The sequence below is a fragment of the Gossypium hirsutum genome, chromosome A11 (assembly GCF_007990345.1).
Source record: "Gossypium hirsutum isolate 1008001.06 chromosome A11, Gossypium_hirsutum_v2.1, whole genome shotgun sequence".
In the NCBI taxonomy this organism is placed as follows: domain Eukaryota; kingdom Viridiplantae; phylum Streptophyta; class Magnoliopsida; order Malvales; family Malvaceae; genus Gossypium; species Gossypium hirsutum.
The window spans coordinates 3,867,360-3,969,934 of NC_053434.1; the positions used below are offsets into that span (position 1 = coordinate 3,867,360).

The following is a 102,575-nucleotide window of genomic DNA, read 5'->3' on the forward strand; positions in this document are numbered from 1 at the left end:
AAATTTAGAAAGAAATCGTAACGAAAGCTTCAACAATGCGCAGAGGTGCGAGAGGTGGCGGTTCAGGTGCAACCACCGCTTTTGGAAAAAGAGATGACGACGCTTTTTATTAATATTTGAAGCCCGTCATCACTCACATGTTGGAAGCGCTTCAAAAATTTCTGATATAATCATGAATGGTGAAATGATGAGCATGCCATTAAAAGTGGAAAAATAGATGGAGGAGAAATAATAGGAGGGCACCCCCGAGGAAAAGAGAAAATGAAGTGAATAATGTGAATGCTTATGGTAGGTCAATTACCGTGAATCAACCAAAGAAAGTGGTTGCTAATCAACAGGGATCATCAAGACAAGAGTCAGGAGCTAGGCAAACTACTGAAAAGCCCCAATTCACGCCAATCCCGATGTCATACAAGGAGTTGTATCAGACTTTATTCGATGCACATGTTGTTGCTCCTCGTTACTTGAGTCCTCTACAACCCCCGTATCCAAAATGGTATGATACGAACGCGCAATGTGATTATCATGCGGGAATTTCTGGGCACTCGATAGAAAATTGTACTGCCTTCAAGAAGGTAGTAGAAGGACTTATCAATTTAGGTGTTGTCAAACTTGACGACTCACCTAACGCAAAGAATCCGTTACCTAATCACGCAGATAAGGGGGTGAATATGGTTAGTGAAGGTACGGGAGAAGAAGTCAAGACTGACATTGCTGAAGTAAAAACTCCATTGAAACGGGTCTGGAAAGAAATGGCGAAAAGATGTTTGGTTATTTCAGATTCTGAGGAAGGGCATGAGATGGGAAATTATTGTGAATTTCACCATAAAACAGGGTACGAAATCCAAGAATGTGAAGGATTTAAGGCTTTGGTTCAAAGCATGATGGATAACAAAGAGATGAGGTTTTACGAAGATGCGAAAGAAATGAGGAGCATATGCGCGACAGAGTTGGGAACAAAGGCTCCAAATCATCCAGTGGTCATTATCTCACGCCCTAAGGGTAATGATGTTAGGGCTCAGGTAACACCGAAAATTGTAATCCAAAAACCATCAAATTTCTCTTATAGGGATAACAAAATGGTGCCGTGGAATTACGGGTGTAATGTGACCGTTTTGGGAAAAGAAGCAGAAAGAAATCAGGAAACAGGTTCTTACACGCGCAATGGAAAAAGATATGACGCTCAAGCAGAGTCGTCCAGGGAAGAGAATTGGAAGAAAGAACAGAGGAAAGGGAAAGCAGTAGAAGTTGAACCATTGGTAAATGAACCAATAAAAGAAGAGGAGGCAAAGGAGTTTTTGAAGTTTTTGAAACACAGTGAATACAGTGTTGTGGAGCAACTGCACAAACAGCCAGCCCGCATTTCTGTATTAGCTTTACTCTTAAACTCAGAAGTACATCGGAATGCACTATTAAGGGTGCTAAACGAAACATATGTGGCTGACAATATTTCGGTAAACAAGCTGGATCGGCTGATCAATAATATTGGTGCTGACAATTTTATCTTCTTCAGTGATGATGAAATACCATCCGGAGGAAGAGGTTCTACTAAAGCCCTACATGTTACTGTCCGATGCAAAGGGTACACACTCCCGGGGGCCTTGGTTGATAATGGATCTGCACTAATGTATTGCCTTTGTCCACTCTTAGTCGATTACCAATAGACAGTTCGCACATGAAAGCATGCCAGAGCATAGTAAGAGCATTTGATGGAACAAAAAGGAGGTTATGGGGAGAATTGAGGTACCATTAAGGATTGGCCCAGTCAATTATGAGGTGGATTTCTTGGTGATGGATATTAAACCCTCCTACAATTGTCTATTGGGGAGACCGTGGATACACTCAGCAGGGGCAGTACCTTCATCATTACATCAGAAGGTGAAGTTGGTATCGGAGGATCGGTTGGTAACAATAGATGCAGAGGAGGATATTATCGCAATGATGACTAGCGATGCACCTTATGTGGACATCAACGATGAGGCACTAGAATGTTCTTTTCGATCGTTAGAATTTGTGAACGCGATGTTTATTGCGGAGGGAAATAGAATTCCAGTACCGAAAATATCCAGGACCACTGAGATGGGATTGCGATTGATGGTAGGAAGAGGAGCCTTACCCGGGAAAGGATTGGGAAAATATCTTCAGGGAAGGATCGAGGCACCAATACCGAAGGAAAAGTTTGATAGATTTGGTTTAGGGTACAAGCCAGACATGAAGCAGAAGAAGAAAGAAGTAGAGAAGAGACAAGAGAGAAGAAGGGCGCGTTTGAATGGACATGAAGCTAAGTGTGAGCCTTTAACCTTTCCCCACATATCTACATCTTTTGTGTCGGGAGGATTTATTCATTCTGAATGTGGAGTGTCCGGTAGCGGCATGGGAGGAATGTTGGAAAATGTTTATACCAACGCCATAGAAGTAACGGAAAGGAGGGCTTTGTTGGAGATCTGCCCTTATGAGCCTGGAAGCGAGCTAAACAATTGGACTGCTGAAGAAATCCCTGTAGTCTTTAGGGCTTATTCAGAGTAATGCTCAAACATTCCTGTTGTTTGTTGGCCTAGAAACAATATGAAATTTTTTGTGAAGTAGGCATTGGGCCTAAATATCATTATTTTAATGAAATACGTGTCAACGTTCATCTTGATCAGTCATTTTTTTTCTTTTTATATTTTTCATTTGGTTGATTGTCTTACAAATAATTCTTTCATTTGTAATTCTTTTGCACAAACATATTCATAAATTTATATTCTTGGTATATTCTTTGATATGCCTTCATAGGTCTTCAGATATCAATGACATGAGTGACGCTGCCTCAAACACGGAGCCTATTTTTGAGCAAGAGGTGTGTTCAGAAGGATCCCACGACTTTGAAAATGACGAAGATTATGATGCATCTCCGGACTTGTTAAGAATGATGGAACAAGAGGATAAGCATATCCTACCTTATAGGGAATCGTTAGAAATAGTGAGCCTAGAGGAGGGAAAGGAGGTGAAAATTGGAACTGAAATCACCGCAAAGACAAGACAAGACCTCATTAATTTGCTCCGAGAGTTCAAGGATGTTTTCGCGTGGTCGTACCAAGATATGCCTGGGCTAAGTACTAACATTGTGGTGCATCGTCTGCCCATAAAAGAGGATTGTAAACCCGTTCAACAGAAGCTCAGGAGAATGAGACCTGACATTGTGTTGAAGATAAGAGAAGAAGTCAAAAGACAATTCGACGCTGGATTCTTACAAGAGGTCAAGTATTCGGATTGGGTAGCCAACATCGTCCCTGTTCCCAAAAAAGATGGAAAGGTACGAATGTGTGTGGATTATAGGGATTTGAACAAGGCTAGTCCAAAGGACAACTTTCCACTGCCTCACATTGATACTTTGGTAGATAACACGGCGGGCTATTCATTGTTTTCTTTCATGGACGGTTTCTCTGGATACAATCAAATAAAGATGCATCCTGGAGACATGAGAAAAACCACATTCATTACCTTATGGGGAACATTCTGTTACAAGGTAATGCCCTTCGGATTGAAGAATGCGGGAGCAACGTATCAAAGAGCTATGGTGACTTTGTTTCACGACATGATGCACAAGGAGATCGAAGTCTATGTTGACGATATGATCGCGAAGTCTAGAACGGAAGAAGAGCATGTTCAGGTCTTGAAAAGGTTATTTTTGAGATTAAAGAAATTTCAGCTTAAGCTTAACCCGGCCAAATGCACGTTTGGAGCCAGATCAGGGAAGTTATTAGGCTTCATAGTTAGCAAAAAGGGGATCGAGGTTGACCCAGACAAAGTAAAGGCAATACGAGATTTACCTCCCCCGCGCACTCAGAAGGAGGTTCGAGGTTTCCTAGGGAGGCTGAATTACATTGCTCGGTTCATCTCACAACTGACAGAGAAATGTGATCCAGTATTCCGGCTCTTAAAGAAACATAATCCGGGCGAATGGGATGAAGAGTGTCAGAGGGCTTTCGATAAGATAAAGCAGTACTTGGCTAATACTCCAGTCTTATCACCTCCAAGTCCAGATAGGCCATTGATATTGTATCTAACGGTGTTGGAGAATTCCATGGGATGCGTATTAGGCCAACATGATGAGACGGGAAAGAAAGAAAAGGCAATATACTATCTCAGTAAGAAATTTACCGATTGCGAAATGAGGTACTCATCAATTGAGAAGTTGTGTTGTGCTCTAATCTGGGCAACCCGAAGACTGAGGCAGTATATGTTGTATCACACGACTTGGTTGATTTCAAAGTTAGATCCTTTAAAATATATGATGGAATCGACTGCTTTGAACGGGAGAATGGCTAGATGGCAGATCTTGCTCTCAGAATTTGATATAGTATATGTCAGTCAGAAGGCCATAAAGGGAAGTGCAATAGCCGATTTCCTGGCTAGTAGAGCCTTGGAGGACTATGAATCTTTGAATTTCGATTTTCCAAACGAGGACTTGATGTATGTGGCGAATACTGAAGAAAATCCTCAAATGGATCACGTATGGAAGTTAAATTTTGATGGAGCTTCAAATGCTACGGGTAATGGAGTTGGGGCAGTCTTGGTATCCCCAAGTGGAGATCATTATCCTGTTGCTAGCAAGTTGGACTTCGATTGTACAAATAACATGGCAGAATATGAAGCATGTATTATGGGCATTCGTGCAGCCATTGAACGGAACATCAAAGTACTGAGAGTATACGGGGATCAGCGTTGGTGATATACCAACTCAAAGGGGAGTGGGAGACTAGAGATCCTAAGCTAATGGGCTATAGAAAACTAGTTCTTGAATTGGCTGAGGAGTCTGACGATATCACCTTCTATTACCTCCCACGGGAGGAAAACCAAATGGCTGATGCATTAGCTACTCTAGCTTCGATGATTCAGGTGAATAGACTTGAGGCAATGAGGCCTGTTCAGATGAGTATCTCTGAGACCCCGGCTAATTGTTGCAATATTGAGGAGGAGGGAAAAGATGATTGTCCTTGGTATCGGAGTATCTTACAATATGTGAAGAATCGGGAATACCCTGATCAAGCGACAGAGAATGACAAAAGAACTCTGAGAAAGATAGCCATTGAATATGTCTTAGATGGAGAAGTGTTATATAAAAGAAGGAAGGATCAAGTACTGTTAAGATGCGTAGATGCGGTAGAAGCCAAGAAAATTTTGGAAGAAGTCCATGAGGGTATTTGTGGGACGCACGCCAGTGGTTTCACGATGGCCAGACAGATCATGAGATTTGGGTACTATTGGCCCACCATGGAAGGAGATTGTATTGATCATGCCAGGAAGTGCCACAAATGCCAAATTTACGGAGACAAAATACACGCGCCTCCTTCACCTCTTCACGTCATGACCTCTCCTTGGCCGTTTTCCATGTGGGGTATGGATGTTATTGGGCCAATATCACCAAAGGCTTCTAATGGGCATCGCTTCATCTTCGTAGTAATTGATTACTTTACCAAGTGGGTGGAGGCTGCTTCATATGCAAATGTCACAAAAGCAGTAGTCAGCAAATTCTTGAAGAAGGAGATCATTTGTCGATATGGGATGCCTGAGAGGATCATATCCGACAATGCGATGAACTTGAATAATAGCACAATAGCTGAAGTTTGTAGCAAATTTAAAATTAAGCATCATAACTCATCGCCGTATCGTCCCAAAATGAATGGTGCAGTGGAGGCGGCCAATAAAAACATTAAAAGGATTGTGGGGAAAATGACTGAAACTTACAAGGATTGGCATGAGAAATTATCATTTGCCCTCCTTGCCTATCGAACATCTGTTAGAACTTCTACTGGGGCAACGCCTTTTTCTCTGGTTTATGGAATGGAGGCAGTATTACCCATTGAAGTTGAAATCCCTTCTCTACGGGTGTTATCCGAGCTACAGTTGGATGAAGCCGATTGGATCCAATCTCGGTACGATCAGTTGAACCTAATAGAAGAAAAGAGGCTAAGAGCTATTCACCATGGGCAAATGTACCAGAAACGAATGATGCGAGCCTATAATAAAAGGTTCGCCCCCGAGAATTTCGTGAAGGGACTTGGTACTAAAAAAGATTCTTCCTATGCAAAAAGATTTTAGAGGAAAATGGATGCCAAATTGGGAAGGCCCTTATGTTGTAAAGAAAGCCTTTTCTGGTGGAGCTTTGATCCTATGCGAGATGGATGGCAAAAGTTTACCAAATCTGGTAAACGCAGACTCCGTCAAGAAATACTTCACATGAAAGAAAGGGGAACCAAAGTGAAAACCCGTAAAGGGCACTTTTCTTCCTAAAAAAAAAAAAAAACTTTGGAGAGGCTAAGGTGAAAACCCGTAAAGGGCACTTTGAGACCAAAGAGGGCTTGAGTCGAAAACCCGAAAAAGGGCGACTCAAGTATTGGGGCAGGATTGGAACATCAGGACTTGAGCGGATCAAATTTTGATCAAGGGCATATGATGATCTTGCTTTACCAATAAGGAAGGATATGCAACGTCTTGGAGCATTGACAGAGTATTGCAGATCTCTTGAACACATGTCAAACTCAGAAGGGTCTTCGGAAAGTTTGTACAGAGAAAACTCAAGCTGCGATAATTGGGGCACCTAGTTCTTATATGTATTCTTGAAAATACATTCTTTTATTTTCTTTCTTTCTTCCTTGCCTCTTGTGAAAACGCACATTCTCAATCCACTTCTTTGTTACCTTTCTTTCGCCATCTTTGATGTTTTATTCGAGTCATGATCAGAACTAGCTTTATTCTTATCCATTGTTATGATCTTTTTGCAAACATGTTGCATAGGAATAATGATTAACGAACTAATAAAACTTTCAGGAAAGAAGTTTTGCACATTACTCTGGAAAATTTCTAAATAATATAGGGACCTGAAACATGACTATTGTTTAGAAAATACCAAGTTTAAAGGGTGAAATAGCTAGGAAGGAAGAGTCTAAGTTAAAGACTATCCTTTCAGATTTTGTCGTCTAAACATTGATTGAACAAAATGACAAGCTGTCGTGTTAATTACAAAGCTTAAATGAACAAGCAAGCAATGATCATCAAGCAATAAGAAGAGGTTACCTCGGAGAAGAGAGCCTTCATTTGCGCATAAGACTTTGGTACGACACCTTGAGAATGGTGTAGGAAACCAGAACGGTTCAAATCCTATATCCCCGGGTTGTGATAAAAGAGGACAGAGGAAAAGCCACATATTTCTACCCTTAGATTACTGTGAGAGAATGATGGTACAAATTTTGGCGTCCCAGTGGATATAACTTTGAGGTTTACAATGGGGACAGTCTGGCTAAATGTTCCTTCAGAAAAATCAGTCAAGCGAGAAGGCGTTGTAGCACGTCAGTCACAAAACTTTGATAAACTGCGAGTAGTGATAACCTAAGCGAGATCATTCTCGGAAAAATAAAATTCTGCATTCAGGCAAACACCATTCACATATGTCTAGGAGCATTTGTTTCATTTTGATCATGTCATCCTAATCATTAGGCATAATTAGGTTCATAATACAGGTCTTATCTCCCTGAGATTACAGTGGAACAGACCAAAGAATTTCAGATCTTATCTCCCTGAGATTACAGCGGAGCAGATCAAAGATAGTAATCCTATCTCCTTGAGATTACAATGGAGCGGATTAAAGGATCTTATCTCTCTGAAGTTACAGTAGAGAAGATCACATCAGGTCTTATCTCCCTGAGATTACAGTGGAACAGACCAAAGAATTTCAGATCTTATCTCCCTGAGGTTACAGTGGAGCAGATTGAAGCCAGAGATCTTATCTCCCTGAGATTACAGCGGAGCAGATCGAAGACACTATCCTATCTCCCTGAAGTTACAGTGGAGTGGATTAAAATAAAGGATCTTATCTCTCTGAGGTTACAGCAGAGTAGGTCGCATCAAGTCTTATTTCCCTGAAGATGCAGTGGAATAGATTGAAAACAACGAATCTTATCCCCCTGAAGTTGTAGTGGGGCAAGTTGAAGATATGAGTCCGATCTCCCTGAAGTTGCAGTGAAGCGGGTCAGAATGATGGACCTTACCCCCTGAAGTTACAACAGAATGGATTGAAGTTACAAGTCATATCTCTCTGAAGTTGCAGTGGAGTGGATTGAAGCAACATGACACATTGGATTGGAATGAAACTACTTGAAGAAAAGCGTCAAGAGGAGTCAAGACTCGGCGAGACCGGGCAAAAATTGGTCTTTCTTAATCTTTGCTCTGTTCTCGTTACACGACAACGAGCAAAGAGGGGCAGCTGTACAAGCCCAATTTTCATGCCCGGGCCCAATTAACCTCTAGCCCAAGCAAAAAAAAAAACAAAACACAAAACCAATTAACTTACCCAATTTCTGCCCGGCCCACTAACAAAAGAACCCATACCAGCAGACCCAATTACAATACCCCATCACCTACCCTCTGCCACCGCCACCAACTCCGCCGTTCACCTGCTTTCTGCCACCGTCCCATCACCGCTCACTTGCTCCACCTGCTCCGCCGCTCCCATGCCACTTGCACCTGCAAAAACAAAGAAGAAAAGACAGAAAACAAAAAATAGGAGAAAATTGTGGAAGGCTATATTAAGCCACCGAAACTATTTTGTAAAGGGGGGTATTCTTTGTAACAAAAACAGAGATTAGCAAAAAAGGAAACACGATACAAACTAAGTTTTAAGGTGATTATGAGTATTTTTTTCGTTTTCATTTTTTATTTCTTGTCTTTTTGTTTATTTACACATATATAAAATAAAGAAAGGAAAAAGAAGGGAACTCACCTGAGAGCCGTTCGGTTGCGCCGATTGAGGGTTGTTTCCCGTCGAAGATCGACCCTAAAAGTTGGGTTCCAAGGCCTCTCCTCTCGGCTCTTTAGGCCATGCGAATCTGGCCTTCAATAAGGTCTTGAAACGGATGGGAAAGATGCCTATTTGCGCGAGGCCGACCACCGTCCGTGGTGGCGTAACGGCGGCGCTAGGGGAACCCAAGGGCCGGACCTTTTGAGAAAACAGAGGTCTTTCGGATTTTTTTTTAATGGTGGGTGGAAATGAGATTTTTGGGAAAATTTTGGGTTTAAATAACCCCACAAAACGGCACCGTTTGGGCTTTGGGTTCAGAGACCAAAAACGACGTCGTTTTGGTCTCTGACCCGCGCGGTAACCCGACCCATTGGGAGGATCCGCGTGTTTTTGACTATTGGGTAATTTGCGCATTTAGTCCCTTTGATTCTGTAGCGCTTTCAAGAAAATTTTTCGCATATTTGCAATTTCACCACAAAATTTTATTTTTGCCTCAATTCGGTCCATTACTGTGCAGCGTTTTGGGAGGCTTTGGCTTATTTTCCATTTTGGTCCCCCCTTTTTTCGCGCGTATCACAATTCGATCCCGTACCTTAATTTATTTCTTATTTTAGCCCGGAAATTTTGGTTCAGTTTTAATCTAGTCCTATTATTATTATTATTATTATTATCTTTTTAATTCAAATTTCGATATATACATATATACATGTACATATATTTTATGATATACATATATATTATAACTTACACGTACGCTTATTTTTTCTTTATATATATTTTACAACTTATATTCATATCCATATATCCATATACATATTTTCATTTTTATAAATATATATACATACTTACATACAATCTTTAATTTAAAATATATCTTTTATATACTTTTTAAATTCATATACATATATATTACTTTATATATTTTAGTTCATATACACATATACCTGTATATATATTATTATTCATTTTATAATCTTAATATACATATATATATATATATTTACATACTCATTTACATATATGATTCATATTTTCCGTATACATACATACTTATGTTATATACATATATATATTAACTTAAATACATACCTATATATACCCACCTTTTTATAATCTATATATATACGTACGTACCTATTTTACAACTTATATGTACTTATATATTTTTCTATTTTTTTAATTGTATATATATATGTATATATCCATATTTTCATTTTCGTAAACACATTAATACCTGCTTATATGTATTTTTATACTTTATAATTTCAACATACGTATATATATGTGTATTATATTTCTATTCCTTACTATTATTTTATTTTGTATTTATTGCTTATTTATTTAATTTTCTTTATTATTTTGAATAAATATTTTAATTTATTTGTATATTTTTTTTATTGTAAGTATGATTTTTATTATACTGTTCCTATTGTCCATATTATTCTTACAGTTTTGCGTGCATTATGATTTTATTGGCTTTCGTATTTTTCCTACGATTTTCGTATTTCATTTTATTTGATATAACAAGTTCGTTTTGAATTAATAATATTTCGTGTTTAGATTCGAGAATATCGTACCCTAACTTACTGGGTTTCGATTTTCACAATAAATCTAAATATACGAATCTTTTCAAACTCAAGTTTTTTTTTTAAATGATCTCCGGAATTAAGAAAAGATCGTGTCCTAACTTACTGGGCACGACCCCTTTCCTAAACCTGGGATAATAAAATATCTTTCAAATAAATAAAATTTTGGCATTCATTCGCGTATCGAAAATTCGAGACATTGTATTCTAACTTACTGGATATGATTCTCTTTCTCGAATAATGTGAAATATGCCCATTTTCCTGAAAATTTTCAACGTTTTAATACAAGGATCGTATTTTTTTAATTCTTCTAAGTTTTCAATTTTCGACATTAAGACATTAAGTAATCAACTAAGGTACCAATTTTGGGCGTATCGAGGGTGCTAATCCTTCCTCGTGCGTAACCGACTCCCGAACCCGTTTTCTGAATTTCGCGGACCAAACTTGTTGTTTTAATAAAATCAAACCGTTTATTAAAAACGACCGCTTTTCGAGGTGATCCAATCACACCTTATAAAAAGGATTGGTGGCGACTCCTGTTTCATTTTTTTCAAAACCCAAGTCGACCCCATTTTCATCCAAAAAAATGGTACCAACAAATATGAAGAGAAATGAAGAGAATTCTAGATATTCCAATTTAGTCCCATTTTTATTTAGCTAATTTTGGCAATTTTCCAATTTTGCCCTTATTTCACCCATTTCCTGATTTTTCTCAGCTATTGCCGCCCAAAATATCTCCTTTGGGCTTATTTTCACTTTAGGTCCTTCCTCATTTGACAATTGAGCTATTTAATTCTTTTAGCAACTTTTACACATTTTCCAATTTAATTTTTTTTATTTAATTGACCACCCAAACGTCAAAATTTTCTAACGAAATTTTAATACTGCTATATTGACATTCCGTAAATATTTATAAAAATATTTATGGCTCGGTTTATACCATCGAGATCTCGATACCTCTTTTTCTCAATTTCTTGACCAAATAAATCTTTATAAAACACAATTTACTATTCCAAAATCTTTTAAAAACTACATTTGGCTCGTAAATATTAAATAATATAATCTACGAGTTCATTTGTAGGATTTGATGGTCTCGAACCACTATTTTCGACATCGTTGAAATTCAGGCTATTACAGATGTCATATCTTAGATATGGTCTTACACAAAAGCACATAATCACATCATACCGATGCTATAGCCTAACTATGGTCTTATACGGATCACATATCACATGTTGACATGGTCCAAACATGGTCTTTTCCGTTAATTCGTCTTAGCCAATGAACGAAAGTACTCAACCCTGCGTTCTACTCAATTTGAACATTTAATTCAATTTTCATACTTTTACAATATTTACAATTTAATAACGAACATTTGAAATAAAACATTATATCATTACTAATTCAACGTTTATCGTTTTATAATCGGGCATGTGATCAATTTATACACAAGTCATTCATATATTTTTCCTCCTCCCCCTCTCCATCCACATCCTTAGTATAAATAACACACTTGTAAGTAACCTTATCCATAATTTTCACTAATTACTTATGTGAATATTCAAGCTATTCACCCGTGTCATAGTCACTAAATTATTTTTATCTTGAGCTACAGAACTCCAAATTAAGATCCACTAATTTTCCCTGAAACTAGACTCACGTATCTTTTTACCATAAAAATTTCAGAATTTTTTGTTTTACCAACAAGTACAGTTTATTCTTTAAAGTCACCCCTATTCTGTTGTCTGACAGTTCCGACCCTTATTCACTAAAAAATAATTATCTCCTCATACAGAATTTGAATGATGTTTTCGTTTATTTATATTGAAAATATACTCATTCAGGATTCTAAACATATAAATTTAAGCCCCTAATTGTTTTTATACAACTTTTTATGATTTTCTAAAGTTAAAATAGGGGAACCCAAAATCATTCTGATATTGTCTCACAAAATTTATTATATCTTATGATTTACAATTCCATTGCTTACATCGTTTCTTCTATAAAAAACTAGACTCAATAAGCTTTAATTTCATATTTTATTCATCCTATAATTTGATTTATAAATTTTTTTGTGATTTTTCAAAATTGGACTACTGCTGCTGTCCAAAACAGTTTTAGTGGAAAATGTTAATTTCTATTTTGCCCCAAATTTCACAGTTCATACAATTTAGTTATTGATCAATTAACCCATCAATTGAGATAATTTTTCTCAATTAATACTTTATTCTATCATTTTAAACTACTTTATAACCCTTTAAAATTAGAACTTTAGCATTAAATCTTATTTCCAAACTCTTTAACAATTAGGTTCTAAAATCAATTTCCATCAATTTTACTTGATAAAATCATCATATATCAAAATTAAAGCTTCAATTCTATGTTTACTCATCATATGCTTCCAGCACTCATCCATAACAACTTTAAAAATTAGCCATGGGATCAAAAACTAAAGAAATAGTAAGTTGGACCCAATTATAAAAGTCCAAAAACATAAAAATTTAAAGGAAAATGCAAGAATTAAACTTACATGAAGCTAGAGTATGAAAACCAGCTTGAACCCTCTTCCATGGCTGTTTTTCAGCTAATGAATATGAAAAGAAATGAAGAGAATTCTAGATATTCCCATTTAGTCCTATTTTTATTTAGCTAATTTTGGCAATTTTCCAATTTTACCCTTATTTCACCTATTTCCTGATTTTTCTCAACTATTGCTGCCCAAAATATCTCTTTTGAGCTTATTTGCACTTTAGGTCCTTCCTCATTTGAAAATTGAGCTATTTAATCTTTTTAGTAACTTTTACACATTTTTCAATTTAGTCCTTTTTATTTAATTAACCACTCAAACGTTAAAATTTTCTGACGAAATTTTATTACTACCTTATTGATACTCCGTAAATATTTATAAAAATATTTATAAAAATATTTACGGATAAAATCAAGGTCTCGATACCTGTTTTCCTCAATTTCTTGACTTAATAAATCTTTATAAAACACAAATTACTAATTCAAAAATCTCTCAAAAATCACATTTGGCTCACAATTATTAAATAAATAAATTTATGAGTTTATTTTCCGAATGTAGTGGTCTCGAACAACTATTTTCGACATCATTGAAAGTCGGCTATTACAAATGAGGTACTGGGTACCACTTTACTTCGGCTAGGCCGATAAGACACTGGGTGCCAACTTTACTTCGAACTATCCGATGAGTCACTGGGTGCCATTCTAGTGTGTTTGGTTGGATCCGTGTATCCGCCAAAGTCCGGGTCTATTAATAGAGTGAAAAATTGAAATGAGAAATTTAAATTGTGGATTGAAATTGAGATTGAAAATGAAAGGCATGAACTAAACGTTGATGTAGTGAAGAAAATTGAAGTCTATGATATTTGATTGAAACTGATAAATAGTTGATATTGTGTTACTATTATTAACGAATGAAGTTTAAGAATGAGTTAATATTTGAGAAAATTCAAATTTTATATGTTTAATATTTATATTTCATTATTGTTATTATAGTTTGAATTATAGTAATACCACTGAGTATGTCTATACTCAGCGTATGGTTATTTTCTGTGCGTAAGTCAGTAAGAGTCAAAATCTAGTCCAGCATCCGAACCAATCCTGATTTCAGCAACCTTGGTGATGTATATTTTATTTTGGTATATGTGGCATGCACCTAGGTTGTATTTTGAGTTAATATGGTTTTGGATTGTAAGGATAATATGTGATGATTTAACTTGGTAAATGAAAAATTAAATAAATGAAATGGTATATATAACATTATGTTTGAATTGATAATTGAATAGAACTTTTAATTTAATTTGAATAATGGTATGAATGATCATATAGTAAATTCTAGTACTAATCTTGGTATGTTTTAGATGTTTACATGTATGAATTGAATTGGTTATATCATTGATATTGGATTGGTTTCGGTTTGAAATTGCAGGGAAGTTTAGATGTATATAAATGAGGTTATATTGAGCTAATTTTTTTAAAACATTTATGAAAATTCTCCGAGCACTTGGATAAGTCCCAATCCATTTCTAATACGTGTTTTGGGCCTCAATGGTCCATTATAGGGACTTAAGGATTAAATTTATATTTTGTATGTTAACTATTTGTGAGTTATTCGTAATTTGTTCGATATGTTAATGTTCTGTAACCCTGTTCAAGTGACGGTATAAAATTTGGGGGTGTTACTGAAAGTGCACTGTCACATTCTAATTCTACTTGGCTGAGTCCTTTCTCCCATGTCATGCTTACACCTTCATGTATTGCATGTACTTCAATCCGGAAAATTGATTCCTTTTACTCACCACTGTAAAAAAACCCACATAATTTAACGTTTTAATTGGGTTTTAATTTAATTATTCTGACAGTTTAATTATCTATTTGGTTTGTGTTGATTTGAGTGTTAATAATTTATAATTTTAAATTACATTTTATGCAGATAATACTTTAATAATAAATTATATAATATTAATGAAAAAATTAAAATATATAATGATTAGTTATCTCGATAGAGTAAAACATTTTTATTATCAAATTATGTTTTTACACGTTAAAGTTGGAAATATTAAAATATTCATGAAGTTTTTTTATACAATTAAATACTTATGAGATGAAAAATCTGAATTATAATACACATTTTAATTGCTTTAACCGTTAAAACATTTGCATAAAAAAACAATATAAAATAAAACAAATTAAAAATTCAAAACTCCAACTATATATAGACTATTTACTACTCCCCCCTCTTATTGGTGGGATTGACTTGATGAAAAATGGTGGGGTCAGCACTCTCGAGCAGTTGTGCCACCTTTCCCCCCTGCAGCCCGCATCATTACCATGAATGCCATGCCATTAACAAACAATGCTGACTTCTAAATTTTATATATAAAATATTTGAGAGGAATCATGTAAAATTAAAATCGTCTTATATAACTTTATAATTAATATTTTAATTATTAAATTATTGATTTTATTAATATAATTATACTTAATTTTTGAGTAGATCAGATATATCTATTATATCGATATAAAATATTATTTATATTAATATATATTTAACTATTGAAATTTGTTAATTAAAATAAATAATTTACTTTAAACATGAAATGCATAATTTATATAAATGTATAGTATTTAATATTTTAAAAATAAATTTGGTTTTTTTAATGTTGGTTAATTTCTAAATAAAATCTGGTGTTTTCACGAATATTACATTGACAAAAATTGATAAAATTGAGAGGCCCATTTATGATATAAACCCTATTTTAAATATTCAATCATATCTTACGTTGAAGGGATCAACTTAAATCGACGAGACCTTACTTACTTTATATAATCTATAAGTCATTTTATAATTATTCTTTGTGTAGATATTAAATTTAAAAAAGATGCTAAACACAAGACAGCGTGTCCATGTACTTATTATAAGCTGTCAAGAACCCTTTTTTTTTTTAAAAAGAAGTTGTCTTTTGAATGCTTTGATATCAAGGAAATTCCAATCCAATTCTTTAAGCAAACTCATATCTTCTATGCTCATTGATTCATTGCTTACGAGGTTGATTCTTTAACACTTTTATATCATTTTCTTCTTTTAATTTATTTTTTCTTCTATTTTGCATGTATTTTTATATTCAACTTATTTATCAAATTGTATTTCCTATTCGCAATAAATAATTTTATATTTAAATCTCAGGCTAAAGTAGTTAAAAGAATTTTTTAATTAGCTAAATGAGTCAGATTTTTTTTTTTAAATTTCAAGGATAAATTGTTTTTAGAGAATGTGTGATTTTTTGAAAATTTTATAGAAATCGCGTCTAATTAAGTGTACTTTCCTTGATATGTTATCAAAAAATTCACCAACTGAAGTGTTTTCACATACTCTCTAAAAAAAATCAATAAACAGTTTTTTGACATATTTAATTAATTTAGCATAAATTTTACCGATAATTCATAATAATGACTAATAAACACGTTGAACTTTTTAAGTGATTTGAAATCACAAAATTTTTTTTCTTTTAAGTTAAAAATAATATATTGGCATAAATATATAAAATGATTTAAAAATATATTATATAGTTATATAATTTATGTATATAACATAAAATATAAAAATAAAGTTGCTCTATAGGTATAACTAACCTAAAACGCGTTTTCTGTTTATTTTGGAAAAAGAAAGAATGTGGGCTATTTGCCCATTTCCAGACATTGTCTAAGAACTTGAAAGAAGCTAAGTATTTTACTTTAGTCTCCATAATTTTTAATTTTCAATTTATAAAAAAAAAACCAGTTCAGCCCCCCCTCTCTCTTTTTCACTTTTGAATTATTTTCTTCTTTTTTTCCATTGTTTTTTTTTCTTTTTTCGGTTCATGCATAGGCATCATTTATCGAGTTGAGAAAACAGAGCTAGTGAGTATAGTTAGCGATGGGAAATTGCTGCTCGGACGTTGGCGGCGGGATGACGGCTATAGGTGGCACCGCCCCGTCGACTTCCACTAGCAACCAAAACGACGCTGCTGATTGGTATTTCAAGTCTCATGGCATACACGGCATCTTCTCTCAGATCGAGGTCCTTTTTTCTTTCTTTTTTTTTTGTCAGTTACTTCTGTGATGATGAATAGAGTGCCTAGTTTTTGCTTAGAATATAAGGTCCAATCTACTTTGTTACCGAGTAGATGATTGGCTAATTGATTTACCGAGTAGGAAATTTTGGGTATTGTAGTATTTAAATTTGGAGTTCTTGATTTTGATAGTGTTGAATAGATAAGCTGGTTTCTGATTCATTTTCTCTAAATTTTGAGCTTTTCTTCTTCATCATCATCTTCTTTGCGAACTGTCTACTGTTCATTGACTTTTCTGCGCAATGTTTTGCAGTTATCGTTTTCTGCTACGAGTTTGCGAGACCGGGATGTGTTCTCCAAGGTATGTAAGTATATGAATGAACTGCAAAACTGACGCTAACTCTACAAGCAATGATGTAGTTAAGAAATTCAGTGCCTTAATTTTGCTGTACCATATTTGACCTTGTTGTTGAAATTAACATTATGTGAAAAAAAAAAAAGTCAGTAAATATTTTTCGAAAAAAAGTTCTTAATTCTAAGCTTAAGGGGCAACACGATGATATTGTATTAGTTGATAGCTGGTATTAGAATTTTTGGAGGGTGTTTTCTATGTGCGCTGACTTAATGATGCCTTTGAATAAATGGAATTAGGAAATAAGGTTCGAGGAGTGGGAAGTGGGGAGTTGAAGGCAAGAAGTCTCATTGTATGGAGAAAGTCTGTCACTAAACCTAGACTTAGATGCCATATAGATAGGTTAGAATTAAATGGTGCATTTAACGCAACCAATGAAAAGATGCTAGCTCACCATGCACCGAAGAAGGGTGTGGTGTGGTCTTGTGTGATTAGCTGTCAGAGTAGTAGTGTTGACTAAAAGTTATGGATCATCCTATGTTTCAAGGATAAAATGTGCAAGGCACTCATGTTGCTAAATACTTAAAAAACTCCTTCATTACCAAGCAATATGAGCTTGATGAATCCAAGGATCATGACACTAACTCTATGGATACAGCCATTATCTTGATTGAATCTTTAGGTAACAACTTGATATGGACAGATTGGTAAATCTAACATGCATCAAAAGTAAGTCTCTGCTTAGCTTTGTTTGAATGCTTAGTTGGCCTCTTACAACATTTTCATTTACAGTTTTTGTATTAACTAATAATATTTATGTACTTCACACTCATGCTTTATTCTTTGGTCACAAGAATTGTATTTTGTTTGCAAAAAACTTAGCCTGATATCTCATAAGTTTTGTTTGCTTTAGAGTGATCCTATGGTGGTGGTTTATATTCAAGAAAGAGATGGAGCATTTACAGAAGTATTTCGTACTGAAGTAGTTCTGAATTCATTGAATCCTACATGGATAACAAAGTATACAATTACTTACCAATTTGAGATTGTCCAAATATTGCTGTAAGTTCTATTCTTCAAATCATATTTTTGGGTTCAGCAAAATGATTATTTGATTTGTTTCACTGTAATTGAACTTGTTTGATTTTCCATTATCTCAGGTTTCGTGTCTTTGATATTGACACTCAGTTTCATAATGTCGAAGTAAAGGTATATTTGATTAATGCTACCTTTTCTTGTCCTTCCTCTTCACTCTGCCTCCTTAAACTTGATGGATATATATTGTATTTGTTCTAGTTGTTTGGGATTTGTTTTCTCTGAAGTAGTTTTTTACCGTACTTATTTACATTTGTTTTATTTGGAAATATGATTTGACTTTGTTAACGAACCCAATTTACAACATTTCTCCTAATGTTACCCTCCTAATAGAGCATACAAGCATGAAATTTTTGGTTGATAACTTTCACTCCTTCACAGATGCTTAAGCTGGAGGAGCAGCAATCTCTAGGTGAAGCAAGTTGTGCATTGTCAGAGGTATAGACAAGTATCTTCTTAGTTGTCTTTCCTTATCTAGTGCCTGTCCCTGTTAACCAGGGTATTTGAATACGAAGTTATAATATAATGGAATGCCTTACTTTAGTTGAACACACTTGGGTTTAAAATAAAATAAAATGTTCTTCGCTTGCTGTTTTGCAGCTTATGCTTAATTTCATTTACTTTACAATTTTCAATATAGTTAATCTTCAAATAATCTTTACATCTTACAGATTGTAAGCAAACCAAACAGGTCATTAATCTTGGATCTTGTACAAAGGGAGGAATCTGTCCCATCAACTCATTCCCAACACCAAGGAAAGCTTACTGTGCATGCTGAAGAATGTTTTAGCTCAAAGACTACAGCAGAGATGACGTTAAAGTGTTTAAATTTGGAATCTAAGGATCTCTTCTCAAAAAGCGTAGGCATTGCTAATTTCAGTTTCTCTCTCGTATTTGATCAGGAATATTAGTTATCTTTTGGTTTACTTTTGGACTTGTCTTGCAGGATCCTTTTTTGGTAATATCAAAAGTCGTTGAGAGTGGAATGTCTATTCCTGTCTGTAAAACTGAAGTCTCAAAGAATGATCTCAACCCAACATGGAAGCCGGTATTTTTAAATATTCAACAAGTGGGAAGCAAGGTATAGCAAGTTCTTGTTTATACTTTTTAACAATGATCTACTATTTCTTTAATTTCTTACATAGCAGTGCAAGTTTGATCGTGCTCAGACATGCCTTATTGGAAACAACCATTTTTTTTCCCATCAAATTGTTTATTCTTCTTGTTTGTAATCCTGATCTTGCTCAAAATTCAGAGATCTTTAACCATGGAATTGGTTTTTGCTTAACATGTGTAGATGGTTTCGTCATTGATGTTAAGCATTTGTCTATAAGCTGTGTTTCTGTTTCTTGCTTATTTTCTGAATTGTCATTTTCAAAATGAACTTGCAGGATTGTCCATTAGTGATAGAGTGTTTTAACTTCAACAGCAATGGCAAACACGATCTGATTGGGTAATTGTAGATCTTACTTTCTTATGTTTCTTTTCTTTTAGACACCTGCTGATGTAGCTTCTTTTTATTTATTTATTTATTTTTTTGGGGGGGGGGGTGTGGTTTATCAGAAAAGTCCAGAAGTCATTAGCAGATTTGGAAAAGCTTCATACTGGAAGGGAAGGAGAAAATTTATTTTTGCCAACTCCGGTTGGGCATGATAACCAGAACAAGGTTTAACTATTTCAACTGAAAGTAATTGCATGGTGAACTTTCTTTTCAGCTTTATTTTACTAATTTGCTAATCATGATGTAGGCTTTAAAAAGCAAGCTTTTTGTGGAAAAATATTCTGAGACAGTCCAATATACCTTCCTGGATTACCTAGCTGCGGGTTTTGAACTTAACTTTATGGTTGCTATTGATTTCACTGGTACTTTCCTGTTTACTCTTATAATGGATATTTGACCGATTAACATTCTGCCAGTTGCAATCCTTTATGTCAACTATTAAGCACGTCTCTTTTTCTGTCTTTTCCTATTATGTTTAACAACAGAACATGCCACATCTTTAATGAAGTTAAATATGAACATAAAATCTGAACTACAGCGAACTTTTTAGATGAAGATAGTTTAGTGAATTAAACAAATAGTTTTTAAGGACACTTCTGCTATTATCGCTTCTTGCTTCTCTCTGTTTCCATTTCCCCCTAGCTTAACAATTTTTTTAGCGTGAATCACCTAAAACATGCTGTAAGTATATAGGTCTTAGGTTTGAATGTTGCTGCAGTTCTGCATCTTAAGACCTTAGGATTTACTTTTATAAATCTGAAACTAGTTGAAGTGTGATATGGCTGCATGTCCCAGTTCAGCAGAAGTACCATAATACGTTCGTACTTTTTTTTTAATTCTTATTTCTGGTCTATCAGCTTCAAACGGAAATCCCCGGCTCCCAGATTCCTTGCATTACATTGATCCATCAGGACGGCTGAATGCATACCAGAAAGTAAGAAATGGATCCCTTCACTAGTTCCCTTTTCTTTTCTTTCTTCATGTACCTAAGAAAATGTTGCGCATCTTTAAACCAGGCAATCTATGAGGTCGGAGAGGTATTGCAGTTTTATGATGCAGACAAGCGCTTTCCAGCTTGGGGATTTGGAGCACGGCCCATTGATGGTCCAGTTTCTCACTGTTTCAACTTGAATGGAAGCAGTAACTACTGTGAGGTAAGCTGTTGCTAGCATCAATCTATTTTCTGTATCTTGTACACTTATCTGTTGTGCTCTCTGTTCCTCAATATTAACAAAGTACCGTTGTCTCCAGGTTGAAGGAATTGGAGGAATTATGATGGCCTACACCAGTGCCCTTTTTAATGTGTCTCTTGCAGGGCCAACACTGTTTGGGCATGTGATTAACAGAGCTGCTATGATTGCCAGCCAATCCCTGGCAAATGATGCTAAAAAATACTTTGTTTTGTTGATAATCACGGTAAGATATAGAAAAAAAAAAAAGGATGGCTTTTCCTAGCAGCTGGATGAAGTTCATATAAACATTTGGGCATGTGATCTTGTATTCTTGACTGGAAAAAGGTTGCTAATTTTGCCACTGCTTCTGATGGTTGTTAATATTGCTCTAGGATGGGGTAATAACTGATCTCCAAGAAACCAAAGATGCCCTTGTAAAAGCATCGGATCTCCCATTGTCTATTCTCATAGTTGGTGTTGGAGGAGCCGACTTCAAAGAAATGGAGGTACTTGTTATTTTATATCACCCCAATTATATCCATTAGAGGGAGAATGCTAACCAGGTCTCGTTTACAGATTTTGGATGCAGACAAGGGGGAAAGACTAGAAAGTTCAACCGGACGTGTTGCTTCCCGTGATATCGTTCAATTTGTTCCATTTAGGGATGTACAAAGTAAGTCATCTACACACTCTGATATTTCGGAAATGTTTTGTATTTGGGATTATATAACAATTGATTTTCACTTTGCAGACGGGCCTTCTGTTGTTCAAGAACTTCTAGCAGAGTTACCATCACAATTTTTAGCCTACATGCGAAGTAGAGAGATTAAACCATGCAGTTAGATTTTTATACAGAATGTACATATCAAAATTATTGTTCGAGTTTGCCTCTTATAAGTTGGAAATGCTACGGTGGCATAGCAATGCTTAAACTTGCCTTGAAAGAGCCAACAGAATCTATTGGCATTATGACGGTAGATTGAAGATTAATCAGTCGACCAAAAATCACAGGGCTGTCGGTAAATTGTTTGTCATATCCATCGTCCACAATGGGTTGTACAGAGACGGATTTACAATGACTGCAACCAATGAAAGAGGGGGCAAAACCAATGGGAAATTGTTTGGTATTGTTTGTGACTATACCATTTTTTTTCTTTTAATAATGATTGGCTGTTTTTGGAACAATGTTCAAACTCAAATTAGTAGCTACAGTTTCTCCTGGTTGAATGGTGGCAATTGGGTAGTATGGATGGTAATGTTGTTATTAGCAGTCACTAGAGCTTATGGTGTTTGTCCAAAGCTAGGAAACAATTAATAGCTACGTTGATGTGCAACACCAAGCATCGGCAGAGCATGGTGGACCGATATTATACTTGAAATCCAGGTTGAAGATTCATTTGGGGTTTAAATTTTAAGTGAATTTTAAGTTTAAAATAGGGATTATTTTTATTTTCGGATTTTTGAAAAATAAAAATACTTGAAATTTAGAGAAAAATAAGTTATTTTCTTTAGAAACTTTTATATAATTAGAAATATTAAAAACAATGGATCTTAAATTTAAATTTAAGCAGTGAAATGATCTTGAATTAAACACTTTTTAATATTACATCTTTAATTTTAATATTTCTCATATTTCTATTATGAAAAATAGGTATCAAACTTGTTTTAATATTTTTATTTTTGAATTTAACATATATGGTTTCCAGTTTTCAAAAACATAAATAATTGAAATTACTTTCTGAAAATAAAAAGAAATTTCGCAAATGAAAGGGAGTTGGATTTTGAAAAGCCTATATCACTACATTATTTCTAGATTTGCTGAGTACTCTTTACTCAAATTTTTTTATTTTTGCTAGTTTAGACGCCTTAAATTATTTTCTTTTTCTAAAAATTTTGATTATAAGGTTTTCAAACCTTTTCTAGAAATTATCATTCACTTTTGTTTTTTGGGTTTACTTTATTTTTAATTTTTAAATTTAAAAGTTATATTTTAATATTTTATATATTTTTTAATTTTCATTTCAAATTATATCACATAAGGTTTTACATGTTATTGAATGGTTAAATTAATGGTTTCAACAATGGAAGGACATGATTGATATAACATTTATAACTTGGAGATGTAATTTACACACCTAAAGTTTAGGGACTAATTTAAAATGAGAATTATAATTTGAGAATGTCTAGTGCAACATGTAAATGGATTGAATCACAAGTGAAACAAAAAAATTTTACTCAAAATTTTAATTGACATTAATCTCACTACTAATTTAATCCCTTCTAAATAATTATTTGGGACATAAATTTGGTAACAACTTCAACATTAGGGTTTAAACTTTTGTTTTGTCTAAAATAATCATTAAACTTGATAATTGTTTCTATATTGGGGCCTAAGTTAGGTAATTGTTCCCATATTGAAACTTGAACCTTTTTTGCCCAAGTTAATCATTCAATTGGACAATTGTTCTCATATTCGGACTTGAACTTGAAAATTATTCTCACATCGAGTCTGCACTTTAAGGTTTCTAAAGAAATATCAGGAACTAATTTAGACCAAAAAATTAATACCTCGTGTGAGAAATAATTGTCAAGTTCAAGCTCTAAAAAATAATTTACCTTCTTTAAATTTTTTTTACTAGGGTAGAAAGGGAAAGCAATTAAATCGACATTCACAAAATATTCAACATACAAGTCATTAGAAATTCTAATACTAGACCAAAGACTATATTGCTTCCACCTCCCAAACGTATTTGAACTATGAAGAGGAGACTTTGACGAAGGAGTGGGCCTAAGTTGTCTATTAAAGTTGGGCTGAATATAGAATTATGCAAATTCCACACATTCTCTATTTTCGGCTTTTCAAGTCAACACCTAGTCAACCCCTTGTGGAAAAAAACCCAAACAAACAGAGGACCATAATTTGTACAAATCACCTTTTTTAAAAAAAAATGTTGTTTTTAGGTTTTTTTTTTACTTTATTTTTAAACGAAAATCATGTTTTAAAATATTAAAAAGACTTGAACATCCATTCCTTTATAATCATCATAAATTTTTTTAAATAAATATTTTGTTGATATTTTCAACCCATTAAGTTTTACTTGACCGGTGATATTTATACCTATATATTAAAGTAAGGTTCAAACCCGTGATGTCTATACCTATATCAAAGTAAGATTTAAAGTAATTAATTTTTATAATGTTATTAATAAGTTTAATATTTTTATAATGTAATTAATTAGTTCAAATAGTTAATATCGTTAACTTTTCAATTAAAATATTTCGTGGTTATATATAATTTAAAAATAGATTTATAAATCCAAAAAGTTGAGGGATTAAATTTTTGAAAATGAAAATAAGAGGACTAAATTTCAAATTTATGAACTGTAGAGACTTCGAGTCATGGTTGCTTGAACCACACTGAACTAGTCAGAGTATCAATTTGGTTCAGAAAGAGGTATCAAATCAATTAACCTACAAACTAGTACGGACATGTTAAACCAAGCTAAAAGCAAGATTGAACTGGTTTTTAATTTTTAAAACATTTTTCTTTTTAATGATTTATTCAATTAAACCATACAGAATAGTGGCCTGACTAGTTCAATAACCAATTTAGTTCTGAAAATCTTGCTTAAAGTATATTTTAATTGTCACTCCCAAAATTAGGCTTAGAAGAAATAGGAATTAAATTTAAATTTTTATTTCTTTAAAGCATAAGGTAGGAGAATTTTGAATGCCTTAAAAATTATTTTTGTTAAGGAACTAACAAGAATAAGTTTGTTGATTCAGTAGTAAAGTCTTAACTTACTCATAAGTCCCAAGTTTAAAACACGTGCACCTTTTAGCCAAAATATTTTATTTTCACCTCATAAAAGTACTGAATTTTCAAAAAAGACCATCCCAAAATTGTTTATTTAATTTAATCTTTAATTTAAATTAATCCTAATCCTAAATGAAATCATAAAACCTATTTCAAATAGGGAAAATAATTTTATAAATAGAAAATCTTTTTAAAACTTAGATTTTTTATATGGAGAATTTTTCAAGCAAAACTCTCAAAGTTCATATTCTTTTCTTCTCCATAGCCAAGCCAATTTTCAATCAAAATTGAACCCCACATATATGCGAACCATTATGTATGTGAATCCCCATATATGCGAGCCATATGTATGTGAACCCCACATATTTGCAAACTATATGTGAACCCCCATGTGCGAAAGCTATATGCGCAAACCTTATATGTGCGAACTTTAAATGCGAACCCATATGTAAACCCTTGTATGATTTAGTATTCGATCTCTTAATATATATTATGTGAACCCTATATGTGCGAACCCTACATATGAACCTATTATGTATGTGTTAACCGAACTAAACATGTTAATATCCCAATGTTAATTCACATGAAAAAAATTGTATATGTGAAATTATTGCATAAAGAATTGCATATGTGAAATTGATATGAATTAATTGCATAAATACATGCTAATGATTGTTAGTATGAAAATTCATACACTGTATTGAAAGGTAAATGTGCTTGATAAGCATAGAAATTGATTATTGATTGGTAAATAGCATGACATGCTGAATTTTTGTGTACAATTACATGAAATCAGGTATGAAGGATGGAGGAGTTCTGTAGGAGAAATTGACAATTTAAGTCCACAACGAAAGACAATACTGCACGAATTAGGTGGCAATGTCATCGAAATCGGGAAACTGGAATGGTAAGTTATTGTAGTAAAAGTCATTGTCACAGATGACAAGTGAGCGGCCATTGTCACCGGGAAACCCGGGATGGTCAATTATTGACATGTGTTTTAGTGTGTCGAGCGATGCTCGAGGGCGAATAGGATGGATGGGTGAGAATTTAAAATTCATAATTGCATTGTATCATGAACATAATCTGTACATACAGTGCTGGTTACTGAATGTTCCTTTCATTATACTTAATTTGCTCAGATGCTATAAATTGAATGTTTTTATTGTTGCACGATTATATGTAGTGATTTAAAAATTAGACTCACACTAAGCTGTTATAAGCTTACTCCCCCTTTTTCTTACCTCTCAGGTAGCACAAAAAACTAGGAAGTGAAATGGCATCGAATGAACACTCGGACTAGTAGCTCATTTTTTTTATTTTTTATTTTAAAGTTTCCATTAAAGTTTTCTTAAATTGTTTTTAGGTTGTAATTATTAATTATTTCTTACTTCTATATCTTAGGTTGGGATTGTTTAGCTTTTTAATTTTAAGCATGATAGTTAATACTTTGATAATTAAATGCTAATTGGTTTAGAAATTTATTATTCTTATTATTGTTTTTCATTGTTTTTGCAAAATACTTAAGAGTTTTAATAAGTTTTTTAAAACTTAACTATTTTTCTCAAAATTTCTCATTAATAATGCTGTAATTGAATTGCTAAGTAAAGTTAGTTTGATTAATGAATGTTTTTTCTAAAAATAAAATAGTAATTTTCAAACAATCCAGCTCAAACAAAAGAATGACTTTACACGATCATTTTGGTGATCAAATATAACACTTTTTAACTTACCCGAAACTCCTAAGTCGGGTCAAGGGTGTTACATTAATTTTTCAAATTTTAGTTTATAATTTGATAGAAACAAATAACTAACTCAATGCAAAGCGGGATAAACCATATTAGTTTTTAGTATTCTATAAAATATATTTTTATAACTTTTTTTTTGAATATGTTACAAGCATTTATCGGAGAAGTCAAAACAAACACACTTAGGGTGCTCCGCCCGTTAATGCACTACCACATCCCACGAAATAAAGGAAACCAACAGTTAGCAAAAGCAAACAAGACCCAGAAAAAAAGAAAAATAGAGAACGGAAGCAGCTGAAAACCCATCGTCTTCCCCAGCTGCGCATGCATGTCCGATAATGTTAGTTTTATTAAACTTTCCGCCTTGAAATAGATCAACGTTTTATAAAGATAATCCAAATTAAGGGTGTATCACGTTTTTGTTATACAATTATATATTTTATCGAGAAAAAAATTAAAAGGGTGTTTACAATCCCTCACTTTTATTTATTTATTTCGTGTTTTAATAGTCAAATAAAAGAAAAATGAGAGGAAAAAATTTTTAATATTTAATAAAAAGTAGTTCTGTCCTTCAAATATTTTATTATTAACTCTATTTTTTAAAATTTGTATTCAATAAAATTTAATACTATCTTATTATAATATTTGGAAAAAAATGGAATAACTTTTAATTTTTTTTTTTGTGGTATAGTCACATGTATCATCATCCGCTTTATAGTTTGAGCCTAATCTTGTTTGGGTTAGGAGTGGTATTCAGATAAAACCTATTAATAATGTGGATACCATAATTTAAACTTGATCCAAATACATAGAAAATAAATCCATTTCCATTTATTAATTTTTAAAAATATATTTATTGATAATAAAAAATACTACAATAAAATAAAAACATGGAATAAATAGATATTTTTTTGGATTATTAGGAACTTTTTTTAAATTTGTTTCAAAAAAATTAGCAATTTTATCATCCACAACTATCTTTTTAATTTTGTTTTCAAGACATTAACAATCATTTCATTATTGTTTTAAATAAAAATATTTTTATATATTATGATTTATAGACAATATTGTTTTTTTTATATTTTTAGATTAATTTAATTTTAATTTTATATGTTATTATGTAAAATATTAGAATTGAAATTCTAATTTAAAATAAATCACTTAACTTAGGGTTTAGAAAAAAAAGAAAGTTGATTTCCATAAATAAATAAGAAAATTTCTCAATCAAGGCATGTTTATGTTTTTATCTTTTTTTTTTCAAAATAGTACTTAAACTTCTATTTTATGATACAATTAACCTCTTTCTTCTAATAATAATAAGATATGATGATGTGATATTTTAAAATTATGACAAACCGTCTCTTATAAATAAAAAATAAATATATAAATTAATTAAATCTAAAATATGTAGAAAATATAAATATATAATGTGAAAAATATAAAAAAATCATAAAAATTGTATAAAAATACAATAAGTTGGAACAATATTTAAATCGTATTGAATGAAAATAAAAATTAGAAACAATTTTTTATTTAAATATTAGGGAACAATGTTTATAAGAAATTGAAATTACGAACAATATTTATAAAAGAGATACTGTGAATTTAAGGAACATTTTAAATATTTTATAATTTTTTTTTTTTACAAAGACGTAACAATATCTTTTTCCCTTTTATTTTTTTTCTTTCTTCCTTTATTTATTTATGTTTTTGTTGTTTTTGTTTTCTTCTCTCTTCAACTTCTTCCCCATACCCCTAGTCGTCGCATGTCCCTCCATTGCCGATCAACTTTCTCTAGTCAGCTTGAAAAGAGCACAAGAATGTTTTTCTCCCTCTGCTTCCCCTTATTATTTTTAATGGTTAGATTACCAAAAAGCTCCACGAAATTGAAGCCTAAACCTTTCGATATTACAACTCTGATATGTCAAATTCATCATTGGATCATTGCCGTTAGGACTCTCCAATGAATATTTCGAACCTCTCCAATCACTCATTAGCCAAAACTTGATGGGCCTTTCTTTCCTATTTTTCTTCTTTCTTTACCCACCTTTCTTGGTGTAGCGACGTAAAAATTTTAGCTTGGTCGCTAATTGTGGCAATTTATTAAAAACTTGAAAATTGAAGTTTGATTTTTTTGAAACATAAACTGAAAAACGGAAATAAAGAGGGGAGTCGCCACCGACCCTTTTTATAGGTGTGATCGGACACCTAATAAATTTATTTTTAAAACAAAAGAAGGTCGAGTTTAGGTCTACGTTAAAATCAGAGACAAAGTAGGGCTCGGGAGTCAGTTACGCGCGAGGAAGGTATTAGCACCCTCGCGACGCCCAAAATTGGTATCTTTTAAACGTGTGTTGTCTTAATTTTCAAGAAGGCTAGTTCAATTTAAATTCCAATCGTGATCCGATTTAAAAGACGAGAACTTTCAATTTTTGATTTTTGAGAAGGATATACCATTTTAACACGAGCCGACAAATTCCATCCAACATAGCGATGAAATTTACGACTTAATGTTAAATCGATATATTGCCTCGATTAGTAATTAAAACATAAAAGATATTCATGAAATAAGAATTTAAAATAAATCAAAGATGCAAACAATGTCATTATCAATGAAAAATGTTAACATAATACTAGAGCAGTAGCAAAACAGTAATAATAATATTTAAAAGAGAAATTAAACCAAACATGAACAAATATAAAGTACATTTAGTAATAATAATATAAGGTAACATATAAATATGCAAAAATATAATATATGACATATATACATGATGTATGGAAATATAATGTCTAATAGACATATATGTGCAATATTACTAAATATATACGTACTAGATACAAGTACACATAGTATAATTGAACATATACAATAATATTAGGAATACTATGGACAAGGAAAATACATTTATACTAATAATAGTAAAAGATGTATGTACACCAAATAATAATATAATAAGTAGCAATAGGGAAAATAATAAATACAGAATCAATAATACGACATACACAAATGATACAAATAAGGAAGGTATATATATATACGTATGATAAAATAAATGTATTAAAATTAATAACAAATACAATACGGGTAAAAATAAATATATACGTGATATATACGTAATGTGGTACTAAGAAAAAAAAAATATACAATATAGTATTTAAAATATATATACATAAAATGGTATAGAAATATGTACTTGGAAATGTATAAGAACTATATATAACTAGTAATATTAAAAATATATATAACATATATAGAACATATACAATACATGCGTACCTTAGAAGTGATAATAATAATAAGAAAACTATTTTGTACACTATACACATACTTATACACACACATATATATATATAAATAATAATATTAGAAATCCTATAGTATAAAGATATATAACTGATAATATTAAAATATATACATGATAATATATATAAAAGATATATGTATATATAAATATATAATATAATATTAAAATATAATAAGAGAACATAAAAAATCATGATACAAATAAAGTATAGTATTAAGAACACATATATATAATACATGAAGAATATACATAATACTAAAATATTTAGGTAATATATACGTATTTAAAAAAAACTAGTAATAATATTACCTAGGTATATACAAATATATCAAGTATATATACGTATTATAAATATATAAATATATAACAAAGCATAAACTAATAATAATAATAATAATAATAATAATAATGATAACATTGGAATATAAAAGAAACAAAATAATATTAATAAAATATTAAAATAAAGTGAAATAAAAATATTAAATATGAAAATATATATATGTATACACGTACATAATAAAAATATATACTAATACATAATAATAATAGTAATACTAATAATGCTAATAATATAAAAATAACAAGGATATTTAATAAAGATATAAAAATAAACGAAAAAAAGGACTAAAATTAAATTAAAAACAAAGTTGTGGGGCCAATTTGAAATGAAAACAAAGAAAAGGGACTTAATTGTACGCGTGTGAACGTTGGGGGGACCGAAACAGCAATATTTCCACTCCCTCTAAACGCAACGCATTGACAGGACTAATTTGATAACTTCAAAAAATCATGGGGCCGAATTGAAAACCATAAAAAACTTAATTGCGAAGCATCAGAAAAGCGGAAGGACTGCGCGCATAAATATCCCATTCAAATGAAAACACGCGGATCCTCGGGTCGGGTCGGATGGGTCGGGCATGGCCAAAACGACGTCGTTTTGGGGCTTAAGTGTAGCCCCCAAAACGACGTCGTTTTGGAGGGCTATATAAGGCCTAAAATAACAAAAAAAAAATCATTTGGTGAGGGGGAAAGAAAAAAAAAAGGAGAGGAAGAAGAGAGAAGGGGAGAGGGAGAGGGAGCTCCGGCTAGGGGGCCGGTCACCGGTCCGTCACCGGACCTTCGCCGATTCTACTTTTTTTTATTTTTTTGTATTCTTTTTTTGTACTATATTTTATGTTTATACTAAATAAAAAAATAAAGAAATGTGTATATATATATATATGTATGCAAAAATCGAAAGAAATAAAGAGAAAAAAATGCAACCTTTTCGTTTACTCCTCGTTTGTTTGAACAACCACTATTGTCTGTTTATTGAAGTCTATAAATTTCTTTCGATGTTTACGAAGAATCAAGGAAGAAAAAGGAAGACCCATTTCAGTTTTCTATTCGGCTTTTATAGCCTATTTTGTTACATACTTTGTTATTATTTTTTTGCTATTCTTGCTTCTGCTTTGTATGTCTGTTGTTTTTGCAGGGCATGGCCGGTGCTGGTGGTGGGAGTGTCAGATGGTATGGGCAGTGCCGGGTCTCGGGTAGAGGAGGAAGTGGTCTGACAGCTCGCGTGGGGGCTAAGTGGTCGCGCACATGGGGCAACGGCGCCAGAAAATATTTTAGAATCTTGGGCCTACCGGGCTTCACTGTTTTGGGCTGGTGTTGGGTTTTAATTGTTTAGGTTAGTTTGAGTTTTGATAGTGGGTCTGATGGGTTAATGTTTAGGTATTGGGCTGATGAAATTGGAGTGGGTATTAGGTTGGAATGGGTTGTAGTGGGCCATTCGGGTTTGGGTTAGATATTGGGCTGTTTTGTATTGAGTTTTAAGGAGTTTGGGTAATTGGGTTGTATTTGGGCCAAAATTGGCCTACAACACTTGGTTCTCTAATTGTGATGCTTTTCAAGTTTTGTAGGTTTGTTGGTGATGGAGGGACATGAGTTGACTATGGTTGTAGGGAAGAAGGAAAGAAAAAACATGAAAGAAGAAAAATAAAATGGAAAAAAAAAGGAAAAAAAAACAAGTGAAAAATAAATAAATAAATAAATAAATAGAGGGGAATAGGTGTTTTTTTCACACATATATATATATCATATGAGAAATTATTTAGCAAAATAGGTAGATTTGAACGTGGACCGTTTGATGTCTAAAAACTGTTCAGCAACAGTTAGACAGGTGGGAAATGTTGGGGTGAACCAGAAAAATTTGGATAGAGCCGGATCTAAATGTTAGCTAGGTAAGCATCTTGTAGTAAGAGGAGTAGTTATGAACTCTGTAGACCATCCCCATGGTGTGGTAGAGGGAGAGCTCCAATTAGTAGAAAAAAAGCACTTGGAAGAAAAAGTAGAAAAATGAATAAATATAGTGATAATTTGATTCTTCGTCGACGGAGTAAACAGGAGAAATTATTTTTTTCTTTGTCTTTACAAAAACAAAAAAAATATTTTTAAAGTAAAAAAAATGGTGCGTTGACTAAAAAAAATCCTTAATAAAGTTAGGAAGTGATATACAAGAAATAAATTTTTATATTTGTTATTTATATAATATTAATTTAAATTAATTAAAGATAAAATAATTATTATAAAATTTTAAATTTTTCATATAAAGATTTTATATAAATAAATTTAATTTCTCAATTTATCTATTAATTAATGTAATTTAAGTAAATATAAATAATAATGACAAGTGATGACTTTTAATTGTTTCAAAATTTCTCTTTTTGTATAATCACCGATCATATTAGCATAGATATCAGACGAAAATGATAACTTAATATTTATTAAAATCAACTGAAATTATTTTGATTAATTTGAATTGATTGGACATTAATGACCTCTGTCGTGTTAGAGATTTCCTTCGATTCCAACCCAAAAAAATTTAAAAATTTGAAACCCTAACACTAACTCCGTTATAAAACAACTCCGACCCTAAAAAGAATTATCTCCTAAATTTAAGCACAAAAAAATTAGTTTCAAATTTTCTTAAAAATTTTTAGTTATTCAAGTTAAGTCAAGTCAAGTCAAATAAATTTGTTTAAGTACTTAAAAAAAAAGTTAATTAGTTATGTTAAAATTTTGTGGATAATATGAATAAAAAGTTGAAGAACATAAATATCATATATATTTAAAATCTCTTTTAAAACAAAATAAGAAAAAAAAAGATAATAATTAATATGATAAATTTAATTTGATAATTGTTAAGGCCTCAAAATTTTTATTTTGAATTAAAAAAAAACACATTTGAATATTTTATAAATTTTAGAAGATTTTTAATATTTTTTGTATAATCTTTAATTTTTTGAATATAGATTTATATTTAAAAAAATAAATATATTGAATTTTTTAAGACTATTTTGAATTTATTGTGATTTTTAGATGGACCAGTTTGCACATTTTGAAACTACCAGGGACCCAATGAGTATTTAAATGAACTTGTCATTTGAATTGTAAAATTCAACTCGACTCGAAACTCGAAAAATCGAATTATTTATTCAAAAAAATCTGAAAAACTCGATTAAAATATTTTTAAATTTTTTTAATCAAATATTGGAGTTTTAGATTTTAGTACAAATTCATCACCTCAGAAGTACAGAAATAAAATGTAGGCTTAAGTAAAGCAATGAATTTCTATATTCTATATTAATTTTCACTTGACTTTCTATACTATATATCTATCTACAATTTAAGAAACATTTTGACTGTTGAGTTGTGAAACTGATAGAAAAGAATTAAAGTTAATTCCTTGAAATAATTTTTAAAATTCAAGATATTAAATTCTTTTATTTTTTTTAAATATATATTTTATAATTTTCCAAAATATAGCTTTCAAAATATGTTTTATATATAATTAGATGTGGAAGAAAGAAAAAACTAATAAGATGTGGTTCCTACTATATATAACAGTTTCTTTTATCAAAATCTTTTAAAGATTTTATTTCAATAAAATATCTAATATAATATACTTTTTTAACTTAAAAATTAAAACAACAAATGCTATTATAAGCGAGGTTAATATGTAATTTGTCACTAAATTTGTTCAAAAATATTTAGTTGGTGTCTGAATTACTTTTATTTATTTGGTGCTCGAATTTGTATTTCATTATCAAAATTAGTACCTCCGCCAATATAGTTGGTTCCGTACAGGTTTCAGTTGCACTAGTCGGTGGGCACCATTCGATAATAAATCGGAACTATCGATTTTATTTTTTGCATCAACGTAAATCTCAATCTGTACCGATTGCATCGGCTCGTTTCGGCCAATTCTGATTGCACAGGTTAATGCATAAATAATATTAAAAATAGATAAATTTATTATTTTTTTACCAACTTCAAAAATTTTGTATTAACCAATGTAAAGGAACATATTTAAAATTTAAGTATGAAAATTAATAAATAAATAAATTAAAGGGAAAAAAACACAAAAATCCTAAAAGCTTCACCAACATAACTTTATGTGTATGTTTTAATTAAACTTTTATTTTATATATTTAATATGAGAGGATTTTATTGTAAATTTTTTAAATAATGTTGTGGATAATTTTTTAAGTTTAACGAGGGGATGTTGTTTTTCCTTGTTTTTTTTAAAATTTTTTAAATGATAAAATTTTATTTGTGAAATTTATTTTATATAATCAATTAAAATTTTTATATTTGAAATTATTTAATTTACTTCATATGATATATTTAAATATTTTTCAAAAACATCGGTAAATCTAAAACGGTACATTGAAACAGACTAGTATCGATACATACCAGTTTCAATAGAAAAACAGTGCGTCCATTGATACGGTAATGACTACCTTAACCTCTATACTAATATTTTTAGTTTGTGCTTCCGTGACACTAATGACCAATCTGATAGTGACACATAATAATCTCTTAATATGACATATGGTAGACATAAATTAATTAAAAATATATTTTTTCAAAAAAAAAAAAAAACTTTGACAAAGATATATTTAAATCTAAACATCCATTTCTTCATATTCCTTCTAAATGTATTTTGATTATATTTTTCTTGAGAGAGAAAATATATATATTATATGTGTGTAGATAGGCTTTTCAGCATTTTCAGCTATCTTCATCCCTTTGTTCACACTCAGTCTTAAGCAGAACCTTTCTCCGCTCTTGGCATCTCCTAGTGTTAATCTTTTGTCTGTAAATATTTGTTCCTTCTTTCCCCTTTATTTTCTTATCGATTTAATCAATTTTTTCAAATCATTTCCATGTTTATTGCTTTGAGTTATGCCGAGAAAAACTACATATATATAATCATTGCTTTTCTGCTGTTTCGATTTTGCATGATATATATATATAGAGAGAGAGAGAGAGAGAAATTAACAGGTAAAGCAGAGGGAGAATCGTGAAAGATTCATAAGGTGGATCTAAGACAAGGGAAGAGGCCATTGCCGCCGTCCGATCATGAATCGGAAGAGAAAGAGGAAGCACCCCCTCAGTTCTACACGGCTAGGTCTCAACAAGACACCAACGCCATGATTCAAGCCCTAACTCAAGTTATTGGAAACGATAATGATAATAATAATCCACTACTTGTTCAACTTCATCACCATAATCAATACCAATACCAATCTCAACATCAACCTCAAGGTACATATCTTTATATAAATTTATTTTTGGGTTATTTTGCTTTTTACCATTTGGATCTCTTTCTTATTATTTCGTTAATTTGATTTACTATTAAGTAACCATCATAAACCCTAATTGCTTATATTTTTCTGCAAAATGAAAGAAAACAAACACTAATGATTGAGAAAGATTTCAAATGATTGCAGGTTATCTAAGCCTATATTTATATATTTCTTGCTTTTTTTGTTTGTGTTTTTAAGAAAATATGAAAGTTAATTTGCTCCCATAACAATTAAAGCTAAATTTCTGCAGTTAAAGTTTGTTGTCTTTATGTTTCTATACCGGGATACATAAACTTTGAAAAAATGTGTAATGCATGAACTACAAATTTGGGTAATTTTATATATAAAAAATTGATTCGAATTTAACAATTTATTAGAATAGTCATAGATATAATATCATTTTAACTTTACATATTGTATAAACTAATGATTATGCTTGTTTAATATAAAAAGAAAATGATGTATTTAATTTTTTAAATATGTATAGTTAAATCGCAATCAATTTTTTTTTGTGTATATATTTCAATAAAAATCAAATTTAATAAAGATCAAAATTTATGTATCAAGTTATAAATTCCTTCAACTGTTTCAAATGTCTTTTTTTTGTGCTCTTCCTTTCTTCCTTTGCGGCTATGGTTGGTGGAAGATTTCATATTACAGTCGTTATTCATGTCATAACTTAGCATATATCGTCTTTCTTTTTTCTTTTTCTTTTTTTGTTTATATGTAAAATGTGTGAATGTGCAGTTATTCTTTGATTCTTTTTAACATTTTACAAAACGCAAACAAACAAAAAAAGAAAAGGAAAAAGCACATGTAAAATAATTATCGTCTGATTAATTTGTTAGTTTAATCCTTAATTAAAATAATAATAAGATTTTGTTTAAGGGAACGTGAGGAGAATACATTATAGAGGAGTTAGGCAAAGGCCATGGGGCAAATGGGCGGCTGAGATAAGAGACCCAAATAAGGCTGCTCGCGTTTGGCTTGGAACCTTTGCCACAGCTGAAGCCGCTGCCATAGCTTATGATGAAGCTGCTCTTAGGTTTAAAGGAAGCAAAGCAAAGCTTAACTTCCCTGAAAGAGTTCAACGAAGTTCGGGATCAGGTTATCTCACAATTAGCCATGTAGTGGAACGGGTGCCGCCGCCTCTTCCACCACGACATTCTCAACCAACGTTTCCCAATATATCTGATGATCAGCTTCTTAGCGGCGGAAGCAATGGTGGAGAAGCTGTCAGCCGTCCAGCTTTTACTTCACAGTATCCCACAACTCTATCTTCATCTTCATCTTCCACAACATTAACATCTAAGCTACAACAAGAGGACTTGGGTGGGTTTTTGCTGAAGAATATTGGTGGTTCATCACCGAGTTCGGATCCTCCGAAGAATAAGAGACAATGTTACGATTATTACTATTCAAGAGAATAGTTTAGTCGGTTTCAGGTTTACTTTATAATTTGGGAAACAAATTAAACTGTCCACAATTATCTTTTTTGGATTTCTCTTTTGCTTTCATTTATTTTCGTTAACGCTTTTTTTGTTTAAAACCCCTTAATAATCAACTCTTGGTCTCTTTTTTCAAGTTTTCAGCTATCAATTTCAGTTGGTTTTGATGAAATTTTCAGGTGTTTCCAATTATAGAAGTGTTCCTGCACCTTATTACTAGCTCTCTTTGAAGGAAATAATATATATTCTTAGAACTTGGAAAAGAATAATAAAGTGGAAATAGTTGGAAATTAAGAATAATATCCTCAAGATACTATGTTCGAAAGAGTGCATTAGCTTTAGTTTCTTAGCATGCAAGAAATCTGTGGGGTTAAATTCCTGTGGGTTAGAATCCATATTTTAGGTTTGTTAGTTCATGCAATACAATATTTTTTAATTAAGATGTGATACCGATGAGTGTTAAATTCGAATAACAGTATTTACAAATTTGAAAGTAGATCAAGTAACCCTTAAATCTTACTTTTTTGTATTTCTTTATATCCATATAAGAGATAAAAAATTAATTATATGATACTTGTACCTAAGGTCGCAGTCAAAAAAATTTTTTAGGGTACGAATAAAATTTTAATTTTTAATATTCTATATCTTTATAATTTTTAAAGTATTAAATCAAATTTTTATAATTTTAGGAGTGCCAAAGTTTAATTTTACTTTTACTAATTTAAAATTTTAAAAAAATTTAAAAAGCCTAAATAACAATTTTTCATTTTAGGAGAGACCAAGGCTACTGCCAGCCCCCTAGATTCGCCTTGCTTGTATGTCAAGTTGATACAGTTTGAGAATTTGATTAAGGGTCAATTTAGTATTGTTTTTAAAAAATATTTTTGAGAAAAAACACTTTTGGGATAAAAATATTACTAAACAAGCTGCATTTTAAGAGAAAAAAATGTACTTTTCTCAAACCAAATATTAGCCTAAAAATACTTTTTTCAAAAGTTGAAAATTTTAATTTCTCCCTATTTTTTTTCTTAAAAACACTTTTAAGAAATAATGTTAAACTGAGCTTACGAAGTAAAAGAGTTAAAGTGCTTAATTTATAATTCTTCTTAGAAAAAAACATGAAAAATATTTTTTAAAAAATTGTAAAACATAAAACATTATATGGTGAAATATATTTTAGATATTATGATTGCCTAATATATATAAACGGATAAGGAAGCAATCACGTACAAATTATAGTATAATGATACAAAGAGAAATAATAGAAATGGTCAAAAATATAATTATGAAAACCAAATTAAATAGGGTGGTCCACCCAATGTGGCCATGACTGCTATTAATACGGCGGGCTTTTATATGGGCCGACACGCTTTCTAGCCGAATCCTGCCAAGAAACTTTGACCCATTATAATTACTATTAGCCATTAGCTAATTAAAATATTTTTCACATTTTGACTGAATCATTTTCAATGAGTCAGCCAAACTTAGAATTAAATAAATTATACTCAGATTTTTGGTAATGAGTTTTTTTAGGGTAATTAAATATAGTGACAGAGTAAGGAAATTTTTTTGTCGTAATTAAATTATATATTTTTATAATACTAAAAATATAATTTATGATTTTAATAATTTATATATTTATAATTTTTAAAAAATTAAATCAATTTTTTATTATTTTTAGAATTAAAATAAAAATTTATCATTATTTATTTAATATTTTATAAATTATAAAAAACTTAAATAAAAAAATTTCTATTTAAATATTGGAAACCTTAAAGTATTTTTGTTTTTAATGTAAAATTTAATTGTATGTTAAGAATTTTTAAAGAAAAACAAGCATTGATCACCCCGGTAATGCTGGGGCCTTGCTTTTTATTTATTTAATAATAAAGTTTTAATTTAATTAGGTTAAATAATAATTATTCATTAAATTTGTGTTAATTATATAAATTTAATTTAGGGTAATTGTTTTAATTAGGTACAATTCTCAAATAGATTCATAAGCGAATATGTAAACCTAAATATTTAAATACATTGTTTAAGAAAAATCATGATAAAGTCAAATATCATACTATAAAAAGAGTGAATAAGTGGATTTGAGTTTTAAAATATATTTAAAATTAATATAAAAATAATAATCAAGTAGTTTTATATTTCAATTTTTTCCCTAATTAGTTAGATATGCAAAGTTTACTCATAAGTTTATTTAGACATCAATTACTTTAAATGTCTATACTTATTTTAAGTTAAATGTTTTATTAAGTTGGCGGCTCGAGTTAATAGAGTACTAGCTCAATTATAAAATTATTAAAATACCCTCTCATATACAAATTAAACTATATTTTTATATGTTATTTTTATCTTTTTATATAATATATCAATAAAATTTAATCATAATGAGATTTGAACCTAGAATATCGTGCATGGTAAATAATTAATTTTACCATTGACTCATATTTATTATATAACTTTTCACTCGGATTGTGATGCGCTATAAATATAATATTATTTTAAATAAATTTTTGTTAAGTACTAGGGGCAAAGTTAAAAAATTATTTCAGGGGACGAAATTAAATTATAATTTTTATGATAGTAAAAATATAATTTTTGAAGGAATAAATTAAAATTTTATCATTTTTAATGGGTAAAAGTGTAGTTTTATATTTACTAATTTAAAATTTTAAAAGGTCAAAATAAATTTTTTTTATTTTAGAGGGGCCGCGGTCCTACTAGCCCTTAAATTTGACCCTGTTTTAAGTTGAATTATTATTAAAAAACCATTTGAATGTTTTTAAGAATTTTAATAATTTAAGTGAATGAATTTATAAAATTAAATTAAATTAAATTAACAAGCTAATACAAAAATATATGCTGAAATGAGATAGGAGAAAATAAATAAACATGAAATGAAATAAAAAATAACATAATATAAATATATGAATATCTTGACACAAACAATTAACTATATATTAAATAAAATAACATATTATAAATGCTATACTAACTAAAAGACAAAACTAATAATAAAATAATAATATTTATATCCAATATAATATTAATATAGTTACATCTTTTTTTTTCTTTTTTTTTTTGAGAACTTTAAAGCAACTAGTATTTTTTATTTTAAAAATTAATCATTAAGTCCTTCAAGAAGACTTTTTGAAACATTGCATGATTATTAACCTAATATATATAATCAATATTTATAACCTCAAATTGCTTTTTTTTTTAACCAATGATACAAATAAAAACAAAATAATTCGTATACAATGTCAAGACAAAAAAGCCCCTTGAAAATGACTAAAAATAGTTCATTTCATTTGAAAACTTGTAACGTTTTCCTATTAATTATAAAAACAAAACACGCGTGATTGATCTCTTTGTAAAAAGTACATTGATGTTTAAACCAAATATTCTTAAAATTGTTCTATATTTTTTTAGTAAAAAAGTAAATTTAATTCAAGGCTCAAATGAATTAAAAAATTATACTAAATGGGGATTGAGTCTTAGCTCGGTTGGTATCGATATTGTTGTCAATGTAGGAAGGGGTTGTGGGTTCGAGCTAGAGTTGTCCAAGGTCAGGCCCTAACAAAAATTTAGGCTCAACTAAAAAATGGGTCCAAATTTTTGACCAAACCCGACTAATATAAAACACTAAAACTCCGGCATGACTCCCTTTTTAATTTTTTAAAATTTTATTTTTTGTATAATTTTTTTTTAAAATATAATACATTAAATACACTAAAATTATTAAAATAAATGTTTTCTAACAAATTAAAAATAAATTTTAAAAAAATCTATATATTTAAATAATATTAAAATAAGTGTAACTTAACAAGTATATGTCTCTAAAATAGTAGCAAGATTACCAATAAAACAAGTGTTGTACAATATCCCAACATTAACAACAAAATAATAGGAACATAATAATGAAATGGTAGTAAAACAATGGCAAAAAGTGAGAAAACAACAACAACAAAAATACCAATAATTTTTTTATTGAAAATTCAGGCTAAGCCGAACTAGGCTCAGGCCAAAAAGCTTACTTGATGTCTAACTCATTTTTTAAGCGGATCTTTTTTTTTTCTAAGCTTATTTTTCAGTCTTATATTTTTATCTGAACCCTCTTATTTTTTAAGCAGCCTGTCCTATAAACATCTTTAATTTGAGTGCACTAAATTATATTTATTATCTTATTTAAAAGTTAAAAGAGATAACGATTAGTTTTAAGTATTATATATATATATATATTGAAAAAGTGCTATATAAACAGTTGTTTACAGCTGAATTATGGAGAATTATAGAATAGGTGTCAAACTATGCGGCTGTCGCCACATATTCCCTCTTCCTTTTTGGGTAATTCGAAATTAATAGTTGACTTTGGTATACATTTGCAAGACGCTGCGTTACCTTCATTCTCCTACATATTGCAAAATCCAAAACTGTATATCTCTGCATTTCTACATCAAAAAACCCAATGGGTCATACCACCAAATTCTAATTTTATTTCCATAAAAGGCCAAATTCCTTTTAAATAAATATCAAAAAAGAAATTTGAGAAAACCCATTATTTATTTATTATAAAATTGTGAAATTGAGATCTGGGTGGAAAGTCAATTACTTCTAGAAACATGGAAATAGAGTTAAAACCTGTTGTGGATCAAAATTATTGGGTCTAGTCAATAGACGCTAACGCGTTTCTAAAGTTTGTCAACAGACATTTAGTGATTATAATCCATTCTGCTTTAACACAAAGTCTTCCACTAAATGTTATCCACCAAAGAAAAATGAAAAATGGTGAAATTCTATAAATGGTCCTTATATTATACATATTTTTTTTACAGGTTTAGCCATTCACAACTTGTAGATACGAATGAAGGTAGATATCATCCCCTACTCTGGGTCCCCGAACCATCATCCTTCTCCAGGCCTCATGGAACACTAGTGATAATCTCCATCAACAACTTTAAAATATGTATTTTTAGTTTAAATTTTTTTTTACTAATTATATTGATTAAGTTGATGTGACCTATTTTAAAGTGCCATGTTCACTGGGTTTTTTTTATAATGGAAAAAATAGGATGGTTCTTAGGATTTTTGAACACAGTGAATGAAATTGTGTAAAAATGGAAAATTTGGGGGACCCAGAATTGGAACATAAATTGGGCTCCGTTTTGTTGAACTTAATGGGCTCTGGATTAGAGCAAAATTGGGTTCATTGACTACAGCAAAAATAGTTCGGGTTTTTAATTTTAGACTTACAGATTTAAACCATTAACTTATATTTTTATGAGCAGGGATGTTATGTTTATTAGCTTCTCGGGTTTAAATATTTTATGTTCATTTGATTTTTATAAATAAAAGTTTTATATAATATATATGAGTGAATATTTAGTATATTGACAGTATTTTTTTCATTCCTTAAAATTTTGATATATGTTTCAATTTTTCTGATCAAAACATGTATTATTTTTTAAAAAAATATTTAAAAATAAATATTTTACTATATTTTTATAAGACGCTTGTCAACTCTCTAACATTATCTATGAAGTTTAAAAACCCTACCAATAATATACCAAATATCTTTTCACTATTTTTTTACCATAATTCATCGTATCTGTGGGGGACAATTATTTTTAAATAAGAGTTTTTCAAAACATATATTTTGGGGTAGGATGCAATGTGTCTATAACGTTGATTATGGATTGTAAAATATGTCAGTATTACTAAAAAGTGAAGATCCTTACAGTTTAATCCCTTTAATAATTAAAAAAAAACTGATAATCTTTGGTTTATAAAATCATAATTTTGACTAGTTTTGAGATAGGAAACCTATAAATCATATGTTGTTGATTATGGATTGTTATCTTGAATCAAGCTTAGACTTCAAAACTTAAAGTTGATCTAGAACTAAACTTCTAGATTCAAACTTTGAATTGAGCTTGGACTACTTAAAACTTGAGTTTGGTTAAGCTCATTTATACCCTGGGTTTAACCCTGTACCAGAGATTTCAGTGTCACATGTACTGCATAATCTATCTTGTATCTGTAAATTAATGACAAAAAAAACCCAGAAAATTGCACCCAAAAAAAATATATAGCCAAGAGAAAAGCCAAGGGTCTTCACTCAAGATTATGGAAAGGAGTTAAAATTTTACAGACTATGACCATATATATTTATATATAACCATGAATCATTCTTGCAAGACAAACGATCCCTCTATCCTTTTCTCCATTGGCTGTGAAGGGGCAAAATTTAGTGGTGAAAACATACCATTGAAACTAGAGGCAGGTGCAGGCTTGAATTCATAAGGACCTTCCTTCACTCCCCAAACCTGTTAACAAACAAATATTACATATAAAGCACATTCAATGAAGGGTTCCAACCAATTGTTTAGCAAAATAAGGAGAATTGTAATACTACAAGTTGTAGAAGACCGTGAAGAACGACCTGATTTCCATCGTCATCATAACCCCTATCCCAGGTATGTATCTCATTGTTCTTCAAAATTGTAAGTTCTGAAGTGCAGAATGCTGCTCCATTCTGGAAAGAACGCACAAAAAGAAAAAAAAGAAAAACGTGAAACATCATTCGTTGCAATAGAAAACTCTGTACTGACTACTTCATAAATCATCATCCACTGCAGCAATACAAGATAAATCATGTTCTCAAACTTGCAAGGTTGGCAACAAAATAAGTCGACAAAATGAGAACAGGATTTAATGGTGAGTAACGTACCCATGAATTTGGGAATCCACCTGGTGGAGTTGAACCTTCGTATAAACAGCGTTTCCCCCTCTCACAGCGTTTGAGATATATAGTTGTCAGATGTTCAGCAATATCCTGTTCATATCACATGATGTTATTAACAGAACAAGAAATTATAGTTATCAAAATGGCCAAATCTAGGGATTCAACTTAAATTTAAACAGGAAAATTCTTATTCTCAAATTACAAATGATCATTAACCACTTAATGGCTATCAAAAGAAAAGAAAGTTGATTAACATTTTTTTTTAAAACCAAAGCATAATAAGCTATAAGAAGATAGGAACAGCCAACACAAGCAACATGCACATCGGAAGCGGAGAAATCTTCAAACTGCAAATGAAAAATCAGAGAAATCATATACATGCCATGCACAAAAGAGAATAATGTGAAAACACTTACATCAATAACTTCTTCAGGTAGTGGGCGTTGATCCCTTGGACGATCGCAGAAATTCTTGTATTCATCTGCATCTCTAATTGCGTAAGAACTTACCTGTGCCCATTAGATAAAAGTAGAAATCAAAAGGCCAACTAGCTCCAAAGGCATTGTATGAAGGTAATAGGTGATCAAATAAACATGTACATAATTATAAAGCAGATTGTTATCGTGAATACAGCGATCATAATCGAGATTACTCAACAATCTTATTGTAAAGCAGAGCAGATACAAACCTCAACATCACATTTCAAATCCTTTGGACAAGGCTTCACCATGAAAAACCTCTGCAACCAAAATTACAGTCAGAATAGTACGATGTAAAGGCATTCCGCTGAAAAGCGTAGAGAGATCAAAGGAAACATGTGAAGAATAAAAGCCCGAATTTTCATTAAAACTTCCATTAGCATAGATTGTGTGTTCAGTGTATCCTTTATCCTTTGTGCAACATAAATTTACCTGCCGAAAAGGTTTCTGGGGAGTCCTCCAAAATGCCTAACCCATAAAAAGTGAAAACTATTACATGGATATTCTGAAAATTCAAAAGCAGAAAGATTCAACTGGAAGTGCCTTGGCAAACCTGTTCGAAATATAAAACATTTGAACCATCCACCATCTCCGTTGCTGGGCAAGTAAGTGCTCTACAATGATAAAATTTCTTAATTTTAGCAGTATTTAAAAAGAAAAACTAGCAATTGGCAAATACCCATTGCTGGAAATAACATAAATCATAAGCTAAACTAATAATCAAACAAACAAGTAAACTATAATTAACTTCCCTACAATTTAGAAAAGTAAAAGGGTTAAAAACTTAAAATTATATTCTATTTTTTTTTCCTGTATACGGTAAATTTAAAAAAGAAGAAGAAGAATAGTACCTGATGTTGAAGTAACTATCTGGATTTCTAGAGGCTTGCTCCCGCGAGAACTACCATAAAAAAACAGGAATTGAGATGAAATGCAATCAAATTAAAATTAAAAAAAAGAAGAAGAAAGAATTGAAGTACCTTTTCGCCGCTAAGAGAACGAGCAACGATTCTAGCGTGGTCCCAACGAGTGGTGGATTTGGTAAACCTCTTGAGCAAAAGGGCGCCTCCAATTAACACCAGCGTCTTCACTACCAAACCTCGAGCTCGACTCCATCCATTCGAGTCCGACTCTGAATCCCTTCCCATATAATTTTTATATATTTATTTGTAATTAATTCCTTAATCTTCTCACCTCATCCAAACATCCACCATCTTATTATTCCTCTTCCTTTTTCAGAAATAAAGGCAGAGCAAAAACTAAAAATTTTTGTGATAAAGGAAAGGGGAGGGAGTCCAAGCTTTTTTATTTCTTCTCAAGTGAAATGAAACGGATTGGGGGATTGAAGTTTCGGGTATCGGGTACTACTGCTATTGTCAGCGTTTGCCACGCAACCCCTTTTATTTTTCACAGCTTTGCATTATTAGACCTTTTATTTGAGTTTATTTAATATTTTAGATATCCCAACATGGTGGCAAAAATATTATATTGTACGTAGAAAGTTTAGATTCGATTTCAAGCAACTTTAATTTTTTTCTATAATTTTGAAAATGATACGTAAAATAATCTTGATTAGATTTATTGATATAGTTATAGAGTTGTTAATAGGTGAAGATGGATTATGGTCTGACTTCAAAAAATTTCAAGCTCATGTTAGTATCCATTTGACCTCAAAAGTCTATTTTATTGTTCAAGATATTAATACAAAGTAAAAAATATTTTTATTCCAAAATGGAATTGAGATTTCGCCATAAAAACTTTTCACCGCCGGTGATAGGGACATCGTGACCTTTCTGAAAATCATCCCATCCTCTCACACATGGCTGACCAGGAGTTGCTCGTGTCTCGGGAGCTGAATGGTTCAGGTTTTTCAACACCTTCCCTTGTCCTGCGGAGAAGACCTATACAGTATACACCCAAAACCCCATATAAGTAACACAGGGTCATATGACAAACAAGAATGCAACTTTTGTATATGCTTTAGCTCGTGTCTCACCGGATTACCACTCACTGCTTCAGGCGGTCGTTCTTGGCCTGGTAGCCATCTCCAGAGGTCTGGGTTTTCCTACAGAGGATACATGTAAAACACTAAGACAAATTGACACATTTGGACTTTATGCAAAGCTTTATGTGAACATGTGCATGTTATCAACAAGCAAAGGATTAAATTGATGAGTGAAGGGTCGAGCTTAATAATTAATTTATAAGCCAAAAACTGGTTGCTGATAAGACCAGATAGAATTGCAACAGGCCATGATTGGTAAAAAGCAATGATCAACAGCTGACTGAGTTAACTCGGCCAGGTAAAGGCTTATTATTGATAACAGGAGAAGATTTCCAGATATGGGACCTGGATTTGTATGCAGATAACCTTAACAGTACATGTTTAACCAAAGGAACCTAGTATCATTACATGACATTAAAAGACTTAAAAATCAAAATTCCATAACGATAGGCTCTAAATTTAAATCAACCAGGGAAAGACAACTGAAAACAGTAAACAGTAACCTAGATTAAGAATCTTTCATACTTAAATTGTTTAGAAAAAGCATTAGAAGTCAAGAATTCTTTAATTATATTATATTGCTCAACCACCATGAATACATAATATCATCCACCACAAGCAAGAGCTTAATGCATGTAAATTTGGCTTGTAAGTTATAGTGGCCAACCAACAATTAACATTTTCAAGAACAGAGAATACCAAATCAAGGACATGAACTAGAGCTTTAATTCCATTTTCATCCATGGAGTAGATATGTTCCTCCACCCATTTTCCCAGAGCCAAATCCAGCTCCAAAAATCCTCTCTGTTAAATTTCTTATAACAATCTATCGAAAGGAAGAACCCATCAAAACGGTAGTTAAATTTCTTATGACTAGAACCAGAAAAAGTACCCAAAAGGAAATTGAAAATATTAACATGTTAAACAGACGCCTTTTGCTTTCTTCGGTAGAAAGGTCCATTTCTAATGACTGAGCGTTACTAATATTGGTGGATGAGAATCTTGAAACCCAACCATATTGTGGCCTGATAAGAAAGCGAAATGTTTTCAAGCAAAAAAAAAACAGATGAAGGTGAAAAGAAAAATAAAAAGTTGATCTGTACCGAAAAATGGTCGTGGTCCGGTTGGCAATGGTGGAGGATTTAACAAGTCGTTGGGCGTTGAGAAGAGCTCTTCTGAGCATTGGCTTGAGGAACTATTATGGAGAAAGGGAAGAAACTACATACAGATACAAGAGACTGAGGTGAAAATCGTGGGCCTTCATAAGACAAATAATCAGCCCGGGAACTCTACTGACGATGGCATTGCAGTGATCTTGGATCACATGAAACTTCACAATATCTCAGGACCGAATGAATTGAATGCAGTCCAGAAATGGGAAAAGTATAATTTGGATTTAAATCATTTTAGATTTCGATTGTTTTCAATGTTTGGGTTATCCAAAGAATAAACATATTTTGATTTCAAAAACATTATTATAGAATTCCAGGTAATGTTTGCTCCCTGCAAATGTGTATAATTTTTCATTAAAAAATCAACAACAAATACTAAAAAAGAGAATAAGAGTGGAGGCAATTATACTTGGGTCTTTTAAGGTTTGACAGAAAGCAGCATTGATTCATATGTTGGGTTTTAGTTTGGTGCTACGTATGGGCCAAATTGCTTCTAAAACAAGTTACTTTCAACTGTTTCCTCGAATCTTCAAGAATAGAACAAATTTTTTACTCTACAATGCAAAACTTGATTTACTCAAAAGTTGATTTCTCGTCTCTCTGCAAAAAACTTTCCAGTTATTGCTTGGTCAGAAAGCAAAGCAAGCCAGACTCCAGTGTCAGCTGCAACCTCAGGAGAAATATTGCCTGCCCAACCTGTCATTGCAGTCTTCACCCATCCTGGACAATAACAGTTGATATATATCTTTTCGCCTTGTGGTCGATCGCATAGTTCTTTGGCCACCAATCTGGTGTAAGCATTGACAGCAAGTTTAGATACAGAGTAATCAGTGAATGTTTGAGGCCATCCACCTGATTGCCAAGTTTCATCTTCAACTTGTTGTAAGAAACTAGACACTGTTTTATCAATCAATTCCTCTGAGAGAGTTTCCAAATTAGTTAGTTTTTCTCTCAAAGTTGCATCTTGAATTCTCTGCCAAAAAAAGAGCCTAAATTTAGTTCGAAGTATACAAAAAATCAAATACATGGCAATCCTTAGTCTTATTCACAATGGTTAAAATATATGCATTTTTCTGTAGATGTGCACGGTCACATAGCTATGCTAGAAGAAGCAGAGCAGAGCCAGAATCAAAAGATTCAGGAAGGAAGTGACCATATTTACTCACATTAGAGACCCACTAATCGTTGCATTAAGAAATCATTAAAGACCTTAATTCTAAAAAAAAAAAAAAGTGGGTTGATCCTGTAGATAAAGGAAGAAAATTGTTTACTTACATTGCGGCGGCCGTTTAGTCTGCCTAGCCGTGAGCTTACATTAACGATACGAGCACTAGCAGCGGAAGGTTTCATTACTGGTATCATTGCTTTAATCATATTTTTAGTGCCATAATAATTGTTGTCAACTACCTGTCGTGCGAATTCCACAGAATTATCGAACCCGAGGTTGAAGTTAACACCTGCATTATTCACCTGCAAATATAAACGTCAAAAGTAAAACAATGCAAAAGGTTGGCCAAAGCACTAAGCTAAGCTAAATTATAATAAAACAGAAAGCAATAAACAATAAAAACCTGAAATATTAATGAGTTTTCACCTTACCAGGATATCAATGCCACCGTATTTTTGTTTTATCCATTCAACAAACGCTGAAATTGATTCACCATCCAAGATATCAAGCTGATGAACATCATAACTGAAACCCCCTTCTTGTAAGGCCTTGGTTGCTTCAATGCCGACACTAATGTTCCTTGATGTTAGTATTACTGTCAATCCATGCCCGGCAAGTTGTCTTGCAATCTCAAACCCGATTCCTCTATTAGCACCAGTTACAACTGCAACAGTTTCTTGTGACCACCACCTGAAAAATGAAACAAAAGAAATTCCTCTATTCAGCTATTATCATTCGAATTGTTCTAAATCAAAGTAACATGGGGATTTCGATCAAAATATACAAAAACAATCTAATTATTTTCCCCTACAATGTTGAAATACCAATCTGGGTGATTACCAAAATCAAAGGGAAAAAAAGGGTTTGAGGGAAAGAAAGAAAGGAAGTACCTTTGATCATCAGAATAAGGAATGGTCCTGAGAAGTGAAATCTCTTGGAGTCTCTTTTCTCTTCTCTCCTTGTTTCTTTCCTTTTTCCCTGACATATCCTAGTGTTTGCTCTGTCTTTCAGGTGGGGGGCAATTTTGAGGTGACGAGTCAAAATGGAGAAGGAGCAAGTGAATTGATGCACGGAGCTGAAACGCAAATAATAAGATCTAGGAAAGTTATTGGACTGAAACCTGGTTGTGACGGCTGATTACTTGTCTGGTCTCTCTAAACTTTGGAGTTGGTTCTTGGTTGTCGAATGTTTTAGGTGTAATTCTTAATTTAATCCCTATACTTTACCAAATTTAAGAAATTAGTTTTTCCATTTTAATTTGTTATAATTTGGTCCTCAAACTTAAAAGCTCAACAAATTGGCGAACACTGTTAAACTTTGTCATTGATTTGAGCAAATTATACGTAAGAAGTTAGCAAAAATATCAGTTCTGCAAATTAGCAAAAAATTGTGGTTGAAATATAAATTAATTTTTTAGTTTTTGTAAAGAATGATGACCAAACTCTATAAATTAAAGTGGAATATTAATTTTAAAATTTTTATAAATTAGATCAATATTTTAAGGTTTTTTAAGTCGTATTTCTGAATGTGGTACAGATTAGTTGCTATGCAAATAGACTCAATAGACAAAATAATTGCTATATATTGTTTAAATTTAAACATAAATTATTTATGTTAATCTTTAGTAGAATGTAACAAGTTGATGAACCATCACAATTTTATTTAAAATTTTTTTATTTCTTACAATTAATTTAATTGCTAATTTTTTATACTTTTAAATTGAATAAGGGAAAGGTTTCACAAGAATTGAATCTTAAACTTAAACTTGATCCCTTGGAATTAATGCTAATAGTGAACACACATATATATATATAACTACTTGCAATTAGTGGTTGATAAAATATATTTGAAAATTTGAGATTATGTTAATAAAAACAAGGTCAATTAATGCATAATGGTTTTCTAGAATAATTATTGTATAATGTTAAGTAGGATTATTATGAATCACATATAAATCAAGCTATCACATATCCTATTTAGCTTTTTTTTATAAATATAACCCACTTGTAAAATTAAAAGTTTGTAGAGTTAAAAATATTCATTGTCACTATATTAGACCTGAAAACACCAAAAGGTGGTGAATTTATATTTTATGAAATTTGAAAAAAGAAATTTAAAATAAAAGAGGGATTAATTTGATATAATAAATATATAATGATTGGACTATAATAATTTATTTTTACTATTTTGGTATATCTCAACCAAGTATTTGTCAATTCACTGTATTGAATTGATACCTTATGGGAACATTAATGTATAATCTTTACAATTTTATCTTTTTCACAAGTTTAGATAGAAATTTCCCTTAAGTTTTATTGCTAAATTAGAATTTTTTTTAAATTTTCGTAACTCAGTTAAAACTCTCCTAATATATAACTGATGATATAAAAGAGAGTAAACAAATAAATCTTTACAATGCGCATGTTTCCAAAAATTATGCTCTTAATGAAATTGAATGAGAATAACAAAAGTTGTTGGGGATGAAAAAAAGTTGTTGGAATAATTTATTCCGTGACATTTTTCATCTCTGCACATTAAGGTATCGATTGATCCCGGATTGATCCTCTATACTAAAATATCTAAAATAAACCGGAATGAGTTTAAAATATGTCCAAAACATGGACATTTAAACATTTGTTGAGAAATTTTCTTTTGTTTTCAATATAAATGGCTTAAAAAACGAAAAAAAGTCTTAAACGAAATGTTTGATTAAAAAATTTCATATATAATTAAAAAGGAACATCTTTAAATTTATGTGGATGGTTTTTATTTAGTTTCATTATGGGGAGATTAAAGATTGATGGGGATTTTACCTAACAAATTATTATAGAAAGAGAGAAGATGGATTTAACGTAACACCTTTTGAGAATTCCATTCCCCAGTGAGCTGTATGGTGTATTAATTACGCAAATCTGAATATATTTTCCTTCCACCATGTGCTGCCACGAAACTTAGAGCCAATATTGTGGATTCCCGGAGGATTAGAAGATAAACGAAAACCTGTGGGAGATTCTTCTAAGATTTTCTAGTTTAGGGTTGGTTTTGGATTTTGCAGGAAAGATATGCCGCATCAATTATACATGTCGATTTAATACAAGTTGGATCATTTTCCTCATCACGTAAAATTTTCTTATGCTATTTTAGATCCAAATCCACACACCCAATTTTGATTTGCGGTTCCATCAAACTAAATTTTTTTACTGTAAAAAACATATTATTTCAGTAATAAATGTTGAATCAATATTATTTTAATAATAAATTGTTTTATTCGTTTTATTTTAATAATTTTCCTCATTATATTGATTTAGGTTTAGTTTGGATGGATAGTGCATTTATTTGCAATTAGTATAAAAACAACGGTGACAGTGAAATTAGATATTGTAACAATACTATAATGTGAGATAAAAAATGAACTAACTGCAATGTACCGCACCCAACCGCCCATCCAAATTTTATCTTACTCTTCTTTTGACTTTTTTTAAACCCTAAATAAGAAAGACAACCTCATTTAGTGAAAGTCATTAACCCTTTCTTAAATTTCCATATTAAAACTTGCATCCTATTTGAAAACCCTATTTTAACAAAATTTAACTATCTCTGAATTATTCGTAACTGTATAATACAAAGGTGATGATTTAATTAACATACTTTTTTTTATTAACTAACATCTCTTATTTTTATTGACTCCTTTAATTTTAATTTAATTAATTTAATAATTTAATCTAAAGAGCTCAAATCCAAATTATTGTTCAATTTTCTTTTACAGTTTGATATAATTTTGGACCTAACAAGAGCCAAACCATATTTTATAAGATTTAAACCTACGACAGGTTTTGAAGATTCACGTGCTACTGAATTAAACTAATATCACTTTCTTATCATAATAAATAAAATTGTAAAAAAAATCCTTTCATTTGTAACCCTAATACATCTTATATGATATATACTGATATCACTTTCTTATCATAATAAATAAAATTGTAAAAAAAAAATCCTTTTATTTGTAACCCTAATACATCTTATATGAGAAAATGATAGATTGAGCAAAGTTGCATCATAGGTTGTGTTCAAAATTCAAAAATTTTTTGGTTTAGAGTTTAGGTTATATGTTTGGTCAGTGATAAGTCTTTTCTTTCGCATGTGATTTATCTTTTCGATATCCAAAATGATAGGGTGAGGGATTTAAATTGTGGAATGTTTGGTTTATATAAGCAGCAAGGTGAGAGAAGAAAAGCAAGATAAAATTCGAAAGATGATCCCATTGTTGACTGATTCATTTATTGCGAGCTTCTCCCTCGTATTGCAGCGACACTGATGTACAAAATATTTCAGAGATGTACAGATTTCTCGAGTTTAAAAACTACATTGAGTGTATTTTTCGTAGTTCAGTTGATTTTTTTTTTCAAATTCAAGAATTTTTTCAAGGTTTAAATAATTAATTTTTAAGTTTAGGGCTTCTTGAACACTTTAGCAAATAAAATTTGTGTATGATTCCTACAATTTGTTCATTATATTTGAGTTCTTAGGATGAGGAAACTGAGCAGTGAGTGAAGCAAAGCATTGTGTGTGTATAGTGAGAAGTAGGGCATATATGCAGCTCAAGTGGGTACGTATATGATTTAATATTATCAAAGAATAACTTCCATATATCTATATTACTATCTATCTGGTTAGGTTAATCCTGAAAAGAAAAGCCTGAGATATTCACTTGACTCTTGCAATATGGAATAAGTCATGAAGTCAATTTAAAAAAGCTCACTGATCCTTTTATTCTTAAAAGATTTAAAGGCTCCAAGTTGACACAGAATACATGCACAAATGCCAAAAAAAAGTCAATGGAGTAATGTAAAAGGATGGATATTATTGCATGTGAGAGTTTCATCCAAAGCTAGTTGACAAATAAAGCAAGGGGCAATTATCTCTATATAAACCCATCGCCCATAGAGGTTTATGAGACAAGTACAAGCAACGAAAGCATTAATCTAAATGAATATTTGTAGAGTAATTTATGAAGAAACTAAACGGAGAAGGTTCCAGTTTCCCTCAAAGGCTTCCAATGTCCTTCGTTGGAGCCTGCGAAGGATACTGAAAGGCTTACTCCCTCTTGAATTCGCCACAATTTTGATTGCTTTCAGCTGCATGCATATATAGAGATGATTTGAGGCACGCATTGCTATAGCAGCCTCCTCAAGCTGTTCAAAACAACAAAAAAAAAATGGAGTTTAAAGGTAAAGCAATGATCCTAATTTCTCATATATTTAACATCCTGTTCGTTTCTATATACTCAATAATCTGCAAATCCTAGGATCCATCTCAAGGCCTCAAATAGCTGTTGTAACATGATTTCATGGCTGCTTTTTTGTTGTTTCCGTCATCAATATTTATCGTAATCAACCATGATAGTTAGTATTACTCTATCACTGGAGCTAGCAGCTGGCAGCTTCAATATATTACACGTACAGTTTGGTGCATCAGAAGTGTAGGGTCTCACAAAAGGTTGCAGACCCCAAATATTCCGAATACAATCACTGACAAAAAAGGAATTGTTGTGCAAAAATCGTGAATTTGTCATCCTACATGGCCAAAGTTGACCTTTCTTAATATTATTATTACCCAATATACCAAACAAAACATGGAAAGCCTCGGAGCCACAACAGTTAGTGTAACTCAACTTTGGCATACTCGCCAACGGGAGTTACGCTTTATGGGTCGAGACGTTGAGAAGTGGAATATCGGGTTGAGACCCCCACGATTAATTGGATTTTTTTTTTTTTTACTTGCAGCTCCAGAGATGGTTAAGGGTCATTTCCACCAGTGCACGTGGCATATTGCAGCTCGTTAATTCCTTGAGGACTTCACGTCGATAAGCTCCCTGATTTAGAGTTTATAAATATATATTTATTAGGGGTTGAGAAACATCATAGAGGTACAAGGGGCAAGATCTCTGAAACTTACTTGCATTGAGATTATGTTTTCTTGTCTTCTGGTTCTTAGAACTTATGATGGGATCCAAACGGCACTAGCCCTTCCAACGGTTGTTCCGAGTTCATAGGATGTTACCAAAGATACACTCCTATTAAACAAAACATTTGTTTGCTTTCAACATCTTGGGGCTTTTCATAACATGTCAGAAAATACCAGGAAATGTCTTTGTAAGTTGCTTTCATTGGTTAATAAGTAATAACATGCAGCCTACATTGTGGAGTACTCTCTATAAATAAATCCAATAGCTAAACTATTACTCAACACACCTGACCTGACCTGCCTTTTTCATTTCATTTGCAAGTGATATCAGAGGAAACCAAGAGACCCAACAATCTTTAACTCTCTCCCTCAAAGGCTATTCTGGTATATGGGTATGCAAATCCTTGTTACTTGGAGTAGCCGTTGAGGTGAGAGCGTTATAGAATATTGGCTGTCTTTCTATTCATTGATCCGATTCGATCTCGATGGCTGTGCTGGAACCAGGTAGCTTTTTTCATCTACTTTACCTCAACTTCATATAGCTGATCACTGCTTAATTTATAAATGCATGCAGTTTTCTATTATATATAAGAGCATCATCAGATGGCTTTGCTGCATTTTCAATAATACTATACATGAAAAAAAGCATAAATATATTACCAACCTTAAACAACTATACAATTAATTTATTAGAATAAGATTGTCAATCACCCCAAAAACATGTCAGAATTAATATTACTGCAATAAATTGGGTTGAAGTCTTAACAATGGCTTGTCTAAAAACTTGGCTACTAAGGTCAATACTCACAATCATAACAAAATAATATTCTTGGCTATAATACATAATAGATCTTTGAAGTTTATTTTATGAGGGAAAAGGGAACAACTCTTACACAGGACAAGACCTTCACAAAAGAAAAAAAACAAGGAAGATGATAGGGTGTTTTGGAGAGCTGATTTGGTAAAGCAGATACATAAAGATAGTATGAAGAGGTAAAGTATGAGTAATTTCTGTCATATTTTCAAAAACAGATAATGAACTCCCATGTTTACTCTCTTATTTTCTCTTTTCGCTCTAAAAAACACTCAACAATAGCCATCAATAAACATAAATTAAAATACAAATAAAACCGATACGAAATATATCCTTTCTCCAACATTTCTATCTCTGAATTGTGCAATTTTCTTTGACATTTTATTAGTATTATTATGCAATATTTTATTTCATTATAAAGACAAAAGCAGCTTAAGACCAGAGTGGTCAAACTTACAAATAAACACTTTATTCAGATGCCCGCCAATCAAACAAAAGACATATAGACAACACACCTTCATCAAAGCTGAAGCTACATCATAAGAAACATCAACCAGATCTAACATACTACAAGGATCAATAAAACAACAAAAGACAAATAACTAGAATAGCGTTGAACTCAGCTTTAGCACCATGACCAAAACATATTCTGCCTATCCACCACCCTTAGCTGTAATACTCTCAGATTTCCATTCGGGCGTTTTACTTAAATGTCTGAATGTAAATATGTGATTATTATCAAACATGCTTGAAGTTATTTTAATTAAAAAAAATAGTTTCACTTAAACTACAATGGGTTTTTAATCATGAAAGTGTAGCAAACTAATCTGAAAATGACCACAAATGCCGCCTTTCATTTACAGCTCCTGAATACCTCTTTCCCTACAACCATGATTCATTTGAGAAATCACGACAAAACCAGTCCATGCCATGGGACATTTCCCTGCCTTTCTTATTGGTGGAACAAGAGTTACAAGACTTGCCAATTTTATTAAACTCCCTTACATACTCATAATTTGTGTTAGATGTTGCCTCAGCTGCAAGTGTATACATGGAAAAAGAAAATCATCTTATCGAATTTAAACCATTTTTTTTCTTTTATAAAAAAAAAAAAAAGAATACTATTAAGGTGATGATGGTATATGCATGGAAATCAAGATCCACTAATGGGCCCTGACCCGAACCATTCCCTCTTTTAGATCCGGCAAAACAATTAAGCAAAGGATAAATAAAAACGGGTTTTCCAAAAAAAGTACTATTCCAAATATCCTGCAGAAGGTAGGTTGCTTGATTTGCATACGTGTCAAAAATCAATTTGCTGACTTCACGTGGCACGAATTGTACAGTGCCATGAAGATCTATAAAAATCAGCAACATACGGTTAAAGCTTCGATTTTTAGTCTTAGATTTAGGATTCAGATTAAAAGAATATATAAGAAAGAAAAGATTTCCAATCTGTAATCAGTGCTAGGGTTCTTTGGATTGATGATAATGATGGGGCGTTTTGCGCTTCTTGTCTTCTTAGAGTTCGCGTCGATGCAGCTTCTCTGCATTGCCGCTGATCATGATGCTGCGGTATTTCATTTTTATATTCACGTCGATCTGCTAAGAATAATTGAATCTGTTATAATTAAGAATGTAATTTTTGTTTTGTTTGGATTTGCTTTAGATTTTTTATGATTCATTTGAAGAGCCATTCAATGGGCGATGGATCGTCTCTGAAAAAGATGATTATAAAGGTGAATGTTATTGTTTTTCCTTTCATGGATCTCATCAGTGGAAATCATCGTATAGATTTCGGTTTCTGTCATTCCTCTTCTTATTATTTTGTTTGAAAATGTTGATTTATTCGATATTTGGATTGTCTTATTTGATTGTTTGCTATTTAGATTGTATTGATCATGCAAGCTTATTATCGTACTAGAGAAGATACTATCTGGACTGATGATATGGACATTATAGCTTGGATTGGAACATTGTACTTGAAATAGAATTAAGAAAAATGCTCTTTAATAATCTGAAATTATAGAAGCCAAATATGCATAGAAGGAAAGATAAAAAGATGGATCATTAAAAAAGTGGAAATGGTGATAAGGTGCTTTAATGATGGCTGTAATTTATACCATGTCTTGGATCCTGTTTTGTTAGCTTTGTGATGCATTGGAAATTTAATGATTTTTTTTCTGATGTCGAATTGTATACCCTGAAATTTTTTGGACTTACGGTTTTTTTGCCATTTAATGTACCTCAATGTGCCTATTGCATGTTTTAGGGAGTGACAAATTTACGTTGATGTGGTTTCGGGGGTTGCAGGTATATGGGAGCATTCAAAGAGTGAAGGGCACGATGACTTTGGGCTTCTAGTGACCGAGAAGGCACGGAAGTACGCAATAGTGAAAGAGCTGGAGGAGCCTGTGAATCTCAGGGATGGAACCACTGTGCTTCAGTACGAGGCTCGCTTCCAGAATGGACTTGAATGTGGTGGTGCATACCTGAAATACCTTAGACCTCAGGAAGCTGGGTGGAAGCCTAAGGAATTTGACAATGGATCCCCTTACTCTATCATGTTTGGCCCTGACATATGTGGATTAACAAACAAGGTGCACTTTATCCTGAAGCAGAAGAATCCTAAATCTGGGGAATATGTTGAACATCATCTTATTGACCCACCGCGCGTTCCATCTGACAAGCTTTCTCATGTCTATACTGCCATCTTGAAGCCTGACAATGAGATTAGCATTCTGATTGATGGAGAGGCGAAGAAGAAGGGAAACTTCCTCTCAGCTCAAGATTTTGATCCTCCAATTATCCCTGCCAAGACTATTCCTGACCCAAATGAAAAGAAACCCGAGGACTGGGACGATAGAGTCAGAATTCCTGATCCTAATGCTGTGAAGCCTGATGATTGGGATGAAAATGCACCCATGGAAATTGAAGATATGGAGGCTGTGAAACCGGAAGGATGGTTAGACGATGAGCCTGAAGAGATAGATGATCCTGAGGCAACCAAGCCAGAAGATTGGGATGATGAAGAGGATGGTGTATGGGAAGCCCCCAAAATTGACAACCCAAAGTGTCAGACAGCTCCTGGTTGTGGTGAATGGAAGAGACCGATGAAGAGGAACCCAGCTTTTAAAGGAATATGGAATCCTCCTCTAGTCGACAACCCCAATTACAAGGGTATTTGGAAGCCTCGGGACATCCCAAACCCTAACTACTTCGAGCTTGACAAGCCTTACTTTGACCCTATCGCTGCAATTGGTATCGAGATTTGGACAATGCAAGAAGGTATATTGTTTGACAATATTTTGATAGCCAAAGAAGAGAATGTTGCTAAGTCATACCGGGACACCACATGGAAACCGAAGTTTGTGGTTGAGAAGGAAAAACAGAAGGCGGAGGAAGAAGCTGCAGGTTCGGATGATCTCGGTGGCTTCCAGGTAAATGCTCTTGCATGCTTACTTATTTTGGTGATTCACTCTTTTATACCATGCTTACTTATTTTGGTGATTCACTCTTTTATACCATATAACTAAACATTCTCCATACCTCTGCTGCAGAAGGTGGTCTTCGATGTCCTATACAAGTTTGCTGATATTCCTTTCTTAAGCAAATATAAGCTCCAAATTCTTGTAAGTTCCTTTAGTGTCCTTTTTCATATGCAGATTATTGTTTCATTGGTGGATTTCATCAAAAACTTGAGTTTTTTTTTCTTTCTTGTAGGACTTCATTGAGAAGGGTGAGAAACAACCCAACCTCACCATTGGTGTCCTGGTCTCCATTGTGGTGGTTATCTTGACAGCTATCTTCATGCTCATTTTTAGTGGGAAGAAACAAGTGAGTATTTCCTGACTGGTAACCGTGTTTTCGTGTTTGAATAACTGATTGGATAAAACTGTGCGCAGCAGCCAAGAGTAGAGAAGAAAACAGAGGTGGCTGCTGATACATCAAATGATCAAGGAAGCAGTGGAGAAAAGCCAGCTGAAGAGGAAAAGGAGAATGAAACTGGTGGTGCTGCTCCCCGCCAAAGGAGGCGTGACACTTGAAAGCTTGGCTTGGCTGGTGATTATCAGTTTCACTTTTGCGCAGTTTTTTTTGTTGTTATTTTTGCGGTTTAGGTGTTTCCGTAGCTGAAACATTTTTGGTAATTGTTGATTTTTGAGTTTCACTTCTGAATGTTTTTGATGTATGAATGAATGAAAGGAAAATTGTAAATGAGACGTTTTTTTTTCCTGCCCAAGTAGACCGGCGGTTTATGATGTGCCCGCTAAACCAAAGCATGGCTTTTATTCAATCCACTTCAATCATTAACACCTGAAAACCCAGTGAGGACTCCATGGGTTTTTTACTAAACTAGGACAAAAAAAATAAAAAAATTTCAAAATAATACAAATGAAAAACTATGTACCAAAATGGTACATTTGGGGTGATGCCGCCTATGGCAGAGGCATGACCACCCCATGTCCAATCAAAAATTACTGTTGCTGTCTGTTAAATTGCGGCACAGGACTGAAATGTAATAATATAATATATTTAGGGACCTGTTATGAAATTGTTCCATTTAGAATGACAGCTGAAAAAAAGGGATAATGGTGCCGCAATTTAACAGACAGCAACAGTAATTTTTTATTGGACATGGGGTGATCATGCTTTTGCCATAGGCGACACCACCTCAAATGTACCATTTTGGTATATAATTTTTCATTTGTATTATTTTGAAATTTTTCTTTTTTTGTCTTAGTTTAGTAAAAAACCTTGACTCCATTAAATATCGACAAGAATTTTTGATCTGACAAAATTTTTTATTGAAATTCTTTTTTTTTTATTTACTGATTTTTTTAAAAATATAAAACAAAAATAATATTAAAAGATATTACAATATGATTGGTTTGTTGGAATTAAATATAATTGTAATAGAATAGAATAATAGAAATATGGTTCGAATGGAATACGATTGTTGTATTAGAAAATTTGAATTTTTGAGAAAAAAATTTAATATTTATTTAAGAAATTAAATTTTAATATATATATTCTAAATTAAATACGTTATTCTTTTAATATTTTTAAAATTTTAATCTATATCAATTTGCTTATTTTTTAAAAAATAAATTGATAAATTATGTTTTTTTTAGAATAAACAAACTTTGTTAATAAAAATATTAAAAATTTTAAACTTGCTTTTTTAATAAAAATTAAAAATTAACAAAATTTAAATTTTATTTAATAATAATTTCAAAATCTAGCATCACATTCTTAATCACCTCTTCAAAGTGATTGGTACAATTAACATTTTTCCTAGTAATTTTCCTTTTTTTGGTAATATTTTCCAAGTATTTTTCCGTGTATATAAAACCAAACCTGATTTAATATTTTACTGTAGACTGATTTAATATTTAACATTTATATTGTACTTTTATTGGTTTGATATACAAATTTCAAATCAAATTTGAAAATCCAATTACATTTATATAAATTTAAACTTACTTTTTTAATTTACAACTTAAATTTTAAAAATTCCAAAATTAAACTTAAAATATCTCAAACTCGGTAAATTTGATTTACAACTTAACATAACTTTGAAATAATTCAAATTCAAAATAATTTAAATCTAATTAAATAATTATAACTCAAAATATTCAAACGTAAATTGAAAATAATCCAAAACCGGAACTCAAAATTTTAAAGCAAATACTGTAACCGAACAATTTAAAACCCAAATTCATAATATGAATAAATCTGTTTATTTATGTTACAAAATGAAAAGGTTGATGTTTATCTTTGTTTGTAAACATAATTTTTAAGACCTTTTTTTCCGAACAAATACTTAATTTTTGCAGTTATACGAATATGTAAAAAATATTTTTAAAAAAATTTATTAACAATAATGATAAGTGGAGTGATAAAAATCTAGTTTATAAATCTTATTATTAAAGAAAGAACGAAAACACTATTTATTATGATTTAAAAGAAAAAATATATTGAATTTTCCATTAACACCAACTCACTCAATCACTCAGAGGTTATAGTTTTTTGGTTTTATAACAAGTATAGAAGATCACAAGAAAACATCCATAAACTCTTTCCAACGGGGAAAAGAAAATGTCTATAACGTCCTCGCATGGAAACAAAAGAGAAGTGCTACAGTTCAGCCTTATTTAAACAATGTTCAAAACAAATGTCAGCCGCGCTACCAAAAATAAAGGATTAAATAAAGAAAAAGAAAAAAGAAAAGCAGTCAAAATTTAAGCAAGTTTAGGCTGAGAATCTCTTCTAGGTGCTCTTTTAACTACCTATATAACTACTAAAAGTACTCATTTGGGGTAATCATAACTCCCAAAGTGAAGGAGTTTACCTTCAAGTGATTAATATTAATAAATCTATCGGCGACCAGCCCCCGTCTTCTTAGCAGCAGCTGCTGCAAGTGTAGGAAGATCCTCATCATCATCCGAATCCACATCTCCATATTGCCAAATTCCACGCCTACCAGTTTTTGCCTCCTTCTGAAAGTTCTCTAAGTTGTCAATCACCGATTTTCTATCCTTGGATTCCCATCTCTTCCTTTTCTCCAACCTAGCTAGTCCCTCCTGAAATAGTTATCAACCAGTCAAGAAACTAGATAAGCATGGTAGATGATCATCTTTGTCTCTATCTTTTTTTTTTTTTTTGGTAAAATAGAAAAGAATAATTCATTCAAACCTGGAGCATTGCAGCATTAATGCTAAGGTCTGACTTCTCAGCAACGAGAGTTACAATGAGAACGGTGCCAGTTCCTTTTCCCTTGACTTTTCCGCCAGAAACATCCCTTTCCTCTATCATAGCAGTAAACTGCAGTGAGCTTCCCATTGTCTGCTCACTCAAAAACTGAGCAGCTTCGGTACCAAATTCATCATCCAGGCTCGGAACTTTAAGGAATGCAAGACTACATAGCTGAGCAAGCCCAGGAGACGCTGATAATGAAGGATCAAGAGGTCGTAATTGACTGTATGGAACCTCCTCTTGATTCCCATAATCAATATAAAACACTTCAAAGTTGTCAGTAGGAGATTGAACTCCTCCTCGAGGTGCATTGACAATCTTCACAAGGCAAAAGTGGAATACAAGAACATGTCAGAATGGCATACAAAGATTGCATAACAGGCAAGCAAGAAAGGAAAAGGCCATCCCCACAAAAGTGTAAAATATAAGCCATACAAAAAAGAATTGAAAAGAATAAAACAAAGGACACAGAAGTTAGAACAAACCATTGCACGATTCCAGGAATTATCCATACTAAACTGAGCAAGGACGATGTCACCCTTCTTAGGGTTAAAGGCACCAATCACAGGAGCTTCTTGGATAGTTAAAGATGCAAGCTGTTTTTGGATAGCTGATACTCTCTGATCTCCCACCGTCTGGACATAAAATTTTCCGCCACCCAATATTTCTGTAACCACCACCTGAAAATAACAAGAAAAGTAAATTAACCGATTTCTTGACAGTAGAAAAGCACCATTTAGTTCAGTTCTTAGAGCACCTGTAGCAGTTCTTTTTGCTTGTTTTCAACAGTGGCAGGTCCATTGGAAACTTCCTCTCCTTCAACATAGTTCTCCCAAATCTACACATAAAAGCGTAAAGATAAATAAAGCCAGAAAGTTTAATTAGCATTAGCAAAAGAAAATTGGCAAAAGAAATATATGAACTGCTTCTTACTTTCAGCTTCTTCCTCTTGGCAGATAGCTCAGCCTGTTCAAGAAGATGAGCATCAGGAATCCTATCACTACCAAATGAAGTTTGTAGCTTAGCCAGGCCAGCCTCAAGAAGCGTCACAGCCACATTGGTTTTTGATTCCCACAAAGATCCCAAAAATGTTCCAGTTCTATCAACAGTTTCAACTTCAACCTGTGTAGAAAAACATACACTAATTAAAAACAAAAACAAATACAAAAATGGCAGATAAGCAGTTCACAGAGAGAGACCCATACCACCACATCTCTCTGCATGATCTTTCGTCTCATCAGAGCTATGGCTTCATCTGAGTAGGGCTCCTCGCGACCAGGACATCTGACACCAGAAAATGAAAAGGCAATGCTACAAGTTTCCTTTGGGATCAACAACTTGAAACGATGACCACTTAGGACATATTCCACAATAGCTGGAATCCTGCCACGATTCAGGAATGGCAGGAAATCCCTAGCTTTCTTGGCTGATGCCTGGTAGTATACAAGAAATGGAAATTGGAATTCAGATAAGAAATAGAAATATAACAGAAAGAAAATAATCAAAATAAAAGGAGATCACCAACCATTGTAAGGTCTTGAATGTGCATGACCGGAGGATCCTTCGCAGAATGAATTCCCTTCTTCCCAGAAATAGCACGGGATTCAGCAGCCAGAAGGGCATCATAATAGTTTGATCTTTCCTCAAAATCTCTATGTCTTATCACAGTGCCAAAGCCACGTCCAACAACCAACTCGGCCACATTCAAGCCAGGCTGCTGGCTGCCAGCTGCAGATGCGTTTGCTGCAGAAACCTCATCTCCATCACCCTTGATGGAAGACAGGAGGAAGACTGAGCCAAAATCCATTACCCTTGAATCTGCAGATGCAGCAGGAGCTCCATCTGCCATGGGGACTTTCCTGGAATATTCCATTTGTACACTCACCTAATAAAAGCAAGTTGACAAATTATAAATATATGTTCAACACTACCAGAATAAGACATAAATGAGCAGGTGTTCAAACCTGTTTTCCTACAAGGCGTGTTCTTAAAAATTCCCTTGCTTCACGGGCATAGGCAGTTGGCTTTTCATCTCTTCGAGGATTGCCCATTTTTGGACATCTAATGCTTGAAAGATTGACTCGGCGCTCAGCAAGAGGACTGCCATAAGGGATAGAATCATCAGCCACAACAATGCAGTCCCCACTAACAACCTCCACAACCTGAGAAAAAATATACTTCCATAAATAATTACAAAATCAAGAACCTGCTAATACAATAACATGAAAAGAATAATTCCATTACCTTTCCTGTGAAGTTTTGATCACGAATTGCCTTGGAATTTGTAGCTGGCGGTACATAGTTTGTCCACATCCTCAGCCGAGCTTTCTTGGCTTGAAGCTCTGCAGACTTCAACCGCCGCTTGGCATCATCCTCCATCATATTAGCACTCCATTCAACATATTTTGCTAGACCCTTTATTTGAGAAGAAATGGTTAGGATGAGAGATGAGGGGAGAGAGAGAATTCAGAGTATATCAACATAAATTCATGGAAAGGAAGTATGCATGTTTTGTTTCGTAAAAATATCAGGATGAAATGACTCGGATAAACCAAGAAACAGTTTAGCTATAAACTGACGAGGGTATAATAAAATTTACAAGCAAAAGAAGAAAAAAAACTAACTTATGTTAAATAAAAAACATGAATTCTATAAATTATAATTCAGTAATAGTCCAATGTTATATCATTGATTAAACCAATGTTGGGGCCAAGAACATACATTTTCCACAAGCTCCAAAGCGAGGTCTTTTGCTGTATCACCTTCAGGATAATAAACTGACCCAATCAAATTGCTGAATTTGTCTACACCTTCGAGGACAATACGAACCTACAAAATTAACCCTGAATTTAGGCTATTATACAAAAAGAATGCATACATGAATGATACTTGTCAACTTAAAAGTATTCATTCCCTCACCTCTCTATTCAAACAGCGAACTTCTGTAAAATATTTTGCTTCTGGTCCAAACGGATCAGGAGAAACTTCAGAAGAAGCTGTCGATGATGCAGCAAGCCTCTGTGCCGATGTTAAGGCAGCCCGTGGCTCAGCTGAAGCATCTCCATTTTGTTCATCAGAAGTCAAATCTGTTTCAACAACAGTTTCGGCAGCAGCCCTTCTACCCATTGAAGGGGCCTAAATAAACAGGAAAAGGATATTCAAAAAGCAAACTCATATGATGAACCCCAAAAAGTAGACTAAAAGTTATGAATTAGAACTTGTACCTGGATACCAGCAACAAAGACCTGCACAAACTGAAAATCTGGAAGCAAATAGACTCGAACAGTACTACCATCGCGAACCTGCTCAACGATACCTTGCATTGGACTGCCCTTATTTGCAGCCAGAAGACCCATGGCATCCAAGTTACTTGGGTCACCAATGGCAGAAGGAGGTAAATTACGTATAGAAGCCTCAGCAGCACCAGGTACCTACAACCACAATTACAAAGATCATGACCGTTAAAAACTACTCTTTGCTAAATCAGTGAGTCAAATATATAATGGACTGCTACAAAGGGGAAAAAGATTACCTTGCTCCATCGACCCACGCCTTGTTGTTTGGCCTGTTCTTCAAGACGTAGCAATTCAGCAAGGAAAGGACTTGCTTCCCCTTTCTGCTGTCCTTGTTCCCTAACCTGTAGAAGCCCAGCTCAGTTAAACTGAGTACAAAAAAAATAAACCTTTCCCAGTGTTTTTACAAACTGAAAAGCAAATAACCTTAGCCCAGCCTTCAGAGACAACCAACATTGCAACATTTTTGTCACCACCAAGGTAAACAGACCCAAATTCTCGGCCTATGCTTGGTACTGCATATTCGACTCTAAAAGTGACTTCCTGAACACAGAATAAATTAATTTAGATACACATGTTCTAAACAACCAAGCGTCACCTATAACAAGTAAAAACAATAACCAGAATAATTCAAAAGAAACAGCACCTTTCCAATGCAGAGCTTCCTCAAATACTCTCTGCTGTCCCAGGCAAATGGCTCATCAACACCTCCTCTTCGGGCCTATTAATTAGAGGAAAAAGGAAGAGCAAGAAAATAAGCATCAGCTGGAAGTTTTACTCAAAAGATATGCAACAAAAATGTTTATCTTAGACGTTGGAAATTATACAATTAAAACACATAAAGCGACTCTCATCCAACAAAATCATTATCCAAACAAAAACTAAATTAATCAGCAAGAAAAAGTAAAACAAACATACAAACCATCATTTAATAGCGAACTAATCCAAAAGCAAACTTGCATTCAAATGAGCTTTACCAGTCTAGGAGCAATGAGAGAAGCCAAGGTAATGGTTTTCTCAGGTGGAGGTCCAGGCCTGTTACTGGTCAAGGCCATTATCACCAAGCTATCCCCCGATGGAACTGCTTTGACTCTCCCTTTGTACCATCCCGTGCCACTAGCAGTTGAAGCCGCCATCGCCAACGGCTAAGATCTACATAAAGAATTAGCAAACAGTCCACTTTCTACATCAGTATTTCTATGAACATACAAAAAATATTTGCAATTCTAAATAATAGAATTCAAACAAATCCAGATCTGTAACATCGGACTAATAGCATCTTCGAAACGACCGACAATTCATCGTTTAATCTTATAAAACGCTACATGCATCACGAAAACGTCAATATATTAATAACTGAACCGATCTAAAAACTTGATCTGTTAATTTCTCAAACAAAAGCAACGAAAAACAACATAAATAAAATCATTGCATGAAAAAAATCAGATTATAGCAATGCAAACGGAATAGATCTAATACTAAAAACATGAAGAATTATCGGTACTGATATTTTTACCTGGATCAGCTGAGGAAAACCGAAGCCTTATTGATCTATCAAAAATATGGATTGAAAGATTTTATTTAGGCTCCGTTTATTATATCTCAGTGTTATTTTAGAGGAAAATAAATAAATAAATTAAAGAAAGAAGAAAAAGACGAGACAAGATAGAGACGGCGATCAGAGAGAGAGAGAGGTTGGAGATCGTGTAAGAGGAGGGGTCAATATGTAAACAGAGAGGTAGGCGAGGTGGGCGATGAATATTTATATACCCTCCTTTTTAGGTAAAATTTACATGGAGTGCCACGGAATTTACGGTCCTTTTTGATATTGACCAAAGTGACACTGATACTGCCTATGGGGTTAGATTTCCTAATTCAGAATTGCGTCAAATTTTAGTGATGCGTTAGGAAAAATAAGAAATTTAAGGCTTAATATATACATTCATCCCTGAACTTAATAATTTTTCTCAAATTAGACCTTAAACTCTTTTTGGATCATATTAACTCTAAACTTAACAACTGTTATATAGACCAGCCCTACAACTGATGTCATCAATTTTTTTTTTTAATTGTGACAAAATCAATCAACCCTGTGTAACTAAAAATTCAAAATATAATTTTATTACCATAGTTTTTTAGTTCTTCTCGATCTTTTAACTTTTCTCTTTATCACCCATTTAGAAGTTTAGAATCAATTCCCTTACCTAACTACTCACTCATCTCTTCATCAAATGGAGGTTGATTTTGATCACAAGGTTTCAAACACTTACCAACAACAATTTCATCTCCAAATGTTTGTAAATCAACATTCAAAATTTTTTTTGTCTGAAAATATGTGAAGAATCTTAAAATAGAAAATTACATAGTAAATGCTTGATACAAAAACTAAAGAAAGTAAAGAAAAATATATTAAACTGTGAGAAAAAAGACCCTAAGAAATCTCCTTGTATATATATTAAACAAAATCCCAGAAAATAATATATAGATTTCTTTTTTAAATCCGACTTTTCTGGGTTTTAATTTTCTTTATACAAGGTTCGGTTTCCATGAGCTATTTTTTTTATCCTCAATTTTGCTATTCTTTTTATATTTTATTCATGAAAATCTACGTCTTTTCCATCCCCATCTCATGGCCTCAACTCAAACTATTTCTTATATTGCTTTTTCCAAGTACAAAAGGTGTAAGTAAAAAAAAAAAAACTAAATTAATATCAATTAGTGTAGAGACAATTCTTTACAATTATAAAATGGGCACTTTTATTTATTGTGGAGGAATAGAGTAATGAATGAGACGTGGATGAGTAGAGGAAGTCTATTTGAGTTTTCTTGATTTTTCTTTTTTTTTTGGTAGTATTCTTCGATATTTGAATTTGAACAAACCACGGAGGAAAAAAGGAATCTAAAGCAGATTCAGAATAAAATAAAATAAAATAAAAAGGTCCAAAAATGGGTACTGATGAAATGTTTGAGAGAGATGGGAGAATCTGGAAGAAGAAAATCAAAGATTTGTAATACAAAAACAAAAATTCAAGATTAAATTATTTCAAGAAAATGAAAACATTCTTAGTTTATATGTTTATAAATATATAGATAAACAAATAATACATGTCACAATGATATATTAGTTTCCGTCACTAAAATTTTAAAAAGTAAACGAAGTTAGCCTCAAGGACTAATGTAGGTAACACTTGTATAATAAAAAAGAAGTCTAAAAACTAATGTAAATTACGTTCTAGCAACTACGAGTTTTGATTGTGAAAATGAAAAGCACCGAATTATACTGCGAAAATTAAACTCTTCTCAAATATGCGAAACCTTTTTATTTTTAATAGTGAATGTGAAAAATACTCCTTTGTAATTTATAAGCAATCACTACCACTAGATATGAATTATAAAATTAAAATATTAGAAAAAGACCAAATAATACTACACTCAAGATTCACTGGGTATTTGAAAAACTCTTCTATCTACAAACACTTTACTGAAAATATAATAAAATAAATTTTATTTTATGAACCTTTTTAATGATATTATCTATGATTCATTTTTAATTATTTAATAATATTTTAGTAATTATTTTTATGTTACTAACATATGATTTTGATAATTATTTTACCGCGAACCTTGAATCCCGAACATTGAGTATTAAACCCTAAACTTTAAATTATAAATTTTAAACTCTAATCTCGAACTCAAACTTAAATTCGAAATGTTTAGAGTTTAGTGTTCGAGTTTAGAGTTTGGAGATCGAGATTCAAGGTTGGGTTCAAGGCTCAAGCTCAAGTTTTAGGGTTTGAGATTCGAGAGTTGGAGTCGGGATTTAGGATTAGGAATTCAAAATTCAAGGTTTAACGATAAAAAATTTACCAAATTTATGACATAAAAAAATTATTGAAATGTTATTGAATAATTAAAAGATGACCATAAATAATATGATAGAAAAAGTTCATAAAAAAATTTCTCCACAATAAAAAAAATTGAAAAACATGTTTTTCTTAAGGATAATACTTATCCAGAAATCCCCAAAAAAGAAATGGCTTCTAACTAAAAGCATTTTATTAACTAAAATACTTAAAGCAATTATTAAGTTTCTTATTTAATTGAAAAGGAAAAAATAAAAATAATCAAAGGTGTTAATTTTTTATCATTGGATCCAACTGTTAAGGTTTTAAAAATGATAAAAAAGAAAGATTTGACGAACTGACGGATTGTGTAGCGCCACGGTGGATGCACAATAAGGCAAAACATGCTATTTTGTTCAATAACCTAAAACCTATGCTAGTTCCTTTTTTTATATTTTCTTTTCAATTGTGATACTGGGAAAGAAAACCCACATGTAAAATATATTCTAATGTACAAAAAAGAATTCTAAGTTAGTATTTTAAAGATAATATCATACTTGTACAATTATACAGTGCATGTGTGTGATTCCAAGCAAGTAAAGACAAAGTATCTTAAACACTATCTTACGGTTCTTACCTACTTGTCCTTTAAGGAAAGGCAAAGGGCCACAACGCTTGATTCATGAATTTCATTGCTTGGTGGTATAAACAACATTGGGAATAAAGTTGTCCGTTAAGGAATGTGGATAAAGCCTGCATCGCTTTCTGCCTCAATTTGCTGTTCCCTTACATGAATCTACTTTTTGCTTGTTCAAGCAAATATTACAGTATCTATTTTTTTCATCAGTATGACATAAAATAGATTTATGAGGTGGTACAAAGAAGGGGAATATAAGATTAGAAAGACTATGAAAATGACTTCCCTCTCGGAATTTTTTAGTACATAAAGTTTTTATCCACTTTTTTTTTTTGGTACATAAGGTTAGGTTGTCGGCCATATACTTCAATTTCATCTATTCATTCCACAATGGTTTTGTTGTTAGACATGCTTCAACTTACTTGGGCTTGGGAATTTCAAGGTAAGATCTAAGGTTTTTTACTGTATAAAACCTCTTAAGGTTGCATAGCATAGCATGTTTTCTCTTTGGACATTGGATTAGCCTCACATGTACTAGCTATCCCGTGCCAATGGCCAGATATGCATGGGCTAATATTAGACTTCAACTAGTTCCATGCTCTCAATGCATTCTTGCTGATATTTTAATTTTTGTTTGAAGAGAAATTCATTAATATGTAAATCATTATAATCAAAAGAAAAGAATTATAATGATTCTCAAACATTAAAAAATAAGTTTAAAGAAATACATATTAAAGAAAAAATATATGAACATATAACGAAAAGTTAAGTCATACCAGAAAAAACATCTAACCCTAAGAAATAACGCCAATAAAAACGTGAATGCTATGGATACAAAATCACATCATGGAGGCATAACCACCAGAATGGATCAAACGAGTTGTTACTATCCTAAGTCCAACATTTGAGTTGTGTTGACAGGGAAATCAACTCCTATGGGAGAAGTATTTGAAGTGTCGTCTTTTGAGTAGTCAATCCGAATAACAATAAAAGGTATTGTCCTATTGTCAAGTTTTTGTCCTCACCCTTCGTGGAGAGCTATATACTGTTCATGGAGGGGGTGCCTCAATTTGTGGAGATTAATACATACAATACTTGGGATACGTGTTAGTATTGAAAATGTGAATAATTATGGAGTTATCTAGTGTGCAATAGCTCAAACCACAAAATTAGGCTTTATATAGATATATACGCCTTATAATAACACTTATCTTGAATCTTGCAAGCATTGATGTCCACGAATTGAAGCATCCTCTTTCGTAAGTTGTTCACGGCTCTCTGCGGATGGTGGTTTAATATACTGATTTTGGGCCTAGTCAGAATAGTGGTTTCGTGACCACAAAATTCGAGATAGAAATAATTATTTTATGATTATTTTAAGGTCTATGATATGATTGCATGATTGTGTGAAAATTTCGTGAAGAAATTTTATGCATAAAGTGCTTAAATTGAAATTAGGGACCAAATCGAATAATTTGCAAAACTTGTATTCTAGAAGTTTCTAGTATGAAATTGTTTTGAAATATTAATTAGGAGGTATTAAATAGCAATTTTACCAATTTCTAAGTCTATGGACAAAAATTGGACATGGATGGAATTTTTGGAAAGTTTAGTAGTAAGGGCATTTTGGTCATTTAGGGGTAAAATGAATTAAAATACAAAATTAAAAGCCAATTTTGCTCATCTTCAAACCCATGGCCGAATATAGCGAGGAGAAACCATGGATAGGGTTTTTCAAGCTTCCAAGCTCGATTGTAAGTCCGTTCTAGCCTCGTTTTTAATGATTTTTACGTTTTTGGAGTCTCGGTAGCTCGATTTAGCTTATGCTAGCAATAATTTAACCTAGGGTTTATATTTGGAAAAATACCCATAGGTGAAATTTGTGTATTTTGGTGTTTTATGATAGAATATGAGGTTTTCAATTATGTTAGACAACTTGTGCTACTCGATTTTAAGTGAAAACGAGCAAAAGGGCTTAATCGGTAAAAATACCTAATAGTCATAAGTACATGTTAGAGTGAGAATTTGATGGTGCCATAGAAGGGAAAAATGATCAGCATGTCATAAAACATAAGAAAATAGGCTGAAGTTTAATTTACGAGCTTTGGGGCAAAAGTGTAAATATGTGAAAGTTTAGGGGCAAAATTGTAATTTTTCCAAAATATGATTTTGGGTCAATTTGAATAATGTGAGTCCTAATTAGACTATATTTTAAATGATAGAGCAAGGAAAACTGAAATTCAGGCTAAAATGGGGAAAATACCAAGTTGTGGATGAAATGGTAAAAGTAGCTATTTTCGCATACGAGGTAAGTTCATATGTAAATGTTGGTAACATAGTTATTGTTTTAAATGTTTTAATGTTATTTAAATGATATGATAATTTTTATGAAATATCATACTTGTGACAATTGTTTGATAATATGTCAAATTATGTGATATACTTGGAAAATGTGAAATACTACCAAGTATCGGTATCGACATTCTGTAGAAGATGGTTGAGACACATGATTGGGAAAATGGTCCCGTTGAACCTTAGGAATGGATTAGGATACAAGTGACATGCCACTGGGATATTTGGGCATCAGAGCTCGTTGAGTTGAGTCCGAGTTCGCTTATGGATGCGAATGTCCGAACTCGTTGAGTTGAGTCCGAGTTCGTGAGATGTAACTAGGCATCCGAGCTAGTTGAGTTGATTCCGAGTTCACTTATGTGCAAACTTTCCATGTATCCGAATTATATTCCGATGTATTCAACGGGTAAAGTTCTACTCAAATGGAGGAATACTTAAGATGAAAGGGACGTATTGGTAAGTGTTGTGAAATGGATACGTTGAACAGGTATGTACTTAACCCTCGGGTTGAAAAATCAATATAACAACAATATGGTAAGATGATAAATGAAAATATGATATGAATGTCTTGGTGATGATTATGCAAATGATGTTTTATGTTTGCTTATATGGTTATGTTACTTGTTATTTGCATGTGAACTTATTAATCATTTATGCTTACTCCCTCCTTTTCATTCCTTGTAGTTTTGACAAGCCAGCTCGAAAATCGGGAACGGTCGGAAGCTCGCTCACACTATCCGTATACCATCTTGGCATAATGGCTTGTATATTTTGAGTATGGCATGTATAGCATTATAATCATTTTGTATATATGGTCTTATGATATGGTTATTGAGTGGTATGGAAATGCTTGGTAATGATTAGCCATTGGAATGGCTAATCATGATCATATTTGGTGTTATGTATGTCAAATTGCTAGCTAATCCATGGAAACCATGAAATAGGTAAAATTTACCATAAAATAGATTCAGATAGCAATAGTGATGTGAATTTGAAAAATCACTAAAATAGTAGAAATGGAATTAAATAATGAATAAGTTATGGAATCGAATCTTGATGAGTCTATTTTCATATGGAAGAAGCGAAACAGGTATATGAGCTATATTTTATGAGATGTTTAAATTTTTGTGAAACAGGGCCAGAGCAATTTCTGGATCCCCTTTTTTGACTTTGGAAATTCACCATAAATTTTAAAAAGATAATTAGAAGTCATGCTTTATATGTACAGATTCCTTATTGAGTCTAGTTTTATTAGAGACAAACGGCATAGTCATTGAAGCTCTGTACAGGGAGATATCTGATTACTAATACACAGAGGTCAGAGCAGTCAAACTCTGAAACAGGGGAGACTTTAACTAATAAAATGTACTAATTTGCTCAACCAAAAATTCTATAAAAAAATTAGCAAATACATATATGAGTCTAGTTTTAGGGAAAATTTACGGAATTGTATTTCGAGTTTCGTAACTCAAGATATGATTTTTAAAGCGACTGTGATGCAGTTAGCCAGCTTGTCTGGAAATTTTAAAATGAATTGTATGAGCTGTTTAAGTAATGAATTAAGTCCGTTAACACCTCGTGTTCGACTCCGGCAACGGTCTCGGGTACGGGGCGTTACAGGTGGGGACAAAACCCCAACAAGGGTATAATACTTTTCATTGTTAACTGTTCGGATTGACAACCTAGAAGATGACTCTTCTAAGATTTCTTTCAAAAGAGCCGACAATCTTCATTCTAAAAAATCTCCCTATTTTGAAGCTTGAAAGTAAAAGAAGTTTGTGTCCTGCACTCATTAGAATTTAAAAAGTATATGCTTCATCCATCTATAACATCGATGAATAATAAGGGCAAACAACAGACCTCCGTGTACTCAGCAGCTGAAACTGCTCATGCACAACTTTTCACAAAGGCCATTGATCTTGAACTTTCGTAGCGTTTCCATTAACTGAATCGTTTGTTTTCATGTAAATATGGATCCTGACTTGATGCTCCAACCGTCACACGTGGCCTTATTTTGTGCATGCATGGAAGGAATTGTGCACTACCTAGAATATGAGACTGAACCAGAGACCATGGCTCCATTCCTTACGGGTCGAATATCTGTCACGGCCTGGCTAGCAGAAGTAGCAAACCCAACCCTTCATGTAGTCTGGAAGCTTCCTATTGGATTCTTGATGCCATGAAAAATACAGCCTTGAATCCATACCATGACTATAAGCAGGTTTTTGTTGCGTATTATATAACCCCTGATATTTCAGTCAATCATCCATTGTTTGCAATTTCTACCCACTTTGTTGCTAAATATATTAGTAGATTATTACCGAAAGGGGTCAGAAATGATTCAATGCCTCGCACTTATCTTAATTAGTAAATAACTGAAATACAGGGATGTATCTTTTTCCCTAGGCTAGGGTCTCTCATGACAACCATCTTTTTTAGACAAAAGAAGCCGTAGTCTTATAATAAGGAAATTAAGGAGTTGCAAATATTGAAAATTGAACATCAGGTATTTTAGATGGTAGCTACTTCTTAATGTGGATTGCAGGATAAGTATCATTTTTCTTTAATTCTACGTACAAGGTTTACATGGGTTGGCTTGAAATTTGAATGGTAAGTTCAATTTCAAATGGATTAAAAAAAAAATTATTTCCAACTAACCCCTGAGATAAAATAATTGGTTTTGTATAAAATTTTCAAATCAACTACGATATTATGCTGCCTAGAAGGAAGAGAGAAGAAGACTCCCCTCCATTTTGCAGCTATGAAAGGGAGGGTTAATGTAATCAGCGAAATGCTTTCGAGTAGTGGCAGAGTGTATTGAAGGTGTGACAGTTAAAAGAGAAACCTGTTTGCGCCTAGCCATTAAGAACAGCCAGTTTGAGGCCATTAAAGTTATGGTTGAATGGATTCTAGAGATGGAGAAAGAAGACATCTTAAATCTCAAGGACGAGCTAGGCAATACTATTCTGCATCTAGCAATACTCATTAGGTTTTTCGATATCGCTTTTCATGATCGAAACCCTTACAAACATATTTCCATTGCAGTTGGAGCTTCATATTTGTGCCGTTGCGTTGTTTTTCACATACAACACTGCAACGACCACCATTGCACACCAAGTAGTTTAAGCATCTTCATCTTCATCCACGACGGTATTTTCTGCAGTCACACAACTTATAACTAAGTTGCTGAAACGACTAATAAAGGTGTTCAAAGAACTTGTAATGGACATCATCCAAAGAATGAAAACTCCTTGAAATATTACTGATTAAAATTGCTATTAGTCCATGTACTTCTTCAACATTTAAGATTTAGTCCCTGCACTTTACAAGTAAAAAGTCAATCCCCTACTTTTTCAATCTCAATTCATTATAGTTGTTTGTAATTTCTTCAAAATTTGTCAACTTAACATATTTAATTTTTGTCAATCATATGCAATGTCATATGATGACAGTCTAATTAACATGCCAAGTTGACATATTCGGTATAATCTTAATCACCAAAATTTACGAAAAACAAAATAAATTAAACGCTCAATTTGTATTAAATATTGTAATTATTTAAGTTTATTTTTTTACCTAATTATTATTTAGATACTATTTATCCTTAAACATTGCAGTTATTAAACTTTATTTTTACTAAATTAATATTTAAATACTATTTTATATCAATTTACCTAATTAAATTAAAAATATTACTAAATTTATCATAAAAAATTATAAAATAAATAAAAGAAATAAAATTAAAAAAAAACTTTGAAAAACTTTGGGGGTCAAACACAAATAGATCTTTTTCTTAGACACTAATTATAATATAATAATAATAAATAATTTAAAACTCAAAAGCACTTAATTTTTTTTACAATACTAAAAGGGTTAGGGTCACTGCTAACTTTGATTTTTTACAGTACTAACAATGTTATAGTAAGATTAAAAATAAAAACACGTAAATTTTAACTTTTTAAGTACAAAAATTAAATTTTAAATTTTATCAAAATACAAAAAATAACAACATATTTTAACCAATATTACTGTATCATAATTAAATTTTTGTGTTATATAAGTTTAGCATATTATTGTATTTTTATTGGTTTTTCTAAATCTCCAATCATGCCATAAAATTTTCATTTCGTATTCTATGAATGCGATTGTGCTGTATATATAATTTTTCTTGAGATTTTATTATATCTTATTATAGTAGATTCGGTAAGATATTTTTTAAATCAACAATAATGATTAAAAGAGAGACATAAAGAAATTATAATAGCTTGATTAAGCTATATTAAATATTAAGAAATTAAAATGATGACACGAATAAGTTAAATTAATTATTGAATATATTATATTTTTTTAAAAATTAATTTATTTATTGCAAATCTATCAAGTGTGAATTAACAAAATTTTTTATCTTTTTATTTTAATTATTGATTTAAAAGGAATCCTATTATAATGGATATTTAAATAAATGTGACCTTCAGCATAAATAATATTGTTCAAAGAGGCATGGAGCGTAGTTTTTTTAATTAAGCCCAAATAAGTAAAAGCGTGGATCCAGGGCGGAGCAAGGACCCACATGATTTCCACGGGCTTCATCGGTCTCACTGGTTTTAGGTTTAGGTTATTCTCATTCTTCTGATAAAACCCTAATTTTTATTCCTATAAATACATAGCCACGATAGTATTTTTCTTCGTCGCAGTTGCGCTAGTCTCATCCTGTTATCTGCTTTTCACTTTGATTTTTCTTTTTTTTAAATTCAGTATCTCCTTCGATTTTTTTATTAAAAATTTTCTTTCATCGGAGAAGTTAATCGTAAATAAGATCGCAGTGATGACCTCATGAAATTCAAGCTCAACAGACCGGAATGCAGGCTTCTCATCTGAGAACTTTGCGTGTCGACCACCCCGCTGAACTGAGCGATCTATTCCTCTCGTTCTCCGTTTAAAATTTATTTTTGAAGTTTCTCATTATTTTTTTGAAAACGTTAATTTTGGAGGTTGCAATGAGGATTCAGAGCTCCCTCTTCTGATATTGTTGAAGAAATTAGCTGGCAGAATCGAACCTATAACTTTTTCGCCACCACTGAGCAATCTCCTTTTTTTTTCACTGATTTTTTTTATAAATCAAATGAGTTTTTTTTTCCAATTTTCTTAGTTTCTTATTTTTAGTGAATTATATTGTTAGGTGTGGATTTTTGGTAGGTGATGATGATGAAGCAAGAATTTTATATATAATCCAACACTTGATCTGAGATATTCATTATCGAGTGATGTTCAAACCGTTGCTTCTGAATCTGCTTAACTATGATTTTAAAGATTTCAATTCGAGTATTTTTCAGTGTATTTTTTTTTATTTCAGACTTGATTAAGAATCTAGTAGGCTTGCAATGTCTTGATAATCATCAAATGATGAATTTGGAAAAAAAATCTTAGGACACCTTCCTACATAGCTTTAATATTAAAGCTATGGATGAGAAGAACATTTCCTTTCTGATGATGAGTGATGACCATTGTGCAAGTAATGTCCCCGGTAACTATTCTGTTTTTGGTAACGTAACCGGGATTTTGGTAATTCAATATTCAAAAAAAGAAATATTTTAAAATTAAAACACATTAGACCTATTTATTTACTGGTCGATTTGAAATTTGAACTGAGCTTTAAGTAAATGAAATTTGAACATACAGTGCTTGTTCAAATTTATTAGCTATTGTATAAGTTCTTTAATCTCTTATATTGAAATGCAATGAAAGAAGTTTCGATTCGGAAAAGGGTTTTACTGCTTAGCTAATGATAATAGAGCAGTAGTCCCCTTGAGTAGACATTATGATGAATAACCCAATCTACAGTGTAATCCCAGCCGGTCATTACAACATCTCTGACAACGAAGGATAAATGAGAATCTCTTAGAAACGAGAACCACCATCAAAAAAACAAATAAAAGCACCTGGAACAGAGGATAGGCAGCGAAGAACATCAGAATCACTAGTTTCTAAAATCTGGTTCAGCCATTTCTAGCTTTTAACAAGAAAAGAACCATGCTTCACTGCCATTTTTTCTGATTTGGCTTGCACAAGTGCATTGGTTTCATCAGTGACTGCTGCGATTCCTGCTAAACACAATTCTGAGTCGATAATGATAAGGGTAATGATAAAATTGAATTCAAGTTTGTGAGCATGAAATTTATATGCCAGACCTCTAGAATTTATGCAAGATTAAGTGAGTCCGAATTAGTTTGATAATATTGACAATTCCGAGTTGATAATGTGATAGGATTGAATGAAGTTTGTGAGCATGAAATTGCGTAATCGGAATTAGTTTGATCAGATTGAAACAGAGTACCCATACCTTGAAAAATGAATCCATAAAGATTTGCCACTAGAAACTGCACATTAAACAAATAAGATGGAAGGCACATGCTGAACTTTGTAAAAATCTTCACCTCGAACCCTATCCACAAATGCTTTTGGCATCTCTTCAATATCCAACTCACGGAGAGCACCAAGTGATTTCATTCCTTCGGGAAGCATCTTCAAGTTTGCACAATTGATGATCCGAAAACTCCTAAGCCTTAGCACTGCACCTTCTTCAAGATTTAACTCTTCCAAGCATTCTAGTGAGTGAAACTCTAAGAACTCAAGTTGGGGAAAGCCGTTGACTGATATTGTCATTTTTTGTCCATCATAGGAGTGTGCTTTTAGTCTCAAAATCAGTAATCTCGGCAGATTCTCAATTACCCTCACCGAGTCTTGCTTGAGATGAGTATGTTCTAATGTCAACTGAGTCAGATTTGGTGGGAATTCATGTGAGCTAGGTAACTGTCTTACCGTTCCTCTGATATGCAACTTGATGAGATTTTGAAGAGCAGAAAGTTGAGTGAGTGGTGGAAAATCAGCATCTTCAGCACGCAGGTACAGGGATTGAAGTTGTACAAGTGCCAAAATGGAATCGAATATTTCAGTAGCTTTAAAGCTGAAGTTTCCTCTGATTCCCAATTTTCGCAGGCTGGTTAACTTTGCAGGGTTGTTTTGCATCCATTTTTCTACATTTATTTCTGATAGAACCTGGAGATGCAGCAGTGTGTCGACTCGCAGAGGCCCTCCGTATTTATGGCCGCACATATAAAGATGTCGTAACTTAATTAGCTTCCATATTACATTTGGAATAATTTTCAGATGAAGATTTGCTGCAACATCAAGTGTCTGCAGATTTCGCAAAGAACTTATGGATGGCGAAATCTCCTGCAAGTTGGTCTCCTTCAACCCTAAGTACTTCAAATGAATTAGCACCCCAATTATACTTGAAACTTTACTACATGGTATGCCCTCCAACTCTAGGATTCTGAGCAATTTGAAGCTTTTGCCAATATAGTCCAGATCACTGACTTCCATTTTATAAGGATCATTTATATAATAATTAACCTGGCTTTGGTTATGATCAACTCTAAAGAATAGGAGTGACCGGAGTTGGGGATCCGAATACTTGCATTGAGGCCACTGAAAGGTTGAGTAGATAGCATGACGACGAGATTTTGCTGAAGGCTGGAGATTTTGACACCCTTGAATCTCATGAAAGCTCTCCGCTTTGGCCTTTGAGAGGGATAGATCTCGTAGTAGATCATGAAGACGGCATTGTTTAACTCTGTCGTTGACACTCCATTTGGCTACTTGAACCATGTTTCTCTCGATTAACTCATTCAAGTAATCCTCTGCTACGTCCTCCATCCTTTCCCCTTGCTGCGGAATCAAACCCTCTGCAATCCACAGCCTATATAGTTTGTGGGAGGGAATCAAGCGGTCCTCTGGGAATTGGCCTAGATGTAGGAAGCAAGATTTGAGGTAATATGGCAAATCATTATAACTCAACGCTAGTATGGCTGACACTCCATCTGCTTCTCGTCCGAAGAGTGAGTGTATGTTGGAAAGAACCCTTTTCCATTCCCCCAGATTTTTTTTCGTTGAAAGCAATCCTCCCACCACAATGATGGCAAGTGGTAATCCAGCACATTTTGCTACAATCTCTTTCCCTCTTTCCTCCAACTGCGGTGAACCGTATGAGTCGTTGTTATGAATGAAAGCTTTCTTGCAGAACAACATCCAGCCATCTTCTTCACTAAGAAGATGCAAATGATAGGGAATACTTTGAGCATCTGCTTTCAAAGCAATACCATTTTTGCGTGTTGTTAGCATCACTCTGCTTCCATTACTTCTGTCAGGAAAAGCCTTTGCAATCGAATTCCATGCTTCGATACTCCATACGTCATCCAAGACTACCAAATACCGCTTCCTTCTTAGGTGTTCAAAGAGAATACCTTCGAGTTCTTCTTCTCCCAAACTTTCCAATTTCCTTCTTGGTGATCCCACTTGCTTTATAATTGCCTCAAGAAGGTCTTTACTACTGAATTCCTGGGAAACATAAACCCATGCTCGAGAAGGAAAACGAGCCTCGATATCACCATGATTGTAAACCTTTTTTGCCAGAGTTGTCTTTCCGATGCCCCCCATTCCGACTATTGAAATCGCATGCCATTGGTCATCGGTCTTGACAAGTTGTTTCACAAGCTTATCTATGTCTTCGTCCAGGCCAACAATATCCTTCTCTTCACGGCGAGGAGATGATCTTCTCAGTTTCCGAAGCCTCTCCCTTGCAGTACTGATCCCTTCCCCAATGTTTCTGATGCCGTAGGTTTCACGGCTAGCAGATATATTAACGATTCTTCCTTGGATATGAAGAAGCTCATTAGCGATGTTGGAGCGATGTTTCCATTCTTTGAAAACGGAAGCAGACCTTTTGAAGAAGTGGTTTTTCTTGAGGGACTCCATTCTGAGGAGGAACGTGTCGATGAGATCCTCAGCGTCATAAGCAACATTTCTGATATCGGACACCCAGTTGCGCACTCTCTCGTCATCATCTTGCTTTGCTTCTGCATCCTTTAAGAAACATCTCATCCGAACCAATTCCTCTTGTAGACGCTCCACATGTTTTCTAACATCCGTGTGAAAATCAATTTCTTCCAGTATGCCAGCTAGTCTTTCTACAACAAAGGAAACTGCAGCTTCCGCCATGCTAACCGGCCACAGGTGGCTGGAACGATTTTTTTTCTTTTGGAAGAGGGTTACAATGAACTTCAGTATGCAATAATTGCCTTAAACTGAGAACATTTCTTGAAGATCGAAGTTGGTAAACACCGAAGAAGTCTCCTTTTTGGGTCCACGCGCAGGAGTCAATTTTGTAGTGATGATATGGAATACAGTTGTAAAGAAAAAGAAAAGAAAAGAAAAGAAAATAGTGAAAAAGTTAAAAGAAAGTAAATCAATACGTATTATATTATTTGAATAATTAAAATTAGAAAAGAAAAGAAAAATAAAGTAATTTTAATATATTTTTTTGAATAAACAGTGAAAATGAAAAGAAATGATTAGTTATAACTTATAATAAATTTTTCTAGTAATGACTTCTTATTTTTAGTAATAATATCCTTTCTTTTGGCAAAAGAAGTTATAATGATTTTTTTTTATTTTAACATTTTCATAAAACTATTTATAAAATATAAAAATGATAAAAAAACATTTTATCTTAAAATTTTATTTTACTTTTTCTAGTTTTCCCAAAAAAAATCGGACAAAGTAAAGAGTTAAATTTCATTGTTTAAATTAATATAAATATGAAATTTATTCTCTTTAACTTGTTGAAAAGTATTTAATTAATGTTTAAACTTTTTTAAATTTGTATTTTGTCATATACATTGTTTAATTTTTTAACTGTATAAAATTTTTAAGGGTTAATATATAATTTAGTTTTTGAAATTGTAAAGCAACTGAATTTGTTAAAAAAGTATTTAGTCTATACATAAACTTATCCAAAAAATTATATTTTTTAAAATTAATTTATATTTTTAATTTTTAAAATTTTTTAATTTATGCCCGTCAAACATAAGGTAATTTAATTTTTGTTCTTTGTGCGTTATTGCTTTGCTGAAATTTCCAGTCATTTACCGTGAAAGTGGTGCCGAAATTTCCAGTCATTTACGGCCACATAGTGTCAAACCAGTAAGAACAGAAAACCTGTGCCTTAATGAAAGAATTTACGTATTTTATGTTGACTCGAGGTTTTTCTTGTCGCAGCCTTCTTGGTTTTCAGTCATAATTTATTTTCCTTTTAATAGCTCTAAAATTTATAGGGTTTCATATATTTGAGCTCTTTATTTATATAATAGTCCGTTTATCAATCTGTTCGGGTGTTAGTCATGGGAATCTTTTCCTTTCCAAGGCTGGTATCAGCCCACTTCTTGATGTTGTTTATAGCACATGTTTATTCATTAAATTATGATGAATCATCTGCTCTTCTTGCCTTGAAAGCCTATATCAGTCCTGAATCTCAAAATGTCTTGGCAAACAACTGGACAACAGCTACTTCGGTTTGTAATTGGATTGGTGTCATTTGTGGTGGCCAACCCCAGAGGGTCGTAGCCTTGAGCCTTTCTTCCATGGGTCTAGATGGCACCCTTCCTCCAATTGGTAACCTATTACACACTTTTATGTTTCTTTTCCAAACCAGTTAGTTTTGTACCTTGAAAAGAGTAGACCCTGGATCCAATTCCTTGAACTGTGAGGAGCCAGCCTGCCAACATGGTTCATGGTTTTAAACATGGAAAACTATTTTGTAGGTACAACTCCATCAGCTTTAGGCAGCATAACTTCGTTGAAGAAGATCGATTTGAGCTACAATAAGCTCTCAGGTTCCATTGCTTCTACCATTTTTAATTTGTCTTCACTGCAAATAATTGATCTTAGCCACAATCTGCTAGCTGGTAATCTTCCAGCAGACATGGCCAACCGTCTTCCAGAATTAAAGGAGCTTTATCTCTCTGGGAATCAACTTTATGGACAGATCCCAAGCAGTTTGTTCAACTGCAGACAGCTAAAAGTAGTATCTGTGTCTTCTAACAGTTTCACAGGAAATATATCTATAAATCTTGGGAACTTGACCATGCTCAAGGACTTGGATCTTAGCACTAACAACTTTGAAGGTATGCCTGATTGCCTATTTGAATCAGACCATTTTTGGTATAACTCCCAATCTTTGAAACATGCTTTTTTTTTTGTCTTGATACAGTTCATAATTTCCGTTTTTAGTATTTACTTTACCAAGATGTTTCTTTGTAATTGTTTTAATGTAGGTCGCATTCCAAGCAGTATTGGTAACTGTTCATCACTCAAGACAATAAACTTCAGCGAAAACAACTTGGAAGGTTATCATAGTACTTATCTAAGCTAGGTTTATAAACCTGTTTGTTTGCCCGGGTCGCAAAACAAAGCACCAATTCTGAAATGGGTTGAATTAACTGCAACTTCTTTTCTTATTACCGGTTGACCAAATATATCTTGATACCAAAAAGGACTAGGTTTATAAAACTTAGAGGAATTTATTGCTATGTTGCATGGACTCTTCAAATTTTTTGAAGTATGTCCAACACACTTTTGGGAAATGCCCTTGTGAGATGCATACCCATATTTGAAACTCACGCCCGATTCTGAGTGTACATATGTATGTCGTATGCATCCTCTTCCACGGAGGTGGCATAAATGACTTAGGAAATCTTCCACTGATAGAAACTCATTTGCATTACTAGTTGCAAGGCTTAATATCTCATGCATTTCGCATATCTTGTGAAAGTACAGATAGAAACAAGCAGGGTAAGTTCGTATGTGACCTTTTGTTGTTAGGTAGTGAACAAAACCTGGCTTCTTTTTGGAAGATAGAATCAGCTATTGCCTGGTTTAGGACGGTTGCATCCTGTTGACTATGATAAAGTTATAGTGTTTGTGTATTTCATTCAGTCCCCTTTGTAGAAGTTAAGGCTTTTTTCTAGAAATAGCCCCATTAATTAATGGTTAACTTTCTAATGAAAGCTTAAGTAACAATGTTAGTAGAAAATGCAGAATTCAGTGAAAGCAAGTCTTGTGACTCTGACTTGGGCATGTACGTTTTATTTATGGCAGGTGCAGTACCATCAGAGATTGGCCTCTTCCTTCCAAATCTTCTTGAGCTTCAACTTCGGGGAAATAAACTTCCTGGAACCATCCCTAGCTCCATCGCTAATGCATCTAAGCTCACTTTGTTGGACTTGGCTGATAACTCATTTACTGGCCCTATTCCTATGACAATTGGCAGTCTGAAAAATCTCCAAAAACTTGATTTAGGACACAATCAGTTAAGCAGTGAATCCTACACTCCAGAATCAAGCTTTATAAATTCATTAACAAATAACGGGAATTTGAGAAGGATAGTGTTATCAGGCAATCCTCTGGATACCGTGCTCCCTATGTCTATTGGAAATCTCTCCACTTCTCTTGAATATCTTGAGTTAATTAATTGCAAACTTAAGGGCAGCATTCCTGCTGAAGTTGGCAGCTTAGGCAGCTTGATTTCCTTAAAGCTAGGAAACAATGCATTGACAGGTGTTATTCCAGATACAATTGGACATCTGGAAAACCTGCAAAGTTTGCAACTTCAAGGTAATAAATTACAAGGATTCATTCCTTATGATCTTTGTCTGTTGGGAAGGATGTTTGAATTGTTTTTAGGTGGCAATGAGCTCTCTGGATCCATACCAGAATGCCTAAGTAATCTCACTGCCCTGAGGAACCTCAGCTTAAGCTCTAATAGATTGACTTCCACGATACCGTCCAGCTTGTGGAGCCTAGTGGATATACTGGCCATAAACCTGTCATCAAATTCTTTACAGGGGTCTCTCCCATCAGGAATTGGCGATCTGAAAGCTTTGGTCGAAATTGATTTGTCAAATAATCAGTTATCAGGCCACATCCCAGTCAGTATTGAGAACCTGAAAAATCTAGTTTACCTCTCTTTTGCAGTAAATAGATTGCATGGTCCCATTCCAGAAATCCTTGGTTGGGCTGTGGCCTTGGAATTCTTGGATCTCTCTCGTAACAACCTTTCTGGCGTAATTCCAAAATCCTTGGAAAAACTCCATTACCTTACATATTTTAATGTGTCTTTTAATCAACTCGAAGGGGAGATACCCGGTGCGGGATCCTTTGCTAACTTCACAGCCCAATCATATTTGATGAACAAAGCACTTTGCGGTGCAGCACGATTGCAAGTTCGGCATTGCAGGACTGGTAACAGATCATGGAAAACGCTTCTTACAAAGATTCTTTTACCCGAAATTGCATCAATTTGTACCCTATCACTGATATACAGGGTGATTCAACACTGGGCGATAAAACACTGCCTGGAAAAGGAAAATGATCCACTCTTAAAAACAAATCGAACAATTCTGTACCAGGAAATTGAGCTAGCAACAGATGGATTTAGCGAAAGTAACCTCCTTGGCACTGGAAGTTATGGTTCCGTTTACAAAGGAACAATGAAAGAGGAGAAGAATGTTGCCATAAAGGTTTTCAATTTGAATCTAGAAAGAGGATTGAGGAGTTTTCAGGTTGAATCTAATTTACTGACCAAAGTTGGTCATCGTAATCTTGTCAAACTCATGTCCAGTTGCTGTGATGATGATTTTAGAGCCTTGGTGCTAGAATACATGCCCAATGGAACCCTGGATAAGTGGCTTTACACTCACAATTACTTTTTGAATCTCTTGCAAAGACTCGATATAATGATAGAAGTTGCGTCAGCTATGAGCTACCTTCATTCAAAACTTATCCTTCACTGTGATTTGAAACCTAGCAATGTCCTGCTAGATGAAGACATGGTTGCTCGTGTAAGTGATTTCAGCATTGCCAAACTCCTAGATGGAAGGGATGCTGCAGTGCAAACAATGACCATGGCCACTATTGGGTACATGGCACCAGGTACAAATGTTTGTATTTGTATTTTGATTTATGTGCATAATTTCTCTGTGGTCTGTATTTTGAAAGCAAATTGTTATTGACACAATGTACTTAACTATAGAGTATGGATCAAGAGGAATTGTATCTGAAAAAACAGATGTCTACAGCTTCGGTATTCTAATGATGGAAACATTCACTGGAAAGAAGCCCACAGATGATATATTTAATGTGGAAATGAATTTGAGGCGCTGGATATTTGAGTCATTACCTCATGCAGTGGACAGAATTATTGATGTCACTTTGCTGCAACATGATCAGGAAAACATAGCAGCTAAAGCAACATGCATAAAATCAATCATGGAACTTGCATGTTTTTGTACTGCTGACTCATTTTCTAAGAGGAAGACTATGGAAAAAGTTGAGATCGAGCTCGGTAGGATCAAAACACGTTTTCTAATAGATGCCAAATTGATAGGAGAATGCGAAGAAACCCCAAGGGCATTGCATCCTGGGATTTTGTTTCAAGAGCTTCAGTTAGCAACATGTGGATTTAGTGAAATAAACCTGCTCTACTCGGGGAAATCTAGCTTTGTATACAAAGGAACTCTGAAAGGCGACGTTGTTGCGATAAAGATTTTTAAGCTACAGAAAGGAGGGTTAGAAAGTTTTGAAGTTAACTGTCAAGCATTGTCATTTATTCGTCATCGGAATATTGTTAGACTCCTGGAATGTTGCAGTGACGTTGATTTCAAAGCCTTGGTGGTAGAATACATGCCCAACGGGTCTCTCCAAAACTATCTACACCCTGCTGTGATTACCTTCGACTTTTTTTATAAGCTCAAAATAATGATAAACGTGGCTTCTGCTTTGTCTTACCTTCATTCTATGCGTGTCATTCACTGCAATTTAAACCCCACCAATGTCTTGCTAGATGAGGATATGGTAACTTATACTGTCTATTGCATTGCATGCTTATGTGATTCATTTTATGAATATATGATGTTGATATGTACTCAATTTTCGTTTTTGGTTTGTGGGGGGATGTGGCAGGTTGCTCGCATAAGTGGCTTCAGCATTGCCCAATTCTTAGACAAAGGCAGTGCTGAAACAATAACCACTACAATGGCAGAAAGTCCTGGTTATATGGCACCAGGTGATCTAATTTCTTGGGTTTAGTTCTTTGTAATGTTTTCAAATATGGATACAATTTTTATAATTCCTATTATTACTATCTTCTATGCAGAGTATGCATCAACTGGAAATGTTTCCGAAAAAACTGATGTATACAGTTTTGGTATTCTATTGATGGAAACATTTACCATATTAAGGCCAACGGAAGAAATGAACTGGAGGAGCCGGATTTGCGACTCACTACAATCGGAAGACAAAATCGCAGGCCTCGATATTCAGCAGACTGATCAGACAACAAGCCTTTTACGTACGATCCTGAGATTGATTTATTGTTGCACTTCAGAGTTACCTGGTGAGAGAAATAGTATGTGGCAAGTTGAAAAAGAGCTAGTACGGTTGAAATGGAATGGTTGAAATGGAAATGAAATGGAGGGGCTGGATTACTCTGCTGCTGCTGCAACACTGCTGCGATCTTACTTGAAAAAGTTAAAAACTAAAATCCGAAATACAAATCATAGATTATATTGTTGCTGTTCGAAACATTTTCAAATATTTATTATATTCCAATAACTATAACTGAATGGGTGTAATTAATTAAAAGTTATATTATTTGATTTTTTGAAAAAAATTATAACTATTTAAATAATTATATTTGAATAGTTATAATATTAAATGAATAATTATGTGTTTATTTTAAAGACATTATTATTTAGAAAGACACGTATTGAAAAATATCTTTATGAAGAGATATGAAATTCTTATAAATAGGAATGAGATTTTATTTAGAAATCACACAAACAAATTTTAATATTCTTTCTTTCTTTCTTTTATTTTTTAATATTATTAGATTATTTTATAAAGTATTATTGTAGAAATCTTATGTAGAAATTGAGTTTCTTGTTATACATTGCTCAATGAGTAGTGGACTATTCTTGTCAGTGCAAAACATAAATAGTCATTGACTTCATTGTATCATCGAGGTTAATTTGCTTGGAGCTCATTTGCATACCAAAGATAGGTAAGGGCGAATATAACTTTAAAGATAGTGACTTGATACACGTCTTTGAGCCTTATCCTATTTCTTCTTTTTTTGTTCGAGTTTCGTTTGTGTGCTCGAAATTTTTCTCACCAAAAATTTATACTAATAGTTACCGGAATATATTCCAAGTCTGTCTGATATTGAATCAAATTCTACAATTTAGCTTGTACCAATTATATTGCTTGATTGGTGGTAATGTTAGTGTTTTTTATTTTCTTGGCCTTATTTTCTCACTTTTGATTTTTTGTCATGGAAGCCATAGAAAAAGCTTTCTTCAATTTCAATCATGTTATTATTAAATTCTTGAAAATTTTAATTAAGATGATAAATATATACATGTATATAGATTTAATTGAATGGTGGCTGTCGAAATCATTTTTATTTTGAAAAACGGGAATCGACTTTAAAACGAGGTATGGAGTTACCACCAATCTTTTTTGTTTAGGTGTGATCGGGTCACCTATTAAAATATCGATTTTGGCCTACGAAATTTGAGAAAACGGGTTCGGAAGTCGATTACATACGAGGAAGGATTAGCACCCTCGTTATGCCAAGAATTGGTGCCAAATTGATTAAACAATGTCCTTATGTCGAAAATTGAAAAGATCTTAAAAATACAATTTCTTTCAAAATGTTTGGATAATTCGAATTGGATGCTGAGATTCTTTTGTCTCGAAAGAATAAAATATCATATCCAGCGTGTTAGGATACGACATTTCAAACTCCCAATACCAAGGCCATCTTGTAATTTCCAAAATTCATGCATCGAAACTTTAAAAGGATATTCAGTTATTTGGTCAAACGATGAACCGAAACCCAACACGTTAGGGCAGGATTTCTCAAGTTTCCAAACACAAAATATTGCCTCATTTTTTTAATTTAAGAAAACATGGATGAAATTTCGAAAGGATATTTAGTTATTCGGTCAAACGGAAAATTGAAATCCAGCACGTTAGGGCACGATTTCTCGAATTTTCAAACACGAAATATTTCCTTATTTTGAGAGGTTTTTTAAATAAGGGTGATTATAAAAGCGGTGAAGCACATTTATTCGGTTTATATAAAAAAAAATGAAATGAACAATTTAAGATGAAAAAGTAAGCAAGCTCGATCATAAATCAATACACGAAAATCCAAAAGCAAAGTAACTAATATGGAACATGTACATAGTTAATATATTACACCATTTATCAACGATATTACAAAGGTGTAGATATGTAAATTAAAACACACAAAAACAAACAATAAACAAACGAACAATACATAAAATAAACTATATGTATATAGACAAACAATACATGCAAAACTTTAAAATTAATTATAAAATAAATAAAAATAATTAATGCATAAAATACAAAATATTGATCTATCTAAATTAATAATTTACATATAATGAAAAACTTATTATAAATATATGTATAGAAATAATAATATAAAAACGTTTGAAATAAACAAATATATCATAAAATAACTTTAAAAGACATAAATTATATATATAGATTTAAAAGGAAATGTATAATCACAAATAGATTTAAAAGAAAATATATGAAATAATATAAAATCAACAATATATACAAAAAAACATAATGTACAACAATTTAAAACTGATGATATAGGAAATATTTACATATATATAAGTGTAAAAAATAATTTTGTAACGAAACAGTATAAATGATATACAAAACAATATATATATGAATAAATAATATACACAAAATACAAATAGCTTAATATAAATAATATACACAAAAATAATAATATAATATTTGAAGCAAAGAATGTTCATAAAAGAGAAAATTAAATAAATTATATAATAAAACAGAATGAAAATATACAAAAGAAAATAACAAGAAGAAAAAATTAAAATAAGGTGGTATCAATTAATAAAATATTAAAATAATATGAAAAGGGGAAAATAATGAATAAATTATAAAGAATATAAAAACATGAATTTTAAAAGAACTCAATGGAAATAAAAACAAAATTAAGCGGATAATTTGTAAACAAATAAAATTCCTAAAGCGTAGACAAGGACTAGAATGAAATGCGCCCAAATGAATAGGGATTTAAAATACAAATATTCCAACTCATAAAAGGCAGTATTTAAATGAGGAGCAAATTGAAACAATGTGCAAATCCTTCGAAATAAAAACCGATATCCAATCGCTGTTTTTTGTGTTTGTATTTAGTATCTCCTCCCTTTTTTTTTCCAAAAAATCGCCCCATTTACAATAGTTTTGAATGACTTTTATAGCCAAATTTTACAACTGATTGCCTATTTCTTTTTGCAAACAAGTGGAGTGATAGAGTTAGTAGGGTGGTTTAGTGGGGTGATGGGGTTAGTGGCAAGTGGGATGATGGAGTTAGTGGTTGGTTTAGTGGGGTGTTAATTGGACGGTTAGTGTTTTGGGCTCTGTTTGTTAGGCCCGAACAAAATTTGAGCTCTACAGTGACAAAATTGAGATGAGATGAGACCAAAATATTCACTATCATATCAGTAAATTTATCTCTTATTTTACTAGTATTGATATTGATATTGGTCTTTTTAGATATGCAGTTTTAAATTTATTAATATTTTTTAAAAATTATTTAATATAAATATAACTACTATTAATAAATTCCATAAATAAAAATTAATCCTTCACTAAATTCAAAATTAACACCAACAAAAAAAATTCCCAAGAGTGGGAATTTTTTTCAATAAAAGAAACATGATGATTGAGTAATTTTTTATTTGATAATTGGGTAAGTAAATTATTTTTATTATATTTAAATTTTTATATTATAAATGTAAAAGCGTGTCCCAAAGAAGATAAAAAAAACTAAACTTTGCTTTTTATTGTAATATTTCTTTATTTGTTAAAATATTTTAGTTAAACCTTTAGTATAATAATAAATAGTTAAAAGTTTTATATATTTTAATATTATTCATGTATCGATTAATATAAGTGAAGTTGATCTAAATAATACGCAGACTGATATAAATGAAATCATATAAGATAAACCATATCAATCGTATAAGATAAAACCTAAAATACGTAAAATCCAATTTTGGAAAAAAATAATTGCATTCTTTTTTTTGAATATGGCCGTGATTACTTATTAATAGAGGTGTTCATAGGCTAGGCTACCCGGCCTGACCCGAAGGCCCGCCTGAAATGTGGGAGGGTTTGGGCAAAAATATAAGCCAGAAAAATGAGTTTGGACAAAAAAAATAAGGCCAGTTTAAAAAATGTGCAGGGCCTCGGGTAAGGTATTTTTAGCCTGAGCCCGGCCCGAATTCACTAAATGACAAAAAATTTGCATTTTTTTTTATTTTTGAATGTTATTTTCTTGTTGTTTTCTCCCTATTTTGCTACCATTTTACCATTATGTTGCTACTATTTTGTTGTTATTGTTTAGATATTATATAAAACTTATTTTATTGTTAATTTTGTTATTATTTTAAAGGCATTTGTTAATTTTTTTAAATTATTTTAGCGTCATTTGCTTGTTAAATTGCATCTATCTTAGTGTTATTTAAGTCTACATATTTTTTAAAATTTATTTTCAATTTGTTGGGAAATATTTATTTTGATGGTTTTAGTATTTTTGATGTATTATATATATTTACAAATAATATAAAAAAATAATACCGGTGGGTCGGGCCGGGCCCAGATTTTAATATTTTTATCCGGATAGGGCTTGGGTAAAATTTTAGGCCCGACCCGACTCGGGCCCAATAAAGGGTTTTATTAACTTATCCAAAAGTACTTCTTAAAGTATGATGAGCTCTTAGGAGATTCAAAGTCAATAGTAAAACTATATGCAAAGGAGATTGTGGAAGGCAGCTTTCATTGGCTTCAACTTTTCTATACAAATTTGTGATTTTGAAACTTAAAGAAATTGCTTTCGAAATCAATCATTATTGCGAGGTACAAAGAGATCAATTATGAAATGTTAGGAAAGGAAAAATCAAAGTTATTTGTGTAAGGCTTTAAGCTTGAGATATGTGTGAAACCATGGTGGATCTTAGTTTATTCCTTTCATATTTTGCTTACGGTTCTAGCCTTAATTTTCACTTGTAAAAATACATATAATTAAAGGGGATTTTATGTAGGATGCATTTAGGTACTTTGATGGGATCTTTTTCTGCCCCTTGGGCGGGTTAGGCAGAGAGCAGTAATAAAAAATATTGCAATGCTCCCTAACTTCAACTTTCAACCCACCAAATGAATTCTGGGATTATATGTTTTTTAGTTACCTATCAAATATTAATCATAACAATGAAACAATCCTTTTGTCTTTTCTGTATTTGGTACATCATATTAATGTTAAATTTTCCTTTTTTTTTAATGTACTTAAAACTTATATTATTAGCAGTTCCTTTACGAAAATATTCAATATTAATGATAAACTCAATAAGTATATGATAAAGATATTTATATCCAACTATAATTCCATTTGGTTAGCCTTGACGTTTTGTGGCAAAAAAAAAAAATCTTTCCCTTTTATTTTTTTTAAATTGTTATTTAAAATGTACTGTTTAAAAGTAAAAAAAATTAATTTAACAAAAATATTATATTAAGGGAAATTATTTAGTGTATTGTTAGTGGAAATTAAGGTTAGGAAATTAATAAATGTCCAATAAGGTATAGTAAAATATTAAAAAAAAGCACATATCAAATTTTTAAGATTGTTTATAGAATAAAAAAAATACTCTAATCAGTGTATCAAATACTTACTCTTAAACCAAATAATATAGGTAGAGGAGAAGGCAGAACAATTTTTTAGGGGCGAATGAAATTTTAATTTTTTATAGTCTATATCTTTGTAATTTTTAAAGGATTAAATCAAATTTTTATAATTTTAGGGGGGACAAAGTGTAATTTTATCTTTACTAATTTAAAATTATAAAAAATTTTAAATGGCCTAAATAACAAATTTCCATTTGCCCAGCCTTCCTAGATTCACCTATGAATATAGGAGAAAATATTTAATGCACTAATAAATTAAGAGTTTGAGAAGTACTGTATTATAAAGTACTGTATTATAAAGTGTAGTAAAATTTTTTTTAAAAATTTATATAAACAAATAACACACTTTTCACATCCTCAATTAATTGGTAGAATCTAAAAAATTTGACCAACAATATTTGTACTTTATATGTTAGTTTAATAGCTAATAGGCCGGTCGTTGGGTCCGGCCGAATCCTCCATTTGTCGCAGGAAGATATCGGAAAATACGCAGGGCTTGAAGTAATGAACGTTAATAATTAATCATTATATATTTATCTGTCAATCTTTTTGGTTTTATATGAAAAAAAAAAAGGCAAGTAAAATGATTCATGTAAATGTCTTCTTATTTCTTAATCTTTAACGTGGTGGATAGACCAAAACAAGTATGTGACGTTATATATATAATATATATAAATTCTGGTTGAATTTTTCGAAGCAGAATTTTGTTCCTTTTTTCTTTTTTTCTTTTCAGATTTAATCCCTTGCATAACCCTAATTTCATAGTTGACTGCAATTAAGCGTTGGGTTTTTACAAAGTTTTGTTCTTCCCATATGGCTCCCATTTTCAAAATCCAAATTCCAACTATACATATTTATTCAACAACAACGACCCTTTTCTATTTTTTTGTTTATGGCCGACATCTAAATATCTATAAAAGCATTTTTGCTAACATAATTTAACTTGTCTTTTACAACCCTATAGCAACGGAAAACACATTTCTTACATAGTATTATCACTTCACTGGTTAGTAGTTAAAAAAGTTATAGTTTAGATTCACTAATAAGTGATAATAATTAATAAATTAATCGGTTTTATCGTTCATTCATCATATTTTAAAATATTTGTAAAATCAGACATGGTCGACAAGTACGTGATCTTCATGTTATCTTTGCAACTTGTTTGTCAACCCTAAAATAAATAGAAAACATCTTTGTTAAATTTTGCATATAATTTTGGTAACTTATAATAAGCTACATGTCTATATCGCTAACATTATCACAGCTCTCTTTAATTTCTTAAGTTTATTCGTACGTCAACTCATGAATTGTCTTTGGTTAATTAACTTATGATGGGGTTATGTAATTCTTATATTTTGTGTGTGTGAAATTGTGATTCATGTGATGTAATTATTGCATGTTGGTTGATAAAAGCACAAAGCTATAGTTTTAAGTAAGTGGCTCCAATTTCTTACTTCTCATTGCCATTATTTATTATTTGGTAAATTATGGTAAGTAATGCTCCACTTTATCCACCCAAACTAAAATGAATGTGACGCTTCACAGATTTGTTTTTTCTTATAAGAGATTACACTTAATAATTTTTTTTATCAAAAACATTCGGTTCATAGGTTTTATTTATCCTCTCCGGAAAAAAAAAAGGCGCACTCAAAAGTTAATGGGTCTGTCTATTACTACTTTTCATCCTCTTAGTACGTACAACAAATAAACAGATAAAGATAAGAAATTTTTAATTCACCAATAACTGTTCTCCAAGTGGCATTAGGCCCATTTGATATCCCAATTGAAACACAGTCAACCCCATGTCTCTCTCTAACTCGGTTTGTTTAGTAACCAAACTTTTCCTTCTCTTAGGCGAAGGTGTATTATACGAAGAAGGCTCATTTTCCCGACGCTTAGCCGTGATTCTGACGGGTGCCGGCTCATTGTTGCCGATCCTATGCGGGAAATTAAGCAAAGCCCTGGAACCACGCATTTTAAAAGCCGCTCGGTCATAAGCCAAAGCAGCTTCCTCGGCGGTCTCGTACGTGCCTAGCCAAACTCTTGCCCCGTTCTTAGCTGAGTCTCTTATCTCCGCCGCGAATTTCCCCCACGGCCTTTGCCTTACTCCTCTGTAATGCCTCCCCTTAGCTACTCTTTGATTCCCATTCCTAAAGCACTTTTCTTGTTTTCCCATAAAAAAAGCGGTTTCGTTTTCACTGCTTATTCCCATGAAAGCAGTTCCGAATAACATTTGAGTTGTTGCAGCATCTACGGGTTGAGTCGACCCGATGGGGTTCACTTTGATTACTGGTGTCAACACCTCAGCCTCGTCTTTAATGGCAGTTGGCAGCGTTGAATCGGAAGGAGACCAACCAAAATTAAGAGCTTCGTGAAGGGAGTTGTAGATAAGCATGTCCTCAGAGTCATCGACTTTCAAAGGCAAATCGCCCCATCGTTCCGTCAGGCAGGAGTTAAGACAAGTAAAGCTTGGAGTTCGAGGATATTGATGAGAAAAGCTATACTCACACAGACTAATCTCGTTCATTCTATGCAATTTACGATTTGAGACTTGGCGTCGATCCAATACCAAATTTGTAAGCAAAGAACACCAAATATGAAAAGAAAGAAACTAATAAGGGACTTAATTTAGAAAGAGAGAGGGGGGTTTTTATAGAAGGAAAAAAATAAAGTGAGATTAATTAATTGGTAACTAAAAATTGGGAATATTTTAGAGATTAATATATTTAATTTTAATGTCATCTAATTAAAATATAATTACAATTATTATAGGTGTGAAAAATGTTTTGAAGAAGAAAAAAAAGTTCAATATAAAAAAATGTTTAACTCTAATATTTATATTCTCATCAATTGATGTCACTCAATAAAAATAACATCATATAATTTAATAGCCATGTATAAACACATATATGATGTATGCACATAAGTAGCTTTGAAATAACATCATCTAATTTAATAATCATGTATAAACATCATCTAAAATTATTCATAATATTTTAGTGATATTATATTTTAATTTATTATTAAAATTAATCATAATTTTATGATTTACTTAAATATAATAATAAAATGATTATGAAATTTGTAAAAGTATGCAAGTGGGCAAATTGGGAGTGAAGGGGCATTAATTCATGTGACACGTGAGGGATATTGGATTGGATGAGAGAGATTTAGTTTGTAATGGTTAATGGATTGGCGAATGAGATGGACGAGTTCGACCCCTTATTTCAGCTTTATCGATCATTCATATCATTACTCTGCATTTAGGACCGGACACACCTTGGTTTTTATTTTGTTGTCGATATGGATACGTAAACCTCTTCACGTCTGGGTCTAGTCAGATTTGAGTTGAGATTTGACAAAATTTTAGATCTGGTTGATAGGTTTAAATTTGATTTAGCACAAAAAATAAATTTAAAATTTTACTCAAATTTGACCTGAAAAAATATTAAAATTCAAGTTCAATCGTATTAAAATTTTTATATTATTTATATATTTTTTAAAAATATAATACATTAAACACACTAAAAAATTAAAATAAATATTTCCAACAAATTAAAAATAAATTTTAAAAATATTTATACTTAAATAACACTAAAATAGGTGCAACATAACAAGTAAATGTATTTAAAATAGTAACACAATTAACAATAAAATAAGAGTTATACAGTATCCAAATAATAATAATAAAGTAGTAATAATATAACAGTCAAATAATAGTAAAACAACTAGAAAAAAAAAGTAGTAAAACAGTAGGGAAATAACATTCTTTTTTTTTTACAAATTCAAGTTGGACTGGAATTAAAAAAATTTTACTTGAAACTCGATCCATTCTCTAAAAAGAATTTATTTTTTATTTTTTCACAAACTCATGTTATATTTCACTTTGTATTTGAGCATTGAAGCTCATAGTTTAGTTACCGACACAAAGAGGCAACTTTAATTCATTACTAGGAAAACAAATAACCTTAAACACTCACCTCAAAGATCAAATCTTAACCATTCAATCATTTATACAATTACCATAACTTATTTGCAAGTAGGACAGCTACCTTTTTATTTTTTCCCCCTTGGGATGAAGCAGCAATAATAAAAGCTAGAGAAATATCACATTGCTTTGCAACTGGTCATTTTTAATGATGAAGCTGTCAAATAAAATGACAAGAACCTTTACGAGAGTTAGTTGCCAGTGGAGCCCTCCAGGCTCCCAAGTAATCCAGTTGCACACTGTTCTTTGTCTCCAAATTTTTCGCAACTGTTAACCCCCAATACATCCCGCCTTTATGCTCACACCACAGCTATGGATGCATTGCCTCACACAAGTTGGAAGGTCCCCCAACACACAGAGATAAAAACATGAACAATCTTTTTTTGCCTAGTACCAACTTGGAACTCGCCTTTAAAGGGGTCCCCAATTTTTTTTTATAATTAATTTGCCTTGGATAAGATCATCGATTTTCCAGCACACAACTTTGTATGAAAAAAAAAACTAAAACCCGTGTACACAAATCTCTCTCTCTCTCTAAACACTAGGTAAAATAAAAACAACAACAACAATAAATTTTAGGTGAGACCCACACTGTGTTTATTTTCAAGAGTCATTGCAACCGTTGAAAATTTTTAAGTAAACTACACTTAAGGTTATTAATTTATTAATATATTTATATTTTGAGAACTCAACTTTAAAAAGTTGAAAATTGATTACTAAACTATTTGAAATTTTCATTTAAATCATTGGGTTATTAAAATCAAAATCACAATTGTATGAACTTTTTTGTCCACACTCCATGCAACAATTGAAAGCTCATCTTCTCGTTCTCTTTTACAATTCATTTTTTCTTTATGAAATAACTTTGAATGTCATCAATTTACGAACTAAAATCTAAACAACTTTCTTATCTGATTTCTAATATTGTCCGTCAAATCAACTTAGACTTAAGGTATGGTCATTTATTTATTGATGGGTATTGATCTACCATATCGATTGTCAAATCGTAACTTTACTTGAAGCTTGATAGTTGGACTGTTTAAAATTTTTTTAATAGTTTAGTGATTTAAATAAAAATTTTTAAATAGTTCAGTGATTTAAATAAATTTTTTTAAATAATTTAATGATCATTTTATAATTTTTTGAAATTAAGTGATGAAAATTTTTTCTTTTCAATTTCTAAATTCCCTGTATATAAATATATTATATTCTAACCCGGTGCCGCCTCCATTTATTAATTCTTGAAAAAGTTTTCAAGGAAATGACCAGCGTTGAAGAATCAACGACACTCGAGTTCATTCATCAGCACCTCCTTGGAGACTTCACTTCGGCTGATGCTTTTATAAGTAGCCTTGATTTTGGCCTCTCTCAACTACAAAATTACCAGGTTCCCGAACTGTATCAACCTCACTCTCCCGTATCTGACCCGAATTGCCGAATCCCTGAAATCTTCGGCTATGACGTAAAACCTGAGGTTGTTGAGCTGGCATCTCCGAGTGTGTTCATTTCAGGGTCGAAAATGGAGCAGAAGGTGTTGGTTTGTGAAGAGAGGAGGCATTACAGAGGGGTGCGGAGAAGGCCATGGGGAAAGTTTGCTGCAGAGATCCGAGACCCGACCAGGAAGGGACGTCGGGTTTGGCTAGGTACTTTCGATACCGATGTTGATGCTGCCAAGGCTTATGATTGTGCAGCATTTAAAATGAGGGGGCAGAAAGCAATACTGAATTTCCCACTGGAAGCTGGACAGGCTACTCCACCAGCCACAACTTGTAGGAAAAGGGGAAAAGAGAAGAGAAATAAGTCGCCGGAAAGTGACGTCATGTCACAAGTTAGTAGTGAGCTAGCTTCGGCGGTGGTGAAGGAAGAAGAGGATAAGCCTTATTGATGGTCAGAATATCACCTGTCACCATTATAATTAGAAGAAGATAACATGATAGATAATGTGAATTCGGTAAGCTGTTAAAAGGGAGGCATTTAAATCACGCACCATCAAAAAATGTATATTTAGAAGTCTAATTATTGAGTTGCTTTGCAAGTTCAGTTGGAATTTGATCAGTGATTACAAAGAGAAAATCTTAAATTTTCGAAACCCCTTATTCAACTGTATTGAATTAAAGTGCAGATATTTTATAATTTAACCAAATAAATCGAATTAGAAGGGATATACTTTATGATTTAATCAAATGAAATTGAAATTTAATTAGATTGATATATGTTTTGAAAGTCCTTTTTAAACACTTAAAAGTGTTAGAATTCAAATTTTAATATTTACTCACTGATTTTTTATTGTCATTTCTCAAGATAATTTTCTATGAAAAAATTATTTTTAATTTTATCATCGTTCACAATCATTCTAATTATGTAATATATTGTGTTGAGTTATAATAAAATAGATTTTTAACATATTGTAATGTTTTTTTTCTTGTTGAGGCGAAAACCTTTGTTATATCATCATAACTTACTTTTTACTGCTATTAGTGAATGTTATTTCTTCCTTGTTCTGAATTGTATAGTTCCATAATGGAACAAATGGATTAATTTTTCCTTACCAAAAAAACTAAAAAGATTTCCAAGAGATGTAAGATGAAACTAAAGTTAGAATCATCAAAACTTATCCCTATTTTGGCAAAGATTAAGGGGAATACTAAACCAAGTCAACCCAAGCATTTAATTAGTTGAAATTAAAAGCAAGCTTTATGTCGAAATCAGACCATAATACGATGTAGCACTGTAAATATTTTAGCCATAGGGGTGAATGAAATTCCAAGGAGAAAGTGATAGAATAGAGACAACAAGTTGCATGCAGGTGAGGAAGGGGGACCCCTAATAATGCAGTTGCCGGAGTTTTGTCACCTTGTGCGTTTCACAACCCAAGCTATAAAGATGGATGGATGGTGCATTATTAACCAGTTGTAATGGATAGAGATGGACAAAAAAAGCTAAAAACCAAGTTGCAAACCAAACAAAAACTGAACTTTTTATGCAAAGACATTAATTAAAGGGATATAATTAGTACTATCATCGTCGTCATCCAGCCTTCATTCAGATGATCTCATCAATTTTAACATTTAATAATTGGGTGTCTCCTTTTCCAAATTCAGAGGTTGCCCAACTTGCTGGTTGTATTGTGGATTGGTCGGGTCTGGGGCTACCTAGGCCAGCTTTCCATATAATTCAAGATTACTTTAAGGCATCTAAATGCAATTCCTTCCTGATTTAAAACAAGCATGCAAAGTGTGATTTAAGCATCGACAACCTTTTTTTTATCTCAAAATTATGATATTCTTTATATTAAAAAAAATTGAACTCAAATTGTTACTTATTGGTCAAGAGTTTATTTTAGAAAAAAAACAATTCAGTTTTGAATTATCATTGTACTAAAAAATTAAAAAAAATACATTCCTTATATTCGAGACCAGATTAATGGGAACAAGATATAAGATTTGTCTAACGGTTAAGTTAATATTCCAAATTAAAAGTTGTTTTAAATTCAAGTTCAAATTAGACTTGTTGATGAATAGAGTAGTTCACCTATTCAATAGATTTAGTGAAAATTTAAATTAAATAAGTTTTAAAATATTTTTATATAAATTTAGTTAAAATATATATAAATTATTAATATAAAATTATATTTATGCCTATTAATATAAAAATGTAAATTTTTATATTTTATTATTTTTAAACACAAAGCAGGTTATTAGGATGGTCCAAATCAAGCTTGAAATTTTTTTTTTTGGAATAAGCTGCAATTTAACCCATAAATGCCTCTAGTTTGAATTCAAACCAACCCAACATCCATTTCACTATTTACTATTAATATATTATTAAATTTTGAGACAGATCACCTGGGCATGAATAGTTGTATGCAAGCAACAAGCCAACAACCACACAATTTGATGGTATATTATTAGCATCTGGAGGGCACAACCCAATTATGATATTTTAGAGAACATATGCCATACTGATGGTTCAGATGCTGATGCATGTTCTTCGCTTCTAGCCTGGATATATCATAGCATTTCATATCAGAATAACAATCACTCTCATCTTATGTGACAAAGTTCGTTGTTCCAGCTACATTTATCAGTATTATACACTTTACAAAGGTTTTTTTTAATCATCGAATGTGCCTTCTTATTTTTCATATAATAATGATAATAAATTTTTGATAAACCGTACAATAAGGAATGAATATAGAAGAGAGGAGAGTCGTTATTTTGGAGGTTGATTTATCCAGTCTAGGTGAAAAGTCGGAGGTTATAAAAAGTAGTGATGAAGATAATGTAAAGGTTGAGAGCTGAAGAAGTGTTGACAGAGTGTAGGCTTAGTATTCTTGAAGAGTTGATCTTTTTTTCACCGTTCCCGGAAGTATTTATAGGCAGCAGTTGTAACAGCCTAATTTTCAGTGGTATCAGGAATAGAGATTTGAGATCACTAAATCCGACGGGTGAGTTAAAAATTTAATAAATTAATACCTATGAGTCAAATGCGAATATAAAAGCATTTTTGAATTAGTGAATTTGGTGATTTAAAAGAATTAATTAGGTAAATTGGGTCGAGAATGAGGTATCGAGACCTCAACTTCATAAATCGAGCCATAAATATTTTTAGAAATATTTATGGAGTGTTGGTGAGGTAGTATTAAAATTTAGTCAAAAATTTTTTACGTTTGGGTGGTTAATTAAATAAAAAGGACTAAATTGAAAAGGGTGTAAAAGTTGCTAGAAGGATTAAATAGCTAAATTGTCAAATGAGGAAGGACCTAAAGTGAAAATAGTCCTAAAGGAGATATGTGATTACGTGTAAAACCATAGTTGGGCTATGGCATTATTATGTAAAGATGTGTAAGACCATAGTTGAACTATAGCATCGAAAAAAAAACGAAGTACTCAATTCCGTAAGATGTTCACTAATTTGAAGAAGTTTGGTAAGTATTACATGGAATTATGTGACATAAGGAAATACGAGTTGATGAGACATGAGCATAAAACTTGGTTGATGAATGAATTCATTTGTGATTATATATTTCTACGCCTTGAGTGTATTATCCGTATGAATTGGTACTCCAAATGAGTTAATGAGAAAACTTCTAGTATGAAATAAAATGAGTTCGAAATGAAATATCATGAAAACGTACTTGAAATACATTGGTATGTATTGTATATGCTATTTGAATTCATAAATGTGGAAAGCAAATGTATGTGGAAATATAAGATGATGATATTTGTACATGGAATTTATTGGTGAATACGTACATCAAAATTTATATGATAAATTTTAGTGAACATTGAAATTGGGCTCAATAAGTGATTTGGCAATTTAAATCGTATTTGGTAGGAAGAGTTAATGAATTGCATATTTATGAATTGTTACACGTATTTGTCTGAAATACGAGGAAGTGATGGTAATTGATACATGGAAATATGAAACTATGATATATATAAAAACATGGAATATGTTTGATAAATATGTTCATTCATAATTATAGAATTATGTACCTCATGTGTGCTATTTGCATAAAGATGATATTTCAAATACTTTAGTGAATAAAGCTTAAATATGAAATAGTATGAAATCGAAACAAACTGTTATGAAAATGTATTTAAATTATCTGTAAGTGTT

General features: G+C 32.3%; 11 protein-coding genes and 4 non-coding genes across 22 annotated transcripts; 9 read left to right on the forward strand and 6 right to left on the reverse strand.

Moving 5' to 3' along the window:
• Positions 1 to 15,920: 15,920 nt before the first annotated feature.
• On the forward strand, positions 15,921 to 22,469 carry LOC107912063 (protein BONZAI 1). Of its 2 annotated transcripts, none has more exons than XM_016840105.2 (16): positions 15,921 to 16,948; positions 17,254 to 17,301; positions 18,206 to 18,354; positions 18,453 to 18,501; positions 18,769 to 18,825; positions 19,059 to 19,247; positions 19,334 to 19,468; positions 19,779 to 19,840; positions 19,951 to 20,053; positions 20,136 to 20,250; positions 20,746 to 20,822; positions 20,905 to 21,042; positions 21,140 to 21,304; positions 21,453 to 21,566; positions 21,637 to 21,733; positions 21,812 to 22,469. In XM_016840105.2, exons 1-16 carry the CDS (start codon positions 16,805 to 16,807, stop codon positions 21,901 to 21,903), a joined length of 1,734 nt encoding a protein of 577 aa, XP_016695594.2. In that variant the 5' UTR covers positions 15,921 to 16,804; the 3' UTR covers positions 21,904 to 22,469. The 2 variants fall into 2 exon arrangements, with proteins under 2 accessions (XP_016695594.2, XP_040936566.1); XM_041080632.1 differs by having other exon boundaries at positions 16,545 to 16,948; positions 17,254 to 17,305.
• Positions 22,470 to 34,909: 12,440 nt separating this feature from the next.
• LOC107912062 (ethylene-responsive transcription factor ERF114) lies at positions 34,910 to 37,153 on the forward strand. Of its 2 annotated transcripts, none has more exons than XM_041080634.1 (3): positions 34,910 to 35,078; positions 35,239 to 35,528; positions 36,458 to 37,153. In XM_041080634.1, exons 2-3 carry the CDS (start codon positions 35,414 to 35,416, stop codon positions 36,997 to 36,999), a joined length of 657 nt encoding a protein of 218 aa, XP_040936568.1. In that variant the 5' UTR covers positions 34,910 to 35,078; positions 35,239 to 35,413; the 3' UTR covers positions 37,000 to 37,153. The 2 variants fall into 2 exon arrangements, with proteins under 2 accessions (XP_040936568.1, XP_040936569.1); XM_041080635.1 differs by having other exon boundaries at positions 34,947 to 35,074.
• Positions 37,154 to 43,115: 5,962 nt separating this feature from the next.
• On the reverse strand, positions 43,116 to 45,672 carry LOC121209645 (chromophore lyase CRL, chloroplastic). The gene is made up of 9 exons (XM_041080636.1): positions 45,231 to 45,672; positions 45,102 to 45,151; positions 44,804 to 44,864; positions 44,683 to 44,718; positions 44,460 to 44,510; positions 44,188 to 44,280; positions 43,757 to 43,861; positions 43,469 to 43,561; positions 43,116 to 43,352 (listed from the first exon to the last, which is right to left on the reverse strand). Exons 1-9 carry the CDS (start codon positions 45,396 to 45,398, stop codon positions 43,212 to 43,214), a joined length of 798 nt encoding a protein of 265 aa, XP_040936570.1. The 5' UTR covers positions 45,399 to 45,672; the 3' UTR covers positions 43,116 to 43,211.
• A 218-nt stretch (positions 45,673 to 45,890) lies between these two features.
• On the reverse strand, positions 45,891 to 47,682 carry LOC121209646 (succinate dehydrogenase assembly factor 2, mitochondrial). Its single transcript, XM_041080637.1, has 4 exons — positions 47,359 to 47,682; positions 46,955 to 47,280; positions 46,247 to 46,315; positions 45,891 to 46,151 (listed from the first exon to the last, which is right to left on the reverse strand). Exons 2-4 carry the CDS (start codon positions 46,997 to 46,999, stop codon positions 45,972 to 45,974), a joined length of 294 nt encoding a protein of 97 aa, XP_040936571.1. The 5' UTR covers positions 47,000 to 47,280; positions 47,359 to 47,682; the 3' UTR covers positions 45,891 to 45,971.
• A 121-nt stretch (positions 47,683 to 47,803) lies between these two features.
• On the reverse strand, positions 47,804 to 49,738 carry LOC107912060 (carbonyl reductase [NADPH] 1). The gene is made up of 4 exons (XM_016840102.2): positions 49,486 to 49,738; positions 49,027 to 49,285; positions 48,703 to 48,897; positions 47,804 to 48,400 (listed from the first exon to the last, which is right to left on the reverse strand). The coding sequence occupies exons 1-4, from the start codon at positions 49,578 to 49,580 to the stop codon at positions 48,005 to 48,007; spliced, it is 945 nt and encodes a 314-aa protein (XP_016695591.2). The 5' UTR covers positions 49,581 to 49,738; the 3' UTR covers positions 47,804 to 48,004.
• A 7,022-nt stretch (positions 49,739 to 56,760) lies between these two features.
• LOC121209647 (calnexin homolog) lies at positions 56,761 to 59,588 on the forward strand. 3 transcript variants are annotated; one of them, XM_041080640.1, is made up of 6 exons: positions 56,761 to 56,948; positions 57,043 to 57,112; positions 57,687 to 58,813; positions 58,937 to 59,005; positions 59,097 to 59,210; positions 59,279 to 59,588. In XM_041080640.1, the coding sequence occupies exons 1-6, from the start codon at positions 56,859 to 56,861 to the stop codon at positions 59,417 to 59,419; spliced, it is 1,611 nt and encodes a 536-aa protein (XP_040936574.1). In that variant the 5' UTR covers positions 56,761 to 56,858; the 3' UTR covers positions 59,420 to 59,588. The 3 variants fall into 3 exon arrangements, with proteins under 3 accessions (XP_040936574.1, XP_040936572.1, XP_040936573.1); XM_041080638.1 differs by having other exon boundaries at positions 56,762 to 56,948; positions 58,934 to 59,005; XM_041080639.1 differs by having other exon boundaries at positions 56,762 to 56,948; positions 58,934 to 59,005; positions 59,282 to 59,588.
• A 1,906-nt stretch (positions 59,589 to 61,494) lies between these two features.
• Positions 61,495 to 67,162, reverse strand: LOC107923961 (ribonuclease TUDOR 1). Its single transcript, XM_016854184.2, has 17 exons — positions 66,939 to 67,162; positions 66,400 to 66,574; positions 66,069 to 66,143; positions 65,849 to 65,965; positions 65,662 to 65,766; positions 65,354 to 65,560; positions 65,049 to 65,264; positions 64,851 to 64,958; positions 64,374 to 64,544; positions 64,094 to 64,291; positions 63,655 to 64,014; positions 63,335 to 63,562; positions 63,063 to 63,251; positions 62,887 to 62,967; positions 62,615 to 62,809; positions 62,070 to 62,447; positions 61,495 to 61,957 (listed from the first exon to the last, which is right to left on the reverse strand). Exons 2-17 carry the CDS (start codon positions 66,556 to 66,558, stop codon positions 61,751 to 61,753), a joined length of 2,994 nt encoding a protein of 997 aa, XP_016709673.1. The 5' UTR covers positions 66,559 to 66,574; positions 66,939 to 67,162; the 3' UTR covers positions 61,495 to 61,750.
• A 9,906-nt stretch (positions 67,163 to 77,068) lies between these two features.
• On the forward strand, positions 77,069 to 77,170 carry LOC121210264 (small nucleolar RNA Z107/R87). Its single transcript, XR_005905385.1, has one exon. It is a non-coding gene; the product is annotated as a small nucleolar RNA Z107/R87 (small nucleolar RNA).
• Positions 77,171 to 77,240: 70 nt separating this feature from the next.
• Positions 77,241 to 77,338, forward strand: LOC121210563 (small nucleolar RNA R30/Z108). Its single transcript, XR_005905679.1, has one exon. It is a non-coding gene; the product is annotated as a small nucleolar RNA R30/Z108 (small nucleolar RNA).
• Positions 77,339 to 77,449: 111 nt separating this feature from the next.
• On the forward strand, positions 77,450 to 77,545 carry LOC121210271 (small nucleolar RNA snoR31). Its single transcript, XR_005905391.1, has one exon. It is a non-coding gene; the product is annotated as a small nucleolar RNA snoR31 (small nucleolar RNA).
• A 100-nt stretch (positions 77,546 to 77,645) lies between these two features.
• Positions 77,646 to 77,748, forward strand: LOC121210261 (small nucleolar RNA snoR31/Z110/Z27). The gene has a single exon (XR_005905382.1). It is a non-coding gene; the product is annotated as a small nucleolar RNA snoR31/Z110/Z27 (small nucleolar RNA).
• Positions 77,749 to 78,007: 259 nt separating this feature from the next.
• Positions 78,008 to 81,499, reverse strand: LOC107923955 (putative disease resistance protein At1g50180). Of its 2 annotated transcripts, none has more exons than XM_016854176.2 (2): positions 78,594 to 81,499; positions 78,008 to 78,354 (listed from the first exon to the last, which is right to left on the reverse strand). In XM_016854176.2, exon 1 carries the CDS (start codon positions 81,308 to 81,310, stop codon positions 78,638 to 78,640), a length of 2,673 nt encoding a protein of 890 aa, XP_016709665.1. In that variant the 5' UTR covers positions 81,311 to 81,499; the 3' UTR covers positions 78,008 to 78,354; positions 78,594 to 78,637. The 2 variants fall into 2 exon arrangements, with proteins under 2 accessions (XP_016709665.1, XP_016709666.1); XM_016854177.2 differs by having other exon boundaries at positions 78,008 to 78,369.
• A 720-nt stretch (positions 81,500 to 82,219) lies between these two features.
• On the forward strand, positions 82,220 to 87,799 carry LOC107923954 (probable LRR receptor-like serine/threonine-protein kinase At3g47570). 3 transcript variants are annotated; one of them, XM_041080643.1, is made up of 8 exons: positions 82,220 to 82,762; positions 82,912 to 82,983; positions 83,068 to 83,274; positions 83,425 to 83,496; positions 84,248 to 86,080; positions 86,181 to 87,001; positions 87,110 to 87,212; positions 87,303 to 87,799. In XM_041080643.1, the coding sequence occupies exons 1-8, from the start codon at positions 82,492 to 82,494 to the stop codon at positions 87,602 to 87,604; spliced, it is 3,681 nt and encodes a 1,226-aa protein (XP_040936577.1). In that variant the 5' UTR covers positions 82,220 to 82,491; the 3' UTR covers positions 87,605 to 87,799. The 3 variants fall into 3 exon arrangements, with proteins under 3 accessions (XP_040936577.1, XP_040936576.1, XP_040936578.1); XM_041080642.1 differs by having other exon boundaries at positions 82,221 to 82,762; positions 82,912 to 83,274; XM_041080644.1 differs by lacking the exon at positions 82,220 to 82,762 and having other exon boundaries at positions 82,920 to 82,983; positions 83,195 to 83,274.
• Positions 87,800 to 94,486: 6,687 nt separating this feature from the next.
• Positions 94,487 to 95,589, reverse strand: LOC107922990 (ethylene-responsive transcription factor 2-like). Its single transcript, NM_001327213.2, has one exon. The coding sequence runs from the start codon at positions 95,490 to 95,492 to the stop codon at positions 94,695 to 94,697; it is 798 nt and encodes a 265-aa protein (NP_001314142.1). The 5' UTR covers positions 95,493 to 95,589; the 3' UTR covers positions 94,487 to 94,694.
• Positions 95,590 to 98,176: 2,587 nt separating this feature from the next.
• LOC107922974 (ethylene-responsive transcription factor ERF107) lies at positions 98,177 to 99,000 on the forward strand. The gene has a single exon (XM_016853175.2). The coding sequence runs from the start codon at positions 98,215 to 98,217 to the stop codon at positions 98,836 to 98,838; it is 624 nt and encodes a 207-aa protein (XP_016708664.1). The 5' UTR covers positions 98,177 to 98,214; the 3' UTR covers positions 98,839 to 99,000.
• Positions 99,001 to 102,575: the final 3,575 nt, after the last annotated feature.

Excerpts from the sequence above, each read along its gene's own strand:
- LOC107922990 (NM_001327213.2), bottom strand. The coding sequence starts at position 95,492 with ATGAACGAGATTAGTCTGTGTGAGTATAGCTTTTCTCATCAATATCCT.
- LOC107923954 (XM_041080642.1), top strand. The coding sequence starts at position 82,492 with ATGGGAATCTTTTCCTTTCCAAGGCTGGTATCAGCCCACTTCTTGATG. Across the intron at positions 82,763-82,911 it reads TGGCACCCTTCCTCCAATTG|GTACAACTCCATCAGCTTTA; the intron begins GTAACCTATTAC and ends ACTATTTTGTAG. Across the intron at positions 87,213-87,302 it reads TCCTGGTTATATGGCACCAG|AGTATGCATCAACTGGAAAT; the intron begins GTGATCTAATTT and ends TCTTCTATGCAG.
- LOC107923955 (XM_016854176.2), bottom strand. The coding sequence starts at position 81,310 with ATGGCGGAAGCTGCAGTTTCCTTTGTTGTAGAAAGACTAGCTGGCATA.
- LOC107922974 (XM_016853175.2), top strand. The coding sequence starts at position 98,215 with ATGACCAGCGTTGAAGAATCAACGACACTCGAGTTCATTCATCAGCAC.
- LOC107912063 (XM_016840105.2), top strand. The coding sequence starts at position 16,805 with ATGGGAAATTGCTGCTCGGACGTTGGCGGCGGGATGACGGCTATAGGT. Across the intron at positions 16,949-17,253 it reads GCATCTTCTCTCAGATCGAG|TTATCGTTTTCTGCTACGAG; the intron begins GTCCTTTTTTCT and ends AATGTTTTGCAG. Across the intron at positions 19,469-19,778 it reads TTCAACAAGTGGGAAGCAAG|GATTGTCCATTAGTGATAGA; the intron begins GTATAGCAAGTT and ends ATGAACTTGCAG.
- LOC121209645 (XM_041080636.1), bottom strand. The coding sequence starts at position 45,398 with ATGGGAAGGGATTCAGAGTCGGACTCGAATGGATGGAGTCGAGCTCGA. Across the intron at positions 44,719-44,803 it reads ATGTTTTATATTTCGAACAG|GCATTTTGGAGGACTCCCCA; the intron begins GTTTGCCAAGGC and ends TTTATGGGTTAG. Across the intron at positions 44,281-44,459 it reads ATTTGAAATGTGATGTTGAG|GTAAGTTCTTACGCAATTAG; the intron begins GTTTGTATCTGC and ends TAATGGGCACAG.
- LOC107912062 (XM_041080634.1), top strand. The coding sequence starts at position 35,414 with ATGATTCAAGCCCTAACTCAAGTTATTGGAAACGATAATGATAATAAT. Across the intron at positions 35,529-36,457 it reads ATCTCAACATCAACCTCAAG|GGAACGTGAGGAGAATACAT; the intron begins GTACATATCTTT and ends ATTTTGTTTAAG.
- LOC121209647 (XM_041080638.1), top strand. The coding sequence starts at position 56,859 with ATGATAATGATGGGGCGTTTTGCGCTTCTTGTCTTCTTAGAGTTCGCG. Across the intron at positions 57,113-57,686 it reads TGAAAAAGATGATTATAAAG|GTATATGGGAGCATTCAAAG; the intron begins GTGAATGTTATT and ends CGGGGGTTGCAG. Across the intron at positions 59,211-59,278 it reads TTTTTAGTGGGAAGAAACAA|CAGCCAAGAGTAGAGAAGAA; the intron begins GTGAGTATTTCC and ends AACTGTGCGCAG.
- LOC107912060 (XM_016840102.2), bottom strand. The coding sequence starts at position 49,580 with ATGTCAGGGAAAAAGGAAAGAAACAAGGAGAGAAGAGAAAAGAGACTC. Across the intron at positions 48,898-49,026 it reads ACGGTGGCATTGATATCCTG|GTGAATAATGCAGGTGTTAA; the intron begins GTAAGGTGAAAA and ends TTATATTTGCAG. Across the intron at positions 48,401-48,702 it reads GACTAAACGGCCGCCGCAAT|AGAATTCAAGATGCAACTTT; the intron begins GTAAGTAAACAA and ends TTTTTTTGGCAG.
- LOC121209646 (XM_041080637.1), bottom strand. The coding sequence starts at position 46,999 with ATGGATGAAAATGGAATTAAAGCTCTAGTTCATGTCCTTGATTTG. Across the intron at positions 46,316-46,954 it reads TAGTTCATGTCCTTGATTTG|GAAAACCCAGACCTCTGGAG; the intron begins GTATTCTCTGTT and ends TATCCTCTGTAG. Across the intron at positions 46,152-46,246 it reads AAGCAGTGAGTGGTAATCCG|GTCTTCTCCGCAGGACAAGG; the intron begins GTGAGACACGAG and ends TATACTGTATAG.
- LOC107923961 (XM_016854184.2), bottom strand. The coding sequence starts at position 66,558 with ATGGCGGCTTCAACTGCTAGTGGCACGGGATGGTACAAAGGGAGAGTC. Across the intron at positions 65,561-65,661 it reads GCGTGGGTCGATGGAGCAAG|GTACCTGGTGCTGCTGAGGC; the intron begins GTAATCTTTTTC and ends TTGTGGTTGTAG. Across the intron at positions 63,563-63,654 it reads ACATTCAAGACCTTACAATG|GCATCAGCCAAGAAAGCTAG; the intron begins GTTGGTGATCTC and ends GTATACTACCAG.